The sequence below is a fragment of the Adiantum capillus-veneris genome, chromosome 18, assembly GCF_014529385.1.
Source record: "Adiantum capillus-veneris isolate H3 chromosome 18, ASM1452938v2, whole genome shotgun sequence".
In the NCBI taxonomy this organism is placed as follows: Eukaryota; Viridiplantae; Streptophyta; class Polypodiopsida; order Polypodiales; family Pteridaceae; genus Adiantum; species Adiantum capillus-veneris.
The window spans coordinates 150,842,009-150,986,187 of NC_140948.1; the positions used below are offsets into that span (position 1 = coordinate 150,842,009).

General features: G+C 41.6%; 1 pseudogene; it reads right to left on the reverse strand.

The window, feature by feature from the left end:
- Positions 1-8,864: 8,864 nt before the first annotated feature.
- On the reverse strand, positions 8,865-72,597 carry LOC147436643 (uncharacterized; annotated as a pseudogene).
- Between the last annotated feature and the right edge of the window lie 71,582 nt (positions 72,598-144,179).

Here is a 144,179-nt window from a genome sequence, read left to right on the forward strand (position 1 = left end):
AGCTCGAAGAGCTGGGTCTGCTCAGAATTTTGATTTGGGCTCATTTCGGCCTCCGTTTCCACTACAGGCAGTACTGCACAGGCTGTTTTGTCATTTTGTGCAGAGTTTCTGTCAGTGCCGTTTTCTGCATAACAGGTGCCTTATAGTCCTCTACGGTTTGTGCTATATAGCACAGGTTGTTCCCGCTTCGTTTCTCCTATTTTCGGGCAGTTTCCACATCAGGTGCAACATTTACCATGGCTGACAACAACAACACAGATGTGTTCAAGATGTTTGTTGCTGAGGACAGGTTGGATGGGGACAACTACCCTATGTGGGCTTATATGATGCAACATGTTCTTGTGTCAAAGGGTGTCTGGAACATTGTGCAGGGCATTGATGTACGTCCTGGTTCTGAGGATGTAGGCGATGTTGAGGATGTTGCAGGTCTTGCTGCAACGATTGCAGCTGTTAGAGTTGTTTTGCCTACGGCAGAACAAGCTCGTTGGGATGTTAAGGATGCGCAGGCTCATGCATTGATTGCGTTGTCTGTGAAGCGCACCATTGTTCCTCACATCCGTTCAGCAAAATCTGCAAAACAGGCTTGGGATATTTTAGCAGGTCTTTATGCAAGCCGCAATGAGGCAAAAATACTTTGCTGCGTAAAGAGCTGGAGTCGAAGATTATGCATGAGGAAGATGATATGGACACTTTCCTTGCTAGTGTCAAGGATATCAATGAGCAGATTATTTCTGCAGGTGAAGTCATTTCAGACAGTTCCCTTGTGCAGACTGTTCTTGATGCCTTACCAGATTCCTACCAGACTTTCGCTAGTACTTGGAGACTGATGACCCAAGGAAATCCTGAAGTTGTCAAGTTTGATGCATTATGCACATTGCTATTGCAAGAGTCACTTTCCAAAAAAAACAGGACTAGGCAGCGTGTAGTTGAACAGGCTTTCATTGCTTCTCAAAGAAAGGGTGGTAGCAGCAATGCAGCCACTTCTTATGGTTCTGCTGCAAGTGGCAAAAATTCTATTCCTAATGCTTCTGCTGGCAGCAATTCGTCTGGAAATTCTGGTGATAAGGGCAAAAAGAAGATGCGTTGCCATTATTGTAAAGCTAATGATCACTTGATCAAGTCATGTCCTAAGTTGAAGGCCAAAGATGCTAAGAAGAAAGAGGGTGGTTCCACTGCAAATGCTGGTTCCACTACAAATGCAGCCATTGTTGAGTCTTCTATGAAAGGAGACTGTGTTGCTGATGTTGATGCAGAATGGGATTTTAGCGCAGAGTGCACTTACAATCCTGTTGTCCATGATGCATGCTTGTCAGTTGCTGCAGATTCACATGTGTGGTATTTCGACAGTGGTGCTACAAAGCACATTACATCACATCGTGAATTGTTTACCTCTCTCGAGTCTGTCCCTCATGGGAACTCAGTCACTTGTGCCAACAACGCCTCTTATCCACTTCAAAGAGTTGGAAAGATTGTGCTCACTGCTGTTAATGGTAGTTCCTTCACACTTGTTGATGCACTTTATGTACCTGGGATCAAGAAGAATCTCTTGTCTGTATCCGCACTTGCTAGACTTGGACTTGTAGTCAAATTTGTGGATGACAGATGTACAGTTCATTATCTCAGTTTTGGTGATGAAATTATTGCATCTGGGCTTTTGTGCCGTGGGCTGTATAAGCTCACTTTGTATGACAAGTGTGGACAAAATTTTGCAAATGCTGTTGCAGATTCAAGGGCTATTTCAGATGCAAAACTTTGGCATGCACGTTTTGGTCATCTAAATTTTGCCAGTTTGTTGCGTTTGCAGAAATCTGATATGGTTGCTTCTTTGCCGCCTCTTGAAGCACCTGTCAAACATGTTTGTGAAGGCTGTATTTTGGGTAAGATGCAGCGTTCTAAATTTCCAAAGGATGGTTCAGTTCGGGCCACATGTAGGTTGCAGCTTGTGCATAGTGATGTTTGTGGGCCCATGCAAACTCCGTCCTTGGGCAATTACCTGTACTTCGTGACTTTCATTGATGAATACTCCAGGCATGCATGGGTATTTCCGCTTAAAGCGAAGTCCGAAGTTTTCATGTGCTTCAAACAATTTTTGGCTATGGCTGAAAATGTCTCGAAATGTACTATGGGCACCCTCCGTTCCGATCAAGGGGGGGAGTATATGTCTCATGAATTTAATGCATTTCTGGCTATTCGTGGGATAAAACACCAATGTACAGTGCCTTATACACCTCAGAAAAATGGTGTTGCTGAGAGGAAAAACAGGTCACTAATGGAAATGGCACGATGTATGGTCAAAAGTCAAGCTTTACCGCATTCTTTTTGGCTTGAGGCCATCATGTGTGCCACTTATGTACTTAACAGGTGTCCTACAAAAGCTTTGCAGTCTATTACTCCATATGAAGCATGGCATGATAGAAAGCCTTCTATTGAGCACATGCGTGTTTTTGGCTGTTTGGCATATGCTTTGGTGCCACAAGTGCAACGCAGAAAATTGGATGATAAGGCTGTCAAATGTATTTTTGTTGGTTATAGTGTTGAAAGCAAAGGATACAGGTTGTATCATCCGCAAACAAAACGTATTCTGGTTTCTCGGGATGTAGTGTTTGTGGAAGATTCTGGTCAGCCCTTGCTGTCATGTACTAGAGACAGTAATGTTTACTCACAGGACATTTATGACACTTTGTTGCCTCTTTTCAGTGGTGGAAATACGAATGTAAGTTCCAATGAGGCAAATGTACAGCCTATGGGGGTTTCTGAAAATGTTTTAGATCAGCCTATTACTCATGCAGATGTACATGATGTACTTGATGAGGAAAGGGCTGAAAATGAGCAGGCTAGAGGTATGCCAAAATGGCTGGTGCACACTTTGCGTGACAGTAAATTGGATGCACCTTTGTCTAGTCGTACTTTGCCTCTGTCTTTTGATGAAGCACAAAATTCAGAAAATTGGATGACTGCCATGCAATCAGAATATGATGCACTTATAGAAAATGACACATGGACTTTATGTGATTTGCCTCCTGGCAAAAAGTCCATTGGTACGAAGTGGGTTTACAAGTTGAAACGCAAGCCGAATGGTGAGATTGATCGCCATAAGGCTCGACTTGTTGCAAAGGGTTATGCACAGCAAAAAGGCATAGATTATGAAGAGACTTTGCTCCCACTTGTCGTATGACTACTGTGCGTTTTCTATGTGCATTGGTAGCTCATTTTGGTTGGGATGTACATCAATCAGACATTGTTACTGCTTTCTTGAATGGTGACATATTTGAGGAAGTTTATGTAACGCAGCCTCGCGGTTTTGTCATAAAAGGACAAGAGGACAAAGTGTGTAGATGTAACAAGGCTTTGTATGGGTTGAAGCAATCTCCTCGTGCTTGGTATGAGAAAGCTGACACTCATTTGGTCAAACAAGGCCTTCGTAACAGTCCAACAGAAAGCACATTGTATGTAAAGCGTGAGGGTGATGTATTTCTCATTGTGGTTCTTTATGTTGATGATTTGTTGATCACTGGACCAAATGAGAGACATATTGCTGAATTTAAGGCTAATTTGAATGCTACTTTCAAGATGAAAGATTTGGGGCTGTTGCATCATTATTTGGATATACAGTTTAAGCAGTGTGATGGTGGTATTGCCTTGTGTCAGAAAAGTTACATAGAGACATTGCTATGTAAGTTTGGACTTGAGGATTGCAAACCTATTGCCACTCCCATGGAAACAGGTTTGAAGTTGAGTCTACATGATGGTGGTGATCCTTCTGATTTCACTCTTTACCAAACTGCTATTGGCTGCCTCATTTATGTATGCAACACGAGGCCGGATATTCAGTTTGCAGTCTCACAGGTCAGCAGATTTATGCATAGCCCAGGGTCTAAGCATTGGCAGGCTGTCAAGAGGATTTTCCGCTACCTTAGTGGCACTTTACATCTTGGCTTGTTTTATCCCAAGGGGGGATCATTGCCGCCAGACTTACATGCTTTTTCGGACTCAGATTGGGCTGGTTGTTTTGACACGCGAGTGTCCACAAGTGGTTTTTGTTTCATGCTTGACAGTTCATGTATATCATGGTTGAGCAAGAAGCAACCTACTGTGGCCACTTCGAGTTGTGAGGCTGAGTACAGGGCAGTCTTCACAGCTACGGTTGAGTGTGTATGGCTCAGACGCCTTATGGCTGATTTGGGTGTTGGACATGACACTGCCAACACTATCTACACTGACAGTCAGAGCGCATTGGCAGTTGCGAGGAACCCAGTTTTTCATGCTCGCACAAAGCACATTGAGGTGCATTACCACTATGTCAGGGAGAGGCTCTCAGCAGGAGAGATCAGCTTGGATTATGTGCATTTCCATTGCACAGTAAGTAACACACTCTCTATTGTGTGCCTTGAGCTTCCTTCGTCTTCTCCAAGCTGTGTGTGTTTCTCTGCAACCCTAATTCCAACAGGATGCAGTGAGAGGTATTCTCAGATACTTGAGAGGGACTTCAGAGTTGTCCCTATGTTATGGCGAGAAGGATATGTTTGTTTGCGGATATACAAATTTAGACTATGCAGGGTCAGTGGACTCGAGGAAGTCTACTAGTGGCTATGTGTTTACAGTTGCAGGTGGACCGGTTTCGTGGGCATCACGTTTACAGCCATGCGTTGCTTTGAGCACTACAGAGGCTGAATATCTGGCTGCCACCACTGAGGCTGCCAAGGAGGCCATATGGCTCTCACGACTAGTGGGAGATCTTGGTATGGCTGGTGATGCTCCGATACTACATTGTGATAGCCAGAGTGCCATAGCGTTGGCACGGAATCCTATCTTCCATGCGAAGACAAAGCACATTGAGGTGAGGTATCACTTCATACGAGAGGTGCTAGAGGACAAGCGCATAAAGCTTGTCAAGGTACACACTGACAATAACCCTGCTGACCTACTCACGAAGTCGTTAGCCTCACAACGGTTTGCACACTGCAGATTGCTGATGGGTATGGCTTGACTTATTTTGTTGTACTTTGGCCACTTTAAAGGCACACTGTCTTTAAGTGGGAGATTGTTGGGTTAAAGGCCCGTGTGCCCGGCTGCCCGTTGTTCAGCTGCCCATGTACAACCATTCTTTTACTCATTCATAATAACTATACTCATAACTACATATTGTAGTGTGAGTACCGCCCCGCCACATGCTGTGTCTATCTCCTTCTTCGTGCTGGCTCTGTGTGTGTGTGCTCTCCGATCCCAACAGTATCTTTGCCTTTGAAATGCAAAATATTGCAAGCAAAGCTGCCATAACTTGGGAATCTTATGCGTAGTGAAATTTGTCATGCAGTGAAAATCTTATGCATGCGGCGGAGGGTGTATGTCAAAGCTTGCAGTATGCTTAACATTTTGGTGGTATGGAAGTGTGGCATGCATACTTTCGTCAAGGATTTTGTGGACCGTATGTAAACTGGATGTGGAAGCGCATAATGCTTTTGTTGGTGTTGTTGCGATGATGCCTCTCACTAGTGGGTGTGTTGCAAGGCAATGTGTGCAAAGGAATTGTCAGCTAGCACATAACAATGTATCTCCTCTTTGAGTGTGATGAGGTATTGCATGCTGAGGATTTTTCCATGAACATTGTTATGTTGTATCTCATTGCTGGGTGTGCTACAAGATAATGTCTAGCAGTTGACATGCTTTGATTATTGGATGTGCCTACTAACAACAACGGATGAAGGAATGTGCATGCTGAGATTGTTATGATAAGTGCTATGCTGGTGATTTGCTTTGGAACGTTGGGTTTGGGTTGTTTAAGGCAGTAGTCGGAATTCACCATTGGCATCAAATTGTTTTCATTTGTGAGTTATGTTGGGTTATATGTGTGATTGCTGATCTTGTCAAGCATGGCCTCATCGCATTGACAAGTGCTCTTTACGATCATGTGTGGTTTAATCTCCATGCTTTTATTGTTGCTTCGGCAAAGGAAGCAAGCAAGAAATCATCTTGAGACTCAGCAATTGCTACTTTTTAATGGTCGCAGAAGGCTGGCGTGCACACGGAACAGAGATTGTAATGTCTTCATTTCTTTGTTGCAAATGTATATTGAGCACTTCTGTTTAGAGTCCTTCATTGCATGACGTGCAATTTTAGAGTGGTATGTGAAACCCCGCACACTTAAGTGGTGGAATTATTATGTCGGTTTTGTTCGGGCTGATGAGCAAAGGTTTAAGAGTATCTTTAGGTTGCCGTTATCACTCTTTCAAAACCTGGTGGATCTCCTTAAGGAGCAATTGCAACACAAAAATATACCGGCATCATTTGCAAGTATAAAAGGCAGAGTTCTTTCTGTCGAGAAGCAAGTGGTCATTGGGGTATTCCTTTTGGCAACATGTACTTCAACCATGGCCATTAGTGAATTGTTTGGTGTTGGAAAGTCAATAGTTGTGGAGACTATAAACAACTTTATCATTGCATTGCTGGTTCATCAATGCAAGTTTATAGCTTGGCCTAACAACTTGTCTCTTATCAATAACATCAAGGCATGATTTTTTGCTAAGCAAGGTTTACCAAATGTGTGTGGGGCTATGGATGCTACACACATTGTCATGGAGAAGCCACAAGGTGAGTTGGCCTTGGATTGGTACGATCGTAACAAGAACTATTCCATATTGGTCCAATGTGTAGTGGATAGTGAGATGCGGTTTATGGATGTTTGTGCTGGTTTTCTAGGTTCTGTTAATGACTCTAGGTTGCTTCAAAATTCAGCATTCTATTCTTGCGCAAACAGCGATGTGATTTTGAATGGGGTGTTTTCTCCATTAGAGAGTACATCGTTGCAGATGGCGGGTATCCCTTACTTCCATGGCTTATGAGGCCTTATAGGACACCCTCTACTCCGATTGAGAAGCTTTTCAACTATAAGCTTTCATCTACATGAATTGTGCAGAACGCGCCTTTGGCTGGCTTAAAATGAAGTGGAGATACCTGCATGGCAAAGTGATGAAACCATATCCACACCACCTAGCAAGAGCTATCATTGTATGTTGCATGCTTCATAACATGTGTTTGGATTGTGGGGAGGACATAGAGCAGCCTACGTCAAGTGTCGAGAATCACAATGACATCATCAATGAAGAATTGACATCAGATGCTGAGGCTATGCGAGACTCATTGGCAAAATTTATTCACCCCTTGTGAAGGTGCACAATTGGAATGTTCATCGTTGGTTATGCTAAGCTTGTTGGTACTGCACCAAGTATTCTCATTTTGTTTGCATTTTGTCTTCAGTTTAATTTGTAACGAAGGGCTGGTCCGAGCATGACACCATATTTATGCGTCTCAAATTATGCAATTAAATATCAGCTACTACTGAGTAGTCTCATGAGTTATCAGCTCTGTATTTTTTATGCTGCTCTTTTCATGGTGATATGGTGTGATATGGCGAGTATAAGCCATTGTTAGTGCTCCGATAAACTGGGAAATTTTTTCCTCATGTGGTAGGTGTGGAGTACAACAGTTTTCTTGGCAAGAATTTGGTTTCCTTGGCAATGAAATGCTCGATACTCTGTCTATATTGGCTTTCATGTAGAAGGGCTGATTTCTCTCAAGTAAGAGTTGTAGGATCTTTACTCAAAACATGGGGGCACCGTATTTCCAGGAGGCTGGTCGGTTGCTAGCTTTGGCAAAATTTATTCACCCCTTGTGAAGGTGCACAATTGGAATGTTCATCGTTGGTTATGCTAAGCTTGTTGGTATTGCACCAAGTATTCTCATTTTGTTTGCATTTTGTCTTCAGTTTAATTTGTAACGAAGGGCTGGTCCGAGCATGACACCATATTTATGCGTCTCAAATTATGCAATTAAATATCAGCTACTACTGAGTAGTCTCATGAGTTATCAGCTCTGTATTTTTTATGCTGCTCTTTTCATGGTGATATGGTGTGATATGGCGAGTATAAGCCATTGTTAGTGCTCCGATAAACTGGGAAATTTTTTCCTCATGTGGTAGGTGTGGAGTACAACAGTTTTCTTGGCAAGAATTTGGTTTCCTTGGCAATGAAATGCTCGATATTCTGTCTATATTGGCTTTCATGTAGAAGGGCTGATTTCTCTCAAGTAAGAGTTGTAGGATCTTTACTCAAAACATGGGGGCACCGTATTTCCAGGAGGTTGGTGGGTTGCTAGCTTTGTTGGTACGTAGAATGGGCAATTCTCAGCCAGTATATTGCTATGTTGCTTTCCTGCTCTTTTCATTTTAAGTCAGAGCTAGCAAGAAAAATTTTACACATGTATTCAATTTTACAAGTGTCGATCTGGGTTGCACATATTCTTGAATTGAGCATTCCAGGACCGCAAGGTGTGTGAAATGCAAGAATTAAAAAAAAACTTATTACACCAACATTGGAAAATATAACACCCTTTCCCAAGTTTGTGTAAATTTAATGAAGTCCTGCATTTCAAGAAAAACACAGATTGGCTGTAATCATTTCAAGCAAAACAGAGATTGGCTATAATAATTTCAAGTAAAAAACGGAGAGATTGCCCTCAGCGAGGCTTGCTTCTCAGAAAATTAATGATGTACTATCTCAGATATCCACAAAAGAGCAGCAAAAAAATTATTATACGCATCAGGAGGAGACCGACAATATTTACATCACTTGAAATTAGCGAGCAAAAAATAAGTTTCCATTACATTATCAACGAGATAATTGGCATACACATCGAAGGTTGGAGATAAGACAAAATATCATCCCAATAGGCGTACAAAATTTAGCTTTTGCTGCTCAAAAAGCCATGTCTCAAACACCAAATTTTTCCAGTACGCATTTCTTGAGTTTAGTATAAGACTAAATACCATGCTGGCATAACTCAAAATATGATAATATTTAGGGAATTTTCTAGAAGCTGTGCTTTGATGCATGCACTGCAAAACACTTAAATGCATCAGCAATTTGTTTAAGTGCTTCATTTGACTCCTCCTCTAATGCCAAGCGTTTCCTATTGAGTGTCACTGCCTCCTCAAACTCAGCCTTCGTGAGCTCGATGACCTCATCATCATGCTTTGATCTTCTTGCGTCTGCATTATCCATGAATGAAATCAGCTGCTTAGTTGTGCTCTCAAGTTCTTTCTTCAACACCGCCATCTTGTCGCCTCTGTTGCGCTTTTTTCCAGATAAGGACTCCTCCTCCATGAAAGCTTTGCCTTCTTTCTTGTTTAAACCACAAGCTTTATTGGGTGATGCAAAGGAATCTCCTACATATAGAGACACGACATGCATAACAACAATGAAACATAGTGAAGAATAAGCAATGGTAGCAACAAGAAAATCCACACCTAGCCAAGTTAAGAAAAAGAAACTCACCCAAGTTATCCTCCATAGTATCATAGACAATGTCATCAGGGTTGAGTTGCCTCTCTTTCCCGACACGATCAAGCATAGTAGTGTATAACTCCTCTGAAAAGGTTCGTGGGAGCTTCATTTCTTCTCGTTGGTTTGCGAACAATTTCCAATATCTATCACAACCAGATGGGATATGTCGTTCATAGTCGTGCACCTTCTTGAATAAAGCTGAAATTCTATCCCAACGAAAGAGACATTGATCGGCGGAACGAAGCACTCCTCGTTGGACACAATATTTTGAAATAAAATCCCATCGCTCATCTCCTGTTTTGAAAATGACATTCAAATGACCATCTCTCATGTCTTCAAATAGCTTGGTGCGTGCATCCAATAAAGTAGCAGTTTCTTTAATTGTCCAATTGCCTGATGCATAAAACATGTTCCTTTGGATGGGCTTTCCTCCATTGCATTGAGCTTCACCAATCACCTCTTTGGGAATGTTTGTAGGCATTGGCTGGTAATTCAACTCTGGAATATTTGGGGAATTTCTAACGATGGGTGGTGCAGGCTGAGATGTAGTTTCCATTGCTCTCTTTCCTCTTCGAGCCTTCAACTTGCCCTTTACTTGCGCCATTTGAGGTGGAGTCACATTGACAATGTTTGTCAAAGGAGTCCGTGTAGTTGTCGCAGCCTTATTTAGCGTGTACGGAGTCTTAGGCGATTGCATGAGATCCACTTGAGAGAAGCAATGCTGCAATTGAGAGCAAGGAGTCTTTGGAAACTGCTCAAGATCACCCTGCGAGAAGTAGGGCTGCCCATTCTTATCCGTAGGCTCCAAAAATGACAAGCTTTGAACACCCCAAGTTGGAGAATATTGGCTACACGGCACGGTTTCATCATCTTCACACCACTCCGTCTAGAGTGAAATTTTCCATCTGCAAGCACTTGTAAACATTGCAATTAGAGTTAAATATAGATTTTCAAAGCCATAATATATTGCAGATCTCTAAGGATTCATAAAAACAAAACCAGTTGAAGAGAATGAAAGCTTTCACCAGAAAAGAGAAACATGTTTTGCGTGTGTGTGTGTGAGAGAGAGAGAAAGAGAGAGAAGCTTCTGTAGGTGTGTGTGTGTGTGTGTGTGTGTGTGTGTGTGTGATAGAGAGAACCTTGTGTGTGTGTGTGTGTGTGTGAGAGAGAGAGAGAGAGAGAGAGGGAGAGGGAGAGGGGGGTGAACTATTCACTTGCAGAGCTTGCAAGGAGTCTGACGCCCACACAGAAAGCACCAGAAATTTGTTACACGGTGTGTGGAGTAGACTGCATACGTTGAAGTCCAGGAAAAAAGTGGCCTTTATATATTATTTTAATGAGGAGAAGGCCTCCCGCCTTACGAATAGGCGTGAAAATCTCACTATTGAAAAAACTGGATACTGCTTAAACACCAGCATGGCGGTGAATGACAATCATGCATGCGATCTCCTGCCAACCAGCCTTGTAATGTTTTAGCCCTACTGTAAAAGCTGGATAGTTGCTTCATGCGACCAGGCTCTAAGTGTGCCAGTAAAAAACCGGGCCCCTCTTTAGAGCTAGTCGTACCCCAATAAATAATGCAAGAGCTGCGCCAGAAGCAGAATAGTGCAGTTTGAGTTCTTGGTAGCGGACTATCGACGTGCTCTTTTGTGGTTGGTCCATGAGGGGGTTCGATCCTTGCTGGAGCCTTTGGCTCTAAATACCCCCATGGAAGGTCCCTTATCAGAGTGCACTTTTGTTACACAGGAAAACGAAGATGCCTATGCCGCTTTTGCTACAAGCCATTGCCGGCGATGACACCTTTTGCTACAGATGCCCTAAGGCCAATCAAAATGGAACAACAAATCGTGCGCAATTGCCCCTCCAATTTCGTCGTCTCTAAATGGGGACTTCTACCCTATATGCAAGGGGGCTCTATGGCCGCAATAAGCCGGCTCGAGGTAATCTGGGTCATCCAATCTTGTCGATTGGTGAAGTTGGGGATACCATGACATGCGATCGTGTGATAGCAAGGTTTTTGCTTGGAAAATTGGGGGTCATGGGTTCAAATCCCTTGCTCGAGATTCCCCCCCCCCCCCCCCCCCCCCCCCCCCCCCCCTCTTTCCAATTTTACCCTTAGTTCATGTGGCGATTCCCTTGCCTCACGTCCGTTGATGAGCACCATAGGTCCCCCCTCAAGAACCCCGTGTCATGTAGTGACAAGTGGCCACCCTCAATGACCAACAAGTGCCACCCCTCCTTAGGGACTAGATCGCTAGTGAAATGAGGATTGTTAAAACAGATAAAGGAGAATCCTTGTGGAAAAGGATGGGAATAATGAGTGGCTAGGCTAGGCAAACATGTGCCGAGGCTGATGCACAGCGTGCTCCAGGATCTTCCTCTCGCTTTGTGAGACTACTCTCTCAACTAGTATCGTAGCCATAGAGGAGCCTCCCCTCCTCTCATCGATTGAGATAAGCACCATAGATTCCCCCTCAGGAACTCGTGGCATATAGTGATGATGTCATGCAATGTCTAGTTTACACAAAGAAAACACGCTTTTCTTTGCCAATGATAGGAAAAAGTATGTCTCAGTGCAGCTTTGAGTCGGTTTGATATTCAAGACAACCAACTGAGAGAAGATAGAGAAGGAAACATTTTGCTTGGATTTTGTGTGCGCATATGTCGAACGTGTCAATGCAAGGAACTTGCCGATACACTATGTGCGAGCCACAAATGGCTCCAAGCACACAACTAAACTAATCTAGCAAGCTCAAAGATGGCGATAGTGTGTCACTCACCGCTCTACGCTTGCTGTCGTGGAGGATTCCTCACCATGAAGAAGAGGGAGATGTCACTACGCCGCGCTCAACCGTCTCGCCGCCGTCGTGCCGCCGCAATGCTCGATCTCTCTCTCTCTCTATCTCTCTCTCTCTCACGCATACAAACACACACACACAAGGAGATGAAGAAGAAGAAGATGGAGATGGAGCAAGAGCACTCTTCAATTGCACAAATGAGAGAATGAGAGAGTTTTAGTTTTAGTTGACTTTTATATGAGCTCGCCCCATTCACACTTGGGCGCCCATGCTTAGCCAACCGATCCCTTGAATGTTCTAGTTAGAGTGCGCCTTCATCGATGATCACTCTTACCCTTTTCCTATTGGACCGACAAGCCCGGTACCTGACTCTACCAAATAAATAATACAACGTCCGTCGTAAGTGATAGGAATGTGCATGAGGGTTAACATGCCCCCCTTCCTGATGTAGATTCCATCCTCGGAAGCTATTGAGTTGAAGCTAGTTCTTTGAGGTGGAAGAGCATTTGAGATGAATGTCCTTAGCCTTCTTCAGTCACTACAAAATCAAACAACATTGGCACAGTAATTGCATTCTCATAATACAATTAAAAAGCATATGCAATTTTAAGTAGACAAATTGATTGGTAGCATAATTCTAAACCATTTGTCAGCAATAAATATTAAATTGCAATATAATCAAACGCATAAACAGTTGGGAAGGTAAAAAACTAAACAAGTTCAGGGTCGCTAATTCAATGGTCGAAAGGCACTAAAGATCGACTATTAATACCATGGGTAAGCTTCTTAATTTTCTCTGGTCAATTAAGTTGTTTAATCGCGAGAGCCAAGTATTTCATGTTCGAAGGCTGACTAGAAGCTATACCTAAGACCTTGTAGTTAAGCTACGATACAAAAAATTGCTCATGAAATCATCGCCTGACTTATTTCCTTTTCTTTGACCCCCCAAAGTCTTTTCACATTGTTTCAATTTTGATGTGTGTGCTTATTTTGTATGCCTTGGGTTTTTTGCTTTTCAAGGAAAAGCGCCCACACTGGGAACCTCTAGGGCTCTAGTACCATAGGCGATACATGTGAGTGGAGTACCAAATCAAGTTGAGGTTTCTCTTTCAGCTTAAGATTTTACATTGTAACACTTTGATTTTTTGTTTGTTCGTTTTCAACATTTTGATTTTGTAACTTTGGGGGGTCATATAACACTGTTACCCTCCCCAGGCTCATCACACTAGTAAACTCCCTTTATAATACTTAATCTAAATGTCAATAGGGACTAAGCCCACTAGAAATCCCTAATACATTTCACGCAATGCTGCCTAAATCGGATTAAGAACCTAAGTAACCATTGATAATTAGGAAGGCATTCCCCATGGTATTAAGAGAAGATCTATAACACCTAGCTTGGTCAAACTAGCTTAGTTGGACTGCGTGACTTTTAAACCTAGACAAGTGCTTATGACAAAAAATTACATTGAATTTAATGTTTGATACTAAGCAAATGCGTTGAATATTATGCTACCAATTACAATTAAAGTAGACAAACATAGATGCAAAAAGAAAAGGGGCAATGCTAATGGACAAGAAACACCTGTTTGTGTTGATGGTCGCGCTTGATTTGAAGTGTGAACGAGAGAAAGATTCCATGAAGGTCCAAATCCTAACCACAGAAACACGTTCCTGTACACTGTTGGAATTAGGGTTGCAGAGAAAGACGAAGGAAGAAGACAAAGGAAGCTCAAGGCACACAGCTTGGAGAAGACGAAGGAAGCTCAAGGCACACAATAGAGAGTGTATTACTTAGTGTGCAATGGAAAGATAGATAGCCCTAGAGTGATGGACGTATATACAATGCTCGGGGGAAAAAACCTCCTAAAGAGGGAAAAAATGCCCCGGCGGTCCTAGTGTGTTCACACACATCACTACCACATGTATATGGTAACAAATCCCCCCTGGAGTGATGTGGTGAACGAGAGCTGGCACATGAGTAAAGAGAAGTTCCATGCCTTGAGGACATGATCAATCCACAAAGGGGAGTAAGCCCAAAGCTTTGCGAAAAGCTTCAAGCTTCTCATGGGACAATGCCTTTGTGAAAAGATCTGCAAGGTTGTCCTGTGTTGGCACATAAGGCAAGCTGATCTCTCCTGCTGAGAGCCTCTCCTTGACATAGTGGTAATGCACCTCAATGTGCTTTGTGCGAGCATTAAAAACTAGGTTCCTCCCAACTGCCAATGCGCTATGACTATCAGTGTAGATAGTGTTGGCAGTGTCCTGTCCAACACCCAAATCAACCATAAGGCGTCTGAGCCGTACACACTCAACCGTAGCTGTGAAGACTGCCCTGTACTCAGCCTCACAACTTGAAGTGGCCACAGTACGTTGCTTCTTGCTCAACCATGATATACATGAACTGCCAAGCATGAAACAAAAGCCACTTGTGGACACTCGTGTGTCAAAACAACCAGCCCAATCCGAGTCCAAAAAAGCATGTAAGTATGGTGGCAATGATCCCCCCTTGGGATAAAACAAGCCAAGATGTAAAGTGCCACTAAGGTAGCGGAAAATCCTCTTGACAGTCTGCCAATGCTTAGACCCAGGGCTATGCATAAATCTACTGACCTGTGAGACTGCAAACTGAATATCTGGCCTCGTGTTGCATGTAACATTTAATGGCTTAATAACTTGTGTGTAGCGGAAATGAGCATGAACATAGTGGGCATTTCATTAGAATAGATTCCTAATGAGAATTACAAGAGTGCTTGGGTGGAGAGAGCAAAAAAAAAACATAACACCTAGTTAGATAGCATCGACAATACTTTCAAAAGAGAGAGAAATTAAGCTAATGACAACAATTGAGGACCGGATTTGCATGGAGCCGGTCCCCCCTCCAAAAGGCTTTGTATTATGGTTTCTCCCATCAAGAGAGACATTGTACAACACAATTCTTTGTGTTCCTTCAAGACTAGCTAGTGCAATGAAGATGAAAGCCTCATGCACTAAGCAAAACAATTAGCAAACACAACTTGAATTATCCCCGTTCTCAGACCCAAGACCTCACACACCTTCGAAGATGGTGAGAGCTAGCAGGGTATGAGAGTAGATTGAGAGGAAGAAGGAGTATCTTACGAGAAAGATGTACATCTCCTCACATGATCACTCATATTAGCATAGCTTAGCGTAGTAATTAGCTTGGTAGAGGAGATGAGCATGCATTGAAGCTTGGCTCTTGGTTGGATTTGCATCCACATGCCAAGAGTGTGTGGATGTAGGCTTCTATCTCACAAGCTTGGAGTAGGTGATGAGCTCTCCATTAAAGCTTGGGAAGAGATAGTCTTCTCTTTCTTCACACATGAGATTGTGTGAGTGTGTGTGTGATAATGCCTTGCAAAAATCAGCCCCCTCTCTCTCTTGGGCGAGCCCTCTTGCTATTTGCTCTTGCTGAGCCCTCATTGGCTCTCCCCAAGTCAAGCCAATGACTATTAAGCAGCATAAGTGATAGCCTTCTGACATGTGTCCCCCTTTCCCCTTTTGTGAGAGCTTTAGGTAATTAAATAATTAAAATAAACTCTCATTGGACCCCATTGCCTCCTGGCCAATAGGAATCAGGCAAGCCATTGGGCTCCTGAATGTTCATTGGACCCCTTGTGAGACTGCCCAATAGTCTTCTAGGAGACTTAATTCTCATTGGTTTCTTTTATTAAATGTTTTTAAATTAATTAAACTAGATTTACTCTAGCTTAATTCTCATTGGTCGACTTCAAGGGTCATCCAATAGAAACTGGGCACACCTTGTGGGCATCTGGCCTAGGGAGCTTACATGTGTCCCTCATTCCCTTTGTGTAAAGGGAGCCTGTGTGTGTGTGTGTGTGTGGCTTTCTCTCTCATCCCCTAGAAGAAGGGCTCGCCCCCTCCCATGTAGGGATATGTGTTGACTTTGGAGAGCACACAAAGCATCCAATTCCCCCTAAGCATTAACCCTTTGGACACAACCTTTGAATTTTGGAACCTTAGCATTTTGGAAGTCTTAATGGGCTGAACCTTAGGGTCTTTTTAGCCCATTGTTGCACATGGCTCTTTTGCAAATGGCCTCCCCTTTGGATCCCTATTTTCCCTCCTTTGGATCCCTACTGTGGCCGGTCTGCTAGCTTAACCAATATTCTAGACTTTTCTCCCCTGGCACTTCCCCACATTAAATGATCAATTTAATATGAGAAAATAATTTAGGAGAATTAGATATTGATTATTATGACATTACCTCTCTCTTGAAATCATAGTCGTCCTCGACTATGGTGTAGAGAAGATAAAGCATATTCATGAGTCCTTTTCTTAGCGGGTAGAGGATCCCTATGTTACCCTATGACATCATTCCACAATGGATGACTAGTCCATTTGGCGCTTGAGAGCCTTAGGCTGCCGCAAGCATGTCTGCACATTAGTCCTATCAGTCTTCCATAATAGAGTGACAAGCTCTACTTGGTGTTTAGGAGACGTCGTCTCCGCAAACTTGATCTAAGCATGCATACTACTTCATTTTTGTGCACAATAAAGAAAAAGAAAGTCTTATAAGACAAAAACTTGGTTCATTTCTAACATTTTGTACATTTGCTTACTCATTGGGAAGCATTGTAAGCATTGACAAGGTTTAGGTTATCCTTTAATTGTATGCCTTGCATCCATCTAGCATCTTCAAAAGGATAATTCTTAAACTTAATAAGATATCGTCGGATAGTCTTACCGCCTCTTAGCACCTTGTCTTCATGTGGGAGAATGGACTCGGGCTGCAGCACCTCCTCTTGGTCCTCGATCTCCGGCGGGTCTTCAATAGTTGGTTCTTGAGGTGGCTCTCCTTTGTAAGGCTTTAATAGGCTCACATGGAAAGCATTGTGTATGAGCCAATGATTGGGCAACATGAGTTGATAGGCCATCTCATTGATTGGCCTAAGAATCTGAAAGGGACCATAGTACCTTTTTGCTAGTTTAGCATAGTACTTTTGGTGGCCCGTAGGATTCTCATCCGTCGTGTGCCTTAATCGAGCCTTGGGAAACTTTAACAAGACCCAATCGTTTTCTTTAAAGGCTTGGCCTCTTCTGTGCTTGTCAGCAACAGCCTTTTGCCTTTGCTGTGAGATAGAGATAGCATCCTTAATCTTTTGGAAAGATTCTTGTAGGTCTCAGCTATACTCATCTGCAGCGAAGATCTTCCCATGTACCTTAAGTAGCAAGTGACTTTTTGATCTTCCCTCAATAACCTCGAAAGGTGCTTTTCCCGTGGAAGTATGTACAGTGTTATTGTAAGCATACTCCACTAAGGGTAAGTACTTCTCCCATTGGGATCTTTGATCTACTTCCGTTACATAGGCTTTTAGTAGATCGAGAATGGTTAGGTTAGCTATTTCACTTTGTCCATCTGTTTATGGATGATAGGCCGAAGAGAAGTTTAGCCTTGTCCCTAAATTCTCAAAGAGACCCTTCCAGAAATTACTGGTCATTCTTGGATCTCTATCCGACACTATGGACATTGGCAAGCCATGGTACTTGAAAATTTGTGAAATGAAGAGGGTTGCCATTTGATGGGCTTTGATAGTCTTTTTGACATGTATAAAATGCGCTTGTTTACTGAACCTGTCTACTATCGTCCATATTCCCGTATTCCCATGGATAGACTTAGGCAATCCAAAGATAAAATCCATGGATATGCTCTCCCATGGTGAATTAGGGATTGGCAAGGGTTGAAGCAATCCAAGTTGCTTCCCTCTATCAAATTTTGTCTTTTGGCATACCACACATTTAGAAACATACTCTTGTATGTTCACTTTCATGGTAGGCCAATAGAAATATGTTTCAATTCCCTTTAAGGTAGACTGAATCCCTCTATGCCCCGCATAAGGTGGAGCATGAGATTCATACATCACTTTTTCACGTAGTGAGTTAGTAACGCATAGTCTATTGCCATAGAGAAGATAACCATCTTGTAAGGTAAATGGTTCTTCTTTCTTCCCTAATACAAGGGCTGAAATCACATCTCTAAAATCGGGATCAATAGCGTACTCATCTATCATTGAAGATAGATCATTGTGAGTTGCTATGGAAACCGCATTCACTCTCGGCCGTCTTGAGAGTGCATCAGCTACTTGATTATGCTTGCCAACAATGTGAGCAATATGAAAATGAAATTGCGAAAGGAAATTTGCCCACCTCATTTGTTTGTCAGAGAGCTTGGTCTGTGTCATGAAGTACTTAAGACTTTGGTGATCCGTTCGCAGAATGAAAGGAGTCCCCAATAAATAGTGCTTCCATGAGTCTAAGGCATGTAGAACTGCAAGGAGTTCCTTTTCATATATGCCTAGAGCTTGCTCAACAGGGTCGAGCCTTCGACTCTCATAGCCTATGGCATGCCCTTCTTGGAGTAAAACAGCTCCAAGGCAATCACCACAAGCATCACATTGGACCTCAAATGGTTTTGAGAGATCCGGTAGTGTAAGCACAGGTTGAGAGATAAGCTTTTCGAAAGCATTGTTCTCCTTAGCAGACCATGTATACCTAACGGTTTTCTTTGTTAGGTCATGTAATGGTCCCGCAATTTGTGAGAACTTTTCTATGAAGCGTCTATAGTATGCACACATACCTATAAAGCTTCTTAGTTCATGAAGATTCCTTGGTTTAGGCCATCCTTTTATTACCTCTAACTTAGATGGATCCATTTGGATGCCATCTTGAGAGATAATATGACTTAAATACTGAATCTCTTGCAAGAAAAATTCACTTTTCTTTCGATTAACATAAAGTTTATTCTCTCTTGAAACTTGAAATATTACCTGGAGGTGTTGCTTGTGTTCCTCCAATGAATTAGAGTAGATGATAATATCATCAAAGAACACTCCAGTGAATGCATTGGTCAAGCCAAAAGGCATGACAATGTATTCGTAAAGACCAAATGTGGTACGAAATGCGGTCTTTACAATGTCTTGATCAACTATCCTTATTTGATGATAGCCACTTTTTAGGTCAATCCTACTGAAGTAGGTCGATCCTTGTAGCTTATCAAATAGGTCTTCTACCCGTGGAACGGGAAACCTATTCTTGATAGTGATCCTATTTAGTGCTCTATAGTCGACACACATATGATATGTGCCGTCTTTCTTTTGCACTAATAGCACAGGTGAGCAAAATGGAGACGAGCTTGGCCTAACCATACCCTTCTCAACTAACTCATGCACTTGCTGCATAATCTCCTCTTGTTGAGCTTGAGAAACTCTATAAGGAGGTTTGTTAGGCGGTGAACTTCGTGGAAGAAGTTCGGTTGCATGGTCATCATTACCTTGTTTAGGAGGTAGCTCACAAAGGATGTCGTCAATAAAAACATCTTGAAACCCCTTGAGAAAATTGGATAACTCTAATTCCTTTTGGTTGCTTTTATTTTCTTTTGCTAAAGCATTAGGTTCATTTTGAGAGTTTTTAACAAAAATCATGTACACGGAAATAGAGCTCTTTATTGACTTGTTGAAAGCTCGTGTATGTACAATGGGGATAGTGTTACCCATTTCCTTAGCATCTATATACATGTCTTTTTCCCTGAACTTAAAGGAGATTCTCCTTTCAGGAAATTTAGCATCGGCAGCCAGGCGGTCAAACCATGGTGCCCCTAGGATTACATCCTCATGCTTAAGAGGAGAGATAAAGAAGTCCTCTTTGTCCACATAGCCTTGGACATGAAGCCTCAATTTCCCAATTAAGGGAGTGACCGAAGCTTCTTGCCCCTTGAAGGCACTGTCTGCGGGTAGGACATCTCCCATCTCGTAGGATTGTATGCCAAGCTTGGTGGCTAACTCCATAGATATAAAATTGTGAGTAGAACCAGGGTCAAAGAGAATAAAAGCATCATGTTCTCTTACCTTTCCCCAAGCATGGCATAGAGGAGATCCTTTGTGGTGAGTTTGGTGAGTCTCCTCCTCTTGGATTTCAACCAAGGAAGCTCTAGGAGGATCTTGGCGGTTGTTCTTTTGGGGACAAGCGCGGTACGCATGCCCTTGTTCTCCGCACTTGAAACACCGGTTATCCTTACGATAACGCTCAAGCCCTTCAAGAGAGAATTTATTCTCACCTTTGTAAACTCCCTTCTCTTTAGCTTTGTTGGAGTTGCCCTTAGGAGACTTTTGGACATTGTCCTTTCCCTTAGGCTCATTGGAACCCTTGTTTTCTGGGGGCTTATTATTTCTTTTAGCCCCCGTTTGGAAATTGATTCGAGAGGCCACCATAGTATGGTGTATTACCGCCGATATGGTACGTGGCCTTTGGGAGTTGACATACTCCGCCATTTCTTCAGTTAAGCCCGCACAAAATTGTTGCTTTTGCTCTTCAAAATCCAACTTTTTGAAGACAGTGGCTTTGAGTTGTAGGTCCCAAAACTTGTCTACATATTTGTGGATGGATTCATTGGGGGAGAGCTTTAAGATTCGCCATTCGGTGAGTACTTTGTCTTTTGCATCGGTGGCCAAAAACTGCTTCATAATGGAAGCTCTTAAAGCTTTCCATGTTCGTGGAGCTTCACCGTTGGCTCGTAGGCTAGACCACCATTGTCTGGCGGACTTTTAAAAGTGCATAGCTACATGGTGTAGCTTAGAGGAATCCGTGAAGCCCTCATCTCCAAACGCCGCATCGAATTGTTGGATAAAGGCCAAGACTTTGTCCGTAGCACCAAAGGTGCCATCATAAGTAAGGAAAGAGATGCTCTTCCCTCCCTCTTTGAATTTCTTCAGCTTGGACGACCTCTTCCATGCGGCATAGGATTTCCTATGGCCTCTTGTTTTTTATGGTTCAAAGGTTGCACCATCACTTTCTTCAGAAGGTGAAGAATTTGAAGAAGGTGGAGAAGAGGGTGACCTCTTTCTCGCCTTTTTCTTGTCTTGATCTTTGTCGTCTTCACCATCACTTTCATAAGAGGAAGAGGATGAAGAAGATGGAGAAGAGGGTGTCCTCTTTCTCGCCTTTTTCTTCTCTTGCTTTTTATCATCCCTCTTTGAATTGTGGTGAGGAGAAGAATACGATGGTCTTCTCCGCTTTGGTGGTGATGGAGAGCGTTTAGCCCGCCGTCTTCGTGGAGCCATCTCCGCCGAGGTGGCAGGAGACTCGCTTCTTTCTCGTTCCTTCGGTGGAGGCTCTTGAGTTCTCCTTTGGGAAGGAGATGCTTCATCAAGAAGTAAATTCTTGAGCCCTTCATATGGATTCTCTTCTTCTTCCCGAATCGGAGAGAGACCTCTTTTGGTAGTCTCACAAGGAGGCTTCCTAGGTGTTCTCTCATCATGGTGATAAGCTTGGAGAATCCCGTGAGCACGGAGCTGCCGTTGCACTTCACTTTGGAGAGATGGATTGCCCATGGCTTGTTGAAGCCTAGAAACAAGATAGTTAACAAGCATTGAAGCATCATTAGTAGCTTGCTCATGAGCAAAATCAAAGTTATCAACATTAACTTCACTCTCTTTACTATTGTCAGCCATTCTAACAACTTTTAGGTGTAAACTTTTTAGGTGTACTTTGGCACTTCAAGCCCTAGTTGCTACTCCTCTTTACCCCTTTAGAAAAAGCACTCAAGCTACTGTACCCGCGGCTCGAATACCATTAATTGCAAGGAATAGAAGAGAGGGTCTTTCGACACCAAAACAACACCGTCTCCTGTCAAGCTTCTAATAGCTCAATAGTGGTTAAGCCGTAGGCAAGCCCCGTAGGACTCCACTATTAAGACCATAGGTCTCGACGGTGATGCCCCATTAACTGCACAAAGGCAGGCGCAATGCAAGGCTGAAAAATCCCTATTCTACTTACTCACAGGCAATTAATAATACCAACCATTTGTAGTTAGCTTGAGGATCTCCCTTCTTGAGCAAGAAAAGAGAAACCTTGTGCTCTGATACCATTGTAACATTTAATGGATTAATAACTTGTGTGTAGCGGAAATGAGCATGAACATAGTGGGCATTTCATTAGAATAGATTCCTAATGAGAATTACAAGAGTGCTTGGGTGGAGAGAGCAACAAAAAAACATAACACCTAGTTAGATAGCATTGACAATACTTTAAAAAGAGAGAGAAATTAAGCTAATGACAACAATTGAGGACCGGATTTGCATGGAGCCGGTCCCCCCTCCAAAAGGCTTTGTATTATGGTTTCTCCCATCAAGAGAGACATTGTACAATACAATTCTTTGTGTTCCTTCAAGACTAGCTAGTGCAATGAAGATGAAAGCCTCATGCACTAAGCAAAACACTTAGCAAACACAACTTGAATTATCCCCGTTCTCAGACCCAAGACCTCACACACCTTCGAAGATGGTGAGAGCTAGCAGGGTATGAGAGTAGATTGAGAGGAAGAAGGAGTATCTTACGAGAAAGATGTACATCTCCTCACATGATCACTCATATTAGCTTAGCTTAGCTTAGTAATTAGCTTGGTAGAGGAGATGAGCATGCATTGAAGCTTGGCTCTTGGTTGGATTTGCATCCACATGCCAAGAGTGTGTGGATGTAGGCTTCTATATCACAAGCTTGGAGTAGGTGATGAGCTCTCCATTAAAGCTTGGGAAGAGATAGTCTTCTCTTTCTTCACACATGAGATTGTGTGAGTGTGTGTGTGATAATGCCTTGCAAAAATAAGCCCCCTCTCTCTCTTGGGCGAGCCCTCTTGCTATTTGCTCTTGTTGAGCTCTCATTGGCTCTCCCCAAGTCAAGCCAATGACTATTAAGCAGATAAGTGATAGCCTTCTGACATGTATCCCCCTTTCCCCTTTTGTGAAAGCTTTAGGTAATTGGACCCCTTTGCCTCCTGGCCAATAGGAATCAGGCAAGCCATTGGGCTCCTGAATGCTCATTGGACCCCTTGTGAGACTGCCCAATAGTTTTCTAGGAGACTTAATTCTCATTGGTTTCTTTTATTAAATTTTTAAAAATTAATTAAACTAGATTTACTCTAGCTTAATTCTCATTGGTCCACTTCAAGGGTCATCCAATAGAAACTGGGCACACCTTGTGGGCATCTGGCCTAGGGAGCTGACATGTGTCCCTCATTCCCTTTGTGTAAAGGGAGCCTGTGTGTGTGTGTGGCTTTCTCTCTCATCCCCTAGAATAAGGGCTCGCCCCCTCCCATGTAGGGATATGTGTTGACTTTGGAGAGCACACAAAGCATCCAATTCCCCCTAAGCTTTAACCCTTTGGACACAACCTTTGAATTTTGGAACCTTAGCATTTTGGAAGTCTTAATGGGCTGAACCTTAGGGTCTTCTTAGCCCATTGTTGCACATGGCTCTTTTGCAGATGGTCCCCCCTTTGGATCCCTATTTTCCCTACTTTGGATCCCTACTGTGGCCGGTCTGCTAGCTTAACCAATATTGTAGCCTTTTCTCCCTTGGCACTTCCCCACATTAAATGATCAATTTAATATGAGAAAATCATTTAGGAGAATTAGATATTGATTATTATGACATTGCATACATAAATGAGGCAGCCAACAGCAGTTTGGTAAAGAGTGACATCAGCAGGATCGCCAGCACCATGTAGACTCAACTTCAAACCTTTTTCCATGGGAGTGGCAATAGGTTTGCAATCCTCAAGTCCAAACTTACATAGCAATGTCTCTATGTAACTTTTCTGACACAAGGCAATACCACCATCACACTGCTTAAACTGTATACCCAAGTAATGATGCAACAGTCCCAAATCTTTCATCTTGAAAGTAGCATTCAAACCAGCCTTAAATTCAGCAATATGTCTCTCATTTGGTCCAGTGATCAACAACTCATCAACATAAAGAACCACAATGAGAAGTACATCACCCTCACGCTTTACATACAATGTGCTTTCTGTTGGACTGTTACGAAAGCCTTGTTTAACCAAATGAGTGTCAGCTTTCTCATATCAAGCATGAGGAGATTGCTTCAACCCATACAAAGCCTTCTTACATTTGCACACTTTGTCCTCCTGTCCTTTCATGACAAAACCGCGAGGCTGCGTTACATAAACTTCCTCAAATATGTCACCATTCAAGAAAGCAGTAATAATGTATTATTGATGTACATCCCAACCAAAATGAGCTGCCAATGCACATAGAAAATGCACAGTAGTCATACGACAAGTGGGAGCAAAAGTCTCTTCATAGTATATGCCTTTTTGTTGTGCATAACCCTTTGCAACAAGTCGAGCCTTATGGCGATAGATCTCACCATCCAGCTTGCGTTTCAACTTGTAACCCCACTTCGTACCAATGGACTTTTGCCAGGAGGCAAATCACATAAAGTCCATGTGTCCTTTTCTATAAGTGCATCATATTCGATTGCATGGCATCCATCCAATTTTCTTAATTTTGTGCTTCATCAAAAGATAGAGGATCCTCAACATCATGTAAACTAGACACAGCCAAAGCATAGCAATTTGATGCATAAGATGCATGGCGAGAGCCTGAACAAGTACGACTAGACAAAGGTGCATCCAATTTACTGTCACGCAAAGTGTGCACTAGCCATTTTGGCATATCTCTAGCCTGCTCATTTTCAGCCCTTTCCTCATCAAGTACATCATGTACATCTGCATCAGTAATAGGCTGATCTATAACATTTTCAGAAACCCCCATAGGCTGTACATTTGCCTCATTGGAACTTACATTCGTATTTCCACCACTGAAAAGAGGCAACAAAGTGTCATAAATGTCCTGTGAGCTTACATTACTGTCTCTAGTACATGACTGCAAGGACTGAACAAAATCTTCTACAAACACTACATCCCGTGAAACCAGAATACGCTTTATTTGTGGATGATATAACCTGTAACCTTTGCTTTCAGCACTATAACCAACAAAAATACATTTGACAGCCTTATCATCCAATTTTTTGCGTTGTGTTTGTGGCACCAAAGCATATGCCAAACAACCAAAAACACGCATGTGCTCAATAGAAGGCTTTCTATCATGCCATGCTTCATATGGAGTAATAGACTGCAAAGCTTTCATAGGACACCTGCTAAGTACATAAGTGGCACACATGATGGCTCAAGCCAAAAAGAATGCGGCAAAGCTTGACTTTTGACCATACATCGTGCCATTTCTGTAAGTGACCTGTTTTTCCTCTCAGCAACACCATTTTGCTGAGGTGTATAAGGCACTGTACATTGGTGTTTTATCCCACGACTAGCTAGAAATGCATTAAATTCATGAGACATATATTCCCCCCCTCGATCGGAACGGCGGGTGCTCATAGTACATTTCGAGACATTTTCAGCCATAGCCAGATATTGTTTGAAGCACATAAAAACTTCGGACTTCGCTCTAAGTGGAAACACCCATGCATGCGTGGAGTAATCATTAATGAAAGTCACGAAGTACAGGTAATTGCCCAAGGACGGAGTTTGCATGGGCCCACAAACATCACTATGCACAAGCTACAACCTGCATGTGGCTCGAACTGAACCATCCTTTGGAAACTTAGAACGCTGCATATTACCCAAAATATAGCCTTCACAAACATGTTTGACAGGTGCTTCAAGAGGCGGCAAAGAAGCAACCATATCAGATTGGTGGACCCAATCCACATTGTTCGACTCAGTCATCCCAGGTATTACATCCACATAAGGAGAATCTTCCCCAACATCAGTGTCCGCTTTACACGTGTAACAATACTGCAATGGGGCCGAGTGAGCTATGCTGTCAGATCTATGATCAATTATAAACCTGTTTCCTAGAGGATGTGCTCGACCAGTTACAAGATCCACTCTAATGACAGAATCTTGGAACTGCAGGTAGACATGGTTTTTAGACCAGTCATGCACCATTTTTGCTTCCCTCATGAAAGGACGTCCTAAGATCATCTCCGATGCCATAGTGTGTTTGGAGAAATCCATAACATTGAAGGTAATCCTTATTTTATGTCCAAAGACCTTGATCTTGAGATCTTCTAGCATCCCAATAGGTTTAACGATAGACCCATTGCCCATCTTCACTACAATGGTTGTGGTTGCAAGGTGAGGTCTTCCCATAATTTCCCAGCAATTTTTAGTCACAATGCTAACCCCAACGCCACCATGAAGGATTCCCTTCATAGTTAATCCCTTAGTAGTGATTGGTATGGTCGCATTGGATTCATCACCCTCAAAGTATTGTCCCAACTTGTTAACATGTAATTCTATAACAAGGTCCTCATCTAGGTTGGGTTGTGGATCTAAGTGTTCCTCCTCTATTGGCATCTCCCCAACTCCATCCATGTGTGAAAATTGTGGAAGCCCAAACTTCAGTTCTCCATTGAGGAAGGCTCGAAGAGCTGAGACTAGCTCAGGGTCTTTATATAGTTTGGACATGATGGTGGTTCTAATTTGTGAAGACATGAAATCCATCAATTTGGCAATGTTTAACGGCACCTTTTGGGCTTCAACCCCTTGACGTGGGGAAGATGGTATCTCCATTTCTTCGATAGGATCAGGTAGTCCCTCTATAAACATTCTTTCCATCAAGAAGTGAGTACGCCCACTTTCCCATGACTTTAAGTCACTTTCTTCTTGGGTGACACTAGGTATGGCTAAGGGTCTACGGACTTGGTGAGGTTGTTGTTGCGTAGGGAACACGGTGTCTGTAATCTGGATCTGCCTAGGTGTTGGTTCTAGATCCCTTTGGGTATCTTCTACCAAACTCCTTAATTGGTTGACTCGCTCAATCTCCTCTGTAGGGTTTGGATAAGTTCCTATCTTCTTCTTGGATCCTGGCCATTGTGGCTCATGAAGATCTTCCGTGTTGGTTTCTATCTTAGTGGTTGTTTTGGTCTCCATGGTTTCACCTGAATCCGAATCCTCTTCAGCGTCGTTCATATATACGTGGTCGTCACCAGTCCCTATGTTGGTCTTTGAACTGGGGTCTGACTTCGCTGCTTTTTGCGATCTCTTCCTTCGTGTTTTCTTCTTTTTCTGAGATTGGGCAATTGATGCCGTGTCGCTTTCTTCAAGAATATAATTTTGTTTTTGGAGCATCGATCATGTGAGTACGTTTACTGGTACCACAGGTGTACTTTGTGATGACTCCTCGATAACTTCAATCAAGTTTAATGGCGTGATCTTCGGTGCATTTGGATTATTTGGACATTGGGCAATCAAATGATCTATGCCACATTGATTGATTATCGGCATTGTAGACGTGCTCGCTTGATTGGTTTGCATTAGTGTGGTGTTCTTTTGTAGCCTAATAGGACACTCAGCTACACGATGTGGACCTCCACACTCATAGCATTGAAGAGGTGGTCTCTTAGCAGTGTAATTGATATTTTGGCCTCTTTCTGCAAGAGCAGCTACTTGATATACAGGTTTGACTTGTCCCGAATAGTCCTCCATGTAGTATTGTGGACTTTCTTCAAGCACATCCATCCCATAGGAAATATTAGGATCTATATCTTCCTCACAGCCTTCCAAACAAGCAATAGATGACTCACAACCCACTTGATTCATAGAAGTGATTCTCGGATGTGGTTGCGGTCCTAGCACTGGAGGTGGTAAGGGTGTTGTTTGAACAACATTTTGGGCCCTAGGGACCATGTGTTGTGCTGTTTGTTCAAGAGGTGGGGCCGGTATCAATGCAGGCACTCGATGTGTGTCTGTCCATGCTAAGGTTGGTCTATTGGCCATCACATGCTTAAATACTATGCAATCCTTAGCTTGATGACCATACCTCCCACAAGCATTGCAGCTCCCATTGAATTTTACTTTAAAAGTAGGGCATTCATTGGTACTATGCGCTCCATAGCATACTGAGCACCATTGTGGCTCCCTTCTTGGATACATATGATTGTTTTGTGGAGCACGATTGTCTCTAAGACTCTCTTGAATAGCCTTGGTGAGATCTGCTAAAGTCATCTCAGATATCTTTGGCTCCTTAGCAATAGGCTTTAGGGTCATTGGATGATTCCGTGATGCTTGCGAGCTAATAGATTTAGGCTCAACAGACACTCTTTTTCCTTGAATCATTAAATTATCCTCCAATTGGATCGCATTTGTGTTGACTGCTTCCCAAGTGGTGATACCTATAATGACTAGGCCATTGTAGATATCCTCATGTCGTAATCCCCTAATGAATCTATCAAGAAATTGATTATTATTGAAGCGCTCATTTGGATTACAACAAGAATTCAAATGCTTCAAGCGACTAATAAAGTCTCTCACCGACTCTCCTTCCTCTCGTTGGGCTTTCTGGAGCTGTTGGGCTTTCTGGAGCTGAGAGGCTACACCCCAAAGTACTCCCTCTCGTATTTATTCTTTCAAGAACAGTCTCCTAAGAGTAGAGTAAATCGTTTTTTCTTCCACCCTTAGGGTTCTATACCAATCCCCAGCCTTCCCACTTAAGGTTAGGCTTAAAGCATTTCTCTTATGCAGGTCACTGTGTTCTCCTAGAGAATTGCATATTTGTTCAAACACTTCAATATGCTTTCTCACATCCCCGTCTCCACTAAATTTTTGTGTGAGCTTGGCTATTTGTACTGCCTTACTTCTAGGCTCTCTATCAGGCGTGTTACGCATATTCTCAGCAATAGATCGACCAATAGCTTGAGAAAATGTTTGCCAAGTCACCTAAGTGAGTAGGCACCGTGGGTGAAGGCGCTGCAGAGACTACATGTGGAGTAGGTATTGGCATTGGGCTTGGCGCATAGGAAGCCCTTGGGTTCCACGTTGGGTACGTGTTGTGCCATGTGGTGGCCCAAGGTTCATGTGGGTGGCCCTAGGCATAGAGACATCGGATGTGACATGCTAATGCTAGCCGGTATAGTCCCATGGAAATAAGAACTTGGGTGTTGTGGTTGTGGAGCATAGGTTGTTGAAACAATGGAAGGAGTAGGGGCTATATGAGTACGAGGACCCATGGGTGTATACGATTGGTACACACTTGTAGGTACTGTTTGCAGGCATTGAGCTACCATGTGGCGGTGCTTTACTAACAAATGAGGTCCATGGCATGTTTCTCGGCATGCTCATCATTGGGGTAGGCATGGTAGCCATGGTGTCATCAAGGGAAAGATGAGCTAGACTTGGAAAGGTAAAGCTATCACTTGTGGGATCAGATTGCAATGAGACCCCTGGCAAACCAATATATGGAGGATCCATCGGAATTACCGAGGGAGTCTCCATTTGTAATAAGGTCGGTTGTTAAGCATTCCCTGTATCCAAGAATCTCATGAGACCCGTCGAAGGCATGTTGATCCCCTTGTTCTGTCTCTCTAACTCAATGACCCTATGGATGACCTCACAAACTCTTTGTTGTTGATCCTCCACACTAGTAGCACCCATTGTGGATTGTAGGACATCTAACCAACCCATGTGATAGGTGTGACCTGTGTATAGGTTGGTTAGAGTTTCCGTTTGTAGTTCGTACTCCCAGTTCTCATTTAAGAAGGCTCCATCTAGGATTGAGGTGCTAGGGGTGTCCTTTGAGCTAGATGCAATGTTGTTTTCTATGGGTTGACCCTTAGCAGTTTCTAAGTCAGGAGCACTCAATTGCTCTCCTAGCAAAGATATTGACATAGGAGATTTCGATTTTAACTCTCTTCGTTGTTCCTTTTCCCTCGCTGCAAGGATATACCACTCAACCTCTTGCACTTAGGCAAGGCTTCTACCATCAGGTAATATAACCGCGGAGGGAATAGCTCTGAAGAGTCAGGAGATGCAGTGAATGAAGTATTCACGTGCACATTCTCTAAGGGCATAGGGTCTGCGTTGGTCATGAATGTAGAATTTACTTCCTCACCGGGTCCCCACCCCACTCATTTACATCATTAGCTCCATGTTCGGAGCGAGTGGCTCTACTAAAGGTTTCCTTCAAGCGGCTAAGCACGCTCGGCCCGGACTGTGGAACCATGGCATGCATGTCTTGGCTTGAGTATCGGGATTACGCATTGGGAAACCCTCCATGACATCGTAGTCAGAGAAAGAGTCACTAGCCACTATGTTCGGGTCTTGGTTTGTACTACCTTGGGTCCCCGCCGAGGGCCTGGAACCTAAGGTAGGTGGATATTGAGAACTCGCGTAAGTCAAAATTATCTCTAGTTGCTCCGTCTCTTGCACATGACCAGAGCGCAGATGCATGTGCCTTTGGCACCCTACAAGTGTTGGCAATAACCTCGAAGGTTAACCCCTTACTTTTTTAAGCGTCTGTTTTCATTCGTTTTTTTGTTTTTTTATGATTGATTTTTTTGATTAAAGTGTGTGTTAGCTCAAAACGAGCGTATCACTCAGAGGGTCGCTGTGTGCTTTACAACACAATTTTTGGTCACCTGAAGCTCCGTTGGTCCTCAAAAAAGTCGATTTTTAGCTACGTGTGAAGCTAAATAATAATTTTAAAGGGCGATTGAGGCCTGAGCCTGAGCGTGAGCTGGGGCTTGGGTCTGGGAGATATTCTCGATCCCGATCCTACCTTTATTTTTTTTATTTTTTTTTGGGGGATAAGGTCGCCACGACCTGCCCGCGAGCAGACACACACTCTACCTACCTACTTACAACTAATACACCTACTGTTACACACTAACACACTTCATTAGCTCTCACAGATCTACTTCCTACTTACTGTACATTACATTACACAAAACTAATAACCTTAATACTAACACTTTATCACAGAGAAAACAAAACACAGTCCCTTTCAAAACTTCATTAACAAAGAAATACACAGTAGCAAAAACAAAATCCTTCTTCTCAACACACACACCTTCCTTCCCTACCTTTCCTACGATTGAAATTGGACCACAAAAGAAGCACAAAGTGCCATTCAAGCTTAGTGTATGGCATTCCCCGGCAGCAGCAACGCCAAAAATGTGTGCGTCTGTCACACGTGTCAATGCAAGGAACTTGCTGATACATTGTGCGGGAGCCACCAATGGCTCCAAGCACACAACTAGAATAATCTAGCCAGCTCAAAGATGGCGATGGTGTGTCACTCACCGCTCTACGCTTGCTGTTGTGGGGGATTCCTCGCCGCGAAGAAGAGGGAGATGCCGCTACGCCGCGCTCAACCGCCTTGCCGCCGTCATGCCACCGCAATGCTCGATCGCACACTCTCTCTCTCTCTCTCTCTCTCTCTCTCTCTCTCTCTCACGCATGCACAAGGAGATGAAGAAGAAGAAGATGGAGATGGAGCAAGAGCACTCTTCAATTGCACAAATGAGAGAATGAGTGAATTTTATGTTTAGTTGACTTTTATATGAGCTCGCCCCATTCACACTTGGGCGCCCATGCTTAACCAACTAATCCCTTGAATGTTCCAGTTAGAGTGCGCCTCTCATCGGCGATCGCTCTTACCCTTTTCCTATTGGACTAACAAGCCCGATTCCTGACTCTACCAAATAAATAATACAGCGTCCGTCGTAGGTGATAAGAATGTGCGTGAGGGTTAACATTTTGCATGTAGATAGCATATAAGGATTGGCTTAACGCGATTTGTGTATTTTCGGGATACAGTTTTTTTCAAAACGTTGCTTAGAGTTTGGAGATACAAAGCCTTTTGTACAGTAAATAGGCATGGATAATGATGCACAAGTGTTAGGGAGTGATATCTAATAACTACAAAGCAGGTGGTGGTAGTTCTAATCTAGCTCAAAGAGAGTTACGTTATGAGCTTGATGTACTTATCATTTCAAAGACAAGACAAGGAGTTGGCTTTGGGTTTTCAAAGTACCCCACAAACCCCCCACAAAGCAGCAAAGCTTGACTTTTGACCATACATTGTGCCATTTTCGTAAGTGACATGTTTTTCCTCTTAGCAACACCACTTTGTTGAGGCGTAGGCACTGTACATTGGTGTTTTATCCCACGACTAGCCAGAAATGCATTAAATTCATCAGACATATCCTCCCCCGTCGATCTAAACGGAGGGTGCCCATAAACATTTTGAGACATTTTTAGTCATAGTTAGAAATTGTTCGAGGCACATAAATACCTTGCACTTTGCCTTAAGCAGATACTCCCATCCATGCCTGGAGTAATCGTCAATGAAAGTCACGAAGTAAAGGTAATTGCTGTGGCCCTAACTAAACAATCCTTTGGAAACTCCAAACGATGTATCTTACCCAAAATACAGCCTTCACAAACATTTTTGACAGGTGCTTCAAGAGGCAGCAAATAAGAAACCATATTAGATTTCTACAAACATAGAATACTGGCAAAATTTAGATGCCCAAAACGTGCATGCCAAAGTTTTGCATCCGAAATAGCCTTAGAATCCACAACTGCATTTGTAAATTTTTACCATATACATGTGGTAGTGATGTGTGTGAACACACTTAGGACTGTCAGGGCATGCTTTCCCTTGCTAGGAGGTTTTTCCCCCGTGCATTGTATATATGCCCATCACTCTAGGGCTATCTTATCTTTCCATTGCACACTAAGTAATATACTCTCTGTTGTTCCTTGATATTCCTTCATCTTCTCCAAGCTGTGTGCGTTTTCCGATAACCCTAATTCCAACAATTGATATCAGAGCAGGTTGCGCCCACCCGGGCTTAGTCGCCAGCAGCTCCAGCACACGCCTGCACACTTTCTCCAAAAACAAATCGAGCTTTCGGAGGTCAACAATTATTCGGGGAGGTCTCAAGGAGCTCAGTCTGCTTAGATTTTTGGATTCAGGCTCATTTTGGCCTTCGTTTCCACTTCAGGCAGTACTGTGCAGACTATTTTGTCATTTTGTGCAAAAAGTTTGTCAGTGTCATTTTTTGCATAACATGTCCCTTATAGTCTTCTACGGTTTGTTCTATATAGCACGTGTTGTTCTCGCTTTCTTTCTCTCTTTTCAGGCAATTTTCACATAAGGTGCATCATTTACCATGGCTGATAACAACACATACGTGGTCAAGATGTTTGCTGCTGAGGACAGATTGGATGGGAGCAGTTACCTATGTGGGCTTATATGATGCAACATTTTCTTGTGTCTAAGGGCATTTGGAACATTGTGCAAGGCATTGATGTACTTCCTGGTTCTGAGGATACGTGCGCTGTTGAGGATGTTGCAAAGGATTGCTGCTGTTAGAGCTGTTTTGCCTACGGCTGAGCAAGCTCGTTGGGATGTAAAATATGTGCAGGCTCATGCATTGATTGCGTTGTCTCTGAAGCGCACTATTACTCCCCACATTCGTTCATCAAAATCTGCAAAACAGGCTTTATTTTGGTTGGTCTTTATGCAAGTCGCAATGAGGCAAAAATTGCATTGTTGCGTAAAGAGCTGGACTCGAAGATTATGCATGAGGAAGATGATAAGGACACTTTCCTTGCTGGTGTCAAGGATATCAATGAGCAACTTATTTTTGCAAGTCGTTTCAGACAGTTCCCTTGTGTAGACTGTTCTTGATGATTTGCTAGATTCTTACTAGACTTTTGCTAGTACTTGGAGACTTATGACCCAAGGAAATCCTGAATTTGTCAAGTTTAATGCATTATGGACATTGTTGTTGCAAGAGTCACTTTCCAAAAAAAACAGGAGTAGACAACGTGCAGTTGAACAGCCTTTATTTGTTGCTCAAAGAAAAGGTGGTAACAATAATGTAGACACTTCTCATGGTTCTTCTGCGAGTGGTAAATCACATGTTCCTAATGCTTCTGTTGGCACTAATTCTTCTGAGAATTCTGGTGAAAAGGGAAAAAAGAAGATGTGTTGCGACTATTGTAAATCTAATGATCATTTGATCAAGCAATGCCTTAAGTTAAAGGTTAAAGAGGCTAAGAAGAAAGAGGTTGGTTCCACTACTAATGATGGTTCCACTACAAATGCAGCTATTGTTGAGTCCTCTATGAAAGGAGACTGTGATGCTGATGTTGATGCAAAATGGGCTTTTAGTGCAGAGTGTACCTATAATCTTGTTGTCCATGATGCATGCATGTCAGCTGCTGCTGTAGATTCACATGTTGATGCAGAATGGGCTTTTAGTGCAGAGTGTACCTATAATCCTGCTATCCATGATGTATGCATGTCAGTTGCTATAGATTCACATGTGTGGTGTTTTGACAATGGTGCTACAAAGCACATTACCTCACATCGGGATTTGTTCACCTCTCTTGAGTCTGTCCCTCATGGGAATTTAGTTACTTGTGCCAACAATGCCTCTTATCCGATTCAGGGAGTTGGAAAGATTGTGCTTATTATTGCAACTGGCAGTTCTTTCACTCTTGTTGCTACATTGTATGTACCTAGGATCAAGAAGAATCTTTTGTATGTATATGCACTTGCTAGACTTGGACTTGTATTCAAATGTGTGGATGACAGATGTATCGTACATGATCTCAGTTTTGGTGATGAAATTTTTGCATCTTGCATTTGATGCTGTATAAGATCACTTTGTATGACAAGTGTGGGCAGAATTTTGCAAATGAAATTGTGGACTCAAAGGCTATTTCAGATGCAAAACTTTGGCATGCACATTTTGGACATTTGAATTTTGCCAGTTTTCCGCGTTTGCAGAAATTTGATATGGTTTCTTCTTTGCCACCTCTTGAAGCACTTGTCAAACTTGTTTGTGAAGGTTTTATTTTGGGTTACATGTAGCATTCTAAGTTTCCAAAGGATGGTTCAGTTAGGGCCACATGTAGGTTGTAGCTTGTTCATAGTGATGTTTGTGGGCCCATGCAAACTCCGTCCTTGGGCAATTACCTTTACTTTGTGACTTTCATTGACGATCAATTTTTGGCTATGGCTGAAAATGTCTCAAAATGTACTATGGGCACCCTCCGTTCCCATCGAGGGAGGGAGTATATGTCTCATGAATTTAATGTATTTCTGGCTAGTCGTGGGATAAAACACCAATGTACACTACCTTATACACCTCAACAAAATCGTGTTGCTGAGAGGAAACACAAGTCACTTATGGAAATGGCACGATGTATGGTCAAACGTCAAGCTTTTCCACATTCGTTTTAGCTTGAGGCCATCATGTGTGCCAGTTATGTACTACACAGGTGTCCTACGAAAGCTTTGCAATCTATTACACCATATGAAGCATGGCATGATAGAAAACCTTCTATTGAGCACATGCATATTTTTGGTTGTTTGGCATATGCTTTGGTGCCACAAACACAGCGTAGAAAATTTGATGATAAAGCTGTCAAATGTATTTTTGTTGGTTATAGTGTTGAAAGCAAAGGTTACATGTGTATCATCCTCAAACAAAGCGTATCTTGGTCTCACGAGATTTTGTGTTTGTGGAAGATTCTGTTCAGCCCTTGTTGTCATGTACTAGAGATAGTAATGTCAGCACACAGAACATTTATGACACTTTGTTGCCTCTTTTCAGTGGTGGAAGTTTGAATGTAAATTCCAATGAGGCAAATGTACAGCCTATGGGGGTTTCTGAAAATGTTACAAATCAGCCTATTACTGATGTAGATGTACGTGACGTACTTGATGAGGAAAGGGTTGAGAATGAACAGGCTAGAGGTATGCCTAAATGGCTGGTGCATACTTTCTGTGATACTAAATTGGATGCACCTTTGTCTATTCATACTCGTTAAGCATGCATCTTATGCATGAGATTCTTATGCTTTGGCTGTGTCTAGCTTACATGATGTTGTGGAACCTCTATCTTTTGATGAAGCACAAAATTCAAAAAATTGGATGTCTACCATGCAATCTGAATATGATGCACATATAGAAAATGACACATGGACTTTATGTGATTTGCTTCCTGGCAAAAAGGCCATTGGTACGAAGTGGGTTTACAAGTTGAAATGCAAGCCAGATGGTGAAATTGATCGCTATGAGGCTCGACTCACATAAAAAAGACATAGATTATGAAGAGACTTTTTCTCCCACTTGTCGTATGACTATTGTGCATTTTCTATGTGCATCGGCATTTCATTTTGGTTGGGATGTACATCAATGAGACATTGTTACTTCTTTCTCTAATGCTGACATATTTGAGGAAGTTTATGTAATGTAGCCTTGCAGTTTTGTCAAGACTCTTGTCAAGAAAGGACAAGAAAATAAATTGTGCAAATGTAAGAAAGCTTTGTATGGGTTGAAGAAATCTCCTCGTGCTTGGTATGAGAAGGATGACACTAATTTGGTCAAACGAGGCTTTTGTAACAGTCCAACAAAAAGCACATTTGTATGTAAAGTGTGAAGGTGATTTACTTCTCATTGTGGTTCTCTATGTGGATGATTTGCTGAGCACTGGACCAAATGAGAGACGTTGTAATGGAAATTGCTTATAAACGTTGGAAGTAGCAAAATTAGGAAATTAGGTGAAGCACTTTTAAGAGATTACTTTGTGAGCATAGTGAAGTCGCAGAGCGCAACTTAGATCGACTCACACACACACACACACACACACACACAGATATACATAGACAGAGAGCTTACACAGTACGCAGATAATTCGGTGAAGGGTTATCTCCCAAATCTTATTATTCACACAAGTATATGTGAGTATATACAAAGAGTTAGTGATAAGCGAGTTAGGCGGGCGGGCGGCCATATCCGTATAAGAGGCTACTTGGGCTTTAATCCCAACAACCTCCCACTTAAAGTCCAATGTGGCACTTTAAGTAACTGTAAATCTATGAATATAAATGTACAAAGATTTACATGGCTTCCATCTATCCAATGTCCAATAACTCACGACAATGCACAAAGCCCTCTCGTGGAAGTCCCTTTGTGAGTAGATCAACAGGATTGTCCTTGGTGTGGATCTTCAGCAATTGTATTTGCTGTTAGGAAATAAGACGTAGCTAAATAGATAATTAAGTAGATTACTTAATGGAGAGAGACAGATTTACATACACGAGATTATAGAGTAGAGAGAAAGAGAGAGTACACACGATATACGTGGTTCACCCAATGTGGGCTACGTCCACGGGAAAGCAGCCACTCAATGGCTTTAGTACTTCAAAACAAGAAGTAGTTTAAAAAGGGATTATACCCTTAATGGAGCTCCCACCTTGCTTCACTCTCACCACCTCACACTCACCTTGTTGCATCAACTTCACACTATGAAATGTGTGTAGAAATGGCCTCCTTTTATAGGCTAAAAGGGCTGCCCTCTCTTATGAGAGACAGCCATGTGTAGCCGCCCTTGTGCGAATAAGTCCAAATCGGACCCTCCAATCTGCCCATGTGTGGCCGCCCTTGAGAAGACAAGTCCGCTTTTGAATTCGGCCATCGGCCACCGGCCATTGACTTCCGACCACCGGCCATCGGCAATTGACTACCGGCCACCGGCCAACTGACCGGTTGTTTTCTGACCACTTTCCGGCTGCCGTCCGGCCATAATATTCCGGCGAAAAAAAAGTCTCGGGGGCCTCCGCCCCTGAGGCCTCTAAAGTTGCTCCTGATTCTTGTCCGTGAAAATTTTGGTTTCCGGTGAGTGATTTTCCTTCATGCACGATGGCTTCTCCTCATAATGGGGGCCTTACAAATGTGCGCTTTTACCACAGAAAATTACAAGGGTAAATCAGGATCCATACTTAACAATCTCCCACTTGGAGACTGATCTCCAAACCAAACCTGTGACAGCTTTCCATTCTGGCTTCTTATTCTTGAATGCCGATTGAAGATGAGAAAAAGCTCAACTTCTCCTTGTTGACCACCTTTGTAAATGTGTCTGCAGGATTTTCACTTGTATGCACCTTTCCTAGCTTTAGCTGTCCCTCTTCCAAAAGAGTGCGTATGAAGTGATATCTCACCTCAATGTGCTTTGTCCTTGAATGAAAGGCTGAGTTCTTCGCAAGATGGTTAGCGCTTTGGCTATCACTGTACAAGACACAATTGTCTTGTTTGAATCCAAGCTCTTCTAAGAATCTGTGAAGCCACAGAATTTCTTTGCTTGCCTCCGTCATTGCTACATACTCTGCTTCCGTGGTAGAAAGTGAAACCACTTTCTGCAGCTTTGAATCCCAGCTTACTGCTGTGCCTCCAACCGTGAACACATAGCCAGTAGTGCTCCTTCGAGTATCTTTGTCACCTGCCATATCTGCATCAGCATACCCTTCTAGAAAAATATCAGTTCCTTCAAAATACAAAGCATTTGTTGTTGTCCCTTTTAGGTACCTAAGTATCCACTTCACAGCTTGCCAATGCTCTTTACCTGGGTTGTCCATGAACCTACTCACAACTTCCACTGCATGTACAATGTCTGGCCTTGTCCAGACCATAGCATACATTAGAGAACCTACCGCTGCAGCATATGGAACTTTAGACATATAGGCTATCTCCTCTTGTGTCTTTGGACACATATCCTTCGTTAGTTTAAAATGACCAGCCAAAGGTGTAGAAACTGGTTTTGCATTTTGCATTGCAAACCTTTCTAGTACCTTCTTGATGTAATCTTCTTGAGATAGCTTTATTGTCTTCTTCATCCTGTCCCTTGATATTTTCATACCAAGTATCCTCTTTGCAGCACCTAAATCTTTCATTGAAAAAGATTTGGACAGCTCCTCTTTTAGGTCTTTGATGTCCTGCATGTTAGCACTTGCAATCAACATGTCATCAACATACAACATTAGGATGATGAATTTCCCATCTCCCAAATTCTTCGTGTAGACGCAGTGATCCGAGTTGCATCTTGTGAATCCATGATGCAACATCCATCGATGAAACTTCAAGTACCATTGTCTTGATGCTTGCTTTAAACCATACAAGCTCTTCTTTAATCTGTAAACCATTTTCTCCTTACCTTTTACTTCATACCCCTTTGGTTGAAGCATGTAGCTTTCCTCCTCTAAGTCACCGTGAGGGAATGCCGTATTTACATCCATTTGCTCGAGATTTAGATCATGAGCAGCCACAAGGCTTAAGACAAGCCTAATTGAGTTCATTTTTACAACAGGAGAAAATATTTCATTGAAGTCAATACCTTTCTTTTGAGAAAAACCTTTTACTACAAGCCTAGACTTGTACCTTTTCTTCCCACCTTCTTCTTCCTTCAGCTTGTACACCCATTTGTTTTGAAGTGCCCGCTTACCTTTAGGCAACTCAACCAACTCCCATGTTTGGTTGCGATGTAGTGAGTCCATCTCCATTTGCATGCTCTTTGTCCATTCTTCTTTGGATTCATGTTGCATAGCTTCTTCGTATGATTCCGGCTCTCCAGAATCTGAGATCAAGAGATGGTTGAAGGAAGGAACAAACCTTTCTGGAGGTCTACTTGCTCTTGTAGATCTTCGGGGAATAGGTCGAGGCTCCTCATTTGGTTGACGTTGTTGCACATTGTCACCGTTTGCAGTCCTTGAGTCTTCACCGTCCTCAAGCTCCATGTACTCATCACTTGTTTCTTTTGTTTGTTTTCTTTCCAAGTAATCTTTGTACATATTTTGTTCGTTAAAAATTACATCCCTACTCCTTAAGATTTTACCATCTTCAGGATTCCATAGGCGATACCCAAAGTCTCCTTCTCCATAGTCAATGAAGAAACACTTTTTAGACTTTGCATCTAGCTTTGATCTTAGGCTTCTATCTATGTGCATGAAAGCCTCACACCCAAACACTTTGAGAAATGCATAATTCACCGGTTTACCTGTCCATGCCTCTTCTGGAACTCCCCCATCCAATGTCGTTGAGGGTGACCGATTGATTAAGTACACAGACGTACTTACAGCTTCTGCCCAAAGCTCGAGCGGTAGGCCTGCATGTAGCCGCATTCTTCGTGCTCGTTCCATGATTGTCCTGTTCATCCTTTCCAAAATCCCATTTTGTTGAGGTGTCCTTGGGGTTGTCCTTTGCCTCCGAATGCCATTGCTAGCACAAAAGCTTTCAAAAGCTTGGTTGCAATATTCGCCTCCATTGTCGGATATGAGACATTTAACCTTGGTACCTGTTTCATTCTCCACAAAGGCTTTCCACCTTTGAAATATGGAAAATACATCGGATTTATTCTTCATGACATAAACCCATGTTTTTCTAGTCGCATCGTCTATGAATGTTACATAGTACAATGAGCCACCAAGTGATGGTGTAATTGCAGGACCCCAAACATCAGAATGAACCAACTCAAGTTTTTTATTTTTTCTTTCATTTCCTAATTTTTTAAATTTTACCCTCTTTTGTTTACCATAAACACAATCTTCACAGAACTCTAAGTTCACTTCTTTCAAACCTGGTAGAAGCTTCTTTGTTTGAAGGATTTGGATTCCTTTGGCACTCATATGCCCAAGTCGGTGGTGCCACACCGCACTGTCAACTTCTGTAGTTGCTGCACAAGCTGAAGGTTGCGTGCTAACAGTACACAAGTAAAGTGTACCGACTTTTTCTCCCTTGGCAACCACCAAAGATCCCTTTGAGATCTTCCACCGTTTGTTTTCGAATGCAATGTTGTGACCTTCATCGTCCAATTGTCCTGTAGAGATCAAATTTTTGCGAAGAGAAGGAACATGTCTAACATCTTTAAGCTTCCATTCATTTCCGTTAGCAGTTTTGACAGAAACTGTACCTTTGCCGAAAATCTCACAAGCTTCATCATCTCCCAAGTATACATACCCAAAATTACCTTTGGTGTAGTCTTGGAAATGTTGCTTGTGTGGTGTCGTATGGAATGAAGCCCCGGAATCTACTATCTAGGAATTAGACACATTGTCTAATGAGAGAATTAGAGCATCTTGCTCTACTTTACCTGCCACATTGGCCTCCGATGTTGGCTTGTTGTCTTGAGACTCTGTCTCCTTCTTCTTCTTGGACCAGCAATCCTTCTTGACGTGGCCCTTCTTGCCGCAGTTCCAACATTCAAGAACTGACTTTGTGCGTGACTTGCTCCGCCTTGAGCGATCACGACCCTTTTGGTTTTTGAACCTCTCCTTAGGCCTTCCTCTTGTTTCCACTGATAGTGCAGCACTTGATGATTCTCCTGTGCTTCTCCTTCGCATTTCCTCACTTAGGAGACACCCACAACATCATCAAACTTAAGAGTATTTGTGCCAGAGTTAGAATTACTTACAACCATCACAAGGCTGTCCCAACTATTTGGTAGAGATGATAGTATAAGGAGAGCTCGCACTTCGTCATCGAAATTGATTTTCACTGATCGAAGTTGACTTATGTTTGTGTTAAAGTCATTTAGGTGTTCTGCAACTGAACCATTCTCTGCCATCTTTAGATTGAACAAGCGCTTCATAAGAAATACCTTATTGGATGCCGATGGTTTCTCGTAGAAGTCGTCAAGTGACTTCATCAAGTCCTCCGTTGTCTTCATCTCCGAAACATTGAAGGCCACCATTGACGCCAAGCTTAACCGGATTGTTCCCAGTGCCTTTCGATCAAGGACAATCCATGCTTCATCTGCCATTGTTGCGGGCTTCTTCGCAAGACCGCCTAGTGGCAAATAAAGGTCCTTCTGGTAGAGATAATCTTCAATCTGCATCTTCCAATGTTGGTAGTTTTTGTCGTTGAACTTCTCAATCTTGAGCTTCCCTTCCTCCGCCATAACTCCCACTCAATTCAAGGAATCCTTTCCTTGAGATAATTTCGCTACGAGCAAACCTTGCTATGATACCAGTTGTTAGGAAATAAGACGTAGCTAAATAGATAATTAAGTAGATTACTTAATGGAGAGAGACAGATTTACATACACGAGATTATAGAGTAGAGAGAGAGAGAGAGAGAGAGAGAGAGTACACACGATATACGTGGTTCACCCAATGTGGGCTACGTCCATGGGAAAGCAGCCACTCAATGGCTTTAGTACTTCAAAACAAGAAGTAGTTTAAAAAGGGATTATACCCTTAATGGAGCTCCCGCCTTGCTTCACTCTCACCACCTCACACTCACCTTGTTGCATCAACTTCACACTATGAATGTGTGTAGAAATGGCCTCCTTTTATAGGCCAAAAGGGCTGCCCTCTCTTATGAGAGACAACCATGTGTAGCCGCCCTTGTGAGAATAAGTCCAAATCGGACCCTCCAATCTGCCCATGTGTGGCCGCCCTTGAGAAGACAAGTCCGCTTTTGAATTCGGCCACCGGCCACCAGCCATTGACTTCCGACCACCGGCCACCAGCCATTGACTTCCAACCACCGGCCACCGGCCATCGGCCATTGACTACCGGCCACCGGCCAACTGACCGGTTGTTTTCTGACCACTTTTCGGCTGCCGTCCGGCCATAATATTCCGGCGAAAAAAAGTCTCGGGGGCCTCCGCCCCCGAGGCCTCTAAACTTGCCCCTGATTCTTGTCCGTGAAAATTTTGGTTTCTGGTGAGTGATTTTCCTTCACGCACGATGGCTTCTCCTCATAATGGGGGCCTTACAAATGTGCACTTTTACCACAAAAAATTACAAGGGTAAATCAGGCTCCATACTTAACATCTGCTTGTCTTCAAGTACTTCCCTAATGAAGTGATATTTCACATCAATATGCTTAGTCTTCGAATGGAATACTAGATTCTTTGCCAATTGTATAGCACTTTGACCATCACAATATAACTCTGGCATATCTACTTTGATTCCCAAGTCTGCTATCAATCTACCAAGCCAAATAGCTTCTTTGTATGCCTCATTTGCTGCAACCTACTCAGCTTCTATAGTAGACTGCGTAATACAATCTTGTAATCGAGATCGCCATGATATGGCACCTCCAGCCAATGTAAAGACATAGCCTAATGTAGATCTCCTCTTATCCAAGTCTCCTGCATAATCTGAGTCAGTGTATCCTTTGACACTCAAATCCTGACAACCATAGCATATGCGTATACTCTTTGTATGTTTTAAGTATCTCATGATACCTTTCACTGTCTCCCAATGTTTCTTGCCGGGATTTGACTTATATCTGCTAACCACTCCCACTGGAAATGCAATATCCAGACATGTAGCAATCATTGCATACATCAAACTCCCATACGGCACCATATCCATTTCAATCTTTTCCACCTCAGACTGTGGGCAATCTTGGTTGCTTAGTTTCACATATGACGGCAATGGTGTCATCAATGCCTTTCCCCTGTCCATATGGAAACATTGCAACACCTTGTCAATATACTCTTCCTGAGATAAGTAAAGCATCTTCTTTGACCTATCTCGCTGGATACGCATACCCAGTATATGACTTGCCTCACCCATGTCTTTCATGTCACAAACCTTTGCCATTTTTGACTTAAGAGCTGAAATTTCTGCCATTTGTCTACCAACAAGTAACATGTCATCCACATACAAGATGAGGATTGTCAAGCTACCATCCTTAGCTTGTTGAGTATACAGGCAATGATTTGTCTCATTTCTCTTGTATCCTTGAGAAAGCATAAATTGGTGAAACTTCTCTTTGTCATAGAGACTCTTTCTCAAACGACATACCAATTTCTCTTTGCCTTTCTCAACATACCCTTCTGGCTGCTGCATATTAACCTCCTCATGCAAATCTCCATGAAGAAATGCCGTTTTCACATCCATCTGATGTAAATGCAGATCATGTTTGGCAACCAAAGCAAGTACACTTCTCAATGTTGTCATCTTGACAATTGGTGAAAAGACTTCATCAAAATCTATTCCGTGTTCTTGCTTAAAACCCTTAGCAACCAACCGTGCTTTGTATTTTGGTTGTCCATCATGAGGAGTAAGCTTATACCTGTAAACCCACTTACAAGGTAGAGCTTTCTTGCCCTCTGGCAATTGAACCAAATACCACGTTTGATTCTTATGCAGAGCAGTCATCTGTGATTGCATGACCAACTTCCATTGTCAACCACTTCCAATGCCTCCTTGTAACAAGATGGTTCTCCGCAATCCATGAGCATGACATAATTTAGAGGTGGCACATAATGATCAGGTGGTTTGGAGACACTCTCACAACGTCTCACCACAACTGATTCTGCCACTATAGGCTGTTCCTGAGCCTGACCATGCTGTCTTGATGTGCTAGCACTAGGTCCATCTTCCCTTGAAAACAACTCTTCTGATCTCCTCTGTCTTCTCTGGCTTAGCGTGAAACTTGGCTTCATTGAAATGCACATCATTGCTACGAATAACTTTTATGGACTCAGGATCCCAAAGCCGGTAACCCATCTCGCCCGATTCTCCAAAGCCGAGAAATATACACTTCTTGCTCTTTGGTTCTAACTTATTCCTGAACTCCTTAGGAATATGGCTATAAGCTTCACAACCAAAGACTCTGAGATGCTTATACGAAGGTACCTTGCCTGTCCATAGCAGCTCACCACTTCACTCTTATCTAGAACCCTACTAGGAGACTTGTTGATCAAATGGACTGATGTAGCCACTGCTTCTGCCCAAAATCCATCAGGCAACTCAACATTTGACAACATGCTTCTGACCTTCTCTTGTATGGTTCTATTCATACGTTCTGCAACTCCATTTTGTGAAGGATTGTATGGTGCAATAAGTTCCCGCTGTATCCCTTTAGCTTCACAAAAGTCTTGGAAAGGCTTGGAAACGTACTCTCCACCATTGTCTGTCCTTAAGCATCTCAGCTTCTGACCACTCTGATTCTCCACCAGTTGCAAGAATGTCTTGAAGACCTTGAGCACCTCATCCTTGTGCTTCAAGAAGTAAACCCATACTCTGCGAGCATAGTCGTCTATAAAGGTACAAAAGTACGCTGCTCCCCCTAGTGACAAACTAGGCATTGGTCTGCATAGATCACTGTGCGCAAGAGCTAACCGTTTGTCCCTATGATTCCTCTTTGATCTGTGCGGTTCCTGTGTTTGCTTACCATAAACACAATGCTCACAAAACTCGAAATCTTGAAATGAAAAGCCAGGCAAATAACCATAATGAGAAAGTATTTCCATTCCTCTTTTTGACGTATGTCCCAGCCTACAATGCCACAGTGACACACTTGGCTGCTCAATCACATTAATTACATGGTTTTTAACCTTTGAAACATGTAAAGTGTATAGAGTTCCTGACTTGCTACCATGTGCTATAGTCATCGAACCTTTGGAGATCTTCCAAGTGTTGTTCCAAAAAATTGTCACATAACCCGCATCATCCAACTTCCCTGTACTGATCAAGCTCTTTCGGATTGCAGGAACATGTCGGACATTCTTGAGCCATAAAGAAGAGCCATTCTGAAACTTCAACTGCACATCTCCCACTCCAAGCATGTCACAAACCTGCTCATTGCCAAGTTTGACATAATCTTTAGTAGCCACATATGATGTAAACCACTCTTTGTGCGGAGAAACATGTAAAGATGCCCCTGAGTCGATAATCCAATCACTCATAGCATGTCCATCCTTTGTAGTCAAGAAAATAGAATCAAGATTGCTTGTGAGGATGATGTCACCAACTGCTATACCAGAATCACTGTCTCAACCAGATCCTGTGACATTCACCTCTTCAATCTTCATTGAACTCTTCTTTTCATCTTGCTCAGAACTCTTTGTTTTGCCTTTTTCTTGTTTCCACATCGTACAGTCTCTCTTCATGTGACCCTTCTTGCCACAATGGTAGCATTCTATGTCATCCTTTGACTTTGAGTCACGAGACTTACTTCGATTTTGTGCCTTCTTACCCTTCTTCTCTTTAGACTGTTCTCCCTCAAACGACCAAAGCCCTATTGCCTCTGCCTTTGTCAATGTTCTTCCTGTTCACTTCCTTTGTAAGCAAGCTGCCTTCTACATTGGCACTTGTAAGACCCTCTGGCGCGACAGACTTACTTAATGCCGTGTAAAAAGTATCCCAACTGTTTGGCAAAGTGATTAAGAGAAACATAGCCTTCACTGAATCTGGAAAGACTATCTCCTGTGCTGTTAACTGGCTGAAAATTGTGTGAAATTCATTGAGATGATTTGACATGGCTGTCCCTTCCTTCATCTTCAAATCCACCAATTTCTTGAGCCAATAAATCTGAGAAGCAGCACTTTGTTTCTCGTACATACCACATAGCTTTTGCCATACGCCATACGCCATACGCTGTAGCCTCTTCTACTACGTTGAAGTAAACATTTTCTGCAAGTGTCAGCATGATTGTGGAACAAGCTAATTCGTCAAGCTCTTCCCACTCTTCAGTGGCTTCACTTGTTTTTGATGGTAGCAACATAAACATGGTACTTAGTTAACTTGGCATGAACAATACTTTTGCAAGAGAGAGAGAGTTTAGAGAACATGACAATAGTTGAGGACCGGATTCATATGGAGCCGGTCCCCCCTCCAATAGGCATTTGTATTATAGTTTCTCCCATCAAGAGATACTTGGTACAATACAATCTTTGTGTTCCTTGTGACCTAAGTGATTCAATGAAGATGGAAAGCCTCATGCATCACAAACATATCATAAACTTGAAGAAAGCATTAACTATCCCAAGCCTTAGTCCCAAGGCCTCAAACACCTTCAAAGGTGGAGAGAGCTAGCGAGGAATGAGGATAGGGAAGAGGAAGAAGAAGCATTCCATAGGAGAAAGAAGTAGTTCCTCACTTATCATTACTCTATTTGCTAGCATACATAATAGCATAGTAATGGCGATGGAGAAGATGGCAAGCTTAAGCATTGAAGCATGGCTCGTGGTTGGATTTGCATTCCATAGCCAAGAGTGTTGGTGTAGGCTTTCACTCTCACATGCTTGGAGAAGGAGGTGGTGTTCCTCAACTTTCACCAAGAGACAATGGTGTCTCATATGAGTGTGTGTGATGGTGTATATCCCCCTAGCACCCACCCTCCTTGCTGTGGGCGAGTGGAGACTTTTCCACATGCTGCAGGCTCATTGGACCCCTCTCCCCCTGGCCAATCACATGTAGCATGCAGTCAAGTACATGGGTAGTCTTTTGACAAGTGTGCTCCTTACCCCTTAGAGAGAGAGATCTTGAAAATATCTAGATATGTGTTAGATGGAAGTAGAAGCTCATTGGACCCCTCTTTAGCCCAACCAATAGCATTCAAGCACACCATGTGGTTAAGCTTAGTGAGAGTCTGACATGTGTCCCATGTGCTCTTTTAGAATTCCCCCAACTTTGAGATTTTTATGCATAGGAAGTTTCTCAAGCAACTTCCTCATTGAGTGAGACAAGTACCTCAAGTACCTTAGTCATCAAGCATGACAAGCACCTTAGGTGGAGTTCCCAGCTCAAGCACAACCCTAGCTTGCCTAAGTTTAGGTCGAGTTCCCACCTCAAGCACAGCCCTAGCTTGCCTAAGTTTAGGTCGGGTTCCCACCTCAAGTACAACCCTAGCTTGCTTAAGGTCAAAAGGACTTTTAACACTAACCATTGGAGGTCTTTAATGAAGAGAACCGTAAGGTCTTTTAAGTTTCATTAGTTAACCTTGCTCTTTGACAGACCATCTCTCATTTGGGTCCCTTTACCATTGGCCCCGTGTTGAGATAGATCAGTAAGCACATGTTCTATATTCTAACCCTTGTTCCCGTTTATTATCCCATATTAAATGATCAGTTTAATATGAGAAAATCATTTGGGTTGGTTAGATATTAGATATTTAATGACATTACCTCTCTCTTGAAATCATAGTCGTCCTTGACTATGAGGTAAAAGAGATAAAGTCATAGTCATTAGTCAATTTGTCTTAGCGGGTATAAAATCCCTTTTTACTCTATGACATTATTCCAAGATGGATGACTAATCCATTTGGTGCTTGGGAGACATAGCTGCCGCAAGCATGTCAGCTCTTGGCCATTCATTTGTGGGTGATAGGCCGAAGAGAAATTCAATCTTGTACCTAGATTTTTGAAGAGACCTTTCTAGAAATTACTGGTATTCTAAGATCTCTATCTGACACGATGGATGTTGGCAATCCATGGTGTTTGAAAATATTGATATGAAGAGAGTTGCCATTTGATGTGCCTTAATAGTCTTCTTGACAGGGATAAAGTGTGCTTGCTTGCTAAACCTGTCGACTATTGTCCATATTCTTGTATTCCCATGGATAGATTTTGGTAATCCAAAGATAAATCCATGGATATACTCTCCCATGGTGAATTAGGAATTGGCAATGGCTGGAGTAATCCAGGTTGCTTCCCTCTATCACACTTGGTCTTTTGGCTTACTACACATTTTGAAACATACTCTTGTATGTCCACTTTCATGGTAGGCCAATAAAAGTACGTCTCTACTACTCGAAGAGTAGGTTGAATGACTCTATGCCCCGCATAGGGAGGGGCATGGGATTCATACATGACTTTCTCACGAAGGGAGTGGGTAACACATAGCCTATTGCCATGGAGAAGATAACCATACTGCAAGGTGAATGGTTCCTCTTTCTTCCCCAAAGCAAGGACTGACATTATATCTTTAAAGTCAGGGTCAATAGCATACTCATCTATCATAGAAGATAGATCATTGTGAGTTTCTATTGACACAGCATTAACTTTTGGTCGTCGCGAAAGTGCATCAGCCACTTGATTGTGCTTACGAGCAATGTGAGCAATGTGGAAATTAAATTGTGAAAGAAAATTTGCCCACCTCATTTGTTTGTTGGAAAGCTTTGTTTGCGTCATGAAGTACTTGAGACTTTGATGGTCTGTTCGTAAGATGAATGGAGTCCCCAATAGATAGTGCTTCCATGTGTCTAGGGCATGTAGAACAGCTAACAACTCTTTCTCATAAATGCCTAAGACCCGTTCATCCATGTTGAGCCTTCGGCTCTCATATGCTATGGCATGCCCTTCTTGAAGCAAGACTGCTCCAAGGCAATCACCACAAGCATCACATTGGACCTCAAATGGCTTTGAGAGATCCGGAAGCACAAGGACTGGTTGGAAGATAAGCTTCTCTTTGAGCTTGTCAAAAGAATTTTTCTCCTTAGCAGTCCATGAATACTTAACATTTTTCTTTGTTAAGTCATGTAATGGTCCTGCTATTTGAGAGAATTTTTCTATGAAGCGTCTATAGTATGCACACATACCAATAAAGCTTCTTAGCTCATGTAGATTCCTTGGATTAGGCCATGCAAGTTTATTACCTCCAACTTTGATGGATCCATACGGATGCCATCTCGAGAGATAATGTGACCTAAGTATTGAATCTCTTGAATGAAAAATTCACTTTTCTTTTGACTGAGAAAAAGCTTATTCTCCCTTAATGCTTGAAAAAACACTTGGAGATGTTGCTTATGTTCCTCCAAGGAATTGGAGTAGATGATGATATCATCAAAGAACACTCTAGTGAATTTGCGGTAGGGTCTAAAAATTTTCTCCATTAATCGATTGAATGTAGCTGGTGCATTAGTCAAGCCAAAAGGCATGACTAGATATTCATAAAGACCAAACGTTGTACGAAACGCAGTCTTTAGGATATATTCATTCACTATCCTTATTTGATGGTAGCCACTTTTAAGGTCAATCCTAATGAAGTAGGTAGATCCTTGTAGCTTATCAAACAGATCTTCTACCCGGGGTACGAGAAATCTATTTTTGATAGTGATATGGTTTAATGCGCGATAGTCCACACACATGCAGTATGTACCATCTTTCTTTTGCACTAGAAGGACTGGAGAGCAAAAGGGAGAGGAGCTAGGCTTCACCATTCCTTTGTCTATCAATTCTTGTACTTGTCTCATGATCTCCTCTTGTTGAGCTTGTGAAACTCGATAGGGAGGTTTGTTAGGCGGTGAGCTTCCTGATAGGAGCTCAATTTGATGGTCATCATCCCCTCGTTTTGGAGGTAAGTCCATAGGGATATCATCAATGAAAACATCTTGGAATCCTTTTAGAAATTTAGACAAGTCTAACTCTTCTTGATTCCTACCATTCACTTTTGATGAAACATTAGGACCTTTTAGGGATTCTTTGACAAAAATCATGTACGCAGACTGAGCTTTTCATTGATTTATCAAGGGCGAGAGGATTTACAAGTTGTATAGTATGACCAGACTCATTAGAATCTATATACATATTCTTTCCCCTGTAGGTGAAGTAGATTCTCCTTTCAGGGAACTTCATGTTGGCAGCCATGCGGTTGAACCATGGTATCCCTAGGATAACATCCTCATGTTGGAGAGGAGAGATGAAGAAGTCTTCTTTGTCGACATAGCTTTGGACATGAAGCCTCAACTTCCCAATCAAGGGAATAACGGAGTCTTGCTGTCCCTTGAAAGCGGCATCGACCGTTACAGCGTCTCCCATCTCAAAAGCTTGAATGCCAAAACTTGGTGGCCAACTCCATTGATATGAAGTTGAGAGCAGAACCAGGGTCAAACAAGATGAAAGCATCATGCTCCCTTACCTTTCCCCAAGCATAGGAGAGAGGTGATCCTTTGCAATGAGTATCCTCTTTTGGAGCTTCAATAGTGGAAGCTCTAGGAGTCTCATTGCGAGCATTTCTTTTAGGGCAAGAACGATAGCCATTTCCTTGCTCCCCACACTTAAAACATTTGTGATCCTTGCAAAAAGTTTCAAGATCTTCAGGGGAGAGTTCATTTTTACGTTTTAAAATCCTTTCTCTTTGGACCGATTGTTGTTGTTGTTGGAATGGTCGTGGGAAAAAATTTCGGCATTAATTTTTCCCTTTGCATCACTTTTGTCTTTATTTTCCATGGGTTTGACATTCCATTCAACCCCTTGTTGGAAATTGATGCGTGAAGCAACCATGGTATGGTGGATTACTTCGCTGATAGAGTCAGGCTGTTGGGAGTTGACATACTCGGCCATCTCTTCAGGTAATCCCACACAAAATTGTTGTTTTTGCTCAGCAAAGTCTATGTTTTGAAAGACAGTATCCTTGATATGTAAATCCCAAAACTTGTCCACATATTTGTGGATAGACTCATGAGAGAGAAGCCTTAAACTCCGCCATTCAGTGACCACTTTGTCCTTTGCATCACTTGCAAGGAATTGCTTCATGATGGAAACTCGTATTGTTTTCCATGTCTTTGGGGCTTCGCCATTGCCTCAAAGGCTAGCCCACCATTGATGAGCCAATTTTTGGAAGTGCATAGCTACATGGCGTAGCTTGGAGGACTCCGTGAAGCCCTCGTCTCCAAAGGCCGCATCAAATTGTTGAATGAAGGCCAATACTTTGTCGGTAGCACCAAAGGTGCCATCATAGGTGAGAAAAGAGATACTCTTTCCTCCCTCTTTGAACTTCTTGAGCTTTTGTGACCTTCGCCATGCAGGGTAAGATTTGTGATGTCCTCCCCTCTTATATTATCTAGGAGAATAGCCATAGCTTTCATCGGTAGAGGAGGAAGGTGAAGAAGAAGAAGGAGAAGAGGGTGACCTCTTTCTTGCCATTTTCTTCCTTGGTTTCCTCTCTTCCCTTTTGGAGTGACAAGGAGAAAGACTATGGGTTAACCGTTTCCTCTTGGGAGGAGTTGGTGATCGTTTAGTCCTTCTTCTTTGTGGAGCCACATCTTTGGAGGAATTTAGGGATTCATTCATTTCTTGATCTTTGGATTCCTCCTCTCGTATGGGAGAGAGTCTTCTTTTGGTGGTCTCTTCAAGAGGCTTTGTAAGCTCTTTCTCCTCTTGGAGAGGAAAGGAAATCCCATAAGCACAAAGTTGTTGAGTAACTTCGGCTTGCAAAGTGGGGTTGCCCATAGCTTGTTGCAACCTAGTGACAAGATAATTAACAAACATGGGAGCATCATCATTGGCACCTTCATGTGCAAAATCAAAGCTATCAATGTTCATTCTACTCTCTTGATTATTGTCAGCCATGCTAATTAAACTTATGTGTTTACTTAGTGTATGCTTTGGCAATTCAAAACCTTAGTTGCTACTCCTCTTAGCCTTTGAAAATAGGCACTTAAGTATCTACACCCACGGCTTGAATTGGTTAATTATAGAGAGTAGTGGAGTGAGTCTAACATAGCGAAGTTGTCGAGGGATAGCTCCTTTCGGACTTCTTATGGCTCAATAATGGTAAAGCCATAGGCAAGTCTAAAAAGAATCCATTATTAAGTCCAAAGCTCCCAAGGTGTGCACCATATCCCACATAGTGGGCTCAACAAAACTGATAATAGATCCCAGTCCCACTTACCCTAATATAATTAACAAAATCAACCATTAATAGGCTACTTAAGGACTGCTCTTATTAAGCAAGAAAAGAGAAACCAAATGCTCTGATACCAATGTAATGGAAATTGTCTATAAACTTTGGAAGTAGCAGAATTAGGAAATTAGGTGAAGCACTTTTAAGAGATTACTTTGTGAGAATAGCGGGTGAACTTAGTTGATGGTAGCAACATAAACATGGTACTTAGTTAACTTGGCATGAACAATACTTTTGCAAGAGAGAGAGAGAGTTTAGAGAACATGAAAATAGTTGAGGACCGGATTCATATGGAGCCGGTTCCCCCTCCAATAGGCATTTGTATTATAGTTTCTCCCATCAAGAGAGACTTGGTACAATACAATCTTTGTGTTCCTTGTGACCTAGGTGATGCAATGAAGATGGAAAGCCTCATGCATCACAAACATACATAAACTTGAAGAAAGCATTAACTATCCCAAGCCTCAGTCCCAAGGCCTCAAAAACCTTCGAAGGTGGAGAGAGCTAGCAGGGAATGAGGATAGGGAAGAGGAAGAAGAAACATTCCATAGGAGAAAGAAGTAGTTCCTCACTTATCATTACTCTTCTTGCTAGCATACATAATAGTTAAGTAATGGAGATGGAGAAGATGGCAAGCTTAAGCATTGAAGCATGGCTCTTGGTTGGATTTGCATTCCGATCCGTAAGCACATGTTCTATATTCTAACCCTTGTTCCCGTTTATTATCCCATATTAAATGATCAGTTTAATATGCGAAAATCATTTGGGTTGGTTAGATATTAGATATTTTATGAAGACGTATTGATGAATTTAAGGCTGACTTGAATGCTACTTTCAAGATGAAATAATTGGGGATGTTGCATCATTACTTGGGTATACAGTTTAAGCAGTGTGATGGTGGTATTGCCTTGTGTCAGAAAAGTTACATAGAGACATTGCTATGTAAGTTTGGACTTGAGGATTGCAAACCTATTGCCACTCCCATGGAAACAGGTTTGAAGTTGAGTCTACATGATGGTGGTGATCCTTCTGATTTCACTCTTTACCAAACTTTGTTGGCTGCCTCATTTATGTATGCAACATGACGCCGGATATTTAGTTTTCATTCTCGCAGGTTAGCAGATTTATGCATAGCCCAAGATCTAAGCATTGGCAGGCTATCAAGAGGATTTTTTGCTACTTGAGTTGCACTTTACATCTTGGCTTGTTTTATCCCAAGGGGGGATCGTTTCCGCGACTTACATGTTTTTTTGGACTCAGATTGGGCTGGTTGTTTTGACATGCAAGTGTCCACAAGTGGTTTTTGTTTCATGCTTGGCAGTTCATGTATATCATGGCTGAGCAAGAAGCATCCTATTGTGACCACTTTTAGTTGTGAGGCTGAGTACAGGGCAGTGTGTATGGCTTAGACGCCTTATGGATGATAATTTGGGTATTGGATAGGACACTGCCAACACTATCTACACTGATCGTCATAGCGCATTGGCAGTTGCGAGGAACCCAGTTCTTCATGCTCGCACAAAGCACATTGAGGTGCATAACCACTATGTCAGGGAGTGCCTCGCAACAGGAGAGATAAACTTGGCTTATGTGCCAACACAGGACAACCTTGCACATCTTTTCACAAAGGCATTGTCTTTTGAGAAGTTTGAAGCTTTTTGCAAAGCTTTGGGTTTACTCCCCTTTGTGGACTAATCCTGTCCTCAGGGCATGACACTTCCCTATACTCTATGTGCCAGCTCTCTTTCACCGCATCACTCCCATGGGGGATTTGTTACCACATACAGGTGGTAGTGATGTGTGTGAACACACTTAGGACCACTGAGGTATTTTTCCCTCTCTAGGAGGTTTTTCCCCCCGTGCATTGTATATACTCCCATCACTCTAGGGCTTTCTTATCTTTCCATTGCACACTAAGTAATATACTCTCTGTTGTGTGCCTTGAGCTTCCTTCGTCTTCTCCAAGCTATGTGTGTTTTCTTGTAACCCTAATTCCAACAAAAATTATGTCCACACTTGTCATACAAAGTGAGCTTATACAGCCCATGACATAAAATACCAAACGCAACAATTTCATCAAAAAACACAGATCATGTCCTATACATCTGTCATCCACAAATTTGACTACAAGGCCAAGTCTAGCAAGTGCAGATACATGCAAAAGATTCTTCTTGCTCCTAGGTACATTCAATGCATCAACAAGTGTGAAAGAATTGCCATTTGTAGTAGTAAGCACAATCTTTCCAACTCCCTTAACCATATAAGAGGCATTGTTGGCACAAGTGACTGAGTTTCCATGAGGGATATCCTTGAGAGAGGTAAACAAGTCACGATGTGAGGTATTTTCTTTGTAGAACCACTATCAAAATACCACACATGTGAATCTGCAACAACTAACATGCATGCATCATGGACATCAAGATCATAAGTACACTTTGCACTAAATTCCCACTCTGCATCTACATCCGCATCACAATCTCCTTTCACACAATAGCTGCACTTGTATTGGACCCTATAGTTGATCCAGCCTCTTTTGCCTTTAATTTTGGACACTGCTTGATCAAGTGATCATTAGCTTTACAATAAAGGCAACACGTCTTCTTTTTCCCTTATCACCAAAATTCCCAAACATATTGCTGCGGAGCAGAAGTATTAGGAACAGGTGATTTACCACTCGCAGAAGAACCATGAGAAGTGGCTACATTTCTATTACCACCTTTTTTTGAGCAACAATAAAGGCTAGTTCAACTGCACACTGTCTAGTCCTTTTTTTTTGGTGGAAAGTGACTCTTGCAACAGCAATGTGCATAATGCATCAAACTTGACAACTTTTGGAATTCCTTGGGTCATAAGTCTCCAAGTACTAGCAAAAGTCTGGTACGAATTTGGCAAAGCATCAAGAACAATCTGCATAAGGGAACTATCAGAAATGAATTCACCTGCAAAAACTAGTTGCTCATTTATATCCTAAACATCAGCAAGGAAAGTGTCCATTTCATTTTTCTCATGCATAATCTTTGACTCCAACTCTTTACGCAACAATGCAATTTTAGCCTCATTGCGACTTGCATAAAGACCAGCTAGAATATCCCAAGCCTGTTTTTCAGATTTTGCTGAAAGAATGTGAGGAGTAATAGTGCGCTTCATAGACAATGCGACCAATGCATGAGGCTATGCATCTTTTTACATCCGAATGAGCTTACTCAATTGTAGGCAAAATAGCTTTGCTAGTAGCAATCCTGCCACCAAAACCTGCAACATTCTCAACATCGCCTACATTCTTAGAACCAAGACGTACATCAATGCCCTGCACAATGTTCCAAATTCCCTTTGACACTAGAACATGTTGCATCATATAAGACATAGGTAGTTGTCCCCATCCAATCGATCCTCAGCAGCAAACATCTTGAACACATCCGTGTTGTTGACAACCATGGTAAATGTTGCGCCTGATGTGAAAATTTCCCAAATAGAGGAGAAACAAAGCGGGAACAAGACGCGCTATGTAGCACAAACAGTAGAAGACTATAAGGGACCTGTTATAAAAACACAATGACTGAATTCCCATGAGGGACATACTCGAGAGAGGTGAACAATTGACAATGTGAGGTAATGTGCTTGTAGCACCACTGTCAAAATAGCACACATGTGAATCTGCAGCAATTGACATGCATGCATCATGGACAACAAGATTGTAAGTGCACTCTTCACTAAAAGCCCATTCTACATCAACATCAGCATCACAGTCTCCTTTCATAGAAAACTCAACAATGGTTGCATTTGTAGTGGAACCACCCTCTTTCTTCTTAGCCTCTTTGGCCTTCAACTAAGGACACTGCTTCACCAAGTGATCATTAGCTTTACAATAATGGAAACACATCTTCTTTTTTCCCTTATCACCAGAATTTCCAGACAAATTGCTGCCAATAGAAGCATTAGGAACATGTGATTTTCCACTCGCAGAAGAAACATAAGAAGTGGCTGCATTGCTGTTACCACCCTTTCTTTGAGTAGCAATAAAAGCTTGTTCAACTGCACGCTGTCTAGTCCTTTTTTTTTTTGGAAAGTGACTCTTGCAACAGAAATGTGGATAATGCATCAAACTTGACATTTTCAAGATTTCCTTGGGTCATAAGTCTCCAAGTACTAGCAAAAGTCTAGTAAGGATTTGGTAAGGCATCAAGAATAGTCTGCACAAGGGAACTGTTTGAAATGACTTCTCCCACAAAAATAAGTTGCTCATTGGTATCCATGACATCAGGAAGTAAAGTGTCCATATCATCTTCCTCATGCATAATCTTTGACTCCAGCTCTTTACGCAGCAATGCAATTTTTGCCTCATTGCGGCTTGCGTAAATACTAGCAAGAATATCCCAAGCCTATTTTGCAGATTGTTTTGAATGAATGTGAGGAGTAATGGTGTGCTTCACATATAAAGCAATCAATGCATGAGCCTGTGCATCCTTTACATCCCAACGAGCTTGTTCTATCGTAGGCAAAACAATTCTAATAGCAGCAATCCTTGCAGAAAGACCTACAACATCGTCAACATCGTCTACATCCCCAGGACGTACATCAATGCCCTGCACAATATTCCAGACGCTCTTTGACACAAGAACATGCTGCATCATGTAAGCCCATAAAGGGTAATTGTCTCCATTCAATTTTTCCTTAGCAGCATACATCTTGAACACGTTTGTGTTGTTGTCAGCCATGGTAAATGTTGCACCTAATGTGAAAACTGCCTGAAAAGAGGAGAAACAAAGCGAGAACAACACGTGCTATATAGCACAAACCGTAGAAGGTTGTAAATGACTTGTTATGCAAAAAACGGCGCTGACAAAAATTCTGCACAAAATGATGAATTAGCCTCTGCAGTACTACCTGTAGCGAAAATGGAGGCTGAAATGAGCCCAAATAAAAAATCTAAGCAAACCTACAAACGCTTGCCAAAGCTCATTGAAATTAAAAAAAGTGAGTAGACGCGTGCTGGAGCTACTGGCGGCGACTAAGCCTGGGAGGACAACACCTGCTCTGATACCAATTGTTGGAATTCAGGTTGCAGAGAAACGCACACAGCTTGGAGAAGACGAAGGAAGATCAAGGCACACAACTGAGAGTATAATACTTAGTGTGAAATGGAAAGATGGATAACCCTAGAATGAATGGGCGTATATACAATGCACGGGGAAATAAACCTCCTAAAGAAGGAAAAAATGCCCTGACGGTCCTAAGTTTGTTCACACAAATGTATATGGTAACATTAATTTCCTCAAGTGTTTCACATGTGCTACCCTATAATTTCCTCTGAATGGAATTTGGTAGCTAAACTCGTGTATGAGAAAAATTCTGAGGACTTAGAAGGGCTGATACGTCTTTTAACCATGAGCGATCCCTACTCAATAGAAGATATTTCCCTAATTTCATAGGTTTATCCTTTTTTTCAAGATAAGTATCCATGATTTGGTAGCTAAACTAACATATGAGGAAAATGTTAAGGAGTTAGAAGGGCTGATATGTCTATTGACCATGAGTGATCCCTACCCATTAAAAGATATATTCCCAATTGCACAGGCTTGTCCCTTTTTTCAAGATGAGTATCCACGCTTGATGAAATTCCTAGACTTCACGGATTTCATATTCACATAATCACAAGTTAATCACCAAAATATTCAATTCTCAACTCTTTACATTCACAAAAAATGACAATGTGACCTTAAGGGAACCTGGCAGGCCGGTTAGATTTGCCCGTCGGTACAAAGTCCTAGCCTACCAGGCTACTGAGGTAGCCATCAGGAAGCACGCTTGATGGGCCCTCTGGTTACTATATAAGGGGACCCTCCTTTTCACAATTTCTAAGCTTTGTGATCTCCCAAGCACTATCGATCTCTCCCAAGCTATCTCAAGCTTTTTCAAGCCCTCTTAAGCCATATAAAAATTAACGGTATAATCCTTACCTTAATTTCATGTATGTTATGGTATGATTAATTCCATTTAAATTTTTGTTTTAATGTTTTTAAATGTTTTTTGTAACTGTTAAAGTGTGTTGATCTTGCCTTTCATGTCATCATCATTGGATCGGAAGTGTCGTTATGACGCTAGACCAGTAGGCACTCGTGAGTTATAAGTAGTAAATCAATTTTTCTTCGGCATTAGTTCTACTTTGGGCCAGTCGTGTCGCTATGCAAATTGGTGAAACTAATTTGTTTTACAATGTGGCCACTATTTTCACTTTGGCATTGGTTCTACTATGGACCAGAAATGTCTTTGTTGAACATGGTGGTTACGTTTGACTTATGGGTAGTTGTATTGGTCTTGTCCTCGACATCAATTCTATTATTGGGATGGGAGTGTCGTTGTACAAGCTAATAGGTTGCTTTCTATGTCTTGTGTGTGATTTATGTATACATGCTTTTAGGCTAGTTCGGTGTTACTTACGTTACTAACTCTACTATTGGGTTGGAGTTATCATTAGATTCATTGAATGATGCCATGCTTTTTAGGCTTGTCTAGTGTTGCTTTTGGCAGCATCAACTCTATTATTGAGTTGGAGTTCTTCAATAGTTAAAGTGGTCACTACAAAATCGCTTGCGGCCATATGTGTTATTTTCCATGTCTCATGCAAAACATGATGAACAAGAAGGAGTGCCATATATGCAAAGCTCCCATTGACGAGCTTGTTTATTCAATGGAGAAAGACTATGCACGCTTAATGGCAGCCATATATGCAAATCTCCCATTGATGATCTTGTTTATTCAATGTTCAAAACAGAAAACGCCTATGAATGCTTAGTGGTAGTCATTGTGTGTGTGTGTGTGTGTGTGTGTGTGTGTGTGTGTGTGAGAGAGAGAGAGAGAGAGAGAGAGAGAGAGAGAGAGAGAGAGAGAGAGAGAGAGAGAGAGAGAGAGAGAGAGAGAGAGAGAGAGAGAGAGAGAGAGAGGTTGTTTTAGACAACTTAGAGTTATCTTTGTAGACGCCACAACTGGATTGAAAAGTGTGGAACATGCTTTGTAAAACTTGCAGTGACTTCTTGAATCATTGTATATGATACTTTCATTTACAAAACGTTCGGTTGCAAAAAAGTATCGTTGTGTATATATTTTTGGCAAGCTACGAGTAACAGAACAAGCGGATAAAGTGTCCTATGAATGTTTGAATTCAAGTGATGTTGTCAAAGTTATAAATGGTCAAAAGCCATTTATTGTGTATATCCAACATGGTGGTCCTAATACTAGTTTTCTAAATGCACTTAAACTCCAATGATGGTGATCCAACATGGTGGTCCTATTGTACTTAAACTCCAGTGGTGATAGACAATAAAGAAAAAGTTGATATTGGTGATAGACAATGGTGGTAAACAAGACTTGTCACTTAACCTTGTAAATGCACTTAAACTCTAATGGTTGATAGACTTTAAAGCAACATATCTACTTACTAGGCGATGTTGAGGATGTTGTAGGTCTTGCTGCAAGGATTGCTGCTATTAGAGTTGTTTTGCCTATGGTAGAACAAGCTCGTTGGGATGTAAAGGATGTGTAGGCTCATGCATTGATTGTGTTGTTTGTGAAGCACACCATTACTCGTCACATTTGTTCAGCAAAATCTGCAAAACAGGCTTGGGATATTCTAGCAGGTCTTTATGCAAGCCGCAATGAGGCTAAAATTGCTTTGCTGTGTAAAGAGATGGAATTGAAGATTATGCATGAGGAAGATGATATGGACACTTTCCTTGCTGGTGTCAAGGATATCAATGAGCAACTTATTTCTGCAGGTGGTCATTTCTGATAGTTCCCTTGTGCAGACTATTCTTGATGCCTTACCAGATTCTTACCAGACTTTTGCTAGTACTTGGAGACTAATGACCTAAGGAAATCCTGAAGTTGTCAAGTTTGATGCATTATGCACATTGTTGTTGCAAGAGTCACTTTCTAGAAAAAACGGGACTAGGCAGCGTGCAGTTGAACAAGCTTTTATTGCTTCTCAAAGAAAGAGCAATGCAACCACTTCTTATGGTTCTACTACGAGTGGCAAAACTTCTGCTCCTAATGCTTTTGTTGGCAGCAATTCGTCTGGAAATTCCGGTGATAAGGGCAAAAAGAAGATGCGTTGCCATTATTGTAAAGCGAATGACCACTTGATCAAGCAGTGTCCTAAGTTGGAGGCCAAAGAGGTGAAGAAGAAAGAGGGTGGTTCCACTGCAAATGTTGGTTCCACTACAAATGCAGCCAGTGTTGAGTCTTCTGTGAAAGGAGATTGTGATACTGATGTTGATGCAGAATGGGCTTTTACTGTAGAGTGCTTACAATCCTGCTGTCCATGATGCGTGCATGTCAGTTGCTGCAGATTCACATGTGTGGTATTTCAATAGTGGTGCTACAAAGCACATTACCTCACATCGTGAATTCTTCACCTCTCTCGAGTCTGTCCCTCATGGGAATTCAGTCATTTGTGCCAACAATGCCTCTTATCCGATTCAAGGAGTTGGAAAGATTGTGCTTACTGTTGCAAATGGTAGTTCCTTCACACTTGTTGATGCACTTTATGTACGTGGGATCAAGAAGAATCTTTTGTCTGTATCAACACTTGCTAGACATGGACTTGTAGTCAAATTTGTGGATGATAGATGTACAATTCATGATCTCAATTTTGGTGATGAAATTGTTGCATCTGGCATTTTGTACTGTGAGCTATATAAGCTCACTTTGTATGACAAGTGTGGATAAAATTTTGCAAATGCAGTTGCAGTTTCAAGGGCTATTTCAGATGCAAAACTTTGGCATGCACCTTTTGGTCATCTGAATTTTGTCAGTTTGCTGCATTTGCAAAAATCTGATATGGTTGCTTCTTTGCTGCCTCTTGAAGCACCTGTCAAACATGTTTGTGAAGGCTATAGTTTAGGTAAGATGCAACATTCAAAGTTTCCAAAGGATGTTGTAGTTAGGGCCACATGCAGGTTGTAGCTTGTGCGTAGTGATGTTTGTGGGCCCATGCCAACTCCATCCTTGGGTAATTACCTATACTTTGTGACTTTCATTGATGAATACTCCAGGCATGCATGGGTATTTTCGCTTAAAACGAAGTCCAAAGTTTTTATGTGCTTCAAACAATTTCTGGCTATGGCTGAAAATGTCTCGAAATGTACTATGGGCACCCTCCGTTCCGATCGAGGGGGGGAGTATATGTATCATGAATTTAATGCATTTTTGACTAGTCGTGGGATAAAACACCAATGCACAGTGACTTATACACCTCAGCAAAATGGTGTTGCTGAGAGTAAAAACAGGTGGCTTACAAAAATGGCACGATGTATGGTCAAAAGTCAAGCTTTGCCACATTCTTTTTGGCTTGAGGCCATCATGTGTGCCACTTATGTACTTAACAGGTGTCCTACCAAAGCTTTGTAGTCTATTACTCCATATGAAGCATGACATGATAGAAAGCCCTCTATTGAGTACATGCATGTTTTTGGTTGCTTGGCATATGCTTTGGTGCCACAAACAAAACGCAAAAAATTGGATGATAAGGCTGTCAAATGTATTTTTGTTGGTTATAATGCAGAAAGCAAAGGTTACAGATTGTATCATCCGCAAACAAAGCGTATTTTGGTTTCATGGATGCAGTGTTTGTGGAAGATTCTGTTCAGCCCTTGCTGTCATGTAGTAGAGACAATAATGTAAGCTCACAGGACATTTGAGGCAAATGTATAGGATATAAGGGTTTCCAAAAATGTTACAGATCAGCCTATTACTAGATGAAAATGTACATGATGTACTTGATGAGAAAAGGGCTGAAAATGAGTAGGCTAGAGGTATGCCAAAGTGGCTGGTGCATACATTGCTTGACAGTAAATTGGATGCACCTTTGTCTAAGTCGTACTCGTTTACGCTTTGGCCATGCATCTTATGCATTAGATAGTTATGCTTTGGCTGTGTCTAGCTTACATGATGTTGAGGAGCCTCTGTCTTTGATGAAGCATAGAATTCAGAAAATTGCATGGCTGCAATGCAATCAGAATATGATGCACTTATAGAAAATGACACATGGACTGTATGTGATTTGCCTCTTGGCAAAAAGGAGATCGGTACAAAGTGGGTTTACAAGTTGAAACATAAGCCGAATGGTGAGATCGATCGCCATAAGGCTCGACTTGTTGCAAAGGGTTATGCACAACAAAAAGACATAGATTATGAAGAGACTTTTGCTCACTTTGTCGTATGACTACTGTGCGTTTTCTATGTGCATTGGTAGCTCATTTTGGTTGGGATGTACATCAATCAGACATTGTTACTGCTTTCTTGAATGGTGACATAGTTGAGGAAGTTTATGTAATGTTGCCTCGCGGTTTTGTCAAGAAAGGACAAGAGGACAAAGTGTGTAGAAGTAAGAAGGCTTTGTATGGGTTGAAGCAATCTCCTCGCGCTTGGTATGAGAAAACTGACAATCTCCTTGCGCTTGGTATGAGAAAACTGACACTCATTTGGTCAAACAAGGCTTTCGTAACAGTCCAATAGAAAGCACATTGTGTTGGGGTGGTAAAGCCCAATGTGCCGCGCCTAAGTGTTGGGTGGCCGGAGACTACCGGTAACTAACACTGACCATTCATTCTACATAAAAGAATAAGGACTCATAACCCTAACACTATTGTGTTTAGAGTCCAACCAAACCTGTGTCTCCTCACTTCTCCATTGCTGCACACACACACGCTCTTGCACACACTCTTCAACTGGTATCAGAGCTCAGGGATTGGGAGCACCATTGGAACTCATTGGGGAGGCAAGCGGAGAAGCAACAAAAAACTGCAGCATGTTTTTGCATATCTATTTTGGCCTACCAAAACGTCTTCATTTAAGCAAATTCTCGTGTTTCATGACTAGTTTTTTGTCCTTTTCAACTTTGCAGAAGAAAGTTTTCTCAAAATCTTCACCAATTTTGAGACACGTCACTCAGACTGCCTGTAGGTCGTGAAGTAGAAGCTACAGATTGTTACAGATTTGTTTTGATATGTAAAAACAGCTTATTTCAAGTCCATTCCCGCAATCTCTAACCATTTTCACGTGGTCTACAACTTTGCAGAAGGAAGTTTCTGCAAATTTTGCACAGTTAGAGATATTCAGTTCAGACAGCAAGGTGGTCTACCCTCGTCGGTTCTTCTACATACAGGTTTTCGTTGCGGACTCTTTCTGCAATGTCTGTCACATGCATATTTGATGTAAGGTCTTGAGGGTCTGTTATATCAGACAAACCGCCGCAGCGGTTACAGAAAAGGGTTTCTGTGGTTGATGTAAAATCTTATGCGGTTTATGTATTGTGATAGAAATATGCAAAGCCTATTGTTGAGGGTCGTGGTAAGGTCTTATTGAGCTGGGGGATTCTCAAATGTGGAGATCCTTCCGGTGATACAAGTTTTGGAGCGAGCCTCCGACATCCCCATAGTTTCGACATTGACATAGAATGTATTTTTATGACGTTAGTACAATATTGGTGTGCATCTGCTGATGCGTCATTGTTGGCATTGCTCTCATCTTTATGCGTATGCCTTTGACAATGTTTAGTTGGTCAGAGACACTCTTCTAGAGTTGGAGACATTGACAGTCACAGTTCTTTGAGATTTTATCTTGCCGGTTTAGCCACTTTGATCAGCATTTCAATCATTGTACACATTTGTTTTGGGTTCATAAGTCAGTTTTGTAGGGGAGACTCTGCCAAAATATTTCAGGTTTTCTAGCATCTTCTTTAGTGGAGCGGATCTATCACTTTTGTTCCTTGTCGAGTGATGGCTTCATCATCGGAGAACTCTTTGTTCAACATTGAGAAGTTAGATGGCAGTAACTTCCCATTTTGCAAGGAACAAATTTACAATGTCTTAGTACAGAAGAAGCAGATCTGGCCGATAAAGATGAAGGGGATAAAGCCTGAGGATATGGATGAGTATGATTGGCAGGAGTTGGATGAGCTTGCCAGGTCCACCATCATGCTGACTTTGTCAAAGAATGTGTACTTCAATGTGAACATGGAAAAGACTAGTTATGAGATGTGGAAGAAGTTATGTGACCTGTATGAGAAGCAAAGTGCAACATCACAGGTTTATTGGCTAAAAAAGTTAGTTGATTTGAAGATGGATGAGGGCACACCCATGTGCAACCATCTCAATGAGTTCATCACAATTTTCAGCCAGCTTTCTGTGCAAGGGGTCAATTTTGACAATTCTGTCAAAGCAATGTTCTTGCTAGTTATGCTGCAAGAAAGTTGGGATACTTTTCGCACAACCATAAGTAACTCAGAACCTCCTGATGGTTTAACATGTGCTGATGCTGAGGGCAGTTTGCTTACTGAAGAGGTTAGCAGGAAGAATCTTGATACTTCTCGTGGTACTAGCAATGCTCTCGTTGTTCGTTGGTCGATCACAAGAAAAGGGCAAGCAGAATCAGAGAGGAAAATCTAGTAGCAAATCATGTGGCCGAAAAGACATTGAATGCTATCATTGTCACAAAAAGGGTCATATGAAGAAAGACTGTCGAAAGTGGAAACAAGAGAAAGGTAAAGATAAGAAGTCGGAAGAAGGCAAGATTAAGGAAAGAAGTATAAAGATTGAAGAGATCAACAGTGTTTTTGTTGAAGATTCTGATGGAGTTATTTATTCCACATCTGCCATGGATTCAACATTTTTGGTTGCCACTGATGACTATGCTTTACAGGATTGGGTTATTGACTCAGGTGCATCGTTTCATGTGACTCCTCATAGAGAGTGGTTCAGTACATATGATGCAGCCCATAAAGGTCGTGTTCGTCTTGGCAATGATTTTGCTTGCTACATAGTTGGTGTCGGCGATGTGCAATTGAAATTTCAGAATGGTTCTTCACTCATGCTCAAGAATGTGAGACATGTGCCGAAGATTACCAAAAGCTTGATTAGTACATGACAATTGGATGACGCAGGATATTACTGCACATTTGGTGATAGTTTGTGGAAGATCACCAAAGGTTTTTTAGTGGTAGCACATGGTTCAAAGTCTGGAACTTTGTACATGCTACATGTATCCAATGTTAAAAACCATGTAATTTGTGTAACCGAGCAGCCAAGTGTTTCTTTGTGGCATCGCCGGTTAGGACATATGTCTCAAATGGGAATGAAAATCTTATCTCGTTTTGGTTATGTGCCTGGCTTCAATTTCTTAGACTTTTCAATTTGTGAGCATTGTCTTTATGGTAAACAAACACAGTCACCACATAAAAAGGGAAGCACTCGAAAAAGTGAGCCATTAGAGTTAGTGCATAGTGATGTCTGTGGACCTATGCTTAACGTATCCATGGGAGGTTCATTGTACTTTGTTACATTCATTGATGACTTCTCAAGGAAAGTGTGGGTATATCCTCTCAGGAAGAAGGATGAAGTTCTTTCATAATTTCAGAATTTTGTGGCATTAGTGGAGAATCAGTCTAGCAAGAAAGTAAAGTGCTTGAGGTCAGACAATGGTGGTGAGTATGTCACTAAAGCCTTTCAGAATTTTTGTGATTCCGAAGGCATCAAAAGAGAGTTGACTGCTCCATGTAACCCTCCAAAAAATGGTGTTGCTGAGAGGATGAACCGTATCATATAAGAGAAGTTACGTAGCATGTTATCTAAAGTAGAGTTGCCTTATGGATTTTGGGAGTAGGCGTTAGCAACTGATGTCCATCTTATTAACCGATCTCCTAACAAGGCTTTAGATGAGAAGGTACCTGAAGAGCTTTGATATGGGAAGTCACCTTTTTACAAGCATCTTAGAGTCTTTGGCTATGAAGCGTATTGCCATGTTCCAAAGGAGTTTCGAAGCAAGTTGGCTCCTAAGTCAAAGAAATGCATATTTCTTGGCTATGGCAATCCTGGCATGATGGGATTTTGGTTATGGGATCCTGAAGCTAAAAAGATAGTTCGCAGCAATGACATTTACTTCAATGAAGAAAAGATGCATAAGAAGCCTATGCATACAGTGGAGGTCAGGAGAGCTATCTTCCAAGAAGATGGAATTGTCCCTCAATAGGACTGAAGTGCCTCATGTTCGACAACACGTGCAAAATCCTCTTGCAGTACAAGATGTTGCTGAGGGACAACTGGCTCAAGCAGTTATTAGAAGGTCTACAAGAGTTTCAAGGCCTCTTGATAGATTTACTCCCTCATTGGACTACATTATGTTGACAGATTACGGAGAGCCTTCCTGCTATAAGGAAGCCATGTCAATGGATGACAAGGCAAAGTGGGAGAAAGCTATGCAATTAGAAATGGACTCGTTGCATAAGAATCAAACTTGGAAGTTGGTTCGGTTGCCTGAAGGTAAAAAGGCATTACCATGAAGATGGGTGTACAAGAAAAAAATTACACCTCATGATAATAAACCCAAGTACAAGGCACGACTTGTTGCTAAAGGATTTAAGCAGCAGCAGGGTATTGACTTTGATGAGATCTTTTCTACAGTTGTCAAGATGACTACTCTGCGGTGTGTACTTGTGTTGGTTGCTAAAGACGACATGGAACTTGACCAGATGGATGTCAAGACGGTGTTCTTGCATGGTGATCTTCAAGAAGAAGTTTATATGAAACAGCTAGAAGGTTTTGTTGAGAAGGGAAATGAAGACTTGGTGTGTCATTTAGAAAAGACTCTTTATGGTCTAAAATAGTCATCGAGGGAGTGGTATCATAAATTCTACTTGTTCATGCTCTCTCAAGGCTACAAACGTAGCAATATGGACCATTGCCTCTATAGTAAGCGAGCTAACGATGGTAGTTTGCTAATTTTGGTCCTTTATGTGGATTATATGTTAATTGCCGGGATATGCAGGGATGAGATTTCAGCCTTGAAGTCAGAGTTACATGCAAACTTTGAAATAAAAGACATGGGTGAAGCAAGCCATATCCTTGGCATGCGCATGAAGCGAGACAGATGCAAGAAATTGGTCTATTTGTCTCAATCTAAGTATATTGCTAAAGTTCTCAAGCGTTTCAATGTGGAGAAGGGGAAGGCATTGAGTACTCCATTGCCTCCATATGTGAAACTTTCTAAAAATGATTGCCCTAAGTCTGAAGAGGAAAGGCTGAAATGAAAAAAGTGCCTTATTCATCTACAGTTGGGAGTTTGATGTATGCTATGATTGCTACACGTCCTGATATTGCTTTTGCAGTGGGAGTTGTTAGCAGATATATGTCAAATCCAGGCAAGAAAGATTGGGAGGCAGTGAAAGGGGTTATGCGATATTTGAATGGTACAAAAGACATGTGCATTTGCTTTGGAAGAAAGGAACCATGTGTAATTGGTTACACGGATGCAGATTATGCAGGAGACTTGGACAAGAGAAGGTCCACTTCAGGCTATGTTTTTGAATTCACTGGAGGTGCAGTTTCATGGCGATCTCGTTTCCAAGATTGTGTTACCTTGTCTACTACAGAGGCTGAATATGTTGCAGCTTCGGAAGCTTGCAAGTAAGCTATATGGCTTGGTTGGCTGCTGTTGGGAGACTTTGGAATCAATGTTGAGATGCCTGTGTTACATTGTGATAGCCAAAGTGCTATACAATTGGCAAAGAATCCAGTGTTTCATGCAAAGACAAAGCATGTGGATGTGAAGTGTCACTTCATTTGTGAGGTGCTTGAGGACAAGCAATTGCAGCTTGCCAAGATTCACACCACTGAAAACCCTGCTGATCTTCTAACAAAGGGCTTACCTTCAGAGCGGTTTGCACATTGTCGGGCACTCATGGGCATTGGGTAGATGATCATGGTCATTGTCTACCTGTATTGTATATATATATATATATATATATACACACACACATTGTCACCCCAGCTTAAAGGCACATTGTGCTTTAAGTGGGAGGTTGTTGGGGTGGTAAAGCCCAATGTGCCGCGCCTAAGTGTTGGGTGCCCGGAGACTACCGGGAACTAACACTGACCATTCATTCTACATAAAAGAATAAGGACTCATAACCCTAACACTATTGTGTTTGGACTCCACCCAAACCTATGTCTCCTCTCTTCTCCATTGCTGCACACACACACACGCTCTCGCACGCGCTCTTCACATTGTATGTGAAGCGTGAGGGTGATGTACTTCTCATTGTGGTTCTTTATGTAGATGATTTGCTTATCACTGGACCAAATGAGAGACATATTGTTGAATTTAAGGCTGATTTGAATGCTACTTTCAAGATGAAAGATTTGGGGCTGTTGCATCATTACTTGGGCATACAATTTAAGCAGTGTGATGGTGGTATTGCCTTGTGTCAGAAAAGTTACATGGAGACATTGCTATGTAAGTTTGGACTTGAGGATTGCAAACCTATTGCCACTCCCATGGAAACAGGTTTGAAATTGAGTCTTCATGATGCTGGTGATCCTCCAGATGTCACTCTTTACCAAACCGCTGTTGCATGCCTCATTTATGTATGCAACATGAGGCCGGATATTCAGTTTGCAGTCTCATAGATCGGCAAATTTATGCATAGCCCAGGGTCTAAGCATTGGTAGGATGTCAAGCGGATTTTAGGCTACCTTAGTGGAACTTTACATCTTGGCTTGTTTTATCCCAAGGGGGGATCATTGCCGCTAGACTTACATGCTTTTTGGACTCAGATTGGGCTGGTTGTTTTGACATGCAAGTGTCCACAAGTGGTTTTTGTTTCATGCTTGGCAGTTCATGTATATCATGGTTGAGCAAGAAGCAACCTACTGTGGCCACTTCTAGTTGTGAGGTTGAGTACAAGCCAGTCTTCACAGCTACGGTCGAGTGTGTATGGCTCAAACGCCTTATGGTTGATTTGGGTGTTGGACAGGACCCTGCCAACACTATCTACACTGACAGTCAGAGCGCATTGACACTTGTGAGGAACCCAGTTTTTCAATCTCGCACAAAGTACATTGAGGTGCATTACCACTCTGTCAGGGACAGGCTCTCAACAGGAGATATCAGCTTGGCTTATGTGCCAACACAGGACAACCTTGCAGATCTTTTCACAAAGGCATTGTCTTGTGAGAAGCTTGAAGCTTTCCGCAGAGCTTTGGGCTTACTCCCCTTTTGTGGACTGATCATGTCCTCAGAGCATGGAACTTCCCTTTACTCATGTGCCAGCTCTCGTTCACCGCATCACTCCAGGGGGATTTGTTACCATTTACATGCGCTAGTGATGTGTGTGAACACACTAGGACCGTCGGGGCCTTTTTTCCCCTCTTTAGGAGGTTTTCCCCCCCGTGCATTGTATATACGCCCATCACTCTAGGGCTATCTATCTTTCCATTGCACACTAAGTAACACACTCTCCATTGTGTGCCTTGAGCTTCCTTCGTCTTCTCCAAGTTGTGTGTGTTTCTCTGCAACCCTAATTCCAACAGTTAACAAACCAAATTTGGGCCAATTCTGAGCACATAGACATCATATGCATGATGTCTCAAGGCCAGATCTGACATTTCAATTGCAGTTTTGACCACACAGAGGGTTGGGAAATGTTGTGTTAAGCTTGCTTGCAAAATTTCATCTCATTTGGACACATACTTTTGCACTTAAAGAGGATTTTGCAGATACAAGAAGAGAAAGGTGAAAAAGTGGTGATTTTGAGCAATTTTGACATCCAAATTTGTTGTAATCACATATTCTTGTTGTTTGCATCAAGGAGTACCTTGGGTAGAAATCTAAGTGAATTCTAAGCCAGTACACATCATACACGTATGATGTCTCATAGGCCAGATTTGGGTCAAAACAGACATTTGAGTATACCTCAGTGTCCTAGAGCATAAAAGAAGTCCCTAGAAAAAATATCATTGACTTTGGAGCTCATTTGAGCTTGTAAAGGCCAAAAGATAGATTTGGATGGATTCATGCTTGTATTGATCATAACTTGCCATAACTTGAGCTTCCGATACTGGATTCAATAACTTTTTTCATCAAAACAAAGCTCTAGAGTAGCTCTACAACTTTATGTGTAAACCCTGAACAACAATCAAATACCCCTACTAGGTCATTCATTGTTGGTCAAAGCTCGAAAAAGCATCGTTTAAGGCCTCACAATGCATCCGCAAGTTAGGGGTGTCCAAAAGTGAGAATTTTAGAAAAAACGGTTGCGGTTTTGGACATAGGTTCGACTTTTCCCTAGCCAAAACACTTGAACACATTGGTCCAAGTCTTCTTCCATCAAGCTAGAGCAGTTAAGCCCAAAGATCATGTTCTCTTTAGAGTCAAACTCAGCTTATACAAACTTTGGAACCAAGCGGTAGAGGAGCATCCGCCCATAATGGATCTTCCAAACTTGCAATTGATAAAAACCAAGATTGTTGAAAGAGTTTGGATAAGAGTGGAGCATTATATAGATACATTGATGATAGAGAGGTCAATCTTTATAGGTGCACAGAGCCATACCCAAAAGAGCTGACAGATTACAAGCTCTTAAATATCTATACATACAAAATCAACTACCAATGGAAATGTATAGTTGTTGACAAGTATGGACGAGAATACAGAGCTATAGAAAGCACAAATCCATGGACTGGATTAGACACACGTGGAACTTTGGTCAATGAAGGACCACAGATACCTCCACCAAACACGAGGATTCCTACAAGAATTCCAAAGAGGGAGCCACCTGGATTCTTTCTAGGGCGATAACGAGAAATGACATGATCATAGAGATGGCAGATATGCCTCCTCAAGTGAATCTACCTAAAGTTGAACAGTCTCCAATAGAACGACTAATCCCTTCGAAGAAGAACAGGTGTGGTCAAAGAAACTGTAGTAGATCTAAGAGGATGTGCAATGGCCTGTGGTCTAGGAAGCCAAATTTGTCTATGTCCTCTATAGAATCCCTGTGCCTCTAGTGACTGCCTAGATGTGAGCCAACCATGTGATAGTCCATCATGTGTGTTGTGGCTCTCAATCCAAATTGGCATGTCGTCACTAGCTAAAGGTCTAACATGTGTCATCGTGCGAGGCACATAAACATGTCTAGTAGTCCTATCATAAGCTCTTGATGATGAGCTATAGGCCTGATATGTCCAAGGTGGCTCATGGGTGGGACTACTCCTCGTTGGAACATCCTCTAATGTAGGCTCTACCTCTCGGGGTATCTCAAGTACAATGGTAGAAGTCACTCTCGTCAAAGGGGTCCCTAGATCTGATGTATGACGTCTACACTCGGGGGGTGACAGTCATGGTCTCTAAATACCTCATCTATCCGTGTCTTGCATGGGGCGTCTATGTGCTCAATCATGAATGAATCTGGTGGTGGATTCTCATGAGTAGGTGTCTCTATGCAGGCATATGTCTCTATAGGTATCTCGGTCTCTAAAGGCTCTGTAATAATGTCAACACTCTCATGGTCATGTGCATCCGCTATCTCCTCATGTATAGGCTATGGTGGGACATCTACCTCTATGATAGGTGCAAGGGGATCATCAATAATGGCTATGCAATTTGGCACTCTATTAATCTCTAGTGGCTTAGTGCTCATGTCTAGTGTAGGAGTAATCTCACTAGGTTGTACATCCCTCGTAGAACAAGCATCAACCTCTCGAATTGGCAATGTAGGTGGCTCCATGGTAGGGCCCTCTAGTGTACTCGTCCTATCATCAATTTCAACATTCGTCCTCTGCATCGCAATCACTCTAGATCATAACTGATCAACTGTGCTCTATGGCAAAATCTGTCTAGGTGATGAAGCTCTAGGAGGTAACCTGGTACGGGATATTTGTATAGGAGGTGTATGTGAACTTTCGGTGGGTATTTGTCTAGTATCCTGGCCATGCCGTGGAGAATAGGGCAATCCAATCATCAAGTAGTAAATCTCACCCAATGGGTCCCTATAAACCTATCGCAAAGATCTCCAATAAGATATGCCATAATGCTCATGGCTGGCTCAATATACCATTTTGTCAGCTCATATCTGTACTACGCCCACTATCATCAACATAAGTCAATGTGTGCTCCAATCTATGTAACTGCACTATCCTAGGATGTACATGGGTATCTAAACAATCATCGAGATGTGCTCTATCAATAGCATCATATGGGTTGGTCGGCAGGGACATGCATGTGCGCTTGAGTTCATCGGTAAAGAACTCAGTCGTACCAAAATGTCTCCTCTGAACTCTAGCTATCTGCCGTATTGAAGGGTCTATGTCGTCTAAGAAGGTACCTTTGGTATAGGAATGTCCGTCATGGTCAAGAAACCAAGGCATGGCTCCTCTATGGCCTACAAAATGTAGCACAATCTCATCTCAGTCCTCAATACTCGGAGTGTCAACCCTAGGATTGGCTCGTGCTTGCATGGTGGCTCTAGGTGATCTAGCAATCATCGATAAATCTTGTGCATGTGAGCTGGAAAGCTCAATATCTGGTGTGCTCATGGCTGGCAATGTGGAAGGTGGTACCATGTCTACAACCTCTCTAGCATGTGTGCTAATAGTAGGAACATTCAAAATCTGAGGTGTAACTGTCTCTGTGGCTTGTAGCTCTGGTCGTGCACTAGTATGGCTCTGCATCCTACGCTCCATATCTGCTCTAGCCTCTGCTATGATCTTTGCTAAGGTCAGTCTCCTAGATGGTGGCGAGGATGGAAATCCTAGAGGTGATTGAACCTCAAGATCCATGACTGCCAAAGTCTAGCAGTCAAGGTCAAATCTGCTGTTGCTAGGGGGCAATAAACCAATGCACTAGGTGCAAGGCGTAATCTGGCAATGAATGGCTATCCAAATGGTAATTGGGATCTCTATGTGTAATCTGGCTCTAACATTGGTCACCGGTCAAAGTCGTAGCCAATGTAGGTCTAGTAACCAAATCGACCTCTAATCGCGCGTTAGTGTGCTAAGAATAGCCAAAAGCATCCAAATCAAGATCTTGCGTGTGAACAGGCTCTAACTAGCTAAATTTGATCAATATCGAGACCAAAACGAATCTCTATCGCAAGTCGAGGTCAAATATGCTCAATCCTGGGACTCTGCGGCGGTCAAATCGAGCCAAAATGCAATATTGCGGGTGAAACAGCTCGAAAGCATGTAATCTGGAAAATCGTAGACCCAAAATTAAAATCCTTATCAAACAAGGTTTGTATGTGTGATATGGCTCGAATATGCTAAAACGACTCAAATCGACAAAATTGAACAATTTCAGATGAAATCTGACTTTCGGGGCTCTAAATGCATCTATTTGTGCTTAAATGCGGGGGCGTGTGCGGATGTTTGATGCATGTGCAATGCAATGAAGGGAAACAAGACAGAGAAAAACAAAAACGAAAACAAAAAAATTTTGTTTTTTGAGTTTTTGATATATATATATATATATATATATATATTTGTCTTGTGTGTGCACGCGAGAGAGTAAACGTGTGTGTGTTTGTGCATGTGTGTGTGTATGTTTGTTTGTGATTGTGTTTTTGTTTCTTTGTGTGTTGACTTTCATGTTTTTTCTTCTTTTGTTAGTTTTGCTTTTGTTTTGTTTGTGTGTGTGTGTGTGTATGTGTGTGTGTGCGCGCAAGGGTTGGGTCACACGAGGTCAAGGAGTGGAGATTGGTTAGAGAGTGTGTGTAGAGTTTTTTTTGCTTTTGTTTTGTTTGTGTGTGTATGTGTGTATGTGCGCGCAAGGGTTGGGTCACACGAGGTCAAGGAGTGGAGACTGGTTAGAGAGTGTGTGCACAGGGGCAACAAGTGCGGGACAAGGTAAGTGCAAATGTGGATGTAGGCAAGGTTGAGCGGGGCCCGGTGGTCATGGAAGCGGGGTGGGTGAAAATATACACAGATGCAACAAAGTTAAAATATTTGGCCGAGAAGGTAAAATTACCCAAAAAATATCCGAAAAATGCTAAAAACAACCAGAAACTTAGCGAGAGTTCATCGTTTCAAATTTTTTGGTTTTGGATCGATTGTTCACATCATATTTTCACAATTTCATCAATTTTTGATAAAAATTGAACGATTTTAAGCACTAAATTACCACAAAAAATGCTAAAAATACCAAAAATTAACGAAATAATTACAAAAAATTAGCCGATTTTTCTTGAAAAATATGCAGTTCATTCTACTTGATTTCCAACAGTTGGAACATCAAGATACAATCCCAATCAATTTCCAATGCATTTGACAATCAAATCGATGTAAAATTGATCGTTTTTTGCCTCTTTTTTGTCCAATTTTGACCAAAAAAATAGCAAACTTAATGATACGATTAGGCAAATTTCTGCACATACCCTTGATTATTGTGCTTTGAAATTTGAACGCAATCAATTACACATCAATTTGCAACAAATTACTTTGTGTGTAAAAACTAGCAAAATTAAGCATAAATCCGGTAATTAGTGTGCACACACAATTTCTACCGCAATTTCGATGGCATAATGGCGCAATTTTAGCAATCAAAAAATATGAAGCATCATTATCATAACATCATCAAACAAGTCATTGCCTTTCACAATTCTAATTGGCACCAATTAAGCCACAATTAGCACTCAAATGTGTGCACTTTGTCTACACATGGACATACTAATTGTACTTAAATTTACACTAATCTTTTGTGTAATCAAAATTTAATCAAACCTGCAAATCAATTAATTGAGTGGGTTAGTGCACTCACACTTTCATGAGCAACGCGTTGATTTTCAACTCCAATTGATGCCTACACATATGTGTGTGTACTAGCAATTGCTTAACGGCATTTCACCTACAATCAATTGAGCACAAAATCTCATGTGTAGCATCATTTTCAATGAAATTAAACACATAAGAATAATAATCACAACTCTAATCAACGATTTAGCTATGTGTAGCACAAAAAGCACTTGTGATTAGAGAGTAATTAGAAAACCTAATTAGGAAAAAATTGCTAATTACACACTAAAAAATCATTCAATTTTAGTCAAAATTGTTACAATTTCATATCAAAAGAGTGATGATTCAAGCACTTGAATTAATAGTGGACTAGTCAAAAATTCGTGATCAATTAGTGAGAAATTGGGGTTTTCTACCTAAATCTACTCCTAAACACTCGATTATACTAAAAAATTCTCCTCTAGCTTAGGCTACCGTCCCAAAAACGGCATCAAATGTTAACTCCTCATAGCATAGCTCCTAAGAATCAACAAAATTATCAATCCAAGGATGGTAGCGACCCGGCTAGGGCATGGAAACATCACACATGGGTGATTGTGTGAGAGAAATGAGATAGAATTGAGTGGGGAAATCACATGAGATTATCTACATTAAGAATAAGAGAGAACTAATGAAGGAAATTAGTGTATGCACACATGCTAACCCTTATGCTAATCAAGGTTGCTAATCGTTGCATTCTCTATTAATCCTCATGGTCACATCCTAATCACAAGCTCACCCAAGCTCATGGAGTTATGATTAGAGCAATGCATGAACAAATCCTTAATCTACACACTAATCTAATCATGCACACACTACTAGAACCAAACATACAATAGGCAATCAAGAATTAGAGAGCAATTAGTTCTTAATCTACACCATCAAGACACTAATACACAACTTAATGAAAAGCAAGAGAAAGGCAAAAGGACTCATCTTCATTACATGCATACAATCGGTCCGTGAAGAGAGTACATGCGGCTCCATGCTTCCACCTCCATAGCCTCCTTCTTCTTCTTCTCTACTCTAGGTTTCTCTCAAAATGATATCTCCCCCTTTCACATGAGCTACTTTCACTTATCTACCTAGGGTTTTAAAAGTTATGGCCGGACACCCAAAGTACATGAAGTGAATAAACAGACACAACTTGGAACTCAATGTGAGCCCATGAATATATACATAGCAAATGGAAAAATAATGTCCAAGAGAAGGTGAAAATGGTTGTTGACGTTAGATGCATCCAATAGAGGGACTAGGAATTTTTTTGAGTGGGAGTTTCATGCGTATGGATTATGCATATGTTGGCATAAATTTTGTGCTATGAGTTTTTTTAAGAGCGTTTTACACCCCGTAGGGATTTGATTTATATGATTCTTTGCTTGTACACTTGTTGGTGCTCGTTTGAGCACATACATTGCATTTTGCAATGATTTCATGACATATGTATGTTGTGTTTTAGATACTATGATTGTACGCCCTTGTGGAGCCGATTTTGGCTTATTTTGGCAGTCAAGACCGTTTTTGAGACTCGGTTTGGAAGAGCCCTTTCTGAGACTGTGGCAAGTCGTGTCTGCATAGTCTTTTGAAGCCAAGCATTGGGGCCCAGGTTATCCAATGTGAGGTGGATTAGGTTGTTGGATATCCCTTTTTGTGGCCTTGCCACAGGATATGTATAGAAGGGTATAGGTGATTTGGTGCTAAGTTGGAAGTCTTTTGACAGATCTTTTGAGTACTATATGCCAGTTGATGCCCTGCCATCACTATTTTACAGTTTCTGCATTGTTTTTATCAAGTTTCTCTTTGAGGTGTTGATATCTGTAAAGAGGAAACTTTACTAGAATTTCCACAAAAAAATTGCCATAAATTCCTAGTCTCGCTCTCTTGCACTTGCTCTTGTCAATCATGGTTGGATCTTTTGAGAAAGAAGAATACTATACCAAGAATTTTCATGACACCTTCACAATATGGAAGCAACATATGCTTGATGTTTTGGTCAATAAAGGCCTTGCAACACCATTGAAAGAGCGTAAAGAGGGTGTTTAAAGATAAGTGGGAAGAGCTTGATGCTTGTGCTCTGGGAACCAATTGCCTGCATCTTAGTGAGTCTATTTTCTTACAATTATGGAGAAGACTACTGCAAAGGAATTATGGGAGTCATTATTGTTTTACACCTTACATCTAAGGGAATCGATTTCAATGACGGAATGAAAGCTTTTTTCTTGCTATGTTCGTTGCTTTTATGATGGGACACATTTAACACTACCATTTATAACTATGATCCTAATGGAAGCTTGTTTCAGTGATGCTACTAGTGCTTTTCTCACAAAAGAGATTAGATATTAGTCTCTTGATGCTAGTGTGCATGGTGATGCATACATGGCTGGTGATGGTCTTCACAGGCAAAAAGGTCATAGTTGTAGTCACAATTGGTCACAAGATCACAATAATGCTTATAAAAAGAGTCATGGATGTGACATGCACAATGTGGAATGCTATCATTGCCACAAGAAGGGCCATTTGAAGAAAGATTGTCCCATTTTGAAATGTGAAGAGGTAAAGCCTTCGTCAAGTCTGAACCTCCAAAGAGCAGTGTGAAAATTGAAAAGCTCAATGTAGTTGAATCTCCACCCATGCCTAAGGTTGTTCCTGATGTACCACAACCATCAGATGTCTTGATATATACTATTGATTTGAGTCCAAATGCATTATTGGCTCTTGATGAGTGTGATGTACAAAACTGGATCATTGACTCATGTGCTAGTTTCCATGTTACTTCCGATAGGGAATGGTTCTCCAATTATGCTTCTATGTATGATTTGGTCAATTTATGCTTTGAGGTGTTAGACATATGCCAAAGTTGACAAAGAGCTTAGTGTCAACATGTTAGCTCGATGATTTGGGCTAGACTATTGTTTTTGACAGTGGCTCTTGGATGATTTGCAAGGGAAATTTGATAATTTTGAAAGGAAAAAAGTCTGGCTCATTGTACTCTTTGTATGCCTCTACCGTGAAAGAGAATTCCGTCTATGTCGCCAAGCTGTCTTCTACTGAGTTGTGGCATAGCCGGCTTGGACATATGAGTCAGAACGAATGAAACAAATTTAACATTTTGGCTACTTACCGTCTTAAAATATTATAATTTTGGTTTGTTGAGCATTGTATTTATAGCAAATAGACTAGGTTTACCCCTTTGCCATTAAATCAAGGGTTAGGGAATCCTCTAGACTGGTACATAATGATTTTAGTTTGTGTAAGCATTGTATTTATGGAAAATAGACTAGGGCTACCACTACCATTAAATTAAGAGTTAGAAAATCCTCTAGACTTAGTACATATTGATCTATGTGGGCCTATGCTGCATACATCTCCAGGGGGGAATTACATTTCCTAACATTCATGGATGACTCTACTTGAAAGTGCAGGTCTACCTCTTGAGGAAGAAAGACAAAATTTTTACTACGTTTAAAAAAATTCCTTGCATGGTAGAGAACCAATCATGCAAGAAGCTGAAGGCTTTGCACACGAAAAATGAGGGAGTGTACTTCTCCACTGAGTTCAAGGCCTTTTGTTTGCAAGAGAGGGGTTAGAGAGAAATTTACTACATCATACACACTTGCTCAGAATGGAATTGCTGTGTATGAATAGGACAATTCAAGAGAGAGTCATAGCCGTGTTGTCTATGAAAAACTTACCTCCAGAGTTCTTGGGCAAGGCTGTCTTGATAGCAGTGTATATCATAAATTATTTTCCTAATCTGTTATTGAACTATAAGATTTTGTAAGAGATGTGGACTAGCAAGAAGCTAGTTCACATCAGAGTTTTTGGGCAAGGCTTTCATGATAGCAATGTATATCATAAATCACTCACCTAGTTTGTCATTGAGCTATAAGATTCTGTAGGATATTTGGACTAGCAAGAACTATGATAGATTATGTGTATCTGGGTGTGAGGCATTCTCATATGTCCCTAAAGATCTATGCCAAAAGCTAGATCCAAAATCACACAAATGCATCTTCATTGGATATAGTGCAGATGTAGAGATGGTCTATCATCTTTGGCACCCAAAATCTATAAAGGTCATTCGTAGCTCACATGTTATCTTCAATGATTCAAAGATGCACAAAAAACCTACCAAAGAGGTTGGGTATCGCAAGGTCAAATTCAAGGACATAGCCTCAAGTGAAATTAAACAAACAACTTGGTTTACTAGTGACGTTCCTACCTCTAGTAGTTCTCTAGAGAGAGGAGAGTTCAACCATTAGGTGTTGGCAAACTGTCTTGATTAGATGGAGTAGCCTAGCGAGAACTCAAACCAGAATAAATATGTCAACTGGAGGATGTACCTAACCCAATTAGTGCATGGAAACATTGAATACAATGCCCCAATGGCAATGCACCGAGGAGAAAGGTGTCACTCTCAAGCCAAGAAGCAACTAAAAGGGAAAATGCGTAAGTCTCCCATGTGGTCTAACTAGCACTCAAATGGTCGTAGAGGTTTCAAATGAAATCAGAATGACATGAAACTGGGGATTAGTGTCTCTAGGCTATAGGCAATATGTTTCCAACAACAAACTTGCAAAAGTCACTGTCGGGTAGGTGAGCAACTGTAATTGTTGCCACCTCTTACCTTCACCAAAAATGTGGAATGAGGGGTTGTTTGGCTCCTCCTAAGGCCTACTTACCTCTATCCATGCTTAGTTTCACTTAAAACACCATTAAAAACTCAAAACAAGCAAATAAACACAGTAGAGACCTAGAGCTAAAACCGCTCATTGCGTCACGCATGCGTACGCATGTACACACACACACACACACACACACACACACACACACACACACACACACACACACACACACACACACACACACACACACACACACACACACACACACACACACACACACACACACACACACACACACACACACACACACACACACACACACACAAAGATAGCACATTGAGCATGTACACAATGCCAAGAGTATGAGGAAGCGATGCTTACCCATACAAAGAGTAGTGAGCACGGAGTGTAGGTGTACTCTTCACTATGTGAGCTCCAAATTAACAGATCCTCTAATAATTACAAATTGCTTCTTATATAACCAAGGTTAAAATTGGGTATTTGGCTAGAAATGGATAAATCCTTCAAAAATCCCTTCATTAAGTACAAAATTGTTTGGAAATAATCAAACTCTTTCGGGTTTAGGATTTACAACACCGGTTTAGGCAAAAAATAAATGATTAAGAGGGAGAAGTTTTGTAGGCCAGTCCAAATTGGTGTGATTGAGCTCTTTGCTTCAACACCCCCCCCTCATAGCTTCTTGTCATCCCTGACAAGACTTCATTATTTGAGCAGGGGCTTTCTTTGTTTTTGTTTGTCAATGTATTGCTGGAATGCTAGCATCATTTGCTATACTTGATCTTCCTCCCATGGCTTGTATATTCTTGTCAAAGGGTTTTCCCTTTCATGGAGGGTGTGGGCCAAAAATTTGAGCCAAAGATCCTTGCAGATTAGCATGAATATAGTGGAATCCATCTTGAATTAGCCCATGTAGAAAGACTCCTTGAAGGTTTGCATGTAGTGGCTGTTGGGTGCAGCGGCTATGGAGGCTGTTGGCGAGGAGCCATGGCGTGCATCAGAGAGTGAAAGAGAGAGAGAGAGAGAGAGATTGACAGCTTGAAAAGAGAAACACAAAATTACACGCTATAATGATCACTACTTTTGTGAAGCCTTACATATATAGGAGGCTTGAGGTAGCCATGCAAAAAACCACTCGACTTCTAATTGAACTTTCCCTTGCATTCTATAAACCGTGTTTCCACGAGATTGCAAAACCTAAGAATCCCCCCTCAAGGCCGAACTAGACAAGCAACTCATGATACTTCGAGTTTTTGGTGTACTCGTCAACCGTAAGTTTTAGGTTCTCTCACAACCAAGGATTTCTGGTGTACCCATAACCTGGTGCTAGGTCAGTAACCCCCCCTTGAACAGATAGGGTGTAGGCCAAATATTTAGCTACCAAAAATGGAGTTTTTGGTTCATTTCCAAACCTTGGGTTTAAGGTGTACCCAGTAACCTCATGAGAAGTGGTAATAAAATATGACTTGAGAACAAAAACTGATAATGTGGGAGGTCTTACCACTCATGTGTGGCAGTGTCTAGAGCCCGTACAATTTATTTTGACTAAAAACATGAAAAAAGTTTAACTAAAGAACATCATTATCAACATAATATATTGCAGGCTCGGTGTCTCCTTCAATCATATGAATTTGATTTTTATCCTTTTGAAAGCATTTGTTTGACGGATGATTTGTTTTACCATAGTGAACACAAGGATTCTTCTTGAAATAGTCTTTTGTCTGATGATTGTTGCACCCACAAATGGCACAAGATCTGGTTCCACTAAATGGTCGTGATGAAGCTGAGGTAGCAGCACAATTAGTGATTGCATAGGCACTGGAAGTATCAAAATAATTGATGGGGGATACTACATTGGAGACTGTATATGCACTAGGAAAAATAGTAGAACTGGTATTGGTACCCTTTGTTCTTCTTCCTGCAATGAATTGATGATACCATCCAAGGAGGGCAGCGGATCTTTCTCCTTTAAAATAGTAACAATTTGATGAATATGTTAGGCAAACTTTTTAACAAAACGGCTATGAGATCTTCTTCTGGTAGTGGGGCTTCGACATAAACAAGTTGAGTTTTAATACTCTTCAGTCTATTAGCTAAGGCTACAATGTTTTTCATCTTCACACAAAAAGCTTTGGCACCAAAAAGCTTCTCTACTTAGCTTTGGCACCAAAAATCTTCTCTAACTCTATCCAAGCAGCACTTGAAGAATCAACATCATCCATATAACGAATAAAGTCGTCTCCTAAGGAAGTTAAATGATACCAAACTTGTTCGTCTTTCCTCTGTTGCTCCGTAGATAATGCCCTAGTAGCTGCAGTGGATGTACCTGATTCGTCGGGGCTGATAGTGGCTTGACAACGTTCCACAAATTTTTCTGCATCAAATAACCCTTTACTTTAATTTGCCAAGTGTGGAACCCGGATCCATTAAATTTATGGATCTTTGATGCCAAGTTGAAGCCTTTCAGACACTTGATAGACAATTTCCGTTGTTGCTGGCTTAACTTTTGATTGCCTTCGTCGTTATCTGTCGTTGCATGCATGTATTAAGCTACTACAAAAAAAACTGTTGAAATCACCACCGTTGACTGCGTTTGAACCGCACCTTCAAATATTTATGAGCCAATGTATTTAGACTTTGTCGAGTGGGAATACACGCTTGTGTAAAGACTCTAGGACCAAATTGGGTGGGTCACTGCAATGTGAAATAAGCAAAAAAAAATAAATCAACCTCTGTATTGCAGAGATGGCGGAAACAACAACGAGGAAATTTGTTGGGCTCGCAATAGACTGTATTTGCTGAGTTTGCAGGCGCTTATGAGTCGAAGTCTCACTAGCAGGCCAAGGCGATTCAATTGAGGGAAGTTCAGGTTGATTTGTTGCAAGTGAAAACGCCTTCTTTCTCCTCTTCTAGCAACGGTTCTCATGCTGTTGAGTTGAGCCAAGCTCCTCCTTGCTTGACGGCCATCCTAGGCTCTGATACCAAGTGTTGGATGCAGCGGCTATGGAGGATGTTGGCAAGGAGCAATGGTGCACGCATCAGAGAGAGAAAGAGAGAGAGAGATTGACAGCTTGAAAAAAGAAACACATAATTACATGCTATGATGATCACTACTTTTGTGAAGCCTTACATATATAGGAGGCTTGAGGTAGCCATGCAAAAAAACACTCGACTTCTAACTGAACTTTCCCCTGCATGCTATAAACCGTGTTTCCACGGGCTTGCAAAAACCTAATAGTGGCTTGGGACGAACATAATTTTTGAGAATATGCCATAGATTACCTTCATCTTGGGGGTATCATTCTTGTTGAATATAAGTCCTTTGTATCCCTCCAAGAATGAAGTTCATTTTACTTTGGTGGCCTCTATATTTCTAAATGTGTTGATGCATGCGGAGAGCATGTAGCAAATCTTCAACATCATCTTGCCTGCTATATCTGACTTCCCTTGTACTAGGCTAATGAAATGCTTGATGGACTTCCTCATGTAAGTGAGTGAAGGTGCCTCTCTTGGTTTGGGGAAAATCGGGTAGTTTAGCCATGTAGGGTGAGAAACAAGTAGTTGCTCAAAGTCAGTCCACTTTCTTCTCGTCTGATTAGGTAGTATGTCGGGTCAATTTGAAGGTGGGTTGGAGAAAAAGAGCTTACTATTATTGCCTGCTTGTTTTCCGCCATGAATTGAACTTTCCATGTTGGCCGGACCTCCTTAATCTATTTTGTGGTCCATTCCAAAAGGTCAGCATCTTTGTAACTCCCCTCAACATCTGGTAGAAGTGTTGGTTGTAGCTCCCTCTTCTTTTCTATTGTTAGCCATTTGAGTAGTGGATATAGCAGTTCTTACTCAGGAACCTTCTCTCGTAGCTAATCTAGAGTTAATGTATTTTAGTAAATCTGAATTTAATAAATGATGCTCATAGCGGAGGTTCCTAGCCACAACTTCCCTAGTCACTTCCCACTGATAGATGTGAGTACTCTTGAGGTAATTTATGGGACTTAGTTAAAGTACCCACATCTACCAGGACTTCAAACTAATTGTACTCCTGCTCTATATCTCCTTCTATTCGGTTCTCAAAGTCAGGTCCTATTTCCAAGGGTCCTTTCTCTCTGGGAGGGAGGTTCTGGGATTGCTTGATCGTTGATAGCTGCTTTCTTAAATCCTCCACTTCCTTCATACGCATCTCAATGCTTTCATCGTTTGCTGTTCGATCTTCTGTCATGGCCTTGCCCTTAGTGTGTAGATCCTCTTCCAATGTAATCATTGTAGTTTGAGAAACTTCTAGTGCCTATTGCAAATCTGCGTTCTACTTCTTATAGATGTTAGTATGCTTAGAGCTACTTGTCGGGATGATCAAAGGATCTTCTGTAAATGCCTCTAGCTATCTGTTTAGTTCATCCGTCCGACCTTTAAGCACATCTGTTGATATCCTTTTCTTCTGAGCTAGTGCTGCTGACTCTTTAACACTCTACTGGGTGTGTTGATCTTGCTTTTCTTTCTAGTCCAAGGCAAGCTTATTGCTCTAAGCTATACCTTCCTATACTTGCTTGGCCATTACTTCCTTTTCATATAACTCTTTGTACTTTGCCAGATCTCCATTGACATGTTCTATTTGTGCATCTCTTCTTTGTAGATCTTCTACCAAAAGTGTGTTGGTCTCGACTAACTATTTGTTTTTATTTCTTGTTTTGTCCATCTCTTGTAGTATGCTGACCACTGCTAGGCTAAGATTGGCATTGTTCTCTTCTTCTCTTTTGTATTTGAGAGTTATTTGCATGATTTTCTTGTTTAGATCTTCAACCAGCTTAGAGATCAATGCTGCCTTGGCCATACTAGACATTGATTCTTGAACGATTGGTCCTTGAGCAACATCTTGTGGGTGCTTTATATATTAGCTTGACTAGCATGCTCTGATTGAAGGCTTGTATCAATGGTGAGGGGCTCCATCCAAATCAGATTTCTAGGCACCGGGCTTGGTATCTTTGATTCTTCTTGTTGTTTCCCTTACCTTGCCTGCTCCTCTTGCTGATAGATTTGGTCCATCATTTCTATAACATTATCTTCTTGGGTTTTATCAAAGGATTTGTGCACTCCTTGCCGCACTGTTGAAGCAAGGGCCTTGCCTAACACTGTGTGCGAGCCATAGACGGCTCCAAGCACACAACTAGCTTAACTAGTAAGCTCAAAAGAGGGCAATGGTGTGTCACTCACCGCTCTATACTCCTGCCGTGGAGGATTCCTCACCGCGAAGAAGAAGGAGACGTCGCTACGTCGCGCTCAACCGCTTCACCGCCGTCGTGCCGCCGCAATGCTCGATCGCACTCTGTCTCTCTCTCTCTCTCTCTCTCTCTCACACACACACACACACACATACACACACACACAAGGAGGTGAAGAAGAAGAAGATGGAGATGGAGATGGAGCAAGAGCACTCTTCTATTGCACAAATGAGAGAATGAGTGAATTTTAGGTTTAGTTGGCTTTTATATGAGCTCACCCCATTCACACTTGGGCGCCCATGCTTAGCCAACTAATCCCTTGAATGTCCCGGTTAGAGTGCGCCTCTCATCGGCGATCACTCTTACCCTTTTCCTATTGGTCCGACAAGCCCAGTACCTGACTCTACCAAATACATAATACACGTCCGTCGTAGGTGATGGGGTGTCCGTGAGCCTTGAGGGTTAACATGCCCCCCTTCTTGATGTAGATTCCGTCCTTGGAAGCTATTGAGTTGAAGCTCGTTCGTCGAGGTGGAAGAGCATTTGAGATGAATGTCCTTAGCCTTCTTGAGTCACTGCAAAATCAAACAACATTGGCACTGTAATTGCATTCTCATAAGTGAGTAAAAAGCATATGCAGTTTTAGGTAGACAAATTGATTGGTAAAAGAATTTCAAACAATTTGTCAGCAATGAACATTAAATTGAAATGTCATCAAATGCATAAACAGATGTAAAGGTAAAAAATTAAACAAGTCTGGGGTCGCTAATTTGACGGTCGAAAGGCACTAGAGATCGAATATTAATACCATGGGTAAGCTTCTTAATTTTTTGTGGTCAATTAAGTTGTTTAATCGCGAGAGCTAAGTATTCATGTTCGAGGGCTGACTAGAGGCTATATCTAGAAGACCTTGTAGTTAAGCTACCATAAAAGGAATTTCTCATGAAATCATCGCCTGATTGATTACTTTTTCTTTGACCCCCCAAAGTCTTTTCACAGTGATTCAATTTGATGTGTGTGCTTATTTTGTATGCCTTGGGTTTTTTGCTTTTCAAAGAAAAGCGCCCACACTGAGAACCTCTAGGGCTCTAGTACTATAGGCAATACATGTGAGTGCAGTACCAAATAAAGCTGAGATTTCTCTTCCAGCTTAATATTTTACAGTGTGGCACTTTGATTTTTTGTTTGTTCATTTTCAGCATTTTAATTTTGTAACTTTGGGGGGTCATATAACACTGATACACCTCCCCAGGCTCATCACACTAGTAAACTCCCTTTATAATACTTAAGCTAAAGGTCAATAGGTTCAAGCCCACTAGAAAGCCCTAGTACATTTCACACAATGCTACCTAAATCGGATTAAGAACCTAAGTAACCATTGATTATTAGGAAGGCATTCCCCATGGTATTAAGAGAAGATCTCTAACACCTAATTTGGTCAAACTAACTTAGTCGGACTGCTTGATTTTTAAACCTCGACAAGTGATTATGACAAAAGATTACATTGAATATTAGGCTACCAATCACAATTAAAGCAGACAATCATAGATGCAAAAAAGATAAGGGGCAATGCTAATGGACAAGAAACACCTGTTTGTATCGATGGTCGCGCTTGATTTGAAGAGTGAGTCGAGATAAAGATTCCATGAAGGTCCAAATCCTATCAATAGCAACACGCTCCTGTACACACTAGGAAACAAAAGGAATACCTCCAAGAGGCACATTAGTGGGAAAAGGTACCAACACTTATTGAACACAACAAAAAACATAAGGAACCCTAAATTAATTATTTGCACTCCCCTAGAGAGTCAAGGGAATAGGATATTGTAGAGGTTGGGGGGAAACCCTAAGGCTAAACCCCTATCCTCGTCGTCAAGATAAACAAAGTCATCATCCATGAGACCATATGTGCCATCCGTGTAGTCCTGTAAATTTTCTTCTTCATCATAGGTGCCCATGTTTACTAAGAAGGTCACTAGACGCCTATATTCATCTTGGTCAAAAGGGTAGGCTTGTGCAATGGGAGAAACGCTCTCTACTAAGTATGGATCAAACGTGGTCAAGAGACGTACCAGCCATTCTAACTCCTCAAAATTCCTCTTACATGCTAGCGTACCTATCAAATCCCATTCACATGCAAGCACTGGAAAGACCATGTGAAATATTTGTGAAAGGTAACGAGGGTACCTCTCACCCAAGACAGGAGTGGATGACTCTAGCGTACTAGCCATATCTGTACACGCAAATAGATGATGGTTAGAGTGCAAATATTACAAGGGTCGTGTTCTTGTGCATAATTTGGTTTTATGATTTTGTGTTATGGCTCTTGCTCTTTTACTTTTTTATCTTGTTTTTGTGAGTATAAGGCTTTATATATACATTCCCTAAGATTGGAGATTAAGGGGTCAGGGGGAAAGGTTGAGAGGGAAGCAAGTGAATAATGGATGTCCACAAACACTCCCCCCTTCCTTGGGTAGATCATACTGTTTGAAATGATGTCGTCACCCTTTGAAACCAATTGTTCCAGTTGGTAATAGGTGAGGATTTTTGCAGTAGTTTTCTATTACCCTAGGTGCCTCGTCAAGTTGCAAGGGTGGTAAGGTACTCTCCCAGGATCGAACTTGAAGTGGTTCATCAGGTGATTCTTGAACATTGGGAGGTGTGGATTCTTTTGTAGCTTCATGGAGGTCCACTACTATAGATGGAGGCTGTGTAGAAGCTTTTACCTCTATGGATGTATTACATGAGGAGCTAGAAGCTTCAGGGAACTCCCCCCTTCTTGAGCTAGCTGGAATAAATTGGTTTTGCCTTGGAGCCCAAACTAGCTCTGGACTAGGTGTGTAGCATTCTGTGATCTTTCCCTTCCCACGGTCTGCCATTGGCTTTAGCGTTACACTGTTTGACTCATATGGGTTTGTTGTCGATAGGGAAGGACACATTTTACATTTAGGTATCCAAATTTTCTCATTTCCATCATAGTAGCCTTGGGCTTCTAATAGTCATTTTGGAATCCATCGTGATTTGGTCTTGAATCTCCTAGAGCGCGCTCTTGGTTCTCCAGGGAAATTTTTTCTTGAAATGGATGGGAGGGTTGAGGTAGTTGGAAGTAAGGCCTTGGGGACCCATTGATATTTACTCTTAGGTTGTGCAGGTTGAGTACTTGCAATATTACTGCTTGCTGCAACTACAAGTGTTGAAGTGCTAGGTTCATGGGTAGCCGGCAAAGACGAGTTAACCACCTTGGCTTGTGAATGTTGGCTATCCTTCAAGTTTTCTAGAGTTTTCAACGTAGGTGACTTTGCTTGAATGATAGGGGTAAGAGTCGGTGGTCGCGTCGTGACACTACCGGTATCCCAATCAATAGTGCATTTGGTTGCCAACATCCACGTGCGTCCCAGGTTTACGTTGCCTTCCATAGCTCTCGCAGGCATGACTAGAAACCTATGCACTATGCTTCCATTGTCATCAACAATAGGGGTCTGAAGGACTCCAAGAATAGCAGTTTTCTTTTTATTAATGCCCTTGACTTGCATCATACTCGGGGATAGGGTCGGTTTCCCTAATTGACACCAAACTCCATAGGATAACAAATTGTGTTTAGCTCCCGTATCTAATAAGGCATTGTATAGTACTTTTCCATAGGGGCTATTTAGCTCAATTGGGTATCGTAGGGGTGGCTCAGATTCTAATGAGTCGTCATCTGTCTCCTCGAAAAATGCTTGCGTGATTCCCAAATTAGCCTCTCGTTGGCATCTAAGATGTTGTTGTCGTTCTCGAGCCTCAACTCTTGCTTGGATTTTTTAAAGCTCTGCTTGTTCCTTGGTAGCCTTCTTTTGATGGATGGCTTGCAACTCTTCCTGGCTTAGAGGATCATAATATCTTTTGAATTTACTCCCATTAAGGAATCCAATGGTTTTAACTCCATCTAGAGTCTCCACACGAATGGTACCTTGCGGGGTAATTTCACACACTCGATATGGTCCCTTACCAACGTATTTCAATTTCTTCTTTTCATTACGTACCCCGTACATAAGAACTTTATCACCAACCTTGATGTCTTTATCCTTTAAATGGCTATCAAACCACTTCTTTCTCCTATCCTTTTCCACTAAAGCATTTCGCACAGCTAATTGCCTTTCTTCATCTAGCCTTTCCAGGATATATAATCGCTCCACTAAGGGGTTACCATCCCAACCTTCTTGAGAAGCTACTCGAAGACTAGGAATGACAAACTCCCATGGCATAACTGCTTCTTGGCCATACACCATTTTAAACGGTGTGAAATTAATAACAACTTTATACGCAGTACGATAAGCCCATAAAGCTGATGTAAGCTTTAGGTCCCAATCAGTGCGATGAGCCTCAACTGTCTTTGTCAAAATGGAGATGAGAGTTTTGTTGGTACTCTCAGCTTGGCTATTTGTTTGGGGATAATAGGGTGTAGACTTGTGGTGGGATATCATGAAGTTTGATGTGAGTTCTTTTATTACTTCATTTATAAAATGAGTTCCATTGTCACTCACAAGTTCAAAGGGGCATCCAAAACGTGTGATAATGTTCTCAAAGAGGAACTTAGCTGTTGTTTTTGCATCCGCCTTTCGTGTTGCTTTTGCTTCAGCCCATTTGGTTACATAGTCGGTAGCCACAATGATATATCGTGATTGCGTGTTACGTGCAGCCGGACTAATCGGTCCTACAAAGTCTAAGCCCCACTTTTCAAATGGTTGGGTTACCTTGATGGGATGTAGAGGCATCCTATCCCTTCTTTGTGGCTTGTTGAAGCGTTGGCATTCATCACATCCCTTTGAAAAAAGTGATGCATCCTTAAACAGAGTGGGCCACCAATAGCCTGACCGTAAGATCTTTCGGGCAGTCAAATTTCTTGAAAAGTGACCACCAGCTACGCCCATGTGTGCCTCTTGTAGAATATATAAATACTCATCCTCGCGGGCACAGCGTTTAAGAACATCATCTTTTCCTCTCTTATAGAGAGTTCCAGCCAGTAAGCAATAGGATTCGCATTCCTTGATTAATTTTCGAGCTATATCTTTTCGCAGTTCTTTGGGTGGAAAACCATTAACTAAGAAGTTAACAATCTTTTCACTCCATTCAGGCATTGTCTCAACAATGAACAAAGGAGTATCAGGCAATTCATCATCAACCCCCGTAGGAGCTTCGCCATTAGGGATACGAGATAAATGATCCGCCATGACATGTTTTCTCCCAGGCCTCACAACAACGGTGAAGTCAAACTCAAGAAGAATTAACAACCATCGTGTAATTCGACCTGTGGAACACGGCTTGTTTACCAAATATAGCAATGCTTGATGATCAACATAAAACACAACTTGGTAGCAAGAAGGTAATAGCGAAATTTCTTTACTGTGTAAATCATAGCTAGACCTTCGCGCTCTGTAGTAGTGTAGTTCATCTCGGCATCATTTAATTGGCGACTTGCAAAGCTAATAGGGTAGTCCAATTTATGTTCTCCTGGTTGAGTTAGAACACACCCAATAGCAAAATTTGATATATCAATATGCACATAAAAAGGTACATTCCAATCAAGTGCTCGCAGGATTGGAGCACTTGTTAGGGCCTTCTTTAATAACTCATAAGATTGATGACATTCTTCCGTCCAGTGAAACTCGATAAGAAGCTTGTACAATGGACGCGCAATCTCGGCAAAGTTTAAAATAAATCTTCGATAATAACCAACATGGCCCATAAATCTTTGAACTCCTTTATAGTTCGTAGGTGGTGGCAAATCGGCAATGGCTTTAATATTACTCTCATCTGTGGATATCCCGTTCTTGGACACTATATGCCCTAGAATGACTCCATGCTTAACCCAAAATTGGCATTTGAAAGGGTTCAATGAGATGCGATAAAATCTGCACCTTTCAAATATTTTTCGTAGATATAACAAATGCTTCTCCCAAGAAGAATAAACACAAAGGTCGTCTAGGAAAGCTTCACAAAACTCCCTTAGAAATTCTTTAAACGTAGTGTTTATTAATCGTTGGAATGTAGCAGGGGAATTTGTTAAGCCAAAAGCCATAACACGAAATGCAAACACTCCAAACTCTGTGATAAAAGCAGTTTTAGCTTGGTCCTCTAATGCAATTGTGATTTGATTGTAACCAGAGTACCCATCTAAAAAGCTATAAGCTTCCTTGCCCGCAACTCTTTCAAGCACATGTTCTGAATATGGCAAGGGATAATGATCTCTCCTAGTAGCTGCATTAACTTTCTTGAGGTCCACGCACACTCTTAGTTTCCCATTCTTTTTTGGCACAATGACTATTGGAGAAACCCATTCTGAGTGCTCAATAGGGTATACGAATCCACATTGGATAAGTTTTTCAATCTCCTCTTGTACAATTTTGGCGTACTTAGGATTCATTGGATAGGATTGTTGCTGGACGGGTTTAGCAGTGTTGATCATGGGAATTGTATGTTGCACCACAGAAGGTGGAACGCCCTTCATGTCATGATATGTACAAGCAAAGATATCCTTGTATTCCTTGAGGAGCTCCTTAAGTACAGCCTCTTCAGTTTCGGTAAGGTCTTGAGCAATGAAGACTGGTTTAGACTCCTCACCTGGTTCTGCTAATTCTATCTCTTTAACTACCGCTGGACCATCATAGACTCCACTGCTTTCATTGGTAGGTATTCGTTGGGCCTTGGCATACACAACCTTTCGCTCCCCCGTGGTATAAGATTTAAAATGTTCAGGAGCCGTATGTAAGTCAGCAGGCTCTTGTTCTGACGGAGACCTTTCTTTTAGTTCTGCCTTCTTTTGTTGTTGTGCTAACTCTCGGTTTTGACGTCTTCTTATAGTTCGACTCAATTTCGGCTCTGTAACCTCCAATTGAGCGAGGTCAATGGCTCGCGGGCTGCACCACATGACACTCTGGAGATATTCACCATAATTGTCTACTAGCTTTCGATGAGCATCACATGCCCCTAGATAGCTAAGCCATTCTACAGTAGATCTTTCCTTGTTTATCCTAGCTCTCACATTTGCTCGATATCGTCGTCTCTTATATGACCTTTGTTTCTTGTTAAGGTTTTGATTTTGGTAAATGTTTGAACTCGACTCGCTTGATAGGTCTTCGCTTGTATCTTCTTCACTCTCATATAAATTACCATAGATGGTCGTACTAGACCTTGAGTGTTCAGTTTCTATACTTGGCTCACTCGATGTTTCTTCAGGTTCTAAATCCATTTCTTCGTGAGATTTTGTTTCCGATGTGTATTGGCATGAAGCCTTTGAGGAATCATCAATTTCACTCTCCGGTAGGTGTGCCTCTTTCTTATCATTGGATGTTACATGCGCTACACCTAACATGTTTACTGGTGCAATGTGTGGTATCTCTTCCCCATCTGGTGTTACCCAGGTTGTTCCTCTAGCTCCCCATGTATCTATAGTTTCCGCTAGGTGTACCCAATCGACATTGTCTGACTCAGCCATTCCGGGTAGGATATCCATATAAGGAGAGTTCTCCCCAATATCTGTGTCTTCGTTACACGTGTAACAATACTGTAATGGAGCTGAGTGAATTGTTGTGTCTGATCGATTATCAATGATGAATTTATTTCCTAGAGGATGCGTTCGACCACTTAAAAGATCAACTCGAATGACAGAGTCTTGGAACTGTAAGTAGACGTGGTTTTTGGACCAGTCATGCACCATTTTTACTTCCCTCATGAATGGACGCCCTAAGATCATCTCAAATGACATAGGATGCTTGGAAAAATCCATAACAATGAAAGTTTGCCTTACCTTGTGTCCCAAGACCTTGATTCTGAGATCCTTTAGCATTCCAATAGGCGTAACAATAGATCCATTAGCCATTTTTACCACTACGCTTGTGGCTTCAAGGTGAGGTCGCCCCATAGACTCCCAACAACTCTTTGTCACCATGCTGACTCCCGCACCACCGTCAAGGACTCCCTTTACAGTTAATCCTTTAGTAGTGATTGGTACAGTAGCATTAGATTCATCACCTTCAAAGTATTGCCCCAACTTGTTAACGAGTACTTCAATTACAGATTCATGTCCCGCTAGGTCAGATGGTGGTGCTAAATGTTCCTCATCATTCATTACCGAGTCAGGTTTGTTCATATGTGCAAACTGTGGTAATCCGGCCTGTAATTCTCCATTGAGGAAGGCTCGAAGAGCTGAGACTAGCTCGGGGTCTTTATATAGTTTGGACATGATGGTGGTTCTAACTTCTGAAGACATGAAATCCATCAATTTGGAAACATTTAATGGCATCTTGTGGGACGTAGGACCCTGACAAGAGAATGGTGAAGATGGAATCTCCACTTCGTCAAGGGGGTCGGGCATTCCCTCACCAAACATTCTCTCTAATAGGAAAGGTGTGTGTCCACTTTCAGATGTCCTACCCTCACTCTCTTCCCGAATGATACTGGGTATAGCTAACGGCCTGTAGTTCTTGTGAGGTTGAACTTGTGTGGGAAACACTGTGTCTGACATCTGGATATGTTTGGGCTTAGGTTCTAATGTTCGTTGAGTTTCTTCCACCAAACCCCTCAGTTGTTGGACTCGTTCAATTTCCACTGTTGGGTTTGGATAGGTTCCAATCTTTCTCTTGCAATCCTCATTTTTTGTCTCTCGTGGCTTATCTTGGGGGTTCGCAACTGGGTGGTTTAACCTTGAATACTCTTTTGGTGTTCGTCGTAATTCCCTCTCGTGATCCTCCTCACTGGATTTTTCCTTTGTAGTAACAATTTTGGTTTCCGTGGTCTCTATCGAATCTGAGTCATCCTCAGGGTCATTCATATACACAGGATCCTCTCCTGTCCCTATGTTAGTCTTTGAACTAGGTTTTGAGCTAGAAGCATTAAGGGATTTCTTTCTTCGTGTTTTCTTCTTTCTTGCTCGGCCAATGGATGCAGCATCTCTCTCTTCAAGGATGTAATTTCGCTTTTGGAGCATCGACCGTGTGAGTGCATTCATTGGTGCTATGTTTATAGTTGGTGGTGTCCCATCAACAATCTCTATTATGTTCAATGGTGTGATTTTTGGTGCGTTTGGATTGTTAGGACACTGTGCGATCAAATGATCTATGCCACAACGATTACAAGTGAGTATTGGCATTGCCAATGCATTCCCTTGACTTGTTTGCATTAGTGCATCATTCTTTTGCATTCTAATGGGGCACTCAGCTACTCGATGTGGTCCACCGCATTCGTAGCACTGAAGAGGTGGTCTCCTGGCAAAACTATTAATGTTTTGGCCTATTGCTGCTAGCGCAGTAGCTTGATATACCGGTTTGATTTGTCCCCAATGGTCTTCCATATAGTACATGGGACACTCCTCAAGCATGTCGGCTCCATAGGTGATACTAGAGTCTAAGTCCTCTTCGCAATCTACATAAGTACTAGATGACTCGCAACCTATTTGGTTCATAGGTGTAACTCTTGGATGAGGGGGTTGCGGTCCTAGCACTGGAGGTGGCAACGGCGTGGTTTGGACCACATTTTGGGTTCTAGGGACCATGTGCTGTAATGGCAACTGTTGCTCCATGGGTGGGATAGGTATCAATGCAGGAACTCGAGGTGAGTCTGCCCAAGCTTGATGGCCATACCTACCACACGCGTTACAAGTCCCGTTAAACTTTACTCTGAAAGTAGGGCATTCACTCGTAGTATGTGGGCCCAAGCAAAGTGAGCACCATTGTTGCTCCCTTCTTGGATACATATGAGTGTTTTGTGGAGCACGATTACCCCTAAGGCTTTCTTGGATGGCCTTGGTGAGATCTGCCAAAGTCATCTCAGATATCGTTTGCTCTTTCACGATTGGCTTTATCTTCATTGGCTCATGCCCTGATGCTTGCGAGCTACTAGACTTCGGCTCGGCAGACACTCTTTCTCTTGCAATCATTAAATTATCCTCCAATTGGATTGCATTCATGGTGACTGCTTCCCAAGTAGTGATACCTCTAATGACTAGGCCATTATAAATACTTTCATGTCGTAGTCCCCTAATGAATCTATCGAGCAATTGGTTGTTGTTGAATCGCTCGTTTGGATTGCATCGAGAATTCAAATTCTTTAGGCGACTAATGAAGTCTCTCACGGATTCACCTTCTTCTCGTTGGGCTTTCTGGAGCTGAGAGGCTACACCCCAAAGTACTCCCTCTCGTATGTATTCTTTTAAGAACAGTCTCCTAAGAGTAGAGTAGATCGTTTTCTCTTCTACTCTTAAGGTTCTATACCAATCTCCAGCCTTTTCGCTTAGGGTCAAACTCAAAGCCTTAGACTTATGTAGCTCATTGTGCTCTTCCAAGGAATCGCACACATGTTCAAAGACTTCCATATGCTTTCTAGCATCTCCGTCTCCACTGAATTTCTATGTGAGCTTAGCTACTTGAACTGCCTTGCTCCTAGGCTCTCTATCAGGTGCACTACGCATGTTTTCCGCAATAGAGCGACCGATAGTTTGAGCAAATGCTGCCAAATATCCTATTTGAGCAGGTATAATGGGTGTATGTGCTCCTAGAACCACATGTGAGATGGGAGTTGGCCTTGGCCTTGGCATACGCACGGCTCTTGGGTCCCAAATTTCGTATGGTGGTGTACCAGACGGTGGTCCAAAGGTTACAGGCGTGGCCCTAGGCATAGGGGGTGCCTGATATGGCATGTTATTATTAAATGGCATGGCTCCACTTGTATAAGAGCTTGGATAATTCCATTGTGGATTGTAAGCTCTTGGAATAATCGGAGGTGTAGGAGCTACATGAGGCTGAGGTACGATAGGTGCACATGATTGATACATACATGTAGGTATAGTTGGGGGCACTGTGCTACTAGGCATCGGCGCAGTGTTAACAAATGAACTCCATGGTGTACTTCTTGTCATGCTCACCACTGGGATATGCATGGTAGCCGTAGTGTCATTAAGATAAAGATGAGCTAGATCTGGGAAGGTAAAGCTGCCACTTGTGGGCTCAGATTGTACTGAGGCTCCTGGCGAAACAACATATGGAGGATCAATGGGGCTCACTGAGGGAGTCTCCATTTGTGACAGGGTTGGTTGGTTGGCCTTTCCCGTATCCAAGAATCTCATTAGGCGTGTTGAAGGCATGTTGATCCCTGTGTTCTGTCTTTCTAACTCGACAATCCTATGGAGGACATCACAGACTTTCTGTTGTTGCTCATCTATGCTAGTAGCACCCGATGTGGATTGTAGAACATCTAACCAACCCACATGATAGGTGTGTCCTGTGTACCGATCAGCTAAAGCTTCTGCTTGTAGGTCATACTCCCAATTTTCGTTTAGGAATATCCCATCTAGGCTTGGCGTGCTGGAGGTTTCCCTTGAAGTGGAAGCATTATTGCTCCCCATAGCTTGTCCCTCCGTGACTGCTACCTTGGGAGCACTCGGTTGCTCGGCTGGCATGATTGTTGTCATAGGAGCCTTTGCTTTCAGGGATCGACTTTGTTCTAGCCTTTGTAGGTTCTCAATTTCCCTCTCCCTTGTTGCTTGCATATAGTGTTCGATCTCTTGTACTTCGGCAAGACTCCTACCATCGGGTAGTAAAACCTCAGAGGGAGATAGTCCTAAAGGATCAGGAGGTGCAGTGGATGGAACATTCACATGCACACTCTCAAAAAGCATAGGGTCTATTTTAGGTATGAATGAGGAATTTACTTCCCCACTCCCTTCATTTATTTCATTAACCGCATGTTCGGAGCGAGTAGCTCTACTAAGGGTCTCTTTTAAGCGGCTAAACACGCTGGACCCGGGCTGTGGGCCCATGGCATGCATGTCTTGACTTGAACTATCAGGGTTTGGTGTAGGGTACCCCTCCATGACTTCGTAGTCAGAGGAACAATCACTAGACGCGATATGAGGATCTTGGGTCATGCTACCTTGAGTCCCGGCCGAAGGTCCAGATCCTAGGGTGGAGGAATAATGGGTGCCCGCGTAAATGGAGGCACTACCAATATGCTCGTGCTCTAACACTCGTCCAGAGCGTAGGTTCATATGAATTGGATCCCCTAGAAGTGTCAGCGAGGGCCCGTGAAGGCTGCACACCTAGTAATTTTGCGTGTTTTGCAACCCAAGTCTTTTCTTATTTATTTATTTTTTGATTTTTTGGTCCTTTTTTTCTGACCCAGCTATAGAATAGAACGTATGATAGCTCAAAATGAGCGTCTCGGTCAGAGGGACGTGCCGTGCTTTACAGCCCTTCGTTTGGTCACTTTATGCCCTCAGAATCCCTAAAACCGTCAATTTCTAGTAGGGAACTAGGCCCAAATTAGAAAGTCTAAGGGTGCAAGTGGGAAGAGAAGGGAGGAGAGTGGAGTTTCCCCACATGCTCTCATTCCCTCTTGAGGGGGTAGGGTATATATATAAGAGTGAGTCTAGTATATATCATAGGACTGAGGCCTGGGCCTGGGCTTGGGCTTGGGCTTGGGGAAATGATCCCGATCTCGATCCCGATCAAAATTTTAGTGTAGCCCCCCAGTCAATCCCTGTCTTGGCCACACACACTGTCACCTACCTAACCTCCCAGTCAACAGCTCACAGACAGCTCACTATCTTATCTACTTACTAACAGTGCTGCTAACCACTGACTAATCTATTAACTGCTTACTGACAGTGAGCTAACTATCCACCTACTTCCTCTCTCACTACCTTACTGTGCAAAGACTGTGTGCAGACAAACCTTGACAGAAAACTGTGTACAGACTGTGTGCAAGCAGAAATTGCTAACTACCTTCCTACTTATTCATTCACTGCAAACAAGCTAACGACTACTAATTGTGCAAAGACTGTGTGCAAACAGAAAACACAACATTATGCAGAAATCACAGAACTTGCAGACAACACAGAAATTAACAACTTGCAGAAAAACAACTCATTCCTCTTCCTCTTCCTCTTCTTTCCTACTACAAACAACTCATAGGAGAAGCACAAAGTGCCTCTTGGGCTTAGTGCAGGGCGATTCCCCGGCAGCGGCGCCAAAAATGTGCGCTCCTTGCCGCACTATCAAAGCAAGGGCCTTGCCTAACACTGTGTGCGAGCCATAGACGGCTCCAAGCACACAACTAGCTTAACTAGTAAGCTCAAAAGAGGGCAATGGTGTGTCACTCACCGCTTTATGCTCTTGTCGTGGAGGATTCCTCGCCGCAAAGAAGAAGGAGACGTTGCTACGTCGCGCTCAACCGCTTCACTGCCGTCGTGCCGCCGCAATGCTTGATCGCGCTCTCTCTCTCTCTCTCTCTCTCTCTCTCTCTCTCTCTCTCACATACACACACACACAAGGAGGTGAAGAAGAAGAAGATGGAGATGGAGATGGACCAAGAGCACTCTTCTATTGCACAAATGAGAGAATGAGTGAATTTTAGATTTAGTTGGCTTTTATATGAGCTCACCCCATTCACACTTGGGCGCCCATGCTTAGCCTACTAATCCCTTGAATGTCCCGGTTAGAGTGCGCCTCTCATCGGCGATCACTCTTACCCTTTTCCTATTGGTCCGACAAGCCCGGTACCTGACTCTACCAAATACATAATACATGTCCGTCGTAGGTGATGGGGTGTCCGTGAGCCGTTAGGGTTAACAAGATTCTTCTTCCATAGTGGTGGTAGTGGCTTGTTGACGATCAAGTCTTCTCTTTGTTCTTAATTCCTTGGATGAGGCACTTTCTTCATGTTGTTCTTGGGTCTTGATTTGTTTAGCCTCCTCCCCTTCTGCTTCCTCTTTTGCTAGTCTCTTTGATGTTTGGCCTATTTGTTCTTTGATTTTGGCTTTCATCATATTTGACAAACTCTAAGCTTGCTCATCTTATCTGAGCCTTTTTGTATCTCTTCTCTTTTGAGAAGCTTCCCTCTATTTTTGCTTCCTTTCTTCCTCAGCCTTCTATTTTCTCTCATGTTCATCCTTTGCCCTTTGCGCTCTTTGATCCATCCTCTTGGCATATGCAGATGCTGGATTTCTTTCCTTTTGTAGTGGGATCTAACTGTTGGAGCTCTATTTTTTCTTCATCAGTCTTTGATCCTACTGACTCAGAGCTGGTGGACCCTTCATCCCTAACATACTATGGTTGTGTCATTTTATTTTCTCTTGTGGTCCTTCCTGATGTAAAAGGTCCAGCCACCTTCTTTGCCTTGGGTTGACACACTTCTTTTGCCCATTTGTTTGAATCTAGAGCATCCTCTAGTGAGTCCCTTCTTCAACAAGATAGGTTGGATTGCTTAGCCCATTGCTTCTTCTCGATTGCTGCTACTAGCCGGTCAACCTCATTTGGCTAGGTCAATAAGTACATGTTGGTGTTGAGGTACTAGCTTGTGTAGAGTTGATGCTAAATTCCTATATGGCCTTGTATATCTCGTATGTCTATCAAAGTATAGATGCAGATGCAAAAATCTCATCAAGTGCTCAATCCTCCTCTCTTTGATGCTGCTAAAGGTTGGCAACTTCATTGTATGAAAATCTTCATATGCATAGTGTTGTGGCTTTACACGCTCTCCTCTTGGCAACTTTTGATTTTTGCTATTACATCTGGGGTGATTTCAACGATTACCTTTTCCTTGTCTGCTTTTGTGAGTGTTGCCATCATTTTCTCTTCATCTATCTTTTGGAGAGTTGTTATCAACTCATGAGCACGTTTGTAATCGGCTCGTACTATAGGCTCGGATAGGAAGTCCTTGAATCCTAGCCTAGAGATAGCTCTGTCGACATTTTGTGGCATGTGTGGACATGGTGTTTAAATCCTTTGGCATTTGGGGTGCCTCCCATATTTTCCCTTGCTCGTCCTTCCATACGCAATTGATTACTTTGAGACCATGTTGCACTTGGATAAACTCATTGACAGACCAGGCTCTTGAACCTGTAATGTGGTCCATGTTGACCTGATAGCTCTCTATCTCTTCTAGCTTGTAAATACTTTTGTGTCTCATCTTCCTTGGAGTGTCTGATTGTGTTGCAAACAAATGACAGAAATTCAATTTTTAGATGGATAGTCATCAAATGTCAGTCATTTGTGCAGTTAGTCTCCTCATAGTTAGTCTGATTCGCATATGAGGTGTCATTGCGATCCTCTTGAGATGTACTTCATCATGGCCTCTTCCAGTCCCTAAAACTTGTCAGATGGTAGCAACCATGATCGGTGTCAACAATGTCAAATCTAGGAAATTATCACATATTCGGTATATTCATCTCTTCCTGATTCTATCCATGATATGTATGATCAATTTGGACACCAAAAATTTCAAATTAGGCCCAAAAAGGATATGGACTCTTTTTGACGGTCTCTTGGAGTCAAGTTGGAAATTTGACTTTTGACTTGCCCTTCTGATTCCATTTTGTATTTATACTATTCAAGTGGGTTCTTTGGACTGGCAACATGCCATAGCTATCATTTTTTCTGACTTTGAGTGCCCTTTTTAGATCAAGTAGCAAAAATTGCGGTTGCTGTCAATTGTGTCCATCTTAGCAAGAGTTGTACCATTTGATTCCTCTTGGTGCATGGATTCCACTGCCACATTGCATGGTCAATTTCGATCACTGGTTTGGTCAAAACTTAGTTTTCCTCTTGTCAAAAGTCGTGTTTGTTAAGCAATCCCTAGTTATGGTTTTGCAATTGGGTTCAAACCTTCCATGTAGCTTCCTATGGTCACTTATGAGCTTCTGGAGGGTTGGGTTGTAAACTTTGTCCTATGGGCTAGCCAATTTACTTGTTTGAACTCTCACCAATGTTTTCCTCTAATGCCTATGGTCATGAGATCCTTATGGCTAGGTGGAACTTATAGTCCAAAAATTCGAAGCTTTTGCACAATTCTTGCCTAGTTTTGCAAAGTTCATGGCTGTTGGACTCTGAAATTTGTAAAACTGTGTGTGTAAATTCTCTATTGGTCCAATTTGGGAAAACAAAGTGCCTACAGACTCTTATTCACCTGTAAAAACTATTGACATCAACTCTTGCCTGGTATGAGCCCTCTGACAACAACCGCAATTGGTGCCAAGTGAGGCTGAGGCAATTCTCCACAAAAATCATATGGATGGGTTTCCCATGCCAAGGCGAACTTGTTGGAACCCTGCAACCTATATTTCTTGTGAGAGCTAAATTTAAGTCCTTGGGCACTTTGGCTATTCTTGATGAGTTTTAGGTATCCATTTGAGGTGATCATAGCCTCATTAGGAACCTCTAGAGGTGGGCTACTTGCTGGTATACTAAGTTTCTGATTTGGTGTCTGATGGCAACTATCATGGTATGTGACACTGTCGAATGTGGCAGATATGGAGCACATCCTTGCATTACCCATGGCTTGGCCCGTTCTTTTGATGCCCTGCACCTATAATTTGAACTTTCCTAATTTGTACAGTGCTCAGGTTTCTATGTGAGGTACCTATATCCCAATTTTGTGTTTTTGGTGAGTGGGTTAGTATTTGGCATGCATGCATATGTTCTACAAGCATCATATAACTCACCGCTAGCTTCGCTTGCCATGGGGACGACTGATGTGTGCGTATGGGCTCTCCGAAGGTCATGAGTACTTGCTCGCTCGGTCACTCTCTCCTACAGGGTCGCTAAATGACTAAGAAATCCCCATGTGCCTAGTGCTTTCAAAAACCCATTTTCCTTTTTGATACCATCATTCCTTGTGCATACCTTAGATTTTTGACAGATCTTCAATTTTCATGTTTGGACTTCGTATGTCCCTTTCGGGGTCACCGTCGTATTTTGACGTCTTCAATTTGGTTCCAAACTTTTTTTGAGTCCCTTTTGTTATGGTATTTTGTTGTTTGGCTTCAAATTCTCCATTGTTTTTTTGGATTTTTTGAAAGAAAATCCCAAAAAGGTACTTAAAAGCTCGCAATAAAGCCAAAATTGTCAAAACAAAGCCAAAAAATTATCCAATAATTACCCATAATTAGATAAATTAATTTTCACTAAGAAAATAAGCTTTCCTCCTATATACAAAGTGTTTAAGCCATTATTGATCTATTTTTGTGTCTTTTCCCAATTTTTGACCAAACTTGACCATATAATTAAAACAAAATACGAAAGCTTTCGTGTATGGAGTATATTCAAGAGTATGGGGTTACTTTCACCCTGACATGACTTGATCCCCCTTTTACTTACTTTTTAGGCATTACTTAGCATTTTTGGAAAAATTAAATCTAAATAAAGCACATATTGTGCTTATGAATCCAAATAAGCTCTTCTGTTTATTGAGCTTATCCATATTTTTGTGATAGTTGCATGGGTGGTTCGTATGTGTTTGTGAGATGATACTGTAATTTGTGCTGGCTTATGGGTTGTGAGTGATTTTTTTGCATATCTTTCATCTGTCCTGACCCAAACCTGCTTTGTTTTGAGTTGTTGTTTGGGTATCCATCTTTCTCTTTTGTTCGACGTTTGTCTCGTCCAAGTGTCGGTTGGTTTTGGTGTGGTTGAGGATGTCATTACCTTTAATTGGAGTGTTGGTTTTTATGGTGACTCTTTGGGAATCCATTGCATGTTTCCTGTAGGCAAGGGTTGTTTGCCCTTGTCAGTAGTCTGTTCGATTGCTGGCCCTTGTTTGCCCTTGTCAGTAGTCTGTTCGATTGCTGGCCCTATTTCTATTGATGTAATGAATGGAACCGTCTGACTCTCTATTTCATTCCAAATTCATACCAGATCGGACTTCCAATCTATTTGAACATTGTACCTCCTTTTCCATGGTTGTCATAGCAATAATTTGTGTTGGTTTTGATAATCTTCTACGACATAAAATTTGTGTAGGTAGACATATTGATTGATTTGAACAAATAGGGTACCAACCCTAATGATTTGATTTGGTGGTCAGTATAGCTACATTCATGTGGTGTTGTTTGAAACTCTGCATCGTGAACAAGCTGTGTATACAAGCTGAGGGAATAGACATTTCCTTGGGCTTCTGTATCGAGTAGAGCGGTAGTTTCTACTTGATTGTTGTCAATCTTGAACTCAATCACTGGATCCACTCTATCTTCTTCAAATTGTTTTATGGAATTTGTGTTGATCCACAATGGTCTCCCATGTTGTTGCTATTGTCATAGAAGCCTTTTTTTAGCCATTCATTCCTTAGCTTATGTTTGTGCTTCTTCAACAATTTGTTGCTTTTCTTTTGTTTGTTGTTTTTCACTATGAATTTGTTGTAGCATCTCTTGGGTTACTGGTAAATGATACTTCTTGAGCTTGAAATTACTAATCCAATTAGGCATTTCTTCTTTGTCTAATGTCGCAAGCTTGATGGCCCCACTTGGTGAAAATGTTTTATCACAAAGTCCCATACCTCCTTGAGTTTTTTAATATGTTGTTTCAGGGTACACACCAAGACGTAGTCCTCTGTTTTGAATTCTTTTGATGGCACATGTTTGTCGAAGAACTCTTTTTCGTATCTTTTTTGAGCATAGATAGATGCTACAGCTTGAAGGCATAGCTCATCTGGCTTTTCAAAATCATCTAATCTTGATGACAATTCATGACCTGTCCACTCTAATTGTTTTAGCTACTCTCAAGGTTTGGATTAAGAATTCCGTTCCATAGACAACTTGCCTACGAGGTTTATATACAATGTATATGATTGGTTTCGTGAAATCAATCAAGGAAAGCCCTTGAAAAGAAGAAAACGGCTCGAAGGCTACAAAGCGTCAAATTCAACATACGACGTCAAACTGACTCCAAATGAGCCAAAATTGGACGAGTTGCTTCACAAGTATGTTGTAGACAAGTCCAAAGCCTCAAAAGCCACTGACCAACTCAACAGGCAGTGTAATTACAGAAATTAGAGATTTTAGAGTCGACAAAGCACAAAGTGGTGCCGGCAAGACCAAACTTTACCATATTCAATTTAGGACTTGTTTTAGGTGTATAGAATGTGTTTAGGTTTTTAAGTTTTGCAAGAAAAATGTGACTACTATAAATAATTGCGATTATTTACTTTTGCACTATTTTTGCTTGGAAATTATAGCATCACCTCACCTAAAATCAAGTATGAGCCAAAATGATCACATATAACTTGGAAAATTGCCAAAAAACGCAGGGAAGTCTTTGCAAGACAAATTCTGAGTTATGGACCACTTTTTTTTGATCCAAATCACCTCACATCACATACACAGGGTCTATACAATGCCTAGAACCAAGTTGTACCAAAAAATGTTCATTTTGGTAGAAAAGTTAATAATCACGATTATTTACTTTCATGCCAAAATGGGAGAATTTTTCTATTTTGCCATCAAACCAAAGTACATGATGTGTTAAGCCCATTAGCCAAGTTTGGACCAATTTGGAGCTTAAAATCTCAAATTTCCTTTATATCTACTGTTTTAGAGACCTAAAGCCAAAATCTGGTACCTTACCATATGCATCCAAATGAGCCCATGTTTCACTCAGAGTAAGTCCAGGGCGCAGATCAGGACCACCCAAAGTGGAGGTTGAGCTGGCTAAACAGGAATCCAAGGTACTTGATTCTGTTCACAAGAGCACCTACGGCCCTGCAAAAGGATCCTACCTTTTGTCCTGTACCAAGAGTAAGGACCTAGATAGCACATGAGGCACTACTAAAGAAGTGGCCAACTTGGCTGAATTACCCCAGATTTCTTGCTCCAGAAAAGGGACAGCCGACTGAAGAATACATGGTGAAAAACCTAAAGGGCGCCATGTCATTCTTTAGAAGTCTACTAGATTTGTCATGTGCTATGTTATACAAAAGCTACCGAATGTTGCTCACCTGCATCGAAGTGTTCAATGAGCCAGAGCAAGTAGGTGCCCCTTGGATGTCATTCCTCGAGGGTAACAAAGGGTTGTGCTATGATCTCAGTGGCCAACCGTCCGAAGAAGTCCTCTATGGCTTCTACACCAGGTGTATGCTTCTACCTTCTCACAATATGCTAGCATTCGAGGAAGCGTTCTACACGGGATTCTTCACTTGGCAAACAAAAATATTTGGGCCAGTGATTAGCAACTTGACATCAAGGTTTATAGGCTACTCAGCAGTGGAGCTGAAGAACAAAGTCACCATGCAGTTTTTACGAGTGCCCGATAACGAGTGAAAAATCAAATACCAAAAGGCACTCAATGCGCTTAAAGATCGCCTCGCTAGCCGTCAACCCAAAGACTACTTCAACCCATGAAGCTGTGTTAAGGGACGACACAGGTAAGGAGGGGGGAATGTTAGCAGCAAGCTAACACAGATACCATAGATACCATTTTTTGGAGTTCTCATTGTAAAAACACTTATTATTTTGATAAATTGGAAATATTGTAACTCCTATTTTTTGGACAAACCTTGTAATTGATGAGCCGGGGCTACAATCTTCCAGATTGTATCAACTTGTCATTACCCATCTTTGGTAGGACTCCCAAATTCTTAGTTTTGATGTGAGGTTCCCACCCCGTCGTTCAAACGACGGATCTGATGGTACACCTGGTGGCCACTAGATCTACAACGGAAGCAAACAAAGTGGTTTATGGTTCATCTAGCGGACGATCTCTCATCACAAAGTGAGTCGAGTTCGAGCCTACTAGCATCGAGATCTAGTTCCACCCTGCAGGGAAAGCGTGGTTAACTTATCTAGCAATCCTAAGACCCACCTTCCAATGGGAGAGAATTCCCGAGTGCCTTTTTCCCCATGTTTCAGAGGCACGTACACTTGAGGCTTCGCCGCTCTTGGGGCAATGAGTATTACTAGCATCGATTTATAACACTATGGGGACGGAGAGTTCTCGACCAATCAGGACCACCCTTCTCATAGGCATTGGCAACCCGAGCCAAGCCCCCACTTTCCACCCCCACACTCACACTTCTTTGTGTGTCCTAATTACTACCACAATGGTTGTTCAACATATAAGGTTCCTTGATTAGGTTTCGATTCACAAAGTTTATTAAGACAGCCCTTCAACCAATATTGCAAAGCGGCACCAAGACAGTAACTCTAGTAAAAATTTTACTCAAAACTTATTCATTAAAATTACAATGTTCTGGAGGTACAACATCCCCCCTCCAGCGAGAGTTTACTCCTCCCGTTTTCACCTAGCTGCTCATACAACTAGGTATGTCCACCGCATAGAACGCATGACATGGAAATTCCCACCGCATAGAACGCAAGACGTGGGTTCCCACTGCAAAGAATGCAAGTCGTGGGTAGAGGCCCTAAGCTAGTAACTCTAGCTACTGCGAAATCATCGCGAGCCGCCCCCTGTGATCAGTAGGGGGATCAGGACTAGTTTCAACATTGGAAATAGAAATGAACATGCAGAGTTAAATTTTCCCTAGCAGACATTCTTTCCTATTTCAAATAGTATATCCAACAACCATTCTTTCCTACTTAGAATTTAATATACATTTCAATTCAAATGCCGAGGTTTCCGTCGGATTTCTCCAACATGTTTAGGGATATGGTCTTTCCTAACTTATCATATGCAATGTTAAATTAAACAAACTTGAATTAAAATGTGACCTACCTCCTCCATTTCTTCGTCATTGACCCGTGAGATGGCCGGTACTTGGTGGGAGCTTTCCCTTTCCCATTCACGTTGCTTGTTCCCACCTCGCGGTCATGGGCACCACCGAAGCGAGTTTTCTTTACATGCGCCATTTTATACTCATTACTTAATTGACAAACTTGGAGAAAAAGAACTAATGTCCGAGAGTACCATAACAACCAAGATGATAGATTAGAATCACTGAACAATTCCTTTTATACGAGAGGGTTAGATTTCCTTCAAGACATAGTAATTTATGGATAGTACCTTACTTGTTCCTGCGGGAATTGGCTCTAAAGTTAAATACTTGGTCTAGGTAATTAGGAATTTTAGATTTTTACTTAATCAAATTATTAGAGGGGTGAATTAGACATGCTCAATCACCTTCCTAATGTAAGTAGAGAGATGCAAAATTTCCATATGCATAGGTGAGAGGATTCCCCCTTCCTAGTGGATTACTGATAGATTAATTACCATTAATTACATCCTAATCTATGAACAGATTGAATCTAACTTAGTTACTCAAACATTGTGTGGTAATAGGGTGAAATTGACCAATTCCACATCATTGTTGGCTTGACATTTATTTATTATGATGACTAGGAGATTTCGTCTTACTAATCATGCATTAATCTATGATTAGGAGAGGTTAATTGCTTGCATAATTAACAATTAGATTAAGATTATGCAATAGACTAATGATATGGAGAATTAGAGAGCATCTATTGAGTAATTTAGCTATGATTAAGCATAATAGTTGCGGGATTAAGAGAATGAGAGAGAGATTTGCAGCAAAGCATAAAATAAATTTGATTTTACCGTGATTAGGGCTGAAATCTACTCGAAATTTTGATTCAATGGAGTTCTCGAGATGAGAATTGGGCAACACTTCCCTCCTTTGCTTCTTCTCCAAAGCTATGTGTGCCGGCAGCACCTCCCCAAGGTGTGTGTGTGTAAGTGTGTGTGTGTGTGTGTACTGAGTGTGTGTGTGCATGTGTGTGTGTGTGTGTGTGTGTGCGTGTGTGTGCGTGTGTGTGTGTGTGTGTGTGTGAGCACACTCTTATATAGGCTCTCCCAAGCTGAAAATCGAACCATGCTACTAAATGCATCTGAGGGAGCTCTCAACTCATGCAAGGCAACTCAGTTACATGCCTACCAAGTGTCCAGTTAGCTAGTCTAACTGACTCTCACACTCTCTCTCAAGAATGGCAAGTCTCCCACAACTCGCTAGAGATGAGAGGGCGTCCCCTAGCTGCTAAAGCAAGCTCCCAGTGGCCTGGGACCTATTCCCACACAGCCCCCGAGCCCCGGTGCTCCTCGCACAGCCTTAGGAAATTTTGATTTTAGGCTAAAACGGGCGATACGAATCGGAATTTAATGACGTAAATTGCTATACTAAGCTCTAACTAAGGTGTACCTGTCCGAGTACCTGCCATATTTAGCAGCCCTCCGGATCCAAAATTACATTTTTTCGAGATGGTTAAAACTAGACGGGTCGGGCGACCAAAAACTTACTATTTTTGGAAATTTTTCACAAAAAATATTTTAATTCACTTTTGGACATCATGGCACCGACAGAATTTGGAAAACTGCTAAACATGGTAACTTTTTCCCTTATGTTTATTCAATGGTACAATGGTGTTCTGTTGGTCAGGTCAGAGACCTTACATTTGCCACCAAAAACCTTGGCTAAGGTATAAAAGAAAATTTTTGTAAGTTATTATAAAGTTTTGGATATGAAGTACATAGCGTGAGCTTGCGGCGCTCACTTCTCTCCTTCTCGCGCTTCCTACTCCCTCCCCGGTTGTCACATTGCAGTTGCGTTTGTTGCATTGCAACTGCAGGTAAGAGCTCTACGCATTGACGTAAGCACATCACATTAATTCGTAGATTTTGGCATCGCTGACCCATGGCCTAATTTCATCATAACTAGGAATTTACACTTCAAAATAAAAAACTAAGCATAGGCGGGGTAATGGGGCATCATTGCTAAGCATTTAGAGGCATTCTGGGTCGAAAACAATTGGGTCAAAAATCCAATGCTGTTAATAATCGCAATTTTTGCACTTGACCTAAAGTGGGGTTTGAGACCATAAGCATGTGTGCTTAGGTCTTATAAACATATCCTAGAAGTTTCATTAGATTTGGATGTCATTTGATGTTGCACTGGATGTGAGTTGTTTGCCGATGAGCGATTGGATTTTAGTGATTTCAGTCACTTGAAGGTAGCTTGAGTTAGATCGAGTTGTTAGTTGTTTTCCGAGAGATTGACACCCTCTTGTAGCCTCTATGCACTAGTCGAGTCAGCTTCATCCCATGGATTGACAATTTAATCTTGGTTCTCGCTTGTAACATTTAATGGCCTATAATCTTATGTGTAGCGGAAATTAGCATGAACATAGTGGGCATTTCATTAGAATAGATTCCTAATGAGAATTACAAGAGTGCTTGGGTGGAGAGAGCAACAAAAAGCATAACACCTAGTTAGATAGCATCGACAATACTTTCAAAAGAGAGAGAAATTAAGCTATTGACAACAATTGAGGACCGGATTTGCATGGAGCCGGTCCCCCCTCCAAAAGGCTTTGTATTATGGTTTCTCCCATCAAGAGAGACATTGTACAATACAATTCTTTGTGTTCCTTCAAGACTAGCTAGTGCAATGAAGATGGAAGCTTCATACACCAAGCAAAACACTTAATCAAACACAACTTGAATTATCCCCGTTCTCAGACCCAAGACCTCACACACCTTCGAAGATGGTGAGAGCTAGCAGGGTATGAGAGTAGATTGAGAAGAAAAAGAAGTATCTTACGAGAAAGATGTACATCTCCTCACATAATCACTCATATTAGCATAGCTTAGCTTAGTAATTAGCTTGGTAGAGAAGATGAGCATGCATTGAAGCTTGGCTCTTGGTTGGATTTGCATCCACATGCCAAGAAAGTGTTGATATAGGCGTCTATCTCACAAGCTTGGAGTAGGTGATGAGCTCTCCATTAAAGCTTGGGAGGAGATAGAGTATTTTCCCTTCACACATGGTCAAGTGTGAGAGTGTGTGTGTCCATGCCAAGCAAAAATCAGCCCCCCCTCTCTCTTGGGCGAGCCCTAGCTGCTAATTAGGTCTGGCTTTTGCCTCATTGGACCTCCCCAGGTCAAGCCAATAAGAATTAAGCAGCATAAGTGATAGCCTTCTGACATGTGTCCCCCTTTCCCCTTTTGTGAGAGCTTTAGGTAATTAAATAATTAAACTAAACTCTCATTGGACCCCTTTGCCTCCTGGCCAATAGGAATCAGGCAAGCCATGGGGCTCCTGAATGCTCATTGGACCCCTTTGGAGACTGCCCAATAGTCTTCTAGGAGACTTAATTCTCATTGGTTTCTTTTATTAAATGTTTTTAAATTAATTAAACTAGATTTACTCTAGCTTAATTCTCATTGGTCCACTTCAAGGGTCTTCCAATAGGAACTGGGCACACCTTGTGGGCATCTGGCCTAGGGAGCTGACATGTGTCCCTCATTCCCTTTGTGTAAAGGGAGCCTGTGTGTGTGTGTGTGGCTTTCTCTCTCATCCCCTAGCTTTGGGGCTCGCCCCCTCCCATGTAGGGATGTGCAAAGACTTTTAGGGCATACACAAAGCATCCAATTTTTCCTAGGGTTGACCTTTGGACACAACCTTTGAATTTTGGAACCTTAGCATTTTGGAAGTCTTAATGGGCTGAACCTTAGGGTCTTTTTGGCCCATTGTTTCACATGGCTCTTTTGCAGATGGCCCCCCCTTTGGATCCCTATTTTCCCTCCTTTGGATCCCTACTGTGGCCGGTCTGCTAGCTTAACCAATATTCTAGCTTTTTCTCCCTTGGCACTTCCCCACATTAAATGATCAGTTTAATATGAGAAAATCTTTTAGGAGAATTAGATATTGATTATTATGACATTACCTCTCTCTTGAAATCATAGTCGTCCTCGACTATGGTGTAGAGAAGATAAAGCATATGCATGAGTCCTTTTCTTAGCGGGTAGAGGATCCCTATGTTACCCTACGACATCATTCCATAATGGATGACTAGTCCATTTGGCGCTTGAGAGCCTGAGGCTGCCGCAAGCATGTCTGCACATTAGTCCTATCAGTCTTCCATAGTAGAGTTACAAGCTCTACTTGGTGTTCGGGAGACGTCGTCTCCGCAAACTTGATCTAAGCATGCATACTACTTCATTTTTGTGCACAAATAAAGAAAAAGAGAGTCTTATAAGACAAAAATTTTGTTCATTTTTAACATTTTGTACATTTGCTTACTCTTGGGAAGCATTGTAAGCATTGACAAGGTTTAGGTTATCCTTTAATTGTATGCCTTGCATCCATCTAGCATCTTCAAAAGGATAATTCTTAAACTTAATAAGATATCGTCGGATAGTCTTACCGCCTCTTAATACCTTGTCTTCATGTCGGAGAATGGACTCGGGCTGCAGCACCTCCTCGTGGTCCTCGATCTCCGGTGGGTCTTCAATAGTTGGTTCTTGAGGTGGCTCTCCTTTGTAAGGCTTTAATAGGCTCACATGAAAAGCATTGTGTATGAGCCAATGATTGGGCAACTTAAGTTGATAGGCCATATCATTGATTGGCCTAAGAATCTGGAAGGGACCATAATACCTTTTTGCTAGTTTAGCATAGTACTTTTGGTGGCCCGTAGGATTCTTGCCCGTCGTGTGCCTTAATCGAGCCTTGGGAAACTTTGACAACTTGGGCTCTTCTGTGCTTGTCAGCAGCAGCCGTTTGCCTTTGCTGTGAGATAGAGATAGCATCCTTAATCTTTTGGAAAGATTCTTGTAGGTCTCGGCTATACTCATCTGCAGCGAAGATCTTCCCATGTACCTTAAGTAGCAAGGGACTTTTTGATCTTCCCTCAATTACCTCGAAAGGTGCTTTTCCTGTGGAAGTATGTACAGTGTTATTGTAAGCATACTCTACTAAGGGTAAGTACTTCTCCCATTGGGATCTTTGATCTACTTCCGTTACATAGGCTTTTAGTAGATCAAGAATGGTTAGGTTAGCTATTTCACTTTGGCCATCAGTTTGTGGATGATAGGCCGAAGAGAAGTTTAACCTTGTTCCTAAATTCTCAAAGAGACCCTTCCAGAAATTACTGGTCATTCTAGGATCTCTATCCGACACTATGGACATTGGCAAGCCATGGTACTTGAAAATTTGTGAAATGAAGAGGGTTGCCATTTGATGGGCTTTGATAGTCTTTTTGACAGGTATAAAATGAGCTTGTTTACTGAACCTGTCTACTATCGTCCATATTCCCGTATTCCCATGGATAGACTTAGGCAATCCAAAGATAAAATCCATGGATATGCTCTCCCAGGGTGAATTAGGGATTGGCAATGGTTGAAGCAATCCAAGTTGCTTCCCTCTATCAAATTTTGTCTTTTGACATACCACACATTTGGAAACATACTCGTGTATGTTCACTTTCATGGTAGGCCAATAGAAATATGTTTCAATTCCCTTTAGGGTAGACTGAATCCCTCTATGCCCTGCATATGGGGGAGCATGAGATTCATACATTACTTTCTCATGTAGTGAGTTAGTAACGCATAGTCTATTGCCATAGAGAAGATAACCATCTTGTAAAGTAAATGGTTCTTCTTTCTTCCCTAATGCAAGGGCTGAAATCACATCTCTAAAATCGGGATCAATAGCATACTCATCTATCATTGAAGATAGATCCTTGTGAGTTGCTATGGAAACCGCATTCACTCTCGGTCGTCTTGAGAGTGCATCGGCTACTTGATTATGCTTGCCAGCAATGTGAGCAATATGAAAATGAAATTGCGAAAGAAAATTTGCCCACCTCATTTGTTTGTCGGAGAGCTTGGTCTGCGTCATGAAGTACTTAAGACTTTGGTTATCCGTTCGCAGAATGAAAGGAGTCCCCAATAAATAGTGCTTCCATGAGTCTAAGGCATGTAGAACTGCAAGGAGTTCTTTTTCGTATATGCCTAGAGCTTGCTCAACAGGGTCGAGCCTTCGACTCTCATAGCCTATGGCGTGCCCTTCTTGGAGCAGAACAGCCCCAAGGCAATCACCACAAGCATCACATTGGACCTCAAATGGTTTTGAGAGATCCGGTAGTGTAAGCACAGGTTGAGAGATAAGCTTTTCTTTAAGCTTTTCGAAAGCATTGTTCTCCTTAGCAGACCATGTATACCTAACATTTTTCTTTGTTAGGTCATGTAATGGTCCTGCAATTCGTGAGAACTTTTCTATGAAGCGTCTATAGTATGCACACATACCTATAAAGCTTCTTAGTTCATGAAGATTCCTTGGTTTAGGCCATCCTTTTATTACCTCTAACTTGGATGGATCCATTTGGATTCCATCTTGAGAGATAATGTGACCTAAATATTGAATCTCTTGCAAGAAAAATTCACTTTTCTTTCGATTAACATAAAGTTTATTCTCTCTTAAAACTTGAAATATTACCTGGAGATGTTGCTTGTGTTCCTCCAATGAATTAGAGTAGATGATAATATCATCAAAGAACACTCCAGTGAAGGTTCGATGAGGCCTGAACAGCTTCTCCATCAAGCGGTTGAATGTGGCTGGTGCATTGGTCAAGCCAAAAGGCATGACAATGTATTCGTAAAGACCAAATGTAGTACGAAATGCGGTCTTTACAATGTCTTGATCAACTATCCTTATTTGATGATAGCCACTTTTTAGGTCAATCCTACTGAAGTAGGTCGATCCTTGTAGCTTATCAAATAGGTCTTCTACCCTTGGAACGGGAAACCTATTCTTGATAGTGATCCTATTTAGTGCTCTATAGTCGACACACATACGATATGTGCCGTCTTTCTTTTGCACTAATAGCACAGGTGAGCAAAATGGAGATGAGCTAGGCCTAACCATGCCCTTCTCAACTAACTCATGCACTTGCCGCATAATCTCCTCTTGTTGAGCTTGAGAAACTCTATAAGGAGGTTTGTTAGGTGGTGAACTTCTTGGAAGAAGTTCAATTGCATGGTCGTCATTACCTCGTTTAGGAGGTAGCTCACAAGGGATGTCATCAATAAAAACATCTTGAAACCCCTTGAGAAAATTAGATAACTCTAATTCCTTTTGGTTGCTTTTATTTTCTTTTGTTAAAGCATTAGGTTCATTTTGAGAATCTTTAACAAAAATCATGTACACGGAAATAGAGCTCTTTATTGACTTGTTGAAAGCTGGTGTATGTACAATGGGGATGGTGTTACCCATCTCCTTAACATCTATATACATGTCCTTTTCCCTGAACTTAAAGGAGATTCTCCTTTCAGGAAATTTAACATCGGCAGCCAGGCGGTCAAACCATGGTGCCCCTAGGATTACATCCTCATGCTTGAGAGGAGAGATAAAGAAGTCCTCTTTGTCCACATAGCCTTGGACATGAAGCCTCAATTTCCCGATTAAGGGAGTGACTGAAGCTTCTTGCCCCTTGAAGGCACTGTCTGCGGATAGGATATCTCCCATCTCGTAGGATTGTATGCCTAGCTTGGTGGCTAACTCCATAGATATGAAATTGTGAGTAGAACCAGGGTCAAAGAGAATAAAAGCATCATGTTCTCTTACCTTTCCCCAAGCATGGCATAGAGAAGATCCTTTGTGGTGAGTTTGGTGAATCTCCTCCTCTTGGATTTCAACCAAAGAAGCTCTAGGAGGATCTTGGCGGTTGTTCTTTTGGGGACAAGCGCGGTATGCATGCCCTTGTTCGCCGCACTTGAAACACCGGTTATCTTTATGATAACGCTCAAGCTCTTCAGGAGAGAGTTTATTCTTTCCTTTGTAAACTCCCTTCTCTTTAGCTTTGTTGGAATTGCCCTTAGGAGACTTTTGGACATTGTCCTTCCCCTTAGGCTCATTGGAACCCTTGTTTTTCGGGGGCTTATTATTTCTTTTACCCCCCGTTTGGAAATTGATTCGCGAGGCCACCATAGTATGGTGTATTACTGCCGATATGGTACGTGGCCTTTGGGAGTTGACATACTCCGCCATTTCTTCGGTTAAGCCCGCACAAAATTGTTGCTTTTGCTCTCCAAAATCCAACTTTTTGAAGACAGTGGCTTTGAGTTGTAGGTCCCAAAACTTGTCTACATATTTGTGAATGGATTCATTGGGAGAGAGCTTTAAGCTTCGCCATTCGGTGAGTACTTTGTCTTTGGCATCGGTGGCCAAAAACTGCTTCATAATGGAAGCTCTTAAAGCCTTCCATGTTCGTGGAGCTTCACCGTTGGCTCGTAGGCTAGACCACCATTGTCTGGCGGACTTTTGAAAGTGCATAGCTACATGGCGTAGCTTAGAGGACTCCGTGAAGCCCTCATCTCCAAACGCCGCATCGAATTGCTGGATAAAGGCCAAAACTTTGTCTGTAGCACCAAAGGTGCCATCATAGGTAAGGAAAGAGATGCTCTTCCCTCCCTCTTTGAATTTCTTCAGCTTGGACGACCTCTTCCATGCGGCATAGGATTTCCTATGGCCTCTTCTTTTTGATGGTTCAAAAGTTGCACCATTACTTGCTTCAGAAGATGAAGAATTTGAAGAAGGTGGAGAAGAGGGTGACCTCTTTCTCGCCTTTTTCTTGTCTTGATCTTTGTCGTCTTCACCATAGCTTTCATAAGAGGAAGAGGATGAAGAAGATGGAGAAGAGGGTGTCCTCTTTCTCGCCTTTTTCTTCTCTTGCTTTTTATCATCCCTCTTTGAATTATGGCGTGGAGAAGAGTGTGATGGTCTTCTCCGCTTTGGTGGTGATGGAGAGCGTTTAGCCCGCCGTCTTCGTGGAGCCATCTCCGCCGAGGTGACGGGAGACTCGCTTCTTTCTCGTTCCTTCGGTGGAGGCTCTTGAGTTCTCCTTTGGGAAGGAGATGCATCATCAAGAAGTAAGTTCTTGAGCCCTTCATATGGATTCTCTTCTTCTTCCCGAATCGGAGAGAGACCTCTTTTGGTAGTCTCACAAGGAGGCTTCCTAGGTGTTCTCTCGTCATGGTGATGAGCTTGGAGAATCCCGTGAGCACGGAGCTGCCGTTGCACTTCACTTTGGAGAGATGGATTGCCCATGGCTTGTTGAAGCCTAGAAACTAGATAGTTAACAAGCATTGAAGCATCATTAGTAGCTTGCTCATGAGCAAAATCAAAGTTATCAACATTAATTTCACTCTCTTTACTATTGTCAGCCATTCTAACAACTTTCAGGTGTAAACTTTTTATGTGTACTTTGGCACTTCAAGCCCTAGTTGCTACTCCTCTTTACCCCTTTAGAAAAAGCACTCAAGCTACTGTACCCGCGGCTCGAATACCATTAATTGCAAGGAATAGAAGAGAGGGTCTTTCGACACCAAAACAGCACCGGCTCCTGTCAAGCTTCTAATAGCTCAATAGTGGTTAAGCCGTAGGCAAGCCCCGTAGGACTCCACTATTAAGACCATAGCTCTCGACGGTGATGCCCCGTTAACTGCACAAAGGCAGGCGCACTGCAAGGCTGAAAAATCCCTATTCTACTTACTCACAGGCAATTAATAATACCAACCATTTGTAGCTAGCTTGAGGACCTCCCTTCTTGAGCAAGAAAAGAGAAACCTTGAGCTCTGATTCCAATGTAACATTTAATGGCCTATAATCTTATGTGTAGCGGAAATTAGCATGAACATAGTGGGAATTTCATTAGAATAGATTCCTAATGAGAATTACAAGAGTGCTTGGGTGGAGAGAGCAACAAAAAGCATAACACCTAGTTAGATAGCATCGACAATACTTTCAAAAGAGAGAGAAATTAAGCTATTGACAATAGTTGAGGACCGGATTTGCATGGAGCCGGTCCCCCCTCCAAAAGGCTTTGTATTATGGTTTCTCCCATCAAGAGAGACATTGTACAATACAATTCTTTGTGTTCCTTCAAGACTAGCTAGTGCAATGAAGATGGAAGCTTCATACACCAAGCAAAACACTTAATCAAACACAACTTGAATTATCCCCGTTCTCAGACCCAAGACCTCACACACCTTCGAAGATGGTGAGAGCTAGCAGGGTATGAGAGTAGATTGAGAAGAAAAAGAAGTATCTTACGAGAAAGATGTACATCTCCTCACATAATCACTCATATTAGCATAGCTTAGCTTAGTAATTAGCTTGGTAGAGAAGATGAGCATGCATTGAAGCTTGGCTCTTGGTTGGATTTGCATCCACATGCCAAGAAAGTGTTGATGTAGGCGTCTATCTCACAAGCTTGGAGTAGGTGATGAGCTCTCCATTAAAGCTTGGGAGGAGATAGAGTATTTTCCCTTCACACATGGTCAAGTGTGAGAGTGTGTGTGTCCATGCCAAGCAAAAATCAGTCCCCCCCTCTCTCTTGGGCGAGCCCTAGCTGCTAATTAGGTCTGGCTTTTGCCTCATTGGACCTCCCCAGGTCAAGCCAATAAGAATTAAGCAGCATAAGTGATAGCCTTCTGACATGTGTCCCCCTTTCCCCTTTTGTGAGAGCTTTAGGTAATTAAATAATTAAACTAAACTCTCATTGGACCCCTTTGCCTCCTGGCCAATAGGAATCAGGCAAGCCATGGGGCTCCTGAATGCTCATTGGACCCCTTTGGAGACTGCCCAATAGTCTTCTAGGAGACTTAATTCTCATTGGTTTCTTTTATTAAATGTTTTTAAATTAATTAAACTAGATTTACTCTAGCTTAATTCTCATTGGTCCACTTCAAGGGTCTTCCAATAGGAACTGGGCACACCTTGTGGGCATCTGGCCTAGGGAGCTGACATGTGTCCCTCATTCCCTTTGTGTAAAGGGAGCCTGTGTGTGTGTGTGTGGCTTTCTCTCTCATCCCCTAGCTTTGGGGCTCGCCCCCTCCCATGTAGGGATTTGCAAAGACTTTTAGGGCATACACAAAGCATCCAATGTTTCCTAGGGTTGACCTTTGGACACAACCTTTGAATTTTGGAACCTTAGCATTTTGGAAGTCTTAATGGGCTGAACCTTAGGGTCTTTTTGGCCCATTGTTTCACATGGCTCTTTTGCAGATGGCCCCCCCTTTGGATCCCTATTTTCCCTCCTTTGGATCCCTACTGTGGCCGGTCTGCTAGCTTAACCAATATTCTAGCTTTTTCTCCCTTGGCACTTCCCCACATTAAATGATCAGTTTAATATGAGAAAATCTTTTAGGAGAATTAGATATTGATTATTATGACATCGCTAATACTGCAATAAGATAGGATAGTGAGGTTAGACACCCACACTCGGCAAAGTCTATCTTTGGAAGACAATAGCCTTGAGATGTAAATCTCAAAACTTGTCTACATACTTGTGGATAGACTTATGAGAGAGAAGCTTCAAACTGTGACATTTGGGAAGCACTTTGTCCTTTGCATCAATTGCAAGGAATTGCTTCATGATGGAAACTCGTAGAGTTTTCCATATCTTTGGGGCTTAGCCATTTCCACGAAGGCTAGCCCAACATTGAAGAGCCGATTTCTGGAAGTGCATAGCTACATGGTGTATCTTGGAGGACTCCGTGAAGCCCTCATCTCCAAAGGCCGCATCAAATTGCTGGATGAAGGCCAAAACTTTGTCAGTAGCACCAAAGGTGCCATCATAGGTAAGAAAAGAGATGCTCTTTCCTCCCTCTTTGAACTTCTTGAGCTTTTGTGACCTTAGTCATGCATGGTATGATTTACAATGTCCTCCCCTCTTGTATTCTCTAGGAGAATAGCCCTAGAGAGGAGGAAGGTGAAGAAGAAGGAGAAGAGGGTGACCTCTTTCTTTCCCTTCTCTTCCTGTGTTTCCTCTCTTCCCTTTTTGAGTGACGAGGAGAAGCATTGTGTGTTGATCTTTTCTTCTTGGGAGGAGTTGGCGATCGTCTAGACCTCTTTGTGGAGCCAGTGGATCTTCAAACTAACTTAAAGTTTCATTACTTTCTTGCTCTTTGGATTCCTTCTCTTGTATGGGAGCGAGTCTTCTTTTGGGGGTCTCTTCAAGAGGCCTCCTAAGCTCTCTCTCCTCTTGGAGAGGAAGGGAAATCCCATAAGCGCGAAGTTGTTGAGTAACTTTGGCTTGCAAAGCAGGGTTGCCAATAGCTTGTTGCAACCTAGTAATAAGATAATTGACAAACATGGGGGCATCATCATTAACACCTTCATGTGCAAAATCAAAGCTATCAATGTCCATTCTACTCTCTTGGTTATTGTTAGCCATGACAAAATTTGTGTACTTACTTAGTGTATGCTTTGGCAATTCAAAACCTTAGTTGCCACTCCTCTTAGCCTTTGAAAATTGGCACTTAAGTTTCTACACCCATGGCACGAAGTGGTTAATTATAGAGAGTAGTGGAGTGGGTCTAATATTGTAGAATTGCCGAGGGCTAGTTCCTTTTTGACTTCTTATGGCTCAATAATGGTAAAGCCGCAGACAAGTCTAGAAAGACCCCATAATAAAGTCCAAATCTTCCGAGGTGTGCACCATATCCCACATAGTGGGCTCAACAAAACCGATAATAGATCCCAGTCCCACTTATATAATTAACAAAATCAACCATTTATAGGCTACTTAAGGACCTCTCTTCTTAAGCAAGAAAAGAGAAACCAAATGCTCTGTGATGGAAATGGTCTATTAACTTTGAGAGTAGCGGAAATTAGAGAAAGTACTTTTGAGAAATTACTTTGTGAGCATAGAGGGTGAACTTAATTGATGTTAGCAACATAAACATAGCTTTTAGTTAACTTGGCATGAAGAATACTTTTGCAAGAGAGAGAGTTTAGAGAACATGACAACAATTGAGGACCGGATTTATGTGGAGCCGGCAGAGCATTGAAGCATGGCTCTTGGTTGGATTTGCAATCCATTGACAAGAGTGTTGGTGTAGGATCTTAACCTCTCTACTTGCTTGGACAAGGAGAGGGAGCTCTTGCACTTTGCACTACCCACAATGAGAGTGTGTGTAGGAAATTATACCCCTCTAGTAACCCCCTAGATTTCTTTGGTCGACCCCCCCTTGTAGCTCATGATTAAAGATCATTGGACCTCTCCAGGCCTAGCCAATCACATGCAGGGGTATATCAAGCAACAAGGGTAGCCTTGGGACACGTGTCCCCCTTTCCCCTTTGAAAGAGTGGACTTGATAAATGCTAAAACAGTTAATTAAATTAACTAATTTATCATTGGACCCTTGGGAGGACAACCAATAGGCTTTAGGCACAACATGAGGGCAACATGAAGAGGAACTTGACAAGTGTCCCTTTTGCTTTCTTTATACCAAGCTTGCCGTGTGTGAGGCTGTGTATGTTCTCCCTCATCCCCCCTCTTGTAGGGTCACCCCCTCCTTGTAGGGTTAGTTGTTGACTTTTGCACACCTTACCCCGAAGCACCTGAGTCAGCAAGCATGACAAAGAACCTCAAGCCTAGGTAGTGTTCCCACAAGCACCTCAGGTTCCCTAGTCGGCAAGCACGACAAGCACCTTAGCCATCAAGCATGACAAGCACCTCAAGAACCTCAAGCACCTTAGTCATCAAGCACGACAAGCACCTCAAGTTTGAGCCGGGTTCCCACCTCAAGCTTAGTCCTAGCTTACCTAAGATCAAAGGAATTTTTAACACTAAACTTTGGAGGTATTTAATGAAGCTAACCCTAAGGTCTTTTAAGCTCCATCAGCTACCCTTGCTTTTTGAATGACCATCTCTCATTTGGACCCCTTTACCATTGGCCGCGTGTTGAGATAGATCTGAAAGCACACGTCTATATTCTAGCCCTTGTTCCCCTTTATTCTCCCACATTAAATGATCAATTTAATATGAGAAAAGCATTTGGGTTGGTTAGATATTAGATTTTATGACATATAGTATACCCAAATTTTGTTATGGCCTTATTTCATGGTTGTCTGTTTCATTTAGATGGGGCATTTAAAGATTCTCTTTTGTCATTCCGTTGTGTCTCTACACACTTTATTTGACCCTCCAACTCTTTTCTCTCTCTCTCTCTCTCTCTCTCTCTCTCTCTCTCTCTCTCTCTCTCTCTCTCTCTCTCTCTCTCTATTCCCGCAATGTAGTGTACACATATATTCACCCTTCACTTGGTCATTTTCTTTAGTACTCTTTCATTCATATCACACATTTTGGGGTAGTGTTAGTCACTAGGTGGCTTTGCATGCAATTCGGATTATGGCTTAAACTCCATGCTAGGTCGGGCGCTAAGAGCTTCTCCCCTGTGCAAACACTTTTGCAACTCTGATGTATATTGAAATTGATTTAAACTGTGAATTTATAATTTTTACATAGACCCCTAGAAAGGGGCTTTCACTTGGTATCAGAGCCTAAGGTTATAGGGAGAGCTTGAAGCCTGATATTAGTCGGGTTAGTCATGCATCATGTACACATTCATGCATGTTGTTTGAGAAAGAATAATATATTTATGATGCATTTATGAGTGACATTGGTTGGTGACACCTACTTGAATTGTATTCACATGTGGATTTAGGCGGTATTGGGTAACAATGAATTGATTGGAGTGTCATACAAGTGTATTAAGGATTTGTTTGGATGTTTATTTCGTAGTTAAAAATGGTTCCTAAGGTGATGTGTGAATGCTTTAGCAAGGGGGGAGAAAGGTCAGGCCTAGGGTAAAATCGGGCATGCCAAGGGCCAGAACTCACATGCGATCAAGGGGCGCTGTATTTTTAGCATGCTATGAGTCTATATATAGTGAGGTTGGGTGGAGATTTGCATGTGCTAGTTCCTTGTGGTCTTAGAGTAGAACCTCCAATCATAAGAACCAAGAATTGGTTTATGGATCTTTACTCATTTGTGTATCTTCCCCAAAGTAGGATGTAACCTTTTATCATTTATAGTTGAAAAATTTCAGTTTTGAGTTGATTTAAGTTTTCTTAAGGTGGAAATCTTTGTGTTGTAACCTATGTTTTGTTAACTAACTTGAGTGACGGAGTGTGTTTAGATGACTAACATTTTATCTTGGGGAATATGGGTAAGCATGCTCTTGTGTTTGATAGTCGAAGAGCATCTTCAGATGGGAATCGAGGTGCACCGGCTCGTTGCAAAAAGACAAAATGAGACGGAGAAGAATCGACTATTATCCACAAATTTATGTTGTACCAAATACCTTTTGAGGATGATATCACTACGTTGTAGGGAACCTAGAATTCAGACCACTGGAATACAAAGCTATACCTGTGGGAATCATCAAGTGGATACAATTCAAGATAAGGAAGGAGATCATAACCTACTATTATACATCGATATCCAAGAGCTTTTCTTAAGATGGACAAAGGAGATATGGTTAGCAAGGGTTATACTTCCTCTAGTAATGGCATTAGGATGCTTTGACATTGTTATGTTTAATGTGTGGAATCAAAAATGTTTTATACAATGATACACATTCTTTTAGCCCAGTGCTTTGGAAATTATTCTTTGACCTATTTGGAAAGTCCATTATCCACAACCCACACAATATAAAGATCATGTACAATGCCTACAATAGATCCCAATGCTTAGGGATTTTCCTAGTTTCCCTAGAATTTTTCTTACTTTGATGATTACTTTAGCTTTAAGAATGCTACAGTCCATAGCAACATGCTGGTGCCTATGACAGACCTCTGACTCACACAATGTCCCAATTGCACCTCAGGCTACAATCATTGATCGAGACATTGATGCTATGCTCCGCAAGTCTCAACTTGGGAATTTTAGTGGGAAAGACAAAGATGAGGGCATAGTTCTTGAGGATTTGATTGAGCGTATGGATGATTACTTTGATCTAGCTCACAAATCTATAAAGAATAAGAAAATTATTGATAATTTCAAATTGGAAAAGACAGCCAATTATTGGTGGAGAGACTATTATACTAAAAACAATGTCGATTCTAATACCACACTTGGGATTATCTTAAAGCTCAACTAAAGAAGAACTATCAAAACAAGGTATATCATTCCAATCACATGAATGAGTTTCTTGATTTTACTCAAGGAACTAGAGACCTGAATTCATATTATCAACACTTCTTGAATCTTGTCAAGTATGCTCCAGCGGGAATGACTCAGGAAGTCAAAGTGGCACAATTTGTGTTAGGGTTACACAATCCTATGAAGACTAAACTTCAAAGTCTTTGTCTTACAAATTTTGTAGTGGTCTTTGATGCGAGTATACCCATTGAACTTGAATTATCTAACAATGGAAAGCGGAAGAAAAAATCTCCCCCCTCTCTTGAGATCAAAAGACCTCGTCCTGAAGATAAACAAAGATTTGAAAATTCACAACAAAATAAGGAAAAACTTATTGCGTATCAAGGCTAGGCATATCTATGCTACACTTACCTTGATCTTGACCATCAATCCAGAGATTTCCTATTCAATAACTCAAGCTTTATAGGGTTGTGGATATTTATGAGCCCTAAAATTTGAACCCAAACCGGAATTTTAGGAATTTAAAATCTAGACCACCTGCAACTCAATAGAACTTTAATGAGCAAAACTTCAGTCAAAATCAGAGACCTCTTAAAAATCAGGGAAACTCTAGACCAAGAAACCCACCTTTTGTGTGAAATGTGCCACCCGACAACGACAACAACAACAACAACAACAACAACAACAACAACAACAACAACAATAATGGGAATAACTTCAACCAAAAACCTCGTCGAGGAGAGGAGGAGTAAATCAATGAGCTCAAGGGAGACCTAAAGCCAATACAACTCAAGGTGCTAGAGGCAAAGGGAATCAAGAGAATGTATATGTTCATGCTACGATTGACCATCAAAAAGTGAATGAACAATATTTAGTAATTCAGACCCCAGTAGAGTATCAAGGTAATCATTTTACCTTATTGATTGATTTTGGAAGTACACATTCTTTCATTTCTCCTAGATGCATTACAAACCTCATTTTGCTTGAACATCCTAATACATACCTTACTAGTGGAATTAGCTAGGGGTAGGAAAGTTAAATCTTCTACTTCAATGGGTAACTTAATTTTTTTTGGATGACCACAACACTTCAAATCATTTTAGAGTCTTATCCATAGGAGTCTATGATAGAATTTTAGGGATGGATTGGGTTAAGGCCAATGATGCTCACTAACATTGTAAAAATGCTTCATTGACTTTTGTAAATGAGCACAACACTAGGGTTACTGTTACCGAGAAGCGGAGACACGATTCAACTTGTAAACTTCACAAAATTAATGAAGAGCTATAGAAAGAATGAGATGATTTATGTAGTAGAGCTTAACCCAACAAAGAAGAGGTCAGAAACACCTGAACGTGAGTGGATAATAAAATTTGATGATGTATTTCTTGAAGAACTTTCATAGTTACCACCCAACCATGAGGATTATCATGCAATAAAGCTTATTCCAAGAGCTCAACCAATTGCTTGTAGACCATACAGGATGTCGTTATCTGAGTCTAGGGAACCCAAAGAGCAGCTTACTTAACTTCTTGATCAAGGCTTCATTTGACCCAGTGTTTCTCCATGGAGTACTCATGTTCTCTGTCATTGAAACAAGGATGATACTTTACAGCTTTGTATTGATTATTGTGGACTAAATCAGGTAGCAGTCAAGAAAACGTATACCATACCAAGGATTGATGATTTACTTGATAAATTGCATGGAGTTGATTGATTTCATGGACCTTTTGTCTTCACAAAAATTGGTCTTAAGTCCGGGTATTATCAAATCTGAATCAAGGACAAAGATATACCAAAGACAGGATTCAACACTCGATTTGGAAATTATGAGTTTATATTTATGGCTTTTGGACTTACAAATGCTCCAACAACTTTCAACCGCCTTCTTATGATGGATGTGCTTATTGATGATTTTGTTCTTGCCTTCTTTGATGATATTTTGTTTTACTCAAAGAATAAAGAAGAATGTGAACAACATGTGCAACAAGTACTTGAACTTCTACATTAGGACCAGCTTTATGCTTAGCAAAGAAAATACATCTTCTTTACTCACAAAGTGAAATACATGGAATTTATTGTATCCAAGCATGGTGTCTTTATTTACCCAAGCAAGATTGAAGTTGTGTTAGCTTGGCTTCCACCTAAATCTATCGAATAGATATGCTGATTTCTTAGATTAATGGATGATATTGTACTTTTATTGAAGGTTATGCCAAGATAGCTTCTCCATTGACTAATAACCTTAAAAAGACTAAAGTGTTTGCTTAGAATGAATGTACTCAAGCTAGTTTTGGGCATTTGAAACAAGATTTCGTGAATGATCCAATTTTATGACTTTCAAACTTCATGAAGACGTTCATTGTCCTCGTTGATACAAGCAGACATGCAATCAGTGGCATTCTATCTTAAGAAGGAAGATGGTAGCTTATGAATCTTGTAAGTTATGCACCCATGAGTTAATTCACCTTATGCATGATTTGGAATTGTTAGATGTTGTGCATGCTCTTAAACTATGGTGGCATTATCTTTTTGAAAGGTGATTGAATTACATACAAATCATAAGAGTGTCAAGTGGATTTACACTCAACCTGATCTTAATATGTGACAACGGAGGTGGATGGAATTGCTATGTGAATATGATTTTGGGATTGAATATAAACCTGTGAAGGAAAATTTAGTGGTTGATGCTCTAACCAAGAAAAGTAGAATAGCGGCTATTACAATCTCTATTACCTCCTTGATTGACCTTATTTGTGAGGGTATACCACATGACCTATCCTACAGAAGCATTTAGTATTTAATGAACTTGGATATTCATACAAGAATCAAGAATAAATTAAAGGTTTTCATATTGAAGATAATGATCTTTATTTTAATACCCATTTTTGTATTCCAAATGATGTTGGGATCAAACTTCAAACACTACAGGGAGCCCATGATAAAGCTATTGCAAGACATCCAAGCTACATTAATACATATGCTATTGTAAGGAAAATTTTCTTTTGGCTAGGATTAAAGCACAATGTATTGAGCTATATTATAAGATGCTTGAAATGTCAACGTATTAAGGTTGAAAAAATTCAATACCCTGGTAAGCTTCATCCAATTGATGCATCATAAATGAAATGGGAATGCTTATCCATGGATTTCATTACACAACTTCCTACATCTCTGAGATATGATTCTATTTTTGGGATTGTTGATATGCTTACAAAAATGACTCATTTATTTCCTATCAAGACAATATTTATAGCTAAGGATATAGCTCAAGTTTTCATGAAAAATATTTTAATGTATCACGGTTTACCTCGCTGTATAATTTCGGATCGTAATGCAGAGTTCATTTTTATTTTTTGGAAAGCCTTATTCTCAGCCATAAGAACTCAAATTGGCCTTTAGTACTGCTAATCATCCTCAAACTTATGGGAAAATTTAGAGAACCAATCAAATCATTGAGGATATGTTACGAGCTTATTGTATGCATGAGTAGAGTAAGTGGATCATATATTTCTATTTGGTTGAATTTGAGTATAACTCTTCATTCCAATGTTCAATTGGGAAATCTCCTTTTCAAGCATTGTATGAACAAGAGTGTCTTACTCTATTAAAGTGGACAGACCCTCTCATAAGGATTCAATCATCCAAAAATATGTTGGATGAAATGCAACAATAGACGAGCCTCATACGCATGGACATAAAGATTGTTCATGATAGGTAGAAGAGTTATGTTGACTCCAAACAATCCATTCGACTCTTTGAAGAAGGGAAAATGGTATTTTTAAGAGTGAAACCTAAATGTAGATCTTTATCAAGGGGAAAGTGCAAGAAGCTTAGTGTAAGATATTGTGGACCTTTTGTCATCACAGAGAGAATCAATGACCAAGCTTACAGACTTTTATTACCACCACACATCAAGGTACATGATGTTTTCCACATTAACTTACTCAAGAGGTATGTACCTAACCCAAATGACATTCTTGATGATTCTCTATTATCAATTTCCATCGATGGAACAATTGAAGTATAATCGAAAGCTATTCTTCAAAGTAGGATTACACCTCTTCGCAATCAAAAAACACCTTGTCAAGTGGTCAACATATCCTGAAGAGGATGCTATGTGGGAGTATGCTTATATGTCAATGTTATAAGGTTTTAAAATGAAAATCAAGGTCATTTTCATGTTCCAATAGGTTAGACGGATGTTTGGCTAAGTTGTGAAAAAAATTATTTTTTGAGAATTTCCACGCTTTTTTTTGCCTTTTAGTGTTTTTTTGTGAAAAGCAATGCCAGGTCCTTAATCTACAAGTCCCAGGGATGCCATGGTTCAATTTTGTAAAAATACGCTTTTTGAACGCTTTTCACAAATTTTTTAGCTTTTCATGATTTTTGGTGCTTTTTAGTAAAAAACGAATCCGCTTTGTTGTTTGGGTGAACAAGAAAAATCTGTGGTGCAATTTTTTTAATTTAAAAAAAAAACTTTACACTATTTAACTTTTTGTACTTTTTGTTGTATGAGAAGCAATGTGCTTTTTATGATGACCTAAACCTAAAAATAATTTTTTTAGTCACTCTCGGGTATAAAAACGACCATACAATGAAGCAAATGATTTTTATGAGAATTATTTTTATAAAAAGAGGTATCGTAAATTTGATAGGACAATATGGGATAGTCATAATTATGTCCGGCATAATGGTGCAATGTAATTCAGTTACGATCTCATTAGTTGCTGGGATAATATTCCAATTAATCAGTTTACAGTAAATATTGAAGGGAAAGGGGTGAGAGTTGACCACCAAAAGCTGTGCCCTGTTTTTAGAAAAACCCCAAAAGCTTGTAGCTATTCCTAGCTAGAGAGGGGCCGCCCTATTTCTATTTGGAGAGCAAGTCAGATTGGCAGGATACTTATAAATTAACCTCTAGTGCTCAATTTTCAATGTCGATGTTGTGTCTACTATCATACTATTATATGTACATATTACATGGAGTGGTGCAAGATCTCCATCACCATCTCCATAAGATCTTCTCTCTTGTTTGTGGGAACGAGAAGAAGAAGAACACTCTCTCTCTACTTGCTTACTATTCCCTCTTCTCTTTTCACGATGTACATACTCTTCAGCGACTTCGTGGTGGCAAAAAAATCTATGTAGCTCTTATCACACCGCTCCCTTGTGGAAAATCAAGAAGCCTTCTCACGACGGTAATCACTTTTTAAGCACAGTAAGAAGCTCTAAACTCCATAGCCATCATCTCTTTCTCTCTCTACTTCATTTTGGAGTGACTACCCTCTCGATGGTGGATTTTTTGTATACGAGGGCATGTATGAGCTTGCCGGATGTATACAAGAATACTCCATGATTGTTTCATCATGTTTAGTATGATGATTTATGTACACAATGTGTTTATGGTCACATAGGTGCATAAAAATTGTTTTTTGTTTCACATCACATATACGGTAGGAACATTTTTTTTATCGTACCTCCTAAACCGCTAAGATTCAGGTTGAACCCCATGAACCAGAGATTAAACACATCATTTAGAACATTTTTTCTCTTATCTATTGTGTGAAATTTCTCCACGAGCAAAGAGTTATGGTCAAAATACATCTTGCTACCCACTGCACATTCAATATTTTGGAGCCCAGGCTCCTTGGAGAACCACCATATAGATTCATCGAATGAACGAACCCACTTTTAAAAAAATAAAAATCTTGATTAAAATTGCTAATAATTATATTTAGATCACTAGTATCACTTTGTGAGTATAAGTTATTAACCGTTCCTTGTACGATATTGCCTACGCGTGTAGGGGTGCTACCAAGAGGAGTACCATATAGCGTTGTGAGTTTGATGAGTGGTTTGTTTTGGTGAGTTTATTTCAAGTTTTTGATGTCGCTAAACTTATATGGGAGTGTATGGTTAGTCAATTAAAATTGTATGGGCAAATATGAATAAGGTGGCTTTCTTTTTGTGTTAAGATTGTTTGCATAAGTCTCATATGGTCAAAGTGATGTGATAAGGTGTTAGTCTATGTTACGGGACTAAGCTTGATGCATTGCTTGGAGGTTGAATACTTTCATTTGTATGTTATACATGCGCTTGAAAATAGCAAAAGGCTGTTTTTTGCATATATGTGAAGTTATGGCATATGCTTGATCAAAGTGGTGGGGCTATTTTTCATTATGGTTGATTTGATGGGATGATGTCATATGATGCATTGAACCTCATGGATGGATGTGGAAGTCTCAAATGCATGTGTGTACTGCTTTCCACCCTTCTAGGTCAAAACTAGCTCTATGTGCTAGTTTAGGGATGAGGTGTGGTAATAGTGTGTCATTTATTCATGGTTAAATATTATCAAATGGGATTTCAAAGTTATGTTTAGTCACTAGTAAGACTTCTTTTATGCATAAAAGGATCATTTTTAAGGGCCATGTGCATTGGACAAGTTTAATTGCAATGAGTATGGTCAAAACTCCAAGTGTGGGAGTTGATTCAGTAAGAAATATGGTTTATAGGATTGATGTTCCTCATGGATCATGGTTATGATTTTTGATGGTGGAAGCCGGTGTGGTTCTTGGATTTTTCTGGGGATATGGTTGTGCTGTTGAAATGCTGCCAAAATTTTTGCAGCCATGTTATATGCTAAAGTGGTTTTGCAGGCCTTGATGTGAATCACCATGAGATTGGGTGGAGTGCTCACCCATGTGATGATATTGGATTATGGTTTATGATCTTGTATTGGATTATGAAGTGGTTTTGCTAGTTTATGGTGGACATGTGAGGGTAGAGACCCTGTACAATCTGACTGCTTAGAAAAGATGGTGTGAAAATATGGAAAACACTATTATGATTGGACTCATCTGTTATGTTTCTCATGGAAGTGTTGCTACAAGATTAGGATCACCTACATCGCTTAGCCTTAGATAAAAGGGTCGATGAACTGGGGCTTTGCTGGATCGAGGGTGTTACCTAGATCTTCTTTTTTTTAGTGACTTATCTACACAGTTATTTTGTCAAAAGTTGATTGACCAACATGGCTAATGTGTAGGGAATCTTTCCTTGGACTTCCCTAGACACCTAATGTTGCACGTCAAAGAGGCATGGCACCTAAATTGGTACGGTTGGTGTTGATTTTCTACCATCTATTGGAATTTGGAATCCTTTCATGGGGGGAGGCAAAGCGGTCTTAGCTTATGTTTGGCTAAGGTAAGTTGGAGGTGAACTGGCTCACTCCCTTCAAAGTTAAATTCTCTTTTGATGTTATGGTATACCCAAAAAATTTTATCACATTAATTCATGGTTGTCTGTTTCATTTAGATGGGGCATTTAAAGATTCTCTTTTTATATTCTCCTATGTCTGTGCACTCTATTTTACAATCCACTCTTCTCTCTCTCTCTCTCTCTCTCTCTCTCTCTCTCTCTCTCTCTCTCTATCTGTGTGTGTGTGTGTGTGTGCGTGTGTACACATATATTCACCCTCCATTTAGTCATTTTCTTGAGTATGCTTTGATTCATATCACACATTCGGGGGTAGCACAAGTCTCTAGGTGTCTCTGGATGTAGTTTGGCTCATGGAGTAAACTCCATGCTAGGTTGGGCACTGAGGACTCCCCTGTGCAAACACTTTTGCAACTCTGATGTATATGGAAATTATATAAAAATGTGAGTTCTATATTTTTTGCATAGACCCTTGGGGAAGGGTATCTCTCAATCATGGTTCAATGTGGTTTCATGGACCGCACTTGTATCAATGTCTATTGAGCTCAACGAAGGGGAGAAAGCTTTGCAATTCCACATACAATTGCAATCAGAGAAGGTAAATCCAATTTAACAAATATTTGTAAGTTGTTGGAATTAGGGTTGCAGAGAAACACACACAGCTTGGAGAAGACGAAGGAAGCTCAAGGCACACAATAGAGAGTGTGTTACTTAGTGTGCAATGGAAAGATAGATAGCCCTAGAGTGATGGGCGTATATACAATGCACGGGGGAAAAAACCTCCTAAAGAGGGAAAAAATGCCCCGGCGGTCCTAGTGTGTTCACACACATCACTACCACATGTATATGGTAACAAATCCCCCCTGGAGTGATGCGGTGAACGAGAGCTGGCACATGAGTAAAGGGAAGTGCCATGCCCTGAGGACAGGATCAGTCCACAAAGGGGAGTAAGCCCAAAGCTTTGCGGAAAGCTTCAAGCTTCTCACGAGACAATGCCTTTGTGAAAAGATCTGCAAGGTTGTCCTGTGTTGGCACATAAGCCAAGCTGATCTCTCCTGCTGAGAGCCTCTCCCTGACATAGTGGTAATGCACCTCAATGTGCTTTGTGCGAGCATGAAAAACTGGGTTCCTCGCAACTGCCAATGCGCTCTGACTGTCAGTGTAGATAGTGTTGGCAGTGTCCTGTCCAACACCCAAGTCAGCCATAAGGCGTCTGAGCCATACACACTCAACCGTAGCTGTGAAGACTGCCCTGTACTCAGCCTCACAACTCGAAGTGGCCACAGTAGGTTGCTTCTTGCTCAACCATGATATACATGAACTGCCAAGCATGAAACAAAAACCACTTGTGGACACTCGCGTGTCAAAACAACCAGCCCAATCTGAGTCCGAAAAAGCATGTAAGTCTGGCGGCAATGATCCCCCCTTGGGATAAAACAAGCCAAGATGTAAAGTGCCACTAAGGTAGCGGAAAATCCTCTTGACAGCCAGCCAATGCTTAGACCCTGGGCTATGCATAAATCTGCTGACCTGCGAGACTGCAAACTGAATATCTGGCCTCGTGTTGCATACATAAATGAGGCAGCCAACAGCAGTTTGGTAAAGAGTGACATCAGCAGGATCGCCAGCATCATGTAGACTCAACTTCAAACCTGTTTCCATGGGAGTGGCAATAGGTTTGCAATCCTCAAGTCCAAACTTACATAGCAATGTCTCTATGTAACTTTTCTGACACAAGGCAATACCACCATCACACTGCTTAAACTGTATACCCAAGTAATGATGCAACAGCCCCAAATCTTTCATCTTGAAAGTAGCATTCAAATCAGCCTTAAATTCAGCAATATGTCTCTCATTTGGTCCAGTGATCAGCAAATCATCAACATAAAGAACCACAATGAGAAATACATCATCCTCACGCTTTACATACAATGTGCTTTCTGTTGGACTGTTACGAAAGCCTCGTTTAACCAAATGAGTGTCAGCTTTCTCATACCAAGCACGAGGAGATTGCTTCAACCCATACAAAGCCTTCTTACATTTGCACACTTTGTCCTCTTGTCCTTTTATGACAAAACCGCGAGGCTGCGTTACATAAACTTCCTCAAATATGTCACCATTCAAGAAAGCAGTAACAATGTCTGATTGATGTACATCCCAACCAAAATGAGCTGCCAATGCACATAGAAAACGCACAGTAGTCATACGACAAGTGGGAGCAAAAGTCTCTTCATAATCTATGCCTTTTTGTTGTGCATAACCCTTTGCAACAAGTCGAGCCTTATGGCGATCGATCTCACCATCCGGCTTGCGTTTCAACTTGTAAACCCACTTCGTACCAATGGCCTTTTTGCCAGGAGGAAAATCACATAAAGTCCATGTGGCATTCTCTATAAGTGCATCATATTCTGATTTCATGGCAGCAATCCAATTTTCTGAATTCTGTGCTTCATCAAAAGACAGAGGCTCCTCAACATCATGTAAACTAGACACAGCCAAAGCATAACAATCTGATGCATAAGATGCATGGCGAGAGCCTGAACGAGTACGACTAGATAAAGGTGCATCCAATTTACTGTCACGCAAAGTGTGCACCAGCCATTTTGGCATACCTCTAGCCTGCTCATTTTCAGCCCTTTCCTCATCAAGTACATCATGTACATCTGCATCAGTAATAGGCTGTTCTAAAACATTTTCAGAAACCCCCATAGGCTGTACATTTGCCTCATTGGAACTTACATTCGTATTTCCACCACTGAAAAGAGGCAACAAAGTGTCATAAATGTCCTGTGAGCTTACATTACTGTCTCTAGTACATGACAGCAAGGGTTGAACAGAATCTTCCACAAACACTACATCCCGTGAAACCAAAATACGTTTTGTTTGCGGATGATACAACCTGTAACCTTTGCTTTCAGCACTATAACCAACAAAAATACATTTGACAGCCTTATCATCCAATTTTCTGCGTTGCACTTGTGGCACCAAAGCATATGCCAAACAGCCAAAAACACGCATGTGCTCAATAGAAGGTTTTCTATCATGCCATGCTTCATATGGAGTAATAGACTGCAAAGCTTTTGTAGGACACCTGTTAAGTACATAAGTGGCACACATGATGGCCTCAAGCCAAAAAGAATGCGGCAAAGCTTGACTTTTGACCATACATCGTGCCATTTCCGTTAGTGACCTGTTTTTCCTCTCAGCAACACCATTTTGCTGAGGTGTATAAGGCACTGTACATTGGTGTTTTATCCCACGACTAGCCAGAAATGCATTAAATTCATGAGACATATACTCCCCCCCTCGATCGGAACGGAGGGTGCCCATAGTACATTTTGAGACATTTTCAGCCATAGCCAAAAATTGTTTGAAGCACATAAAAACTTCGGACTTCGCTTTAAGCGGAAATACCCACGCATGCCTGGAGTAATCATCAATGAAAGTCACGAAGTACAGGTAATTGCCCAAGGACGGAGTTTGCATGGGCCCACAAACGTCACTATGCACAAGCTGCAACCTGCATGTAGCCCTAACTGAACCATCCTTTGGAAACTTAGAACGCTGCATTTTACCCAGAATACAGCCTTCACAAACATGTTTGATAGGTGCTTCAAGAGGCGGCAAAGAAGCAACCATATCAGATTTCTGCAAACGCAGCAAACTGGCAAAATTCAGATGACCAAAACGTGCATGCCAAAGTTTTGCATCTGAAATAGCCCTTGAATCTGCAACAGCATTTGCAAAATTTTGTCCACACTTGTCATACAAAGTGAGCTTATACAGCCCACGGCACAAAAGCCCAGATGCAACAATTTCATCACCAAAACTGAGATCATGAACTGTACATCTGTCATCCACAAATTTGACTACAAGTCCAAGTCTAGCAAGTGCGGATACAGACAATAGATTCTTCTTGATCCCAGGTACATAAAGTGCATCAACAAGTGTGAAGGAACTGCCATTAGCAGCAGTGAGCACAATCTTTCCAACTCCCTGAACTGGATAAGAGGCGTTGTTGGCACAAGTGACTGAATTCCCATGAGGGACAGACTCGAGAGAGGTAAACAATTCACGATGTGAGGTAATGTGCTTTGTAGCACCACTGTCGAAATACCACACATGTGAATCTGCAGCAACTGACAAGCATGCATCATGGACAGCAGGATTGTAAGTGCACTCTGCGCTAAAAGCCCATTCTGCATCAACATCAGCATCACAATCTCCTTTCACAGAAGACTCAACAATGGCTGCATTTGTAGTGGAACCAGCATTTGCAGTGGAACCACCCTCTTTCTTCTTAGCCTCTTTGGCCTTCAACTTAGGACACGACTTGATCAAGTGATCATTGGCTTTACTATAATGGCAACGCATCTTCTTTTTGCCCTTATCACCAGAATTGCCAGACGAAGTGCTGCCAGCAGAAGCATTAGGAACAGAATTTTTGCCACTCGCAGCAGAACCATAAGAAGTGGCTGCATTACTGTTACCACCCTTTCTTTGAGAAGCAATAAAAGCCTGTTCAACTGCACGCTGCCTAGTCCTGTTTTTTCTAGAAAGTGACTCTTGCAACAGCAATGTGCATAATGCATCAAACTTGACAACTTCAGGATTTCCTTGGGTCATCAGTCTCCAAGTACTAGCAAAAGTCTGGTAGGAATCTGGTAAGGTATCAAGAACAGTCTGCACAAGGGAACTGTCAGAAATGACTTCACCTGCAGAAATGAGTTGCTCATTGATATCCTTGACACTAGCAAGGAAAGTGTCCATATCATCTTCCTCATGCATAATCTTTGACTCCAGCTCTTTACGCAGCAAAGCAATTTTAGCCTCATTGTGGCTTGCATAAAGACCTGCTAGAATGTCCCAAGCCTGTTTTGCAGATTTTGCTGAACGGATGTGAGGAACAATGGTGCGCTTCACAGACAACGCAATCAATGCATGAGCCTGCGCATCCTTAACATCCCAACGAGCTTGTTCTGCCGTAGGCAAAACAAATCTAACAGCTGCAATCCTTGCAGCAAGACCTGCAACATCCTCAACATCGCCTACATCTTCAAAACCAGGACGTACATCAATGCCCTGCACAATGTTCCAGACACCTTTTGACACAAGAACGTGTTGCATCATATAAGCCCACATAGGGTAGTTGTCCCCATCCAACCTGTCCTCAGCAGCAAACATCTTGAACACATCTGTGTTGTTGTTGTCAGCCATGGTAAATGCTGCACCTGATGTGAAAACTGCCCGAAAATAGGAGAAATGGAGCGGGAACAACTTGTGCTATATAGCACAAACCGTAGAAGACTATAAGGCACCTGTTATGCAGAAAACGGCACTGACAGAAAATCTGCACAAAATGACGAAATAACCTGTGCAGTACTGCCCGTAGTGGAAACGGTGGCCGAAATGAGCCCAAATCAAAATTCTGAGCAGACCAAGCTCTTCGAGCTTTCCCAAAATATTTGTCGACCTGCGAACGCTCGCCAAAGCTCACTGAAATCGGAAAAAGTGAGCAGGCGTGTGCTGGAGCAGCTGGCGACTAAGCCCGGGAGGACGTGACCTGCTCTGATACCAATTGTTGGAATTAGGGTTGCAGAGAAACACACACAGCTTGGAGAAGACGAAGGAAGCTCAAGGCACACAATAGAGAGTGTGTTACTTAGTGTGCAATGGAAAGATAGATAGCCCTAGAGTGATGGGCGTATATACAATGCACGGGGGAAAAAACCTCCTAAAGAGGGAAAAAATGCCCCGGCGGTCCTAGTGTGTTCACACACATCACTACCACATGTATATGGTAACATAAGTGTCCTTCAATCATCCCGAATCCTTGAAGCAATACAAGGTGTTTCTTTTAGGAATTATACCTTCAACATCCTCTAAACATGTAGAACCAATACTGATGACCAAAATTTGGCTTCACCCCTGGTAGCCTGTGCAGCCATCTATCGTGATAGATGACTGAATTGTCATTTTTGTTCCCCTTTTTTGCGTCAGTACTGTTAGTCCATTTTGTTTGTTAGGCTTCATTAAGTCACATACAAGGTAGAAGATTTATAATATAAAGATCTACTTCTTCCATACAGCCTTGTAGTCGCGTGAAGTGTCTGATAGAGGCAACTTTATACTTGATGGGTGCTTTTGTTTAGTCGCATCACCAACTTTCTTTGTCCTTGTAGGCCATCCCGAGTTTTATGACCATTCTCATTCATTTTTGGCCTCATATTGTTGTTGAAGACTAATTGGCATTCTTTTCTTACCACTGACATTATAGCCTTGTGCATATGGCTTTGAGACATGCCTCATGAAGTTTCATCATTTTCCTGTACCTTCTTCTCTTTGTAGTGCTCACGCATCTCTTCAATATTTTCTTCATCTGGATTATGGAAATTTTCCATGTTTTTCTTGAGAAAATCTCAAAAAATAATTAAATAAAACCAAAACCAGAGATGCCCATCAATTGTTTTTGAGACTAAAATCCAAAAAGTTACCTTAGAAAGCCAAATACAAGTCCAAATCAAGCCAAACTTGAAATGAATTATACCCTCAACATCCTCTAAACATGTAGAACCAATACTGATGACCAAAATTTGGCTTCACCCCTGGTAGCTTCTGCAGCCATCTATCGTGATAGATGACTGAATTGTCATTTTTGTTTCCCTTTTTTGCGTCAGTATTGTTAGTCCATTTTGTTTGTTAGGATTCATTAAGTCACATACAAGGTAGAAGATTTATAATATAAAGATCTACTTCCTCCATACAGCCTTGTAGTCGCGTGTCGCGTGAAGTGTCTGATAGAGGCAACTTTATACTTGATGGGTGCTTTTGTTTAGTCGCATCACCAACTTTCATTGTCCCTGTAGGCCATCCCAGAGTTTTATGACCATTCTCATTCATTTTTGGCCTCATATTGTTGTTGAAGACTAATTGGCATTCTTTTCTTTCCACTGACATTATAGCCTTGTGCATATGGCTTTGAGACATGCCTCATGAAGTTTCATCATTTTCCTGTACCTTCTTCTCTTTGTAGTGCTCACGCATCTCTTCAATATTTTCTTCATCTGGATTATGGAAATTTTCCATGTTTTTCTTGAGAAAATCTCAAAAAATAATTAAATAAAACCAAAACTCAACTCAACAAAAAGCAAAATCATTCGAATAGAATTCTAAATGCTATGTGGATTGTACACATGTCCCTAGGGTCTCATATATGGTTTTTATCCTTGTACTCCTCTTGTAACACTATTATGAGTGCATATACTATGAATTTGGTCAAAAAATTATCACAATCAAACACAAAATTTCAATGCAAACTCACAAAACATTGCCCTCTAATATTCATGATATCAAGTTTGCATTGAGAATGCCTCCCCCCCCTCCTATTTGGAGTCCTCTTGGACAACGGGGTATCATCAAGGATATGTGATGTGCTTGGTCAATTAAAAATTGTGCCAATGCAGGCCTTGTAATGTAGCCCTATTACGCATACACAATCAATGCATGGAAAAAAATTATGTTGTGCAAGATTTGGGTGTAAGAAATTTTCTTATTGTCATTTTTTGGCAAGGCTTCCTACTCTATGAAGTTTGCTTGATTGAAGGTTATAGAGAATTTTGAAGGCTTACTTATCTGTTTGATGCTTCTTTGGGATCCATTTTAGTCTTTTTTTTAATTGTCGTATTTGGCATTGTTCCTCAACAATGAGTTCTAGCTTCACCTTCAATATCCATATGTATTCTTGATTAGCATGTGCTCTGACCAACTTCTTTGGTAGTCAAATGTGCTTTGTTCTGATTTTCGGAGTCCACTGTGATGACCTTGATAACTGCTTCTTCTTTGGAGTGGGTCTACATGATTGTGATGTAGGGTTGGCTTGTTTGGGGATCCAAATGTATTCTTGACTTTTTTTGTGCTTGGATCACATTCTTTGGAACCCATACACATTTGTAAAATACACTTTGTCTCAAAGGTTTAAGCTTACTTGTTTGAGATTTGGACTTCCTCTTTGGTTGCCTCTGGTTATTGTTCTTTTTTGTGCATTCCGTTTATCTCCTGATCCATAAGCCTTGTGCAACATGCAGTGGTGAAGTGAGCAACTTTCTCTCTTTAATTGTGTTATAACCGTAGGAGGAATTGAAAGAATTCAAGCGGTGGTGCAGTGACAATAGTATTATTGGTTTCCTTTGGAATCCACTTCTTTGGTATTACTAGATATTTTGTTGATGATGCTCATTTGGGAACCCATACTTGTTCCTACTTTTTTTGTGTTTGAAGAGACTTCTTTGGGATCCACCTTGTCTTTGTGTGAGTCAGCAACGGTCTTTGCTTTAGTCCTTGTATGCTTGGTTGGGGATGGAATTCACATTGGGAGTTGATACTATCAACCATTTTGGAATCCAAATAAACTCACGACCTCTTTGTGCTTGAATCAATTACTTTAGATCCCAAATTTGAGTTGCAAAATCTTGCAGCTTTGTGATTTTCTTTGTCGTTCTTGCATACTTCAAATGTTTTTCTTTTGATGTTGGATCTTGTGGTTTTTCATCATAGATCTTCATCTTCTTGATCCATGCCTACTTTTCACAAAATTGGTAAAACTGGACTCAGAATCAAAAGAAGGATCTAATTATTAAGAGTTTCAAGTTCACCATCATAGGAGGATTTCTCTATATATTGGGTGTCGATGGTGTTCTTCGAAGGTGTGTGCCAATGGAAGGAAGGATGCAAGTCATCTCTGAAGCACACGATGGGGGTTCTGGAGGACACTTCTCCACTAATATTACTTATAAGAAGATTTTGCAAGCTGGATAATGGTGGAAAACTCTCATAGAGTATGTTTGAATTTTTTATAATACTTGCGATATATATCAAAGAATGGGCAGACCTACAGCAAATTGATATGACTCCGCTTACTCCAGTTCAGCCGCTAGGAGTATTCATGAAATGGGGTCTAGACTTCATGGGACCATCCAAGAAGGTCACTCCAAGAAAGAGCCCATATATTCTGATGGCTACTTGTTACGTCACTAAATGGGTAGAGACGAAGGCTCTTCCAGATAATACTGCAAAGTCCACTGCTGTTTTCCTATTTGAAAACGTTATCTGCCGTTATGGATGCCCCATTGACATTGTGTCTGATCAAGGGACACATTTTATTAATGACACTATGAAAATTCTAATGGAAATGCTCTCAGTTAAGCACATGAAATCAACTCCTTATAATCCTAGGTGCAATGGTTAAGCAGAGAGCAATAACAAAACCATCAAGAATATTCTCACCAAGATTGTTGAGAGGGCAAACTTTAGTATCCAAATTTGTCAAAATTTTTGGCTTGGCTTGTTGTTCTTTGGTTTTGGCCTTCCATGATTGTTATGAAAGCTACTAGTGATAGTGATGACCTAAGTTCCTGATAGGGGATGTCATAAGAATCATCCTTGTGGCTACTATCCTCAACAAGGTTAAATTTTGAGGGTGGTGACAAAAGTTGTTGATAAGGAAAACCATAAGATTTTCCAATGTCTCTTTCTATCAAGTTGCTATCATCATCAAGATTGATATCTGGCACTTCCCTTGGTGGTTTGACTAGTTATGGAAAGTTAATGTTTGTTTGCTCTTGGATTGCAATTTCTGGAAGGACTTTTCTAGCCAATTGATTAGTGCATTGTTAGCTCATTCCCATGGCCATCTTCTTAGTAGTTGAGTCTTTTCTTCTTGTATAGGAGCCATGTATGAGGATGCTTGTTGCGGTTGTGTCACCCCACTGGGGATTTTGAAATCCACTTCTGATGCACTTTATTCTTGCAACGATGACATTGGTTCCTAGATCTTTGATCTGTATAATCATAAAAAGCATGCATTAGTTAAAGTGTTGTTCATGTCACTTGCTGCGTTGTCTGGATTTTGTTGTCAACATCTTCTTGAAGCTTCAACTATTCTACGGAGTCATAGAGCTCATCTTCTTCTTTGTCTTTTGATTCACAACATTCCTTTGTTTCTCTTCATTTTGGGAACTTGTTGATGCCTAGTTCTCTTTGTTTTCTTGGATCATACTCAATGCAAAATAAGGAATGACATCAAAGCCATATTTATCACACACAAAGCTTAGTTATTGGACCGTCTTGAATAGCACACACATCCAAAGTAGCAAAGATGTGTTCCCATTCTAGTGGCTCTAATGTTTCTTCAAAAAATGGTTTTGGTATTTAATCCTTTCTAAAATACACTCCTCTCATTTCAAGCTACCACACTAGTAGGCTCCACACATCCATTGAAGGGGATCGGGGAGCACCACAGATGGAGAGTGAGAGAGAGAGAAGGAGACACACACACAATGTGGGTGGGGAGACTGTGAAGTGGTAGCTCCCCCTATACAGTATACTCACTATAAGTATAGGGTAACAATGGGCGGGCGCCCATGACCTGGGCGACCAGTCAAGGCACATAGGGCTTAACCCCAACAACCTCCCACTTAAAGGCCAATGTGCCTTTAAGAAAGATCTACTAGTGTACAACTAATAGAAGGTGAGATATTCTCTCAACCTATGCCCACTGACTCTCGATGAGCTAGTGCATCCGACTCTACTGATAGACAAACATCCTACTGCGGAAGCCACACAGAGCTAGCTCCAAGCTCTGCAAAGAGTCTACAAGAGCTCATGCACTCCTGCAAGTATCGGTCCAATACCTGCAAACCTCCCCTATGATGTATGCCAAGATCATTCATCGAACAACTAATCAACCCTGTTGCAAATGCTCCCACTGCAGCTGCTATGTCGGGCCTCGAGATCAGCATCTCGTACATGAGGACACCGAACATTGATGAAACCCTGGCAACCTCTACCACCTCCAACTCAGAACTCAACTCATGGCAATCTTGTCCCCTATCATAGAGACCATGGCACTCTGACTCCGAGCTCTGGAGTGACTCCTCGTGCCCACCACATATCACATGTGTACCAAGAGTATCCATCTGTCCTGAATCTGCATCAAGCTCTGGCATAAGCATATCAAGAAATGACTCCACAATAGCCGACATCTTTGCATCCATGTGCGTCATCTCTATCATCACCTCTGATGACTCGTCCTGCTGTGACTCACTAGAGCTGTCCCGCTCTACCTGTGCATCCGTAGATGCAACCTGCACAACAAGGTCACTGCTCTGCACTCCATGCAAAGCATCCTGCAACCCACAAGCAAAAGAGACTCGCCTGCTCTCTCGCTCTCTACCTGGCTGCATGATCACAGAGACAACACCGTCTCTCCCGTGATCCACATGCAATGGGTAACCTGTACCACTCCTGGCACCTCTCGCAATCACTAGCGAACCCAAATGCATCACAAAATCTCGCTCTCGTAGAGAAATCTGACATCCACAATCTCGAAACTGACCAATCGAGATCAAATTCATTGTCAAATCTGGTACATAGCGCACATGTCGTAACAAGTAAGATGGACCACTCGGTAATGACAGTCTCACATCTCCTGCACCTTCTATCGCATGCATCGATCCATCGGTCAAACGTACACTGCCAAGCATCCCGCTAGAATAGCTACAAAACCATTCACGATGCGGCGTGACATGAAACATAGCATCTGCGTCTAGCAACCACTGCGAAGGGAGTGCACTATCCGCATGTATAGCATCTCGTGCATAGCTCGAGGTAAAAGTGACATCCCCGTCACTAGTATACTCCGACACTACATCTGCCTCAACTGTCAAAGCAACTGATTCCATGGCATCACTACATACCTCTCTGAGACTGCCATGTCTCCTATGATGTCGCATACGACAAAAACAACGCCGTCTAACGTGTCCAGAATGACCACAATACCAACATATCACCTGTCAGCGTACTCGTGAATGTACATGTCTCACACGAGTCCTTGATGACTCAGATCTACCATACATATCATGTAATCTGCGCCAAAGTGCTCTCGAAGTAGTCTCATACATAACAAGAGCATATACAGATTCCGCAAGGTGCAAAGAGAGCGTAGATAGTGCCCTCTCCTCTAGATCCTTCCACTGATCGTCAGACATGTTTGAAGGTCTACCTGCATCACCACTCAATGGTCGATGCAACCCTCGCTGTGTCAATCCATCAAGCATACACTCTCTCCATGCTGCAAAGTCTGACCCATCAAACATGCACATTTCGGAGAGATCATAATCTGAGCGATCACCTGTCTCTGCCATGAGTAGAATGTAGCAAACTAGAAAGCAAAACCACCTCAGCAACAACACCTAGAAACACAATGTAAAACCTGTGAGACACACTCCAAAATAGAGCTCCCGCAATGTCAATACAAGCTTCGCCTGCTCTAGTATCACACTGCAATCTGTGAGCTAATCACCAAGCCCACACTATGCGGTATCGATGCATACATATGCACAAATCTCCCACCTGCAGAGAACACCGCGCACAAATGTTGAGTGCAACCCGCAATCTCTACCTAGATCACATAAATGATACGCATAAAACTCCTGGGAAAATTTCGCCAGAGTTTCGACGCACAATGGCTATCAACACGGAATAACCATTGTCCTGTAAGCTCAATACAATGAGCAATCAATGCGCATCAAACTACACTCAACATACATGCATAAGCTCTGCAAAACTATGGCAAACAATGCTCGAGATCACAAGACTCTCCCACCTGAGAGCAAACCACTGTCTCAAGCAAAGAAAGATACACAACTCCTCACTCTTGCGAGAGTGGATACAAAAACACAAAACTGTGTCCAAACTGACAAAACCTGTCAAAGTGAGAGTAAACACTCGATCACAAACTATGGCGAGAATTTGGGAAAAATCCGACAGAATTTCCCCTGAAAACTGAGCAAAAAACTCAAGTACAATCTCTACCATAAACCATAACACTACTCAATGCCAATGAGTAGAAATGCCAAAATGGCTCCACATTTTCACATACAATGACAATCCGCACTCAACGTACATCAACGGAGTGACCACGCATAAGAAAGCGCCAAAAGATTTGCAATCTGGAAACTTGATCAATGCGAAAACAATGCTCTCAAGAGAGCTCACCGGCACTTGAAAGTGCTCGCCAAAATGCATGTATAATGGGCATCAACCATGCGCCATAACCATATGCAAACCATCCGCAAAGACCATGAATCCAAGCACAAAATCACTGCCAAAGTATCCTGTGAAAACCAGTGAAAGAAGCTCCACCTGTGTGCTCCAAAAAACTGCGTCTCTCAAGAGACCGCTTCGGTGGTGCGTAAACGCCTCCGTACTTCGTTGCCCAAGTCTACCAAAAAACCCTCAAACCACAACCTTAACACAAGCTGCAATTGCATCTTCAGCTCAGAATTTATGCACTCAATTTCAAGCATCTCCCGTGCTTCCAAAAGTGCATCAAACTCGCACACAATGCTACAACAGAAAATCTGGAATTTCTGTATACAGTCAGTCTGAGCTAAATATCAGCAAAACGGTGAGGAATTTGCAAAAAGTTTCTTCTGCAAAGTTGCAGACCATGTCAAAATGGATGGGTGTAGCAGACAGATTTCTCAGATCTGCATTCTACAAGGAGAAAAATGAATTTGAAAACAGTGCTGCTAGGCACACAGTTTTTTGGTCAGCACCTTCACTTACACACAGTCTTCCACACTTCTTTCTGAGCTTCCACAAGAGCATACATCACTCTCAACTGAGCTCACAAGCTCCCATTGCATTCTCACAAAGCTTCCAAGCTTTCTTAATCTCTCTACCATCGAGAGCGAGCGAGCTATCGCCTCGAAGCTCTCAAAGCAGTTGTGCTCTCCGCGGTCACCATAGCTCTGATACCAATTGAAGGGGATCGGGGAGCACCACAGATGGAGAGTGAGAGAGAGAGAAGGAGACACACACACAATGTGGGTGGGGAGACTGTGAAGTGGCAGCTCCCCCTATACAGTATACTCGCTATAAGTATAGGGTAACAGTGGGCGGGCGCCCATGACCTGGGCGACCGGTTAAGGCACATAGGCCTTAACCCCAATAACATACCAATTGAATGGGATCGGGGAGCACCACAGACGGAGAGTGAGAGAGAGAGAAGGAGACACACACACAATGTGGGTGGGGAGACTGTGAAGTGGTAGCTCCCCCTATACAGTATACTCACTATAAGTATAGGGTAACAGTGGGCTGGCGCCCATGACCTGGGCGACCGGTCAAGGCACATAGGCCTTAACCCCAACATCCATAACTCCTTCGGTTGTCCTAACCATGTTGGAAGTTTTGATCGAGCAAAAGTAACTTTTGCGAAAGACCAAACTATGCAACGGATCCTTACACTTGGAGTATTTTGGGCAACCATGAGGAGTGAAGTTCACTCATTTGTGAAAGACTGTCTTCAATGCCAAAAAAAAACACTCCTACCTCATGTGACATTATTCCAAATCTCACTGGTCCCTAAGTGGAGTAACTATATAGGTATTTACTTATCAAGCAGACCATTTCTTGAGGATATGAGTAAACGCCGCCAAAGAGCTATTGAAACTGAAGCGAAAGACTATGCTCTTATTGGAAACCAATTGTGTTGGAGGGGAAAGGATCAACATTTGTGTCTCTGTGCAAATGAGATGAATATACACCCATTCTAGAGCAAGCACATGCTGGATTAGCTAGAGGTCACTATTCTAGTGAAACCACTGCTAGAGCAATTTTAATGGCAGGCATATGGTGGCCAACACTTTTTGCAAATGCCAAAGAATACGTTCGAAGATGTGATGCATGCCAAAGAGCCAAAATGCCAACAAGGGTAGATAGCATGTCTTTAAGACCAATGATGGGGGCTAGAGCTTTTGAAAAATGGAGCATAGATTTTGTCGGACTAGTACAACCACTTGCTTCTAGAACTCAAGCTCAATATATCATTGCAATTAAAAACTAATTGACCAAGTGGGTAGAGGCTAAGGCAACCAAGAAGCATGATGCTAGAACCACAACCGCATTCTTGTATGAGAATGTATTCACAAGATATGGACTTACAATAGAAAGTTTCAGTGATAGGGGAACTCATTTTCTCAATGAGGTATTTGAGTATCTACTGAATGAATTTATTGT